The sequence below is a fragment of the Pseudophryne corroboree genome, chromosome 9, assembly GCF_028390025.1.
Source record: "Pseudophryne corroboree isolate aPseCor3 chromosome 9, aPseCor3.hap2, whole genome shotgun sequence".
NCBI lineage: Eukaryota > Metazoa > Chordata > Amphibia > Anura > Myobatrachidae > Pseudophryne > Pseudophryne corroboree.
The window spans coordinates 33,420,153-33,564,331 of NC_086452.1; the positions used below are offsets into that span (position 1 = coordinate 33,420,153).

The 144,179-nt window shown below is 47.9% G+C and overlaps 1 protein-coding gene across 2 annotated transcripts in view; it reads left to right on the top strand.

Moving 5' to 3' along the window:
* The window catches only part of SERBP1 (SERPINE1 mRNA binding protein 1), a 14,357-nt gene extending 8,704 nt beyond the window's left edge, over positions 1-5,653 (top strand). For both annotated transcript variants that reach the window (XM_063939135.1, XM_063939134.1), the window contains exons 8-9: positions 2,912-3,100; positions 3,253-5,653. In XM_063939135.1, coding sequence (XP_063795205.1) covers positions 2,912-3,100; positions 3,253-3,309 — 246 coding nt within the window. In that variant the 3' untranslated portion in view covers positions 3,310-5,653. The remainder of the gene's footprint in view (positions 1-2,911; positions 3,101-3,252) is intronic.
* Positions 5,654-144,179: the final 138,526 nt, after the last annotated feature.

Below are 144,179 nucleotides of genomic sequence, written 5' to 3' on the forward strand. Positions count from 1 at the left end.
GGAGCACTTTGGACATGAACGCTTCTCTAGCTGTAAATGTGCTCTTCTATAGAGGGCTGTTGTGAAGATGTAATGTTTTCCCCACACTAATATAGCTGAAATAATCTTCAATAACCTGTTTATCAGGGACAGGATATTTAATAAAAGAAAAAATTACTATGAGAAGTTTATATGAAAATACCACACTTTGGGGCAGATGTATTAAGCCTGGAGAAGTTATAAAGCAGTGATAAATAACGCACCGGCCAGTCAGCTCCTTGCTGTTAATTTACATATGGGAGCTGATTGGCTGGTGCGTTATCACCTTGCACTTATCACTTCTCCAGCTTAATACATCTGCCCCCTCATTTGATGTATAAATTCTCATTGTGGTTCCCTTTTACATGGTTGTGTCTTGGTACCTAATTCTGGTGCCAGGAGAGATGTGGTTTTGCCAAATCAACCCATAAAAAATTACTTATTTAAATGTGTGGTTGGATGGCTTGGGCTTCCTGTAAATGCAGGAATAGATCACATAAATAGCAATGACTCAGTCTTATTGCTGAGTAAACAAGCTGGGGTAAAGATAAGGTTCCGAAGTAGAAATACTCTGGTTTTGGTTCAATCACTTCTTAAATGTTCTCTTTATCAGAACACTGCACTGTTTGCATATTCACTTAAACTATGTGGGGCAGATGTATTAAGCCTGGAGAAGGGATAAATCAGTGATAAGTGGAAGGTGATAACGCACCAGCCAAATCAGCTCCTAACTGTCAATGTACATATTGGAACTGATTGGCTGGTGCATTATCACCTTGCACTTATCACTGCTTTATCACTTCTCCAGGCTTAATACATCTGCCCCTGTATTTGAAAAGCCAGTGATTGGCTACGCAACTCAGCCTGGGATACTGTTTATACCCAGAGAGCCGCTGTATATCGCCGGACTGTTTTGCCTGATGATATACATACAAGTCTGAAAAGCACAGAAGGGGGTCTAGTATTCATTTCCAATATTCTACACATTAGCTAGGTTTCAGGCAAGAATAAAAGGGGCAGATGTATTAACCTGGAGAAGGCATAAGGAAGTGATAAACCAGTGATAAGTGCAAGGTGATAAACGCATCATCCAATCCGCTCCTAACTGTTAATTTACATATTGGAGCTGATTGGCTGGTGCATTTATCACCTTGCACATATCACTGGTTTACCACTTCCTTATGCCTTCTCCAGGTTAATACATCTGCCCCAAACTTCTAAGCAAATAAGTGTAAAATACTGGTGCCAGCTGCTGTTGGTGAGTGTTGTGCGGTATGCAGCACCCGTGGCTTCCAGGTTACTGCGGCGTCGGTATATGGTAAATACGTCGGTATATGCAATAATCGCCACTGCACACTGATTTGTTTTTACCCTGCTATTTGAATTTCCACTCATTTTGGGCTTGCTGCTGCTATACCCGCAAAGACGTTGCGCCTGCACCGAAATTCTTATATTAACTATAAAACACAAGATACCCGTCCAGAGCAATCAAAGATCATGCACACTGATAAATTGTGCAGCTCGTTTATCTAGAATGCAGGTTCTCAAACTCTGTCCTCTGGACCCCACACAGTGCATGTTTTGCAGGTCTCCTCACAGAATCACAAGTGAAATAGTTAGCTCCTCCTGTCCACCTTTAAAAATGTGTTGGTGAGTAATAATACACAGTGCACCTGCTGTGTTACCTGCAAAACATGCACTGTGTGGGGTCCTGGGCACCGAGTTTGAGAACCTGTGATCTAGAAGATCCCTTATTGCACTGCAGAAAGCAGGAATGGAACCGACATCATAAAAAGAAATAGAAAATCATTTTGGATGCTTTACTTGCATTTTTATTCATTACTAATTTAGTTTGGAAATGTCTAATTCCTGTTGTCCTAGTGATGCAATTATCCATCTGTAGACCCCTGGTCTGTGCATGCATTGTCCTACACTGGTCCCCTGAATTCAGCAATCCGGTGCCGTTAATGTACTGCAGGGGTAGGAAGCCTGTGGCCCTCCAGCTGGATGCCGTCAATTTACCTACAATCAAAATCCCGACAACCATTGACCGACATTTAAAATACAAGGTCAAAATACGGGCAATTACAATGTCGACAGGTCAAAGTCGACATGAGTAAATTAACAGCACCGGATTACCTAATTCAGGAGAGCAGCATAGGGATTTTGATTGCAGGTATTTCATACTAAACCCCCTCCAGCTGCTATAGAACTACCTCTCTGCATGCCACGCCACAGTATTAGTCATTTAAACTTTGGCAGGGCGTGCTGAGATGTATAGTTCCACAGCAGCTTTTATTTTTGTGTGTGTACAAGGCTCACAAATCAAGACACTGTGGCCAATTCAGACCTGATGATCGTAGATGTGCTAAAGTTAGCGCATCTACGATCAGGCTAACTGACATGCGTGGGGGGGGGCGGCGGCGCCCGCCCAGCACAGGGCTAGCCCGACCCGCATGCCGCATGTCAGTTCCTGCCCCGTTACACAAGTACAAAACCATCGCACAGCAGTGATGCTTTTGTACTTCAGGAGTAGCTCCCTAACAGCGCAGCTGCTGCTCGCTGGCAGGGAGCTATTTGTCGCTGCCCAAGGGTGACCAGAACTCTTCCTGCATGCTGTGGGTTTGTTTGTGTGTTTGGTGCAATTTCGTAGAGTATTGGAACCCCTGGACATAGAGCGTTATTTAGTCTATGCAATAACCTCCACCCAATTAGTGATGGATGGTGGGGGGGGGGGGGGGGAGACTCTGGGGGAGCACCAGCTCCTTAATCTCCCTTTAAAATAATGTAATCTGTTCTTTATGTGCTGCCCCTATAATTAACAAGTACCCATTAGTGATATGCATGCTCTTGTATATTTGTTTTATTATCTTTTTATATATATATATTTCAGGTTCAAGCAGAGTGTGAAAGTTTGGATCATCACTTCCGTAAGCCTGCAAACGACATCACATCCCAACTTGAGATCAATTTTGGAGACCTTGGCCGCCCTGGACGCGGACGTGGTGGAGGAAGAGGTGGCCGCGGACGTGGCAGCGGCGGAACTGGCGGAAGGCCCAGTCGTGGTGGTAGAACTGACAAGGTAATGAAGTGTATTTATATGTAGGAGAACGTGAGCATTGGTGAAACCAGTGTGTGCTTTTATGCGTGTGTCATGAAGATCTCCACAAATTACTCATGAGCTTCTTTAATGATAACCCAATCTCATGTAACCTCTTCTCTCTCTTCTTTTAGTCAAGCGTCTCTGTTCCTGACGTAGATGACCCCGAGGCTTTCCCAGCTCTGGCTTAAACTGGATGACTACAGTCCATCCCTGGTGCCCTTGCGGCCCTCCCTTCTACGAGGCTTGCATGCTTAAGGATCCTAAACAACTACAAATTAAAGACTGTCGATCATACCATTCACACCTACGGGACTGAATTTTATCTGTTTTAAAAATGGACTTCTCTCGCTACAGAAGCAACCATACGGTAGTTCAGTTTTGTATTTAGATACGTACTGGTAGCAGGGACGTTTTCATAATTTTTCCAGAGATTCTGCATTCTTCATGAATACTTTTTTGTATGGCTGCTTGAAAATAATGCGTTTCCAAACTTGAAATATAGGTGTGAACAGTGTGTATACCAGTTAAAGCTTTCACCTCATCTGTGTTTTTATTCTCCTCAAACTATTTTTATTTTTGTTTTGTTTTTTGGCAAGCTTTAGTTTTATGCTAACACTAGAATTTTTTTTTTATTTATATTTTGGAACTGGTTTAATTTTTAGCCTAAATGTCTCGTGCCCTGCTAAATTTAAAAAGAAAATTGATGATTTTTTATTTTTTTTAAACAAATGCCTGATTTCAATTTGGAGAGGTAACGTTCTCTGTAAATGGTGAACCTTTTATAGACTTGAAAAAAAATTCAAGGTACACGTTCTGTCGCCCCTGGTCCTGGGTGGGCTAGAGAGCAGTTTTGCTGGAACATTGAACCAGTTTGGTGCCGCTGTTCCTGGGCTTGTTCCAGAATTGTCGTATTCTCTTCCGACTGCGTAAAAGCTTTAAATAACAAACGCATAACAAACGCAGTGGGCAGCGGAATATCGGATGGGACAAGAATTTATATATTTTTATTTTCAAAGTGCACGAAGGGAACTTCTCCCATGCACCAAAAGTTTAATTATATATAAGGAATTGTTTTACTGCAGCTCTTGTGTTAGGAGAAGTGCATTATATATAGCACTAGGGAAGGCCTATAGGTCTCGCTAAGGCCCTGTTTTAAAATGAAATAACCGGCATCACTATAGGGGGAGTAAATAAGTCTGTTTGCTTGGGAAGCATAAGATTCCCCCCACTTCGACGTGAAATTGTCCTGTACTTTCAGCTTTTCAGTTTCACGGGTTGACAGGTGAATGTCCCCCCCCCCCCCCCCACCCCCCCCTTCAGGGGGATATTATACAAGTCCCGTACACCTTATTTTTTATTTTGTTTTTTTTAGATTTATTTAAATTGTTCCTAAGACTTAAAAGGAAAAAAATAAATAAAAATGACCACTTCTAAAAGGACACAACAGGATACTAAAAAAATAAAAAAATGACACAAAAAGAATAAAAGAAGAAAACGATTAAAAAAAAAAAATTGTCTACAGTGTTTTAGGATAAGAAACTCATTTTATTTAATATTCTTTTTACACTTTTTAGCAGGCTATACAATTTGTAGGTTCTATCTGCATAGGTTAATGGAAAACAAATATTATTGCCCTATTTTTATAAAAGTTGTACAGTCAACGGAGTATTCAATACTGGCGAGTAAAACGGTGGCACAAGCTGTGCTCTGCGTGTACTGTACTCTGCCGGGTGTACATTATCCTTCCAGCGCTGTCAGGGTCTGTATTTTTATACAGCTGGCTAGCCGTTTTGAGATTATTTTCTAGGAGATATAATTTACTATGAGGCTACAAAGCAGAGGTATTATAAACGTCGGTGCATTAACCTATGAATTAAATAAGCCTTCACATAACGGAGGCAAATTTTCAGCGGTGGAGGCAATTTGCAATAGCGAGGAGCGGGATATTTATCGATAGCTGATAATGCTCCCTTGGGACAATCAAGTTCCCCGTGAGACGTTTTAAAACAAAAAAATTGCTATTTGCCGTTTATCCAGCTGTATATATGTAGTGCTGCCTTTTTTTTTTTTTTTCTTTTTTTTTTATCCTAAAAAATACTTCAACTTTAACTAAGGCTTTTATAAGTGGCTTTGTAGTGGCAACAAAGTTGTAAATTGTCAAAATTTAATGTGGCGTTTCGCCACTGCGGCTCCTTCTGACGCATTGTGAACCTGTTACCCGCTGCCTGCCTGCCAACACTGTAGAAAGCACCGTTTTCTGTGGCCGCAGCCAACCCGGAATTATTCGTTACAGAGCTTTAAGTGCACACAATAGGTTACCTAAGTTATGGCAATGCATCCAATAGAAGTCTTTGATCTGCGTAAAAACTTCTAATAGCCGGTAAACCAAGGTCCATCCGACTAAGTTGATGTTTCATAGTTGTAAATTTGCCTCCAGTCCATTCTTTGTGTGAACTGAAACTGTGAACCGATCTGTCTTTTTGGTGGATGCTTATTGAATTAAAGGTTAATTTTCATGCTTTTGCCAGTGTATCGGGAGGCAGTGTGACAGCTTTATTTGGTCTCTTGAGACACCGCTCTTGCAGAACACAAGGCACTTGTCATAAAGTACCCCTGAAATCGCAGCTTACCCCTTGATAACACAATCGCAAGTCTGCAATGTCTTGTGTGTCTTGGATTGTGCACACAGCCATGCGAGTTGGCTTGCTGAATGTGGAAACCATTAGCTCTTGTATAAACAGCAAAATTTACTAAAATGGAACGGGGTAAATGCAGGTAAGCCGTCTTAAATGTATTACATTTCTGTATAACTGTCAATGGCAATATAAGATTTCTGTGTATTCTATGCACATAATGTTGATCTGATTTACAACTGGTATAAGAGATCCCTTGAAAATTAATTTAATAAATGCTGGTCTGAGGCCTAAAGCTGAACCAAAATGTAGCAAGTGTTGAATGTGTGTTCGCACTTTGTTGAATTGGGGCTACGTCAGTGGAAGAAGTGATCATGCTATTGTCGCTCATTACAATGCATTGAATGTGGGAGACTGCATGGAAGGGCTTGTTAAATTTGTTATGCAGGCAGAGTCTCTGGGCGAAGATTTATCGAGTCTTGGAGAGAGATGAAGGACCAATCACCACCTGTCATTTTTGCGGGGGAAGGGGGGTAGGTATTCAATTAGCCGCAGGGTTTACCCAGTGACTAATTGCCGGCAAAGGCTATTCAATTAACTAGCTTTTTTTTCTCTGCTTTGAAAAATCTGGATTCAGGCGCAGAAACTCACTGACTCTGGAAACTTTGGAATCGATGGGTTTTTCCATTGCACAGCCTGATTTTGTGGTTTTTACGCAGACTGTGGGGACTCGCACGCGGGTTATTCCCCACTAATTGAATACCTTCGGAGCTGAATTCCTTCCCCCCCCCCCCCCCCCCCCCTTAGAAGCTGATTGGTACTTTTATCTCCAAGATTTGTAAAATCTTCACCTCTGGGTGCAAACCTTAATGAGAGAAGGCACATGGGCTCTATATAGCGGTATCAATAGTGTACGGTCATTGCAGGATATAAGTGTCGGCTGTGGTAACTTTCAACTCGAGCTCCCTCTAGTGCAACTTTTACAGCGCAATGTAATATGCTAAACTGGTCCTGTGGTCACTTGTTTTGTCTTTATGTGCAGTCTTCTGGAGGGGACACAAAAGTAGCCCAGCCCAGGTAGGTCGCACAACCTGTAACAAGAGCCCCCCCCCCCCCCCCCACCGTATTGTAAGAGGATTATCACACCTTTATAATATGACAGCAGAGGTGGGAGGGTGAAGATGGATTGTAAGCAAAGAGCCATAAGGGGCTCATTAAGTGACAGGCAATACTTGGCGATGCTTGATTACGCATTACTCAGGCATTTACTGTACCTCCCGCATCACGAGGTTTCCTTTAGTGGTATCGCGTGTTATTTTTCCATCCACAAGGGGTCACTGGAGTACTCTTGGGATATGGACGGGGCGTTAGCAGGGATAAGCATATTTAAATTAGTAACCCTCCATACTCCCAAGATACCTCTGTTTTCTCTGACGTCCTAGTGGATGCTGGGAACTCCGTAAGGACCATGGGGAATAGACGGGCTCCGCAGGAGACTGGGCACTCTAAAGAAAAGATTAGGTACTATCTGGTGTGCACTGGCTCCTCCCTCTATGCCCCTCCTCCAGACCTCGGTTAGAATCTGTGCCCGGCCAGAGCTGGGTGCTCCTAGTGGGCTCTCCTGAGCTTACTAGTAAAGAAAGTATTTATTAGGTTTTTTATTTTCAGTGAACTTCTGCTGGCAACAGACTCACTGCTACGTGGGACTAAGGGGAGAGAAGCAAACCTACCTGCTTGCAGCTAGCTTGTGCTTCTTAGGTTACTGGACACCATTAGCTCCAGAGGGTTCGAACACAGGCACCTGTCCTCGATCGTCCGGAGCCGCGCCGCCGTCCCCCTCGCAGAGCCAGAAGAACAGAAGCTTGAAGATGACGAAATCGGCGGCAGAAGACTCCTGTCTTCATTTAAGGTAGCGCACAGCACCGCAGCTGTGTGCCATTGCTCCCAGCACACTTACACACTCCGGTCACTGTAGGGTGCAGGGCGCCCTGGGCAGCAATTGAAGTACCTTTTGGCAATAAAAATACATATATACAGTCTGGCACTGTATATATGTAAAAAACCCCGCCATTTTTTTACACAGAAAGCGGGACAGAAGCCCGCCACTGAGGGGGCGGGGCCTTCTTCCTCAGCACACCAGCGCCATTTTCTCTACACAGCTCCGCTGGAAGCAGCTCCCCAGGCTCTCCCCTGCAGTATCCAGGTACAAGAAGGGTAAAAAAGAGAGGGGGGGCACATAAATTTAGGCGCAAATAAAACATATAAGGCAGCTATTGGGTAATCACTTATAAGTGAAAATCCCTGTGTTATATAGCGCTGTGGTGTGTGCTGGCATACTCTCTCTCTCCCCAAAGGACTTTGTGGGGTCCTGTCCTCAGTCTGAGCATTCCCTGTGTGTGTGCGGTGTGTCGGTACGGCTGTGTCGACATGTTTGATGAGGAGGGTTACGTGGAGGCGGAGCAAGGGCAGATAAGTGTAGTGTCGCCCCCGTCGGGGCCGACACCTGATTGGATGGATATGTAGAAGGTCTTAAACGACAATGTAAGCTCCTTACATAAAAGGTTTGATGACGCTGCAGCCTTGGGACAGCCGGGGTCTCAGCCCGCGCCTGCCCAGGCGACTCAGAAACCGTCAGGGGCTCATAAACGCCCTCTATCTCAGATGGTTGACACAGATGTCGACACGGAGTCCGACTCAAGTGTCGACGATGAGGCACATTTACAGTCTAAAATGACCAAGGCCATCCGATACATGATTATTGCAATGAAAGATGTATTACACATTTCTGAGATTAACCCTGTTAATACCAAGAGGGTTTATATGTTTGGGGAGAAAAGCAGCCAGTGACTTTTCCCCCATCTGATGAATTAAATGAATTATGTGAAGAAGCGTGGAGTTCCCCTGATAAGAAACTAGTGATTTCTAAGAGGTTACTGATGGCGTACCCTTTCCCGCCAACGGACAGGTTACGTTGGGAAACATCCCCTAGGGTGGACAAGGTGCTGACACGCTTATCTAAAAAAGTGGCTCTGCCGTCTCAGGATACAGCCGCCCTAAAGGAGCCTGCGGATAGAAAGCAGGAAGCTATCCTGAAGTCAGTTTATACACACTCTGGTACTCTACTGAGACCTGCTATTGCTTCAGCCTGGATGTGTAGTGCTGTAGCAGCATGGACAGATACTCTGTCAGACGACATAGATTCCCTCGACGGGGATACTGTTTTGCTAACCCTGGGCCATATAAAAGACGTCGTCATATATGCGGGATGCTCAGAGGGACATTTGCCTGCTGGGCTCTAGAATTAATGCTATGTCCATTTCTGCCAGGAGGGTCTTATGGACTCTGCAATGGACAGGAGATGCTGATTCTAAAAAACACATGGAAGTTTTGCCTTATAAGGGTGAGGAATTGTTTGGGGACGGTCTATCGGACCTCGTATCCACAGCGACAGCTGGAAAGTCGACTTTCTTGCCTCAGGTTTCCTCACAGCCAAAGAAAGCACCGTATTATCAAATGCAGTCCTTTCGTTCTCAGAAAGGCAAGAGGGTCAGGGGCGCATCCTTTCTTGCCAGAGGCAGGGGTAGAGGTAAGAAGCTGCACCATGCAGCCAGTTCCCAGGAACAAAAATCCTCCCCTGCTTCCACTAAGTCCACCGCATGACGTTGGGGCTCCACAGGCGGAGCCAGGTGCGGTGGGAGCGCGTCTCCGAAACTTCAGCAACCAGTGGGTTCGCTCACAGGTGGATCTCTGGGCTGTACAAATTGTATCTCAGGGATACAAGCTGGAATTCGAAGCGACTCCCCCCCCCCCCCCCCCCCCCGCCGTTACCTCAAATCAGCCTTGCCAGCTTCCCCCATGGAAAGGGAGGTAGTACTGGCGGCAATCCACAAGCTGTACCTCCAGCAAGTGATTATCAGGGTCCCCCTCCTTCAACAGGGAAAGGGTTACTATTCCACAATGTTTGTGGTACCGAAACCGGACGGTTCGGTGAGACCCATTCTGAATTTAAAATCCTTGAACACTTATATAAAGAAATTCAAGTTCAAAATGGAATCGCTCAGAGCGGTTATTGCAAGCCTGGAAGAGGGGGATTTTATGGTGTCGCTGGACATCAAGGATGCTTACTTGCATGTCCCCATTTACCCACTTCACCAGGAGTACCTCAGGTTTGTGGTGCAGGACTGTCATTACCAGTTCCAGACGTTGCCGTTTGGCCTGTCCACGGCACCGAGGATATTTACCAAGGTAATGGCCGAAATGATGATACTCCTTCGGAAGAAGGGAGTTATAGTTATCCCGTACTTGGACGATCTCCTCATAAAGGCGAGGTCCAGAGAGCAGTTGTTGATCAGCGTAGCACTCTCTCAGGAAGTGTTGCAACAGCACGGCTGGATTCTGAATGTTCCAAAGTCGCAGCTGATTCCTACGACGTGTCTGCTTTTCCTGGGCATGATTCTGGACACAGAACAGAAGAAGGTGTTTCTCCCGGTGGAGAAGGCCCAGGAATTAGCATCTCTGGTCAGGGACCTCCTGAAACCAAAACAGGTATCGGTGCATCACTGCACGCGAGTCCTGGGAAAGATGGTGGCTTCATACGAAGCCATTCCCTTCGGCAGGTTCCATGCAAGGATCTTTCAGTGGGATCTGTTGGACAAGTGGTCCGGATCGCATCTTCAGATGCATCGGCTGATCACCCTGTCCCCAAGGGCCAGGGTGTCTCTTCTGTGGTGGCTGCAGAGTGCTCACCTTCTCGAGGGCCGCAGGTTCGGCATACAGGACTGGGTCCTGGTGACCACGGATGCAAGCCTCCGAGGATGGTGGGCAGTCACTCAGGGAAGAAACTTCCAAGGGCTGTGGTTAAGTCTGGAGACTTCTCTACACATAAATATACTGGAACTAAGGGCCATTTACAACGCCCTGAGTCAAGCAGAGCCTCTGCTTCGAAACCGGCCAGTGCTGATTCAGTCAGACAACATCACGGGGGTCGCCCATGTAAACCGCCAGGGCGGCACAAGAAGCAGGATGGCAATGGCGGAAGCCACAAAGATTCTTCGGTGGGCGGAGAATCACGTGCAAGCACTGTCAGCAGTGTTCATTCCGGGAGTGGACAACTGGGAAGCAGACTTCCTCAGCAGACACGACCTCCACCCGGGAGAGTGGGGACTTCATCAAGAAGTCTTCACACAGATTGCAAAGCGATGGGAACTGCCACAGGTGGACATGATGGCGTCCCGCCTCAACAAAAAGCTAAAAAGATATTGCGCCAGGTCAAGAGACCCTCAGGCGATAGCTGTGGACGCCCTAGTGACACCGTAGGTGTACCAGTCGGTATATGTGTTTCCTCCTCTTCCTCTCATACCCAAGGTACTGAGAATATTAAGAAAGAGAGGAATAAGAACAATACTCATTGTTCCGGATTGGCCAAGAAGGACTTGGTACCCGGAACTGCAAGAAATGCGCACAGAGGACCCATGGCCTCTGCCTCTCAGACAGGACCTGCTGCAACAAGGGCCCTGTCTGTTCCAAGACTTACCGCGGCTGCGTTTGACAGCATGGTGGTTGAACTCCGGATCCTAGCGGAAAAAGACATTCCGGATGAAGTTATTCCTACGCTGATAAAGGCTAGGAAGGACGTGACAGCAAAGCATTATCACCGTATATGGCGAAAATATGTTGCTTGGGGTGAGGCCAGGACGGCCCCTACAGAGGAATTCCACCTGGGTTGATTCCTGCACTTCCTACAGTCAGGGCCTATGGGCCTAAAATGGGCCTATGGGCCTAAAATTGGGGTCCCTAAAGGTCCAGATTTCGGCCCTATCCATTTTCTTTCAAAAAGAACTGGCTTCACTGCCTGAGGTTCAGACGTTTGTTAAGGGAGTGCTGCATATTCAGCCCCCTTTTGTGCCACCAGTGGCACCCTGGGATCTTAACGTTGTGTTGGATTTCCTGAAATCCCACTGGTTTGAGCCACTTAAGACCGTGGTACTAAAGTATCTCACGTGGAAAGTGGTCATGCTGTTGGCCTTAGCATCGGCTAGGCTTGTGTCGGAATTGGCGGCTTTGTCATGTAAAAGCCTATATCTGATCTTCCATATGGACAGGGCAGAATTGAGGACTCGTCCCCAATTTCTCCTAAAGGTGGTATCATCGTTTCATTTGAACCAACCTATTGTGGTGCCTGCGGCTACTCGGGACTTGGAGGACTCCAAGTTGCTGGACGTAGTCAGGGCTTTGAAAATATGTTTCCAGAACGGCTGGAGTCAGGAAGACTGATTTGCTGTTTATCCTGCATGCACCCAACAAGCTGGGTGCTCCTGCTTCAAAGCAAACTATTGCTCGCTGGATCTGTAGCACGATTCAGCTGGCTCATTTTGCGGCTGGATTGTCGCTTCCAAAATCAGTAAAAGCCCATTCCACAAGGAAGGTGGGCTCTTCTTGGGCGGCTGCCCGAGGGGTCTCGGCTTTACAGCTTTGCCGAGCGGCTACTTGGTCGGGTTCAAACACCTTTGCAAAGTTCTACAAGTTTGATACCCTGGCTGAGGAGGACCTTGTGTTTGCTCATTCGGTGCTGCAGAGTCATCCGCGCACTCCTGCCCGTTTGGGAGCTTTGGTATAATCCCCATGGTCCTTACGGAGTTCCCAGCATCCACTAGGATGTCAGAGAAAATAAGAATATACTCACCGGTAATTCTATTTCTCGTAGTCCGTAGTGGATGCTGGGCGCCCGTCCCAAGTGCGGATTTTCTGCTATACGTGTATATAGTTATTGCTTAAATAAGGGTTATTGTTATGAGCCATCCGTTGAGTGAGGCTCAGTTGTTGTTCATACTGTTAACTGGGTAAGGTTATCACAAGTTGTACGGTGTGATTGGTGTGGCTGGTATGAGTCTTACCCTGGATTCCAAAAATCTTTTCCTTGTAATGTCAGCTCTTCCGGGCACAGTTTCCCTAACTGAGGTCTGGAGGAGGGGCAGAGGGAGGAGCCAGTGCACACCAGATAGTACCTAATCTTTTCTTTACAGTGCCCAGTTTCCTGCGGAGCCCGTCTATTCCCCATGGTCCTTACGGAGTTCCCAGCATCCACTACGGACTACGAGAAATAGAATTACCGGTGAGTAAATTCTTATTTTCTCTGACGTCCTAGTGGATGCTGGGACTCCGTAAGGACCATGGGGAATAGCGGCTCCGCAGGAGACAGGGCACAAGAATAAAAGCTTTAGGATCAGGTGGTGTGCACTGGCTCCTCCCCCTATGACCCTCCTCCAAGCCTCAGTTAGATTTTTGTGCCCGAACAAGAAGGGTGCAGGCTAGGTGGCTCTCCTGAGCTGCTTAGAATAAAAGTTTAATTTAGGTTTTTTATTTTCAGTGAGTCCTGCTGGCAACAGGCTCACTGCATCGTGGGACTAAGGGGAGAAGAAGCGAACTCACCTGCGTGCAGAGTGGATTGGGCTTCTTAGGCTACTGGACATTAGCTCCAGAGGGACGATCACAGGTACAGCCTGGATGGGTCACCGGAGCCGCGCCGCCGTCCCCCTTACAGAGCCAGAAGAGACGAAGAGGTCCGGTGAAATCGGCGGCAGAAGACAATCCTGTCTTCAGACTAAGGTAGCGCACAGCACCGCAGCTGTGCGCCATTGCTCTCAGCACACTTCACACTCCGGTCACTGAGGGTGTAGGGCGCTTGGGGGGGAGCGCCCTGAGACGCAATATAAATGATAATACCTTAGGTGGCAAAAGAATACATCACATATAGCTCCTGGGCTATATGGATGTATTTTCTCTATCGTCCTAGTGGATGCTGGGGTTCCTGAAAGGACCATGGGGAATAGCGGCTCCGCAGGAGACAGGGCACAAAAAGTAAAGCTTTAGGATCAGGTGGTGTGCACTGGCTCCTCCCCCCATGACCCTCCTCCAAGCCTCAGTTAGATTTTTGTGCCCGGCCGAGAAGGGTGCAATCTAGGTGGCTCTCCTAAAGAGCTGCTTAGAAAAGTTTAGCTTAGGTTTTTTATTTTACAGTGAGTCCTGCTGGCAACAGGATCACTGCAACGAGGGACTTAGGGGAGAAGAAGTGAACTCACCTGCGTGCAGGATGGATTGGCTTCTTGGCTACTGGACATTAGCTCCAGAGGGACGATCACAGGTACAGCCTGGATGGTCACCGGAGCCTCGCCGCCGGCCCCCTTGCAGATGCTGAAACGAGAAGAGGTCCAGAATCGGCGGCAGAAGACTCCTCAGTCTTCTTAAGGTAGCGCACAGCACTGCAGCTGTGCGCCATTTTCCTCTCAGCACACTTCACACGGCAGTCACTGAGGGTGCAGGGCGCTGGGAGGGGGGCGCCCTGGGAGGCAAATGAAAACCTTTTTTGGCTAAAAATACCTCACATATAGCCTCCGGGGGCTATATGGAGATATTTAACCCCTGCCAGAATCCGTTAAGAGCGGGAGACGAGGCCGCCGAAAAAGGGGCGGGGCCTATCTCCTCAGCACACAGCGCCATTTTCCCTCACAGAAAGGCTGGAGGGAAGGCTCCCAGGCTCTCCCCTGCACTGCACTACAGAAACAGGGTTAAAACAGAGAGGGGGGGCACTAATTTGGCGTTAGAAATATATAAAAAAGATGCTATAAGGGAAAACACTTATATAAGGTTGTCCCTATATAATTATAGCGTTTTTGGTGTGTGCTGGCAAACTCTCCCTCTGTCTCTCCAAAGGGCTAGTGGGTCCTGTCCTCTATCAGAGCATTCCCTGTGTGTGTGCTGTGTGTCGGTACGTGTGTGTCGACATGTATGAGGACGATGTTGGTGAGGAGGCGGAGCAATTGCCTGTAATGGTGATGTCACTCTCTAGGGAGTCGACACCGGAATGGATGGCTTATTTAGGGAATTACGTGATAATGTCAACACGCGCCAAGGTCGGTTGACGACATGAGACGGCCGACAAACAATTAGTACCGGTCCAGACGTCTCAAAAACTCCGTCAGGGGTTTTAAAACGCCCGTTTACTTTAGTCGGTCGACACAGACAGGGACACTGAATCCAGTGTCGACGGTGAATAAACAAACTTATTCCTTATTAGGGCCACACGTTAAGGGCAATGAAGGAGGTGTTACATATTTCTGATACTACAAGTACCACAAACGAGGGTATTATGTGGGATGTGAAAAAACTACCGTAGTTTTTCCTGAATCAGATAAATTAAATGAAGTGTGTGATGATGCGTGGGTTCCCCCCGATAGAAAATATGGGCGGTATACCCTTTCCCGCCAGAAGTTAGGGCGCGTTGGGAAACACCCCTTAGGGTGGATAAGGCGCTCACACGCTTATCAGAACAAGTGGCGGTACCGTCTATAGATAGGGCCGTCCTCAAGGAGCCAGCTGACAGGAGGCTGGAAAAATATCATAAAAAGTATATACACACATACTGGTGTTATACTGCGACCAGCGATCGCCTCAGCCTGGATGTGCAGAGCTGGGGTGGCTTGGTCGGATTCCCTGACTAAAAATATAGAGCATTTAAAGGATGTATTTCTATATATGCGAGATGCACAGAGGGATATTTGCACTCTGGCATCAAGAGTAAGTGCGATGTCCATATCTGCCAGAAGATGTTTATGGACACGACAGTGGTCAGGTGATGCAGATTCCAAACGGCACAAAGGTGTATTGCCGTATAAAGGAAGAGGAGTTATTTGGGGTCGGTCCATCGGACCTGGTGGCCACGGCAACTGCTGGAAAATCCACCGTTTTTACCCTAAGTCACATCTCTGCAGAAAAAGACACCGTCTTTTCAGCTTCAGTCCTTTCGTCCCTATAAGAGTCATATCTGCCCAGGGATAGAGGAAAGGGAAGAAGACTGCAGCAGGCAGCCCATTCCCAGGAACAGAAGCGTTCCACCGCTTCTGACAAGCTCTCAGCATGACGCTGAGACCGTACAGGACCCCTGGATCCTACAAGTAGTATCCCAGGGGTACAGTTTGGAATGTCGAGACGTTTCCCCTGCGCAGGCTCCTGAAGTCTGCTTTACCAAGGTCTCCCTCCGACAAGGAGGCAGTATGGGAAAAAATTCACGAGCTGTATTCCCAGCAGGTGATAATTAAATTACCCCTCCTACAACAAGAAAAGGGGTATTATTCCACACTATATTGTGGTACTGAAGCCAGAAGGCTAGGTGAGACCTATTCTAAATCTAAAAAAATTTGAACACTTACAAAGGTTCAAATCAAGATGGAGTCACTCAGAGCAGTGATAACGAACCGGGAAGAAGGGGACTATCTGGTGTCCCGAGACATCAGGGATGCTTACCTCCATGTCCCAAATTTGCCCTTATCACTAAGGGTACCTCAGGTTCGTGGTACAGAACTGTCACTATCAGTTTCAGACGCTGCCGTTTGGATTGTCTACGGCACCCCGGGTCTTTACCAAGGTAATGGCCGAAATGATGGTTCTTCTTCGAAGAAAAGGCGTCTTAATTATCCCTTACTTGGACGATCTCCTGATAAGGGCAAAGTCCAGGGAACAGTTGGAGGTCGGAGTAGCACTATCTCGGATACTGTTACAACAGCAGGGGTGGATTCTAAATATTCCAAAATCGCAGCTGATCCCGACAACAAGTCTCCTGTGCTTAGGGATGATTCTGGACACAGTCCAGAAAAAGGTGTTTCTCCCGGAAGAGAAAGCCAGGGAGTTATCCGAGCTAGTCAGGAACCTCCTAAAATCAGTGCATCATTGCACAAGGGCCATGGTAAAAAAATGGTGACTTCCTTCGAAGCAATTCCAGTCGGCAGATTTCATGCAAGAACTTTTCAGTGGGATCTGCTGGACAAATGGTCCGGATCGCATCTTCAGATGCATCAGCGGATAACCCTATATCCAAGGACAAGGGTGTCTCTCCTGTGGTGGTTACAGAGTGCTCATCTTCTAGAGGGCCGCAGATTCGGCATTCAGTTTTGGATGTTGGTGACCACGGAGGCCAGCCCGAGAGGCTGGGGAGCAGTCACATAAGGAAAAAATTTCCAGGGAGTGTGATCAAGTCTGGAGATTTTTCTCCACATAAATATAGCTAAGGGTAAATTTATAATGCTCTAAGCTTAGCAAGACCTCTGCTTCAAGGTCAGCCGGTATTGATCCAGTGGGATAAAACATCACGGCAGTCGCCCACGTAAATAGACAGGGCGGCACAAGAAGCAGGAGGGCAGTGGCAAAAACTGCAAGGACTTTTCGCTGGGCGGAAAATCATGTGATAGCACTGTCAGCAGTGTTTCATTCCGGGAATGGAAACTGGGAAGCAGACTTCCTCAGTAGGCACGACCTCCACCCGGCAGAGTGGGAACTTCATGGGGAAGTTTTCCACATAATTGTAAACCGTTGGGAATTACCAAAGGTGGACATGATGGCGTCCCGTCTGAACAAAAAAACGGGACAGGTATTGCGCCAGGTTAAGAGACCCTCAGGCAATAGCTGTGGACGTTCTGGTAACACCGTGGATGTACCAGTCGGTGTATGTGTTCCATCCTCTGCTTTTCATACCTAAGGTACTGAGAATTATAAGATGTAGAGGAGTAAGAACTATACTCATGGCTCCGGATTGGCCAAGAAGGACTTGGTACCCGGAACTTCAAAAGATGTTCACGGAGGACTTATGGCCTCTGCCGCTAAGAAGGGACTTGTTTCAGCAAGTACCATGTCTGTTCCAAGACTTACCGCAGCTGCGTTTGACGGCATGGCGGTGGAACGCCGGATCCTAAGGGAAAAGGCATTCAGGAAGAGGTCATTCCTACCCTGGTCAAAGCCAGAAAGGAGGTGACCGCACAACATTATCACCACATGTGGCGAAAATATGTTGCGTGGTGTGAGGCCAGGAAGGCCCCACGAAGAAATTTCAACTCTGTCGATTCCTGCATTTCTTGCAAACAGGAGTGTCTATGGGCCTCAAATTGGGGTCCATTAAGGTTCAAATTTCGGCCCTGTCGATTTTTCTTCCAGAAAGAATTGGCTTCAGTTCCTGAAGTCCAGAAGTTTGTCAAGGGAGTATTGCATATACAACCCCCTTTTGTGCCTCCAGTGGCACTGTGGGATCTCAACGTAGTTCTGGGATTTCTCAAAACACATTGGTTTAAAACCAGTCAAATCTGTGGATTTGAAGCATCTCACATGAAAAGTGAACATGCTCTTGGACCTGGCCTGGACCAGGCGAGTGTCAAAATGGGCTTTTTTGAGAAAAAAACCACCAAATCTGTTTGTCCATTCGGACAGGGCAGAGCTGCGGACTCGTCCCGAGTTCTCTCCCTAAGGTGGTGTCAGTGTTTCACCTGAACCAGCTTATTGTGGTGTCTTGTGCCTACTAGGGACTTGGAGGACTCCAAGTTGCTAGATGTGGTCAGGGCCCTGAAAATATAGGTTCCAGGACGGCTGGAGTCAGGAAAACTGACTTGCTGTTATCCTGTATGCACCCAACAAACTGGGTGCTCTTGCTTTTAAGCAGACTTTTGCTAGTTGGATGTGTAATACAATTCAGCTTGCACATTCTGTGGCAGGCCTGCCACAGCCAAAATATGTAAATGCCCATTCCACAAGGAAGGTGGGCTCATCTTGGGCGGCTGCCCGAGGGGTCTCGGCTTTACAACTTTGCCGAGCGGCTATTTAGTCAGGGGCAAACACGTTTGTAAAATCCTACAAATTTGATACCCTGGCTAAGGAGGACCTGGAGTTCTCTCATTCGGTGCTGCAGAGTCATCCGCACTCTCCCGCCCGTTTGGGAGCTTTGGTATAATCCCCATGGTCCTTTCAGGAACCCCAGCATCCACTAGGACGATAGAGAAAATAAGAATTTACTTACCGATAATTCTATTTCTCGGAGTCCGTAGTGGATGCTGGGCGCCCATCCCAAGTGCGGATTATCTGCATTACTTGTACATAGTTACAAAAATCGGGTTATTATTGTTGTGAGCCATCCTTTCAGAGGCTCCGCTGTTATCATACTGTTAACTGGGTTCAGATCACAGGTTGTACAGTGTGATTGGTGTGGCTGGTATGAGTCTTACCCGGGATTCATAAATCCTTCCTTATTGTGTACGCTCGTCCGGGCACAGTACCTAACTGAGGCTTGGAGGAGGGTCATGGGGGGAGGAGCCAGTGCACACCACCTGATCCTAAAGCTTTACTTTTTGTGCCCTGTCTCCTGCGGAGCCGCTATTCCCCATGGTCCTTTCAGGAACCCCAGCATCCACTACGGACTCCGAGAAATAGAATTATCGGTAAGTAAATTCTTATTTTAACCCCTGCCATTTTTACACAAAAGAGCGGGAGATAAGGACGTCGTGAAGGGGCGGAGCCTATCTCCTCAGCACACAAGCGCCATTTTCCCTCACAGTTCCGCTGGAAGGATGGCTCCCTGACTCTCCCCTGCAGTCCTGCTTCAGAATCAGGGTAAAAAAGAGAAGGGGGGGCACTATTGGCAGCAAATGACAATATAAACAGCAGCTATAAGGGAATAACACTTATATAAGGTTATCCCTGTATATATATATATAGCGCTGGGTGTGTGCTGGCAGACTCTCCCTGTCTCTCCAAAGGGCTCGTGGGGTCCTGTCCTCTATCAGAGCATTCCCGGTGTGTGCGCTGTGTGTCGGTACGTGTGTGTCGACATGTATGAGGAGGAAAATGATGTGGAGGCGGAGCAATTGCCTGCGTTAGTGATGTCACCATCTAGGGAGTCGACACCTGACTGGATGATCGTGTTCAAACAATTAAGTGATAATGTCAACACTTTGCAAAAAACTTGACGACATGAGACAGCCGGCAAATCAATTAGTGCCTGTCCAGGCGTCTCAGACACCGTCAGGGGCCCTAAAACGCCCGTTACCTCAGTGGGTCGACACAGACACAGATACTGAGTCTAGTGTCGACGGTGATGAGTCGAACGTAATGTCCAGTAGGGCCACACGTTACATGATCACGGCAATGAAGGAAGCATTGCACATTTCTGACACTACAAATACCACTAAGAAGGGTATTATGTGGGGGGTGAAAAAACTGCCAATAGTTTTTCCTGAGTCAGATGAATTGAATGAGGTATGTGATAAAGCGTGGGTTTCTCCCGACAAAAAACTGCTAATTTCTAATAAATTATTGGCACTATATCCTTTCCCATCAGAGGTTAGGACACGTTGGGAAACACCCCCTAGGGTAGATAAGGCGCTCACACGTTTATCTAAACAAGTAGCGTTACCGTCTCCTGATACGGCCACCCTCAAAGAACCAGCTGATAGAAGGCTGGAAAATATCCTAAAAAGTATATACACACATACTGGTGTTATACTGCGACCAGCAATCGCTTCAGCCTGGATGTGCAGTGCTGGAGTCGCGTGGTCGGATTCCCTGACTGAAAATATTGATACCCTGGATAGGGACAATATATTGTTAACTATAGAGCATTTAAAGGATGCATTACTATATATGCGTGATGCACAGAGGGATATTTGCACCCTGGCATCAAGAGTAAGTGCTATGTCCATCTCTGCCAGAAGAACGTTATGGACGCGTCAGTGGTCAGGGGATGCGGATTCCAAACGACATATGGAAGTATTGCCGTATAAAGGGGAGGAGTTATTTGGGGCTGGTCTTTCGGACCTGGTGGCCACGGCAACGGCTGGAAAGTCCACCTTCTTACCCCAGGTCACTTCACATCAACAGAAAAAGACACCGTCTTTTCAAACTCAGTCCTTTCGTTCCCATAAATACAAGCGAGCAAAAGGCCATTCCTTTCTGCCCCGGGGCAGAGGAAGGGGAAAAAGACTGCACCATGCAGCCGCTTCCCAGGATCCGAAGCCTTCCCCTGCTTCTGCCAAGTCTTCAGCATGACGCTGGGGCTTTACAAGCAGACTCAGACTTGGTGGGGGCCCGTCTCAAGAATTTCAACGCGCAGTGGGCTCACTCGCAAGTGGATCCCTGGATTCTACAGGTAGTATCGCAGGGGTACAAACTGGAATTCGAGGCGTTTCCCCCTCGCCGGTTCCTGAAGTCTGCTCTGCCAAAGTCTCCCTCCGACAGGGAGGCAGTTCTGGAAGCCATTCACAAGCTGTATTCCCAGCAGGTGATAATCAAGGTACCCCTCCTACAACAAGGAAAGGGGTATTATTCCACGCTGTTTGTGGTACCGAAGCCGGACGGCTCGGTGAGACCAATTTTTAAATCTGAAATCCTTGAACACTTACATAAAAAGGTTCAAATTCAAGATGGAATCACTCAGAGCGGTGATAGCGAACCTGGAAGAAGGGGACTATATGGTGTCTCTGGACATCAAAGATGCTTATCTCCACGTCCCAATCTACCCTTCTCACCAAGGGTATCTCAGGTTTGTAGTACAAGACTGTCATTATCAGTTTCAGACGCTGCCGTTTGGGTTGTCCACGGCACCTTGGGTCTTTACCAAGGTAATGGCCGAAATGATGATTCTTCTTCGAAGAAAAGGCATCTTAATTATCCCTTACTTGGACGATCTCCTGATAAGGGCAAGGTCCAGGGAACAGTTAGAAGTCGGAGTAGCACTATCTCAGATAGTGTTACGTCAGCACGGGTGGATCCTAAATATTCCAAAATCGCAGCTGATTCCAACGACACGTCTTCTGTTCCTAGGAATGATTCTGGACACAGTCCAGAAGAAGGTTTTTCTCCCGGAGGAGAAGGCCAAGGAGTTATCCGAGCTAGTCAGGAACCTCCTAAAACCAGGCCAGGTGTCAGTGCATCAGTGCACGAGGGTCCTGGGAAAAATGGTGGCTTCTTACGAAGCAATTCCATTCGGAAGATTCCATGCAAGAACGTTTCAGTGGGATCTACTGGACAAATGGTCCGGTTCGCATCTTCAGATGCAGCAGCGGATAACCCTGTCACCAAAGACAAGGGTGTCCCTCCTGTGGTGGTTGCAGAGTGCTCATCTTCTAGAGGGCCGCAGATTCGGCATTCAGGATTGGATCCTGGTGACCACGGATGCAAGCCTGAGAGGCTGGGGAGCAGTCACACAGGGAAAAAACTTCCAGGGCTTGTGGTCAAGCATGGAAACATCTCTTCATATAAACATTCTGGAACTACGGGCCATTTACAATGCCCTAAGTCAAGCGAAACCCCTGCTTCAGGGTCAGGCGGTATTGATCCAATCGGACAACATCACGTCAGTCGCCCACGTAAACAGACAGGGCGGCACGAGAAGCAGGAGGGCAATGGCAGAAGCTGCAAGGATTCTTCGCTGGGCGGAAAATCATGTGTTAGCTCTGTCAGCAGTGTTCATTCCGGGAGTGGACAACTGGGAAGCAGACTTCCTCAGCAGACACGACCTTCACCCGGGAGAGTGGGGACTTCACCCAGAAGTCTTCCACCTGATTGTAAACCGTTGGGAAAAACCAAAGGTGGACATGATGGCGTCACGTCAAAACAAAAAACTAGACAGATATTGCGCCAGGTCAAGGGACCCTCAGGCAATAGCGGTGGACGCTCTGGTGACACCGTGGGTGTACCAGTCAGTGTATGTGTTCCCTCCTCTGCCTCTCATACCAAAAGTACTGAGAATCATAAGAAGAAGAGGAGTAAGAACGATACTCGTGGTTCCGGATTGGCCAAGAAGGACTTGGTACCCGGAACTTCAAGAGATGCTCACGGAAGACCCGTGGCCTCTACCTCTAAGAAAGGACCTGCTCCAGCAGGGGCCTTGTCTGTTCCAAGACTTACCGCGGCTGCGTTTGACGGCATGGCGGTTGAACGCCGGATCCTGAAGGAAAAAGGCATTCCAAATGAAGTCATCCCTACCCTGGTCAAAGCCAGGAAGGATGTAACCGCAAAACATTATCACCGCATTTGGCGAAAATATGTTGCGTGGTGTGAGGCCAAGAAGGCCCCTACAGAGGAATTTCAACTGGGTCGTTTCCTCCATTTCCTGCAAACAGGACTGTCTATGGGCCTAAAATTAGGGTCCATTAAGGTTCAAATTTCGGCCCTGTCGATTTTCTTCCAGAAAGAACTGGCTTCAGTACCTGAAGTTCAGACATTTGTAAAAGGGGTACTGCATATACAACCTCCTTTTGTGCCTCGAGTGGCACCTTGGGATCTCAATGTTGTTTTGAGGTTCCTTAAGTCACATTGGTTTGAACCACTCACCACTGTGGACTTAGCATCGTCACCTTCCATGTGAGATATTTTGTTAGCCCTGGCTTCAGCCAGGCGTGTGTCAGAATTGGCGGCTTTATCATATAAAAGCCCTTACTTAATTTTTCATTCTGACAGGGCAGAATTGAGGACTCGTCCTCAATTTCTCCCTAAGGTGGTTTCTGCTTTTCACATGAACCAACCTATTGTGGTGCCTGCGGCTACTAGGGACTTGGAGGACTCCAAGTTACTTGACGTTGTCAGGGCCCTGAAAATATATGTTTCCAGGACGGCTGGAGTCAGAAAGTCTGACTCGCTGTTTATCCTGTATGCACCCAACAAGCTGGGTGCTCCTGCTTCTAAGCAGACTATTGCTCGTTGGATTTGTAGTACAATTCAGCTTGCACATTCTGTGGCAGGCCTGCCACAGCCAAAATCTGTAAAAGCCCATTCCACAAGGAAAGTGGGCTCATCTTGGGCGGCTGCCCGAGGGGTCTCGGCTTTACAACTTTGCCGAGCAGCTACTTGGTCAGGGGCAAACACGTTTGCTAAATTCTACAAATTTGATACCCTGGCTGAGGAGGACCTGGAGTTCTCTCATTCGGTGCTGCAGAGTCATCCGCACTCTCCCGCCCGTTTGGGAGCTTTGGTATAATCCCCATGGTCCTTACGGAGTCCCAGCATCCACTAGGACGTCAGAGAAAATAAGATTTTACTTACCGATAAATCTATTTCTCGTAGTCCGTAGTGGATGCTGGGCGCCCATCCCAAGTGCGGATTGTCTGCAATACTTGTACATAGTTATTGTTAACTAAATCGGGTTATTGTTGTTGTGAGCCATCTTTTCAGAGGCTCCTTCGTTGTTATCATACTGTTAACTGGGTGCAGATCACAAGTTGTACGGTGTGATTGGTGTGGCTGGTATGAGTCTTACCCGGGATTCAATATCCTTCCTTATTATGTACGCTCGTCCGGGCACAGTATCCTAACTGAGGCTTGGAGGAGGGTCATAGGGGGAGGAGCCAGTGCACACCACCTGATCCTAAAGCTTTTATTCTTGTGCCCTGTCTCCTGCGGAGCCGCTATTCCCCATGGTCCTTACGGAGTCCCAGCATCCACTACGGACTACGAGAAATAGATTTATCGGTAAGTAAAATCTTATTTTCTCTGACGTCCTAAGTGGATGCTGGGACTCCGTAAGGACCATGGGGAATAGCGGCTCCGCAGGAGACTGGGCACAACTAAAGAAAGCTTTAGGACTACCTGGTGTGCACTGGCTCCTCCCTCTATGACCCTCCTCCAGACCTCAGTTAGAATCTTGTGCCCGGCTGAGCTGGATGCACACTAGGGGCTCTCCTGAGCTCCTAGAAAAGAAAGTATAATTTATACATTTAGGCGCAGTAGTATACATATAAGCAGCTATAAGGGAAAATCACTCAGTTATAGTGTTAATCCCTGTTTATATATAGCGCTCTGGTGTGTGCTGGCATACTCTCTCTCCCCAAAGGACTTTGTGGGGTCCTGTCCTCAGTCAGAGCATTCCCTGTGTGTGTGCGGTGTGTTGGTACGGCTGTGTCGACATGTTTGATGAGGAGGCTTATGTGGAGGCGGAGCAGATGCCGATAAATGTGATGTCATCCCCTGCGGGGCCGACACCTGAGTGGATGGACTTGTGGAAGGAATTACGTGAAAGTGTCAACTCCTTACATAAAAGGTTTGACGACATAGCAGATGTGGGACAGCCGGCTTCTCAGCTCGTGCCTGCCCAGCTGTCTCAGAAGCCATCAGGGGCTCTAAAACGCCCGCTACCTCAGATGGCAGACACAGATGTCGACACGGATACTGAATCCAGTGTCGACGACGATGAGACTAATGTAACTTCCAATAGGGCCACACGTTACATGATTGAGGCAATGAAAAATGTGTTGCACATTTCTGATGTTACCCCAGGTACCACAAAAAAGGGTATTATGTTTGGGGAAAAAAAACTACCAGTGGTTTTTCCCCCATCTGAGGAATTAAATGAAGTGTGTGAAGAAGCGTGGGCTTCCCCCGATAAGAAACTGGTAATTTCTAAAAGGTTACTAATGACGTACCCTTTCCCGCCAGAGGATAGGTCACGTTGGGAAACATCCCCTAGGGTGGATAAAGCGCTCACACGCCTGTCAAAGAAGGTGGCACTACCGTCTCCGGCCGCCCTAAAGGAGCCTGCTGATAGAAAGCAGGAGGCTATCCTGAAGTCTGTATATACTCACACAGGTATTATACTGAGACCAGCTATTGCTGCAGCATGGATGTGCAGTGCTGCAGCTGCGTGGTCAGATTCCCTGTCGGAAAATATTGATACCCTAGACAGGGACACTATATTGCTAACCATAAAGCATATTAAAGACGCAGTCTTATACATGAGAGATGCTCAGAGGGATATTTGCCGGCTGGCATCTAAAATAAGTGCAATGTCCATTTCTGCCAGGAGAGGATTATGGACTCGGCAGTGGACGGGTGATGCAGATTCTAAAAGGCACATGGAAGTTTTGCCTTATAAGGGAGAGGAGTTGTTCGGGGATGGTCTCTCGGACCTCGTTTCCACAGCAACAGCTGGGAAGTCAGCATTTTTACCCCATGTTCCCTCACAGCCAAAGAAAGCACTGTATTATCAGGTACAGTCCTTTCGGCCCCAGAAAGGCAAGCGGGTTAAAGGCGCGTCCTTTCTGCCCAGAGGTAGAGGGAAAAAGCTGCAGCATACAGCCAGTTCCCAGGAGCAAAAGTCCTCCCCCGCTTCCTCCAAGTCCACCGCATGACGCTGGGGCTCCACAGGCGGAGCCAGGTACGGTGGGGGCCCTTCTCAAAAACTTCAGCAATCAGTGGGCTCGCTCACGGGTGGATCCCTGGATCCTTCAAGTAGTATCTCAGGGGTACAAGCTGGAATTCGAGACGTTTCCCCCCCGCCGTTTCCTCAAATCTGCCTTGCCAACAACTCCCTCAGGCAGGGAGGCAGTGCTAGAGGCAATTCACAAGCTGTATTCCCAGCAGGTGATAGTCAAGGTGCCCCTCCTTCAACAAGGACGGGGTTACTATTCCACAATGTTTGTGGTACCGAAACCGGACGGTTCGGTGAGACCCATTTTAAATTTGAAATCCTTGAACACATATATAAAAAAATTCAAGTTCAAGATGGAATCGCTCAGGGCGGTTATTTCAAGCCTGGACGAGGGGGATTACATGGTATCACTGGACATCAAGGATGCTTACCTGCATGTCCCCATTTACCATCATCACCAGGAGTACCTCAGATTTGTGGTACAGGATTGTCATTACCAATTCCAGACGTTGCCGTTTGGTCTGTCCACGGCACCGAGGGTATTTACCAAGGTAATGGCCGAAATGATGATACTTCTTCGAAAAAAGGGAGTTTTAATTATCCCGTACTTGGACGATCTCCTGATAAAGGCGAGGTCCAGGGAGCAACAGCACGGTTGGATTCTAAATATTCCAAAGTCACAGCTGGTCCCTACGACACGTCTACTGTTCCTGGGGATGGTTCTGGACACAGAACAGAAAAAAGTGTTTCTCCCGGAGGAGAAAGCCAAGGAGCTGTCATCTCTAGTCAGAGGCCTCCTGAAACCAAAACAGGTGTCGGTGCATCACTGCACGTGAGTCCTGGGAAAAATGGTAGCTTCCTACGAAGCAATTCCATTCGGCAGGTTCCATGCAAGGACTTTTCAGTGGGACCTGTTGGACAAGTGGTCCGGATCGCATCTTCAGATGCATCGGCTGATAACCCTGTCTCCAAGGACCAGGGTGTCTCTGTTGTGGTGGCTGCAAAGTGCTCATCTTCAAGAGGGCCGCAGATTCGGCATACAGGACTGGGTCCTGGTGACCACGGATGCCAGCCTTTGAGGCTGGGGGGCAGTCACACAGGGAAGAAACTTCCAAGGACTATGGTCAAGTCAGGAGACTTCCCTACACATAAATATTCTGGAACTGAGGGCCATTTACAATGCCCTAAATCAGGCAACACCCCTGCTTCAAAACCAGCCGTTACTGATCCAGTCAGACAACATCACGGCAGTCGCCCATGTAAACCGACAGGGCGGCACAAGAAGCAGGACGGCGATGGCAGAAGCCACAAGGATTCTCCGATGGGCGGAAAATCACGTGTTAGCACTGTCAGCAGTGTTCATTCCGGGAGTGGACAACTGGGAAGCAGACTTCCTCAGCAGGCACGACCTCCACCCGGGAGAGTGGGGACTTCATCCAGAAGTCTTCCAACTGATTGTAAACCGTTGGGAAAGGCCACAGGTGGACATGATGGCGTCCCGCCTAAACAAAAAGCTAGAAAGATATTGCGCCAGGTCAAGAGACCCTCAGGCGATAGCTGTGGACGCTCTAGTGACACCGTGGGTGTACCGGTCGGTTTATGTGTTCCCTCCTCTTCCTCTCATACCCAAGGTACTGAGGATAATAAGGAGAAGAGGAGTAAGAACTATACTCATTGTTCCGGATTGGCCAAGAAGAGCTTGGTACCCGGAACTTCAAGAAATGATCTCAGAGGACCCATGGCCTCTGCCGCTCAGACAGGACCTGCTGCAGCAGGGGCCCTGTCTGTTCCAAGACTTACCGCGGCTGCGTTTGACGGCATGGCGGTTGAACACCGGATCCTGAAGGAAAAGGGCATTCCGGAGGAAGTCATTCCTACGCTGATTAAAGCTAGGAAAGAAGTGACCGCAAACAATTATCACCGCATTTGGCGAAAATATGTTGCGTGGTGTGAGGCCAGGAAGGCCCCAATGGAGGAATTTCAGCTGGGCCGTTTTCTGCACTTCCTACAGTCAGGGGTGACTATGGGCCTAAAATTGGGTTCCATTAAGGTCCAGATTTCGGCTCTATTGATTTTCTTCCAGAGAGAACTGGCTTCACTACCTGAAGTTCAGACTTTTGTTAAGGGAGTGCTGCATATTCAGCCCCCTTTTGTGCCTCCAGTGGCACCGTGGGATCTCAACGTGGTGTTGGATTTCCTAAAGTCACATTGGTTTGAGCCACTTAAAACCGTGGAATTAAAATATCTCACGTGGAAAGTGGTCATGTTATTGGCCTTGGCTTCGGCCAGGCGTGTGTCAGAATTGGCGGCTTTGTCATGTAAAAGCCCTTATCTGATTTTCCATATGGATAAGGGCAGAATTGAGGACTCGTCCCCAGTTTCTCCCTAAGGTGGTAACGGCTTTTCATTTGAACCAACCTATCGTGATGCCTGCGGCTACTGAAGACTTGGAGGCTTCCAAGTTGTTGGACGTAGTCAGGGCCCTGAGAATTTGTTTCCAGGACAGCTAGTGTCAGGAAAACTGACTCGTTGTTTATCCTGTATGCACCCAACAAGCTGGGTGCTCCTGCTTCAAAGCAGACTATTGCTCGCTGGATCTGTAGTACGATTCAGCTTGCACATTCTGCGGCTGGACTGCCGCATCCTAAATCAGTGAAAGACCATTCCACGAGGAAGGTGGGCTCTTCTTGGGCGGCTGCCTGAGGGGTCTCGGCTCTACAGCTTTGCCGAGCAGCTACTTGGTCGGGGTCAAACACATTTGCTAAATTCTACAAGTTTGACACCCTGGCTGAGGAGGACCTAGAGTTTGCCCATTCGGTGCTGCAGAGTCATCCGCACTCTCCCGCCCGTTTGGGAGCTTTGGTATAATCCCCATGGTCCTTACGGAGTCCCAGCATCCACTTAGGACGTCGGAGAAAATAAGATTTTACTCACCGGTAAATCTATTTCTCGATGTCCTTAGTGGATGCTGGGAGCCCATCCCAAGTGCGGATTGTCTGCAATAATTGTACATAGTTATTGTTTAACTAAAGGGTTATTGTTGAGCCATCTGTTGAGAGGCTCAGTTATTGTTCATACTGTTAACTTGGTATAGTATCACGAGTTATACGGTGTGATTGGTGTGGCTGGTATGAGTCTTACCCGGGATTCAAAATCCTTCCTTATTGTGTCAGCTCTACCGGGCACAGTATCCTAACTGACGTCTGGAGGAGGGTCATAGAGGGAGGAGCCAGTGCACACCAGGTAGTCCTAAAGCTTTCTTTAGTTGTGCCCAGTCTCCTGCGGAGCCGCTATTCCCCATGGTCCTTACGGAGTCCCAGCATCCACAACGGACTACGAGAAATAGATTTACCGGTGAGTAAAATCTTATTTTCTCTTACGTCCTAGAGGATGCTGGGGTCCATAAAAGTACCATGGGGTATAGATGGGTCCACCAGGAGCCATTGGCACTTTAAGAGTTTAATAGTGTGGGCTGGCTCCTCCCTCTATGCCCCTCCTACCAGACTCTATTTAGAAAATGTGCCCGGAAGAGCCCGTCACAGCTAGGGGAGCTCTACAGAGCTTCTTAAGAAAAGTTGTATTTTTTAGAGGGAGGCTGGCAGCAGCCTACCTGCAACGAGGGACTGGGGGGGAGCAGTGTCCGCCCTGCGGGGTCTTGAGCCACTGCCTCCGCTGACTGGACACTGAGCGCCAGAGGGGATCGATCGCGCCCTGCCACAGGGGATCGCTCACCCCAGCAGCCAGCCGCCACCCCCTCAATGAGCTGAAGTTGTCGAGTTAGTCACTGTCCCCCCCTTACAAGCGGGGGGTCAGTGTGATACAGGTGTCTTAAGGGTGAGAGCGCGGTATTAACCCCGCTCCCGGACGGCTCAGCGGTACTGCGGTGCGGCGCTGTGAGGGGCACCCTGGGCCGGCAAGATACCATACACTGACCATTTCAGCCTGTCGGGGTCCGCGGATCTCAGGCAGCACAGAATTCCTCAGGCCAGTATAATCTTCAAGAGCGGGAAGACAGAGTCATTGAAGGGGCGGAGCTTCTCAGAGCAAACCCAGCAGCGTTCAGCGCCATTTTCCCTGCCTGCAATCACTTCCAGTGGATGTCCAGGTCCCTCCAGTGCAACTCCAGCTATCTGTACGGTACCAGGGGGTTGTAGAAGGGGGAGGGGGGGCTGTGTTATAGGCTGTGTCACCTATTAAGGGACACAGTCAGCGCGGGTTGGGGTTTCCCTATACTCTCATAGCGCTGCATGTGGGTTGGCTCCAATCTCTGTGTCTCTCTGCCATTCTTGGGGGGAAACTCTGTCTAAGTTAATACCCTGTGTGTCTGTGGGGTGTTTGGTGTGTGTGACAACATGTCTAGGGACACGGTTTCATATGCTGCAGAGGATTTTACAGGAAGACTCCATACCATGTAATCAGGATTGCACTATTGTAGCGCAGATCCCGGCTAGAGAGCCAGAATGGTTAGCCTCTTTGAGGGGGACTATTTCTCATTTCTCTAACGTCCTAGTGGATGCTGGGGACTCCGTAAGGACCATGGGGAATAGACGGGCTCCGCAGGAGACTGGGCAATCTAAGAAAGATTTAGTACTACTTGTGTGCACTGGCTCCTCCCTCTATGCCCCTCCTCCAGACCTCAGTTAGAATCTGTGCCCGGAAGGAGCTGGGTGCATTTTAGTGAGCTCTCCTGAGCTTGCTAATAAGAAAGTATTTTAGTTAGGTTTTTTATTTTCAGAGAGCTTCTGCTGGCAACAGACTCTGCGACGTGGGACTGAGGGGAGAGAAGCAAACCTACTAACTGCGGCTAGGTTGCGCTTCTTAGGCTACTGGACACCATCAGCTCCAGAGGCATCGAACACAGGAACTTAACCTTGGTCGTCCGTTCCCGGAGCTGCGCTGCCGTCCCCCCTCGCAGAGCCAGAAGCCGGCGAGTTGAAGCAAGAAGACGTCAAAATCGGCGGCAGAAGACTCCTGTCTTCATATGAGGTAGCGCACAGCACTGCAGCTGTGTGCCATTGCTCCCACACTAACCCACACACTGCGGTCACTGTAGGGTGCAGGGCGCAGGGGGGGCGCCCTGGGTAGCATTTGAGTATCTCCTGGCAAAAAAGCAGCATATATACAGCTGGGCACTGTAATATGCATGAGCCGCCGCCATTATTTTTACACAAAATCGTGGGACAGAAGCCCGCTGCTGAGGGGGCGGGGCCTTCTTCCTCAGCACTCGCCAGTGCCATTTTCTCTCCACAGCTCCGCTGAGAGGAAGCTCCCCAGGCTCTCCCCTGCAGAAGCACGATAGAGAGGGTGAAAAAGAGAGGGGGGGCACATAAATTTGGTGTAAAAACAATATATACAGCAGCTACTGGGTTAACACTAAGTTACTGTGTGATTCCTGGGTCATATAGCGCTGGGGTGTGTGCTGGCATACTCTCTGTCTCTCCAAAGGGCCTTGTGGGGGAACTGTCTTCAAATAGAGCATCCCCTGTGTGTGTGTGGTGTGTCGGTACGTGTGTGTCGACATGTCTGAGGTAAAAGGCTCCCCTAAGGAGGAGATAGAGAAAATATGTGTGTGAGAGGGTGTCTCTGTCGACAACGCCGACACCTGTTTGGATATGTGTAAGTGCTAAGGTGAATTTATTGCACAAAAGATTAGAGAACAGACAGGAAATCTACCCATGTCTATCCCTATGGCGCAGAGACCTTCAGAGTCTCACAATGCTCACTATCCAAAATAATAAACACTGATATCGACACGGAGTTTGATTCCAGTGTCGACTACGATAATGCAAAGTTACAGCCAAAATGGCAGAAAAGTATTCAATATATGATTATTGTAATAAAAGATGATTTGCATATCACTGATGACTCATTTGTCCCTGACACAAGGGTACACATGTTTAAGGGGAAGAAAGCTGAGGTAAATTTCCCTCCTCTCATGAGGAAAGAGAGCGGGAATCTCCAGACAAGAGACTGCAGCTTCCCACAAAGAATTCTCAGGCAGTATCCTTTCCCCACTAGGGCCAGGATGTGATGGGAATCTTCCCCTAGGGTGTCACGTTTGCCCAGAAGGTAGCCCTAGCTATTCTCAGGGATCCTGCAGATAGCGTGCACATTCTGGTACACTACTCAGACCGGCTATTGTGTCGGCATGGGTTTATAGCGCTGGGGCGGCGTGGACAGGTACCTTATCAGCAGAAATTGAGACCCTAGTATGTGTGTATATATATATATATATATATATATTAAAGATGTTGTCTTAAGAGATATATATAATCAAACATGCCCAAAGAGACATGAGTATACTGGGTCCTAGAGTCAAAGCTATGTCGATTTCTGCTTGACGTGTCCTGTAGAATATGCAATGGACAGATGATGCCAACTTAAGTGGCATATGGAAGGCTGAGGATTGTGTGGAGAAGGGTTCTCGGACCTGGTCTCCACGGCTATAGCTGGTAATTTGGATATTTTGTCTTATATTCCTGCGCAGCCTAGGAAAGCACGTCATTATCAAATGCAGCTTTTCGAACAAAGAAATAAGAAAGGCCGAGATGCGTCCTTTCTTGCCAGAGGCGGGGCCAGAGAAAAGAAGCTGCACAACACAGCTAGTTCCCAGGAACAGAAGTCCTCCCCGGCCTCTATGAAAATCCACCGCATGTCGCTGGGGCTCCACAGACGGAGCTAGGCCCGGTGGGGGCACGCTTTCGTAAGTTCTGCAACAAGTGGGTTCACTCCCTGTTAGATCCCTGGGCAATAGATATTGTGTCTCAGGGATACAAGCTGGACTTTGAGAAGATGCCCTCTCACTGACGGCCCTGCCGGCTTCCCCCCACGAGAGGGAAACAGGGTTAACTGCAATTCACAAATTGTATCTTCAACAGGTGGTGGTCAAGGTTACCCTCCTTCGACAAGGAGGGGGTTATTATTCGACCATGTGGTAGTCCCGAAACCAGACGGTTCGGTCAGATCCATATTGAATTTAAAATCCCTGAACATATACCTGAAAAGGATCAAGTTCAAGATGGAATCGCTAAGAGCGGTCGTTACAAGCCTGAAGGGGGGAGATTTTATCGTGACTCGGGACATAAAGGAGGCATACCTTCATGTCCCCATTTATCCACCTCATCAGGCGTACCTCAGAATTGTGGTACAAGATTGTCATTACCAATTTCAGACGTTGCCGTTTGGTCTCTCCACGGCCCCGAGAATATTCACCAAGGTAATGGTGGAAATGATGGTGCTCCTGCGGAAGCAAGGTGTCACTATTATCACGTACTTGGACGATCTCCTCATAAAAGCGAGATCAAGAGAGCAGTGGCTGAACAGAGTATCACTTTCTCTGGAAGTGCACGGCTGGATTCTATATATTCCAAAGTCCTACAGCTCATCTGCCTCTCCTAGGCATGATCCTTGACACAGACCAGAAAAGGGTTTATCTCCCGATAGAGAGAGCTCAGGAGCTCGTGACACTGGTCAGGAATCTATTAAAACCAAAACAGGTGTCAGTGCATCACTGCACTCGAGTCCTGGGAAGGATGGTGGCATCATACGAGGCCATTCCTTTCGGCAGGTTCCATGAGAGGACCTTCTAATGGGACTTACAGGACAAAGTGGTCCGGATAACATCTTTAGATGCATCGGCTAATCACCCTATCCCCCGGGGCCAGGGTGTCTCTCCGGTGGTGGCTGCAGAGTACTCACCTTCTCGAGGGCCGCAGGTTCGGCATTCAGGACTGGGTCCTGGTGACCACGGATGCAAGCCTCCGAGGGTGGGGGGCAGTCACTCAGGGAAGAAGTTTCCAAGGGCTGTGGTCAAGTCAGGAGACTTGCCTTCACATCAATATCCTGGAACTAAGGGCCATATACAACGCCCTAAGTCAAGCGGAGACCCTGCTTCGCAACCAATCGGTGCTGATCCAATCAGACAACATCACCGCAGTGGCTCATGTAAACCGCCATGGCGGCACAAGGAGCAGGGTGGCGATGGTAGAAGCCACCAGAATTCTTTGCTGGGCGGAGAATCACGTAAGCGCACTGTCAGCAGTGTTCATTCCGGGAGTGGACAACTGGGAAGCAGACTTCCTCAGCAGGCACGACCTCCACCCGGGAGAGGGGGGACTTCATCAAGAAGTCTTCGCGCAGATTGTAGGTCGGTGGGAACTGCCACAGGTGGACATGATGGCATCCCGCCTCAACAAAAAGCTACAGAGGTATTGCGCCAGGTCAAGAGACGCTCAGGCGATAGCTGTAGACGCACTGGTGACACCGTGGATGTTCCAGTTGGTTTATGTGTTTCCTCCTCTTCCTCTCTTACCCAAGGTGCTGAGAATCATAAGGAAAAGAGGAGTGAGAACAATACTCATTGTTCCGGATTGGCCAAGAAGGACTTGGTATCCAGAGCTGCAAGAAATGCTCACAGAGGACCCATGGCCTCTGCCTCTAGGGCAGGATCTGTTGAAGCAGGGACCTTGTATGTTCCAAGACTTACCGCAGCTGCGTTTGACGGCATGGCGGTTGAACGCCGGATCCTAGTAAAAAAAGGGATTCCGGATGAGGTTATTTCTACGCTGATAAAGGCTAGGAATGACGTGACTGCTAAACATTATCACCGTATACGGCGGAAATATGTTGCTGGGTGTGAGGCCAGGAATGCCTCTACAGAGGAATTCCAGCTAGGCAGTTTCCTTCACTTCCTACAGTCGGGAGTGACTTTGGGCCTAGAATTGGGGTCCATTAAGGTCCAGATTTCGGCCCTATCCATTTTCTTTCATAAAAAACTAGCTTCTCTACCTGAAGTTCAGACGTTTGTAAAGGGAGTGCTGCATATTCAGCCCCCTTTTGTGCCACCAGTGGCACCTTGGGATCTTAACGTGGTGTTGAGTTTCCTGAAATCTCACTGGTTTGAGCCGTTTAAGACCGTGGAGTTAAAATATCTCACGTGGAAAGTGGTCATGCTATTGGCCTTAGCTTCGGCTAGGCGTGTGTCAGAATTGGCGGCTTTGTCATGTAAAAGCCCCTATCTGGTTTTCCATATGGACAGGGCAGAATTACAGACTCGTCCGCAATTTCTCTAACGTCCTAGTGGATGCTGGGGACTCCGTCAGGACCATGGGGAATAGCGGCTCCGCAGGAGACAGGGCACAAAAGCAAGCTTTTAGGATCACATGGTGTGTACTGGCTCCTCCCCCTATGACCCTCCTCCAAGCCTCAGTTAGGTTTTTGTGCCCGGCCGAGAAGGGTGCAATCTAGGTGGCTCTCTTAAAGAGTTGCTTAGAAAAAGTTTTTAGGTTCTTTATTTTCAGTGAGTCCTGCTGGCAACAGGCTCACTGCATCGAGGGACTTAGGGGAGAGATTTTCAACTCACCTGCGTGCAGGATGGATTGGATTCTTAGGCTACTGGACATAGCTCCAGAGGGAGTCGGAACACAGGGCTCGCCCTGGGGTTCGTCCCGGAGCCGCGCCGCCGACCCCCCTTGCAGATGCTGAAGATGAAGAGGTCCGGAACCAGGCGGCAGAAGACTCTCAGTCTTCATCAGGTAGCGCACAGCACTGCAGCTGTGCGCCATTGTTGTCAGCACACTTCACACAGCGGTCACGGAGGGTGCAGGGCGCTGGGGGGGGGCGCCCTGGGCAGCAATGTATAATACCTGTATGGCGAAAAATACATCACATATAGCCCTTGAGGCTATATGGATGTATTTAACCCCTGCCAGATATCTAAAACTCCGGAGAAGAAGCCCGCCGAAAAGGGGGCGGGGCCTATTCTCCTCAGCACACAGCGCCATTTTCCCTCACAGAAAGGCTGGTGGGAAGGCTCCCATGATCTCCCCTGCACTGCACTACAGAAACAGGGTTAAAACAGAGAGGGGGGGCACTGATTTGGCGATATGTATATATATTAAAATGCTATAAAAGGAACACTTATATAAAGGTTGTCCCTGGATAATTATAGCGTTTTGGTGTGTGCTGGCAAACTCTCCCTCTGTCTCCCCAAAGGGCTAGTGGGTCCTGTCCTCTATCAGAGCATTCCCTATGTGTGTGCTGTATGTCGGTACGTGTGTGTCGACATGTATGAGGAAAATATTGGTGAGGAGGCGGAGCAAATTGCCTGTAATGGTGATGTCACTCTCTAGGGAGTCGACACCGGAATGGATGGCTTATTTATGGAAATTACGTGACAATGTCAACACGCTGCAAGCCGTTTGACGACATGAGAGGGCCGGCGAACAAATTAGTATCTGTCCAGGCGTCTCAAACACCGTCAGGGGCTGTAAAATGCCCATTTACCTCAGTCGGTCAACACAGACCCAGACACGGACACTGATTTCAGTGTCGACGGTGAAGAAACAAACGTATTTTCTTTTAGGGCCACACGTTAAGGGCAATGAAGGAGGTGTTACATATTTCTGATACTCCAAGTACCACAAAAAAGGGTATTATGTGTGAGGTGAAAAAACTACCTGTAGTTTTTCCTGAATCAGATAAATTAAATGAAGTGTGTGATGATGCGTGGGTTTCCCCCGATAGAAAATTATTGGCGGTATACCCTTTCCCGCCAGAAGTTAAGGCGCGGTGGGAAACACCCCTCAGGGTGGATAAGGCGCTCACACGCTTATCAGAACAAGTGGCGGTACCATCTACGGATAGGGCCGTACTTAAGGAGCCAGCTGATAGGAGGCTGAAAAATATCCTAAAAAGTATACACACACATGCTGGTGTTATACTGCGACCAGCGATCGCCTCAGCCTGGATGTGCAGAGCTGAGGTGGCTTGGTCGGATTCCCTGACTAAAAATATTGATACCTTTGACAGGGACAGTATTTTATTGACTATAGAGCATTTAAAGGATGCATTTCTATATATGCGAGATGCGCAGAGGGATATTTGCACTCTGGCATCAAGAGTAAATGCGATGTCCATATCTGCAAGAAGATGTTTATGGACACGACAGTGGTCAGGTGATGCAGATTCCAAACGGCACAAAGATGTATTGCCGTATAAAGGGGAGGAGTTATTTGGGGTCGGTCCATGGGACCTGGTGGCCAGGGCAACTGCTGGAAAATCCACCGTTTTTTACCCAAAGTCACATCTCTGCAGAAAAAGACACCGTCTTTTCAGCCTCAGTCCTTTCGTCCCTATAAGAGTCATATCTGCCCAGGGATAGAGGAAAGGGAAGAAGACTGCAGCAGGCAGCCCATTCCCAGGAACAGAAGCCCTCCACCGCTTCTACCAAGTTCTCAGCATGACGCTGGGACCGTACAGGACCCCTGGATCCTACAAGTAGTATCCAAGGGGTACAGATTGGAATGTCGAGAGGTTTCCCCCCTCGCAGGTTCCTGTAGTCTGCTGTACCAATGTCTCCCTCCGACAGGGAGGCAGTATTGAAAACAATTCACAAGCTGTATTCCCAGCAGGTGATAATAAAATTACCCCTCCGACAACAAGGAAAGGGGTATTACTCCACACTATATGGTGGTACTGAAGGCTAGGTGAGACCTATTCTAAATCTGAAAAATTTGAACACTTGCAAGGGTTCAAATCCAGATGGAGTCACTCAGAGCAGTGATAGCAAAGAACAAGGGGACTATATGGTGTCCCGGGACATCAGGGATGCTTACCTCCATGTCCCAAAATTTGCCTTTTCTCACCAAGGGTACCTCAGGTTCGTGGTACAGAACTGTCACTATCAGTTTCAAGACGATGCCGTTGGATTGTCCAAGGCACCCCGGGTCCTTACCAAGGTAATGACCGAAAGGAGGATTCGTCTTCAAAGAAAATGGACGACCTCCTGATAAGAACAAGGTCCAGAGAACAGTTGGAGGTCGGAGTAGCACTATCTCAAGTAGTTCTACGACAGCACGGGTGGATTCTAAATATTCCAAAACCGCAGTTGTTCCGACGACACGTCTGCTGGTCCTAGGGATGATTCTGGACACAGTCCAGGAAAAGGTGTTTCTCCCAGAGGAGAAAGCCAGGGAGTTATCCGAGCTAATCGGGATCCTCCTAAAACCAGGAAAAGTGTCAGTGCATCATTGCACAAGAGTCCTGGTAAAAATGGTGGCTTATTACGAAGCGCTTCCATTCGGCAGATTTCACGCAAGAACTCTTCAGTGGGATCTGCTGGACAAATGGTCCGGATCGCATCTTCAGATGCATCAGCGGATAACCCTATATCCAAGGACAAGGGTGTCTCTCCTGTGGTGATTACAGAGTGCTCATCTTCTAGAGGGCCGCAGATTCGGCATTCAGGATTGGATGCTGGTGACCACGGAGGCCAGCCTGAGAGGCTGGGGAGCAGTCACACAAGGAGTGTGATCAAGTCTGGAGAATTCTCTCCACATAAATATACTGGAGCTAAGAGCAAATTTATAATGCTCTAAGCTTAGCAAGACCTCTGCTTCAAGGTCAGCCGGTATTGATCCAGTGGGATAACATCACGGCAGTCGCCCACGTAAACAGAAAGGGCGGCACAAGAAGCAGGAGGGCAGTGGCAAAACTGCAAGGATTTTTCGCTAGGCGGAAAATCATGTGATAGCACTGTCAGCAGTGTTCATTCCGGGAGTGGACGACTGGGAAGCAGACTTCCTCAGCAGGCACGACCTCCACCCGGGAGAGTGGGAACTTCATCGGGAAGTTTTCCGCATGATTGTGAACCGTTGGGAAAGACCAAAGGTGGACATGATGGCGTCCCGCCCGAACAAAAAATGGGACAGGTATTGCGCCAGGTCACGAGACCTTCAGGCGATAGCTGTGGACGTCCTGGTAACACTGTGGGTGTAACAGTCGGTGTATGTGTTCCCTCCTCTGCTTCTCATAACCAAGGTATTGAGAATTATAAGACATAGAGGAGTAAGAACTATACTCGTGGCTCCGGATTGGCCAAGAGGGACTTGGTAACCGGAACTTCAAGAGATGCTCACAGAGGACTAATGGCCTCGGGAGCTAAGAAGGGATTTGCTTTCAGCAAGTACCATGTCTGTTCCAAGAGGAACCGTGGCATCGGCCTTTAAGAAAGGACCTGCTCCAGCAGGGACCTTGTCTGTTCCAAGACTTACCGCGACTGCGTTTGACGGCATGGCGGTTTGAACGCCGGATCCTAAGGGAAAAGGCATTCCGGAAGAGGTCATACCTACCCTGGTCAAAGCCAGGAAGGAGGTGACCGCACAACGTTATCACCACATGTGGTAAAAATATGTTGCGTGGGTGAGGCCAGGAAGGCCCCACGAAAAAATTTCAACTAGGTCGATTTCTGCACTTCCTGCAAACAGGAGTGTCTATGAGCCTCAAATTGGGGTCCATTAAGGTTCAAGTTTCGGCCCTATAGATTTTCTTCCAGAAAGAATTGGCTTCAGTTCCTGAAGTCCAGACGTTTGTCAAGGGAGTATTGCATATACAGCCCTTGTGTGCCTCCAGTGGCACCGTGGGATCTCAACGTAGTGTTGGGATTCCTCAAATCATATTGGTTTGAACCACTCAAATCTGTGGATTTGAAATATCTCACATGGAAAGTGACCATGCTGTTGGCCCTGGCCTCGGCCAGGCGATTGTCAAAATTGGCGGCTTTGTCTTACAAAAGCCCATATTTGATTTTCCATTCGGACAGGGCAGAACTGCGGACTCGTCCCCAGTTTCTTCCTAAGGTGGTGTCAGCGTTTCACCTGAAACAACCTATTGTGGTGCCTGCGGCTACTAGGGACTTGGAGGACTCCAAGTTGCTAGACGTTGTCAGGGCCCTGAAAATATATATATATATATATATATATATATATATATATAATTCCAGGACGGCTGGAGTCAGAAAGTCTGACTTGCTGTTTATATTGTAGGCACCCAAAAAGCTGGGTGCTCCTGCTTCTAAGCAGACTATTGCTCGTTGGATTTGTAGTACAATTCAGCTTGCACATTCTGTGGCAGGCCTGCCACAGCCAAAATCTGTAAATGCCCATTCCACAAGGAAGGTGGGCTCATCTTGGGCGGCTGCCCGAGGGGTCTCGGCTTTACAACTTTGCCGAGCAGCTACTTGGTCAGGGGCAAACACGTTTGCAAAATTCTACAAATTTGATACCCTGGCTGAGGAGGACCTGGAGTTCTCTCATTCGGTGCTGCAGAGTCATCCGCACTCTCCCGCCCGTTTGGGAGCTTTGGTATAATCCCCATGGTCCTGACGGAGTCCCCAGCATCCACTAGGACGTTAGAGAAAATAAGATTTTACTTACCGATAAATCTATTTCTCATAGTCCGTAGTGGATGCTGGGCGCCCATCCCAAGTGCGGATTGTCTGCATTACTTGTACATAGTTATTGTTACAAAAAATCGGGTTATTATTGTTGTGAGCCATCTTTTTTAGAGGCTACTTCATTGTTATCATACTGTTAACTGGGTTCAAATCACAAGTTGTACGGTGTGATTGGTGTGGCTGGTATGAGTCTTACCCGGGATTCAAGATCATTCCTTATTGTGTACGCTCGTCCGGGCACAGTACCTAACTGAGGCTTGGAGGAGGGTCATAGGGGGAGGAGCCAGTACACACCATGTGATCCTAAAAGCTTGCTTTTGTGCCCTGTCTCCTGCGGAGCCGCTATTCCCCATGGTCCTGACGGAGTCCCCAGCATCCACTACGGACTATGAGAAATAGATTTATCGGTAAGTAAAATCTTATTTTCTGCCAAAGGTGGTGTCATCTTTTCATTTGAACCAACCTATTGTGGTGCCTGTGGCTACTCGTGACTTGGAGGATTCCAAGTTACTAGATGTAGTCAGGGCTTTGAAGATTTATGTAGCCAGAACGGCTGGAGTCAGGAAAACTGACTCGCTGTTTATCCTGTATGCATCCAACAAGCTGGGTGCTCCTGCTTCAAAGCAAACTATTGCTCGCTGGATCTGTAACACGATTCAGCAGGCTCATTCTGCGGCTGGCTTGCCGCCTCCAAAATCAGTAAAAGCCCATTCCACAAGGAAGGTGGGCTCTTCTTGAGCGGCTGCCCGAGAGGTCTGAGCGGCTGCCCGAGAGGTCTCGGCATTACAGCTTTGCCGAGCAGCTACTTGGTCGGGTTCAAACACTTTTGCAAAGTTCTACAAGTTTGATACCCTGGCTGAGGAGGACCTTGTGTTTGCTCATTCGGTGCTGCAGAGTCATCCGCACTCTCCCGCCCGTTTGGGAGCTTTGGTATAATCCCCATGGTCCTTACGGAGTCCCCAGCATCCACTAGGACGTTAGAGAAAATAAGATTTTACTCACCGGTAAAGTGGATGCTGGGCGCCCGTCCCAAGTGCGGACTTCTTCTGCAATACTTGTATATAGTTATTGCTTAAATAAGGGTTATGTTATGGTTGCATCAGGTTTGTCTGATGCTCTGTTGTTGTTCATACTGTTGACTGGGTATGTTATCACAAGTTATACGGTGTGATTGGTGTGGCTGGTATGAGTCTTACCCTGGATTCCAAAATCCTTTCCTTGTAATGTCAGCTCTTCCGGGCACAGTTTCCTTAACTGAGGTCTGGAGGAGGGGCATAGAGGGAGAAGCCAGTGCACACCAGTAGTACTAAATCTTTCTTAGAGTGCCCAGTCTCCTGCGGAGCCCGTCTATTCCCCATGGTCCTTACGGAGTCCCCAGCATCCACTACGGACTACGAGAAATAGATTTACCGGTGAGTAAAATCTTATTATTTCTGATAGGGTTGCTAGGACTGAGCATGCCACTCAGGTTCTACAATTCTCTATGGTTGTTTGGTCTGATACTGCTTCTTCGGGGTCCCCTGCGGTACATTCTCAGAAATGTGCACTTGCAATACTTATGCAGGATGACATGGACACCGACTCTGACACTGCAGACGGGGATGTGTCTAGGGGGACAGCATCACTTGCTAAGGGGGTGCAGTTGATGATCGAAGCTGTACGGGATGTTTTACAGATTTCTGACACAGCTCCTGAGTAGGTGGAGGAGGCCTTTTTCTCTAACGTCCTAGAGGATGCTGGGACTCCGTAAGGACCATGGAGATAGACGGGCTCCGCAGGAGACATGGGCACTTTAATAAAGACTTTGGGTGTGCACTGGCTCCTCCCTCTATGCCCCTCCTCCAGACCTCAGTTTGAGACTGTGCCCAGAGGATATGGGTGCACTGCAGGGAGCTCTCCCGACTTTCCTGCTAAGAAAGTATATTTGTTAGGTTTTTTATTTTCAGGGAGCATTGCTGGCAACAGACTCCCTGCATCGAGGGACTGAGGGGAGAGAAGCAGACCTACTTAAATGATAGGCTTTGCTTCTTAGGCTATTGGACACCATTAGCTCCAGAGGGAGTTGGAACACACTTTCGCCCTGGACGTTCGTCCCGGAGCCTCCTCACAGAGCCAGAAGAAAGAAGGCTTCAAAAGGCGGCAGAAGACTTCATTGATCTTCACTGAGGTAACGCACAGCACTGCAGCTGTGCGCCATTGCTCCCATACACCTCACAAACGGCAGTCACTGTAAGGGTGCAGGGGGGGGGGGGCGGCGGCGGCCCTGGGCAGCAATATAAACTTCTTATTTGGCAAAAGAGAGCATATATACAGCTGGACACTGTATATATGCATGAGCCCCCGCCAATTTTACACTTTTAGCGGGACTGAAGCCTGCCGCCGAGGGGGCGGGGCTGGGCTTCTCCCTCAGCACTCACCAGCGCCGTGTTTTTGTCCACAGGAAGCTCCCCGGACTCTCCCCTGCTTATACCACGGTAGAAGAGAGGGTTTTAAAGAAGAGGGGGGGCACATAATTCGGCGCAGATAATAACAGCGCTACAGGGTAAACATTAAATTGCTGTGTTTTTCCTGGGTCATATTGCGCTGGGTTGTGTGCTGGCATACTCTCTCTCTGTCTCTCCAAAGGGCCTTGTGGGGGAACTGTGTGTCGACATGTCTGAGGTAAAAAGGCTCTCCTAGGGAGGAGATGGAGCAAATGTGTGTGTGTGGTGTCTCCGTCGACAACGCCGACGCCTGATTGGATATGGGAAATTAAGTGTGAAGATGAATTTATTACACAAAAGATTAGAGAACAGACAGGGAATCTACCCATGTCTGTCCCTATGTCACAGAGACCTTCAGAGTCTCACAACGCTCACTATCCAAAATAATAGACACTGATATCGACACGGAGTCTGACTCCAGTGTCGACTACGATAATGCAAAGTACAGCCAAAACTGGCAGAAAAGTATTCAATATATGATTATTGTAATAAAAGATGTTTTGCATATCACTGATGACTCATCTGTTCCTGACACGAGGGTACACATGTTTAAGGGGAGGAATGCTGAGGTAAATTTCCCTCCTCTCATGAAGAAAAAGAGCGGGAATCTCCAGACAAGAAGCTGCAGCTTCCCAAAAAGTATTCTCAGGGAGTATCCTTTCCCTAAATGGGGCCATGATACGATGGGAATCTTCCCCTAGGGTGTACAAGGCATTGACACGTTTACCCAGAAAGGTAGCGCTGACTTTACAGCTATCCTCAGGGATCCTGCAGATAGCATGCAGTAAAAGTACTTTGAAGTCCATTTACACACATTCTGGTACACTACTCAGACCGGCAATTGTGTCGGCAGCGTAGACTGATACCTTATCAGCGGAGATTGAATCCCTAGATAAGGATACCATGTTATTGTCCCTAGTGTGTGTGTGTGTGTATATATATATATATATATATATATATATATAATGCTCCAACTCCGGCACTCCGCTGACATGTGCTACAATATTGCGCCCCGTGCCTTCCACATAACAGCCATACGGCTGCACGCAATACAGTCCTCCACTGGCGGCACTCCAAGGCTATGAAAAGATGACAACAGTCGGCTGTTTTGGGCAAAACAGCCGACTGTTGTCATCTTTTCATAGCCTTGGAGTGCCGCCAGTGGAGGAATATATATATATATATATATATATACATGCATGCATGCATGCCCAAAGAGACGTTAGTCTATTGGGTTCTAGAGTCAACGCTATGTCGATTTCTGCTAGACGTGTCCTGTGGAACATGCAATGGACAGGTGATGCCGACTAAAAGAGGCATATGGAGTTGTTGCCTTACAAGGGTGAGAAATTGTTCGGAGAGGGCATCTCGGATCTCGTCTTCATGGCTACGGCAGGTAAATAAATTTTTTTGCCATATATTCCCTCAATCTAAGAAAGCGCCTCATTATCAAATGCAGTCCTTTCGTTCCAATAATAGCAAGAGAGCACGTGGATCGTCCTTTCTTGCCAGAGGTAAGGGCAGAGGGAAAAAGCTGCACAACACAGCTAGTTCCCAGGAACAGAAGTCCTCCCCGGCCTCTGCTAAATCCACCGCATGACGCTGGGGCCCCCCTGAGGGAGTCAGCTCCTGTGGGGGCACGTCTTCGACTGTTCAGCCATGTCTGGCTCCACTCACAGGTGGATCCATGGGCAATAGAAATTGTTTCCCAGGGTTACAGGCTGGAATTCGAAGAAGTGCCTCCTTGCCGGTTTTTCAAATCGACCCTACCGAAACAACCCCTGGAAAGGGAGATAGTGTTACAGGCGATTCACAAATTGTGTCTGCAACAAGTGGTGGTAGAGGTTCCCCTGCTTCAAAGAGGGCAGGAGTACTACTCAACTCTGTTTGTGGTTCCGAAACCGGACGGTTCGGTCAGACCCATTTTAAATTTAAAATCCCTGAACCTTTACTTTAAACGGTTCAAATTCAAGATGGAATCACTCAGGACGGTCATCGCCAGCCTGGAAGGGGGAGATTTTTTGGTATCTCTGGACATAAAGGATGCATACCTGCATGTCCCCATATTTCTTTTTCATCCACTAGAGGTCACTGGAGTACTCTTGGGGATATGGACGGCTTCCGCAGGAACAGGGCACTGAATATTTAAATTTAGAACTCTCCACCCCTCCATATCCCAGAGTACCTCAGTGTTTTTTCTGTGCTCATCGGAGCAACAGGGCACTTAGTGAATATTTTTTTTTTTTTTCTTACATAAGCGACATCCCTTCCCAGTTTCTGTAAAAACGTGGGTCCGGGATAGTGCCGCTGCACGGAGCAGCGCATGGTGTGTCGGTCCTCACGTAGAGCACCCTCACAGCCACACGCAGCTCACAAGCCTGCTGCTACAGCTGGACGGAGCTTACAGATAGAAGCCCCGTCACAGCCATCGCTTCTGGAGTCAGGTATGCTGGGGGGGACGGGGCGGTCAGCGCACGCTGCCGCCCCGCTGTGTGGGGACACTGTTCAGAGCCGGCGCCGCTGCGCCCGCACCCGCCTCTCCTAACTGGCCGCCCCGGCAACCGCTCTGATCAGCACCGCGCTTCTCCGCCGCTAAGACCCCGCCGGCCGCCGCTCACACCCGCCGGCCGCCGCTCTCACCCGCCGACCGCCGCTGCAGGACCGCTCTCCATTACAGCGCTCCCCGGCTCCCTGCACCCGATCGCGGACCCGCACCCCGGTAACTCCCGCTCAGACAGCGGTACACGGGCCACAGGGGAGGGAGCAGAAGGGGGGGAAGGATACACTTTAGCGGAGGGCTGCAAAAAGGGGGTGACAGCATTAATGACATAGGCTGTTAAGCCTATATTAACGGGTTTGCTGCACTTGTTAAATATACCCTGCGCTGTGAGGCATGGGGGCCATTTTAACCATGCTTCCTGTCTTCCTGTTGTGATTCCAGAACGTTTCTGTCCTACATCTCTACTCCACCGGAGGCGCAGGGGTGTTAGTGGGAATTTGGGATCAGGTTTCATATAGTAGTGGCCACGTGTACTGCTCTTGGCCAGATATATATATATAGACACACCTTAGTACTATTTTACTGAGTCGTGCAAGTGTCTGTTTGTTTTTTGTGTATTGTATTGTCTGTCTGCATAATGAGTAAGGCACCAGCAAAACAAAAAAAAAAAACAGTTTCCCTGCCATGTCTATAACAATACCACATGTACAGTATGTTTTGTTGATTCAGCTACGAATACAATTTCTACTCCGATTTCAAAACCGGTTTCATCCCCGGACCCGCCATGGGCTACGCTAGCGGATGTCATGGCTGGATTGCAATCAGAATTGGCCGCCGCTCGACAGGAGCTGGAAGCGGCAAGATCTGAGTCTAGGGTGAGACTGCTAGAACTACCGGAGGGGTCTCAGCCTTGCCAAAAGTCCAAGTCCATTTTGGGTAGTAGGGATAAATTTCATTTGTTTTGACAGCCCAGGCATTGATAATCTCATCCGAGCTCTACCTTTTGGCCTCTCGTCAGCGCCTCCGGTATTCACCAAACATCTCAGATCCCTGGTAGTGATAATAGTTCCGTACTTGGACGATCTGCTCATCAAAGCTCCGTCTCAACAGATGTTCGTCCAACATGCGTTGCTGATGTACGATGTACTAGTTCAGCACGGTTGGATTGTCAACTTCAAGAACTCACATCTGATTCCGTCTCAACGACTGCAATTCCTAGGTATGATCCTCCATGCGGTAAATCAGAGAATTTACTTACCAGAACAGAAAGTACAGATCATTCGTCATCTAGTTCGATTGGTGCTCAAGCCACGCACAGTCTCGGTACATTTGTGCATTCGCCTCTTAGGCACCATGGTGGCGGCTTTCGAAGCGCTTCAGTTCGGAAAATTTCACTCACGTCCTTTTCAACTGGATGTGCGCGCACAGTGGTCGGGCTCGCATCTGCAGATTCACCACAGGGTGCGGTTGTCGCCACGGGCCAGAGTCTCTCTACTCTGGTGGCTCAAAGTACACAATCTAACCGCAGGGAAACGGTTCGGCGCCTGGAATTGGATAATTCTAACGACGGACGCGAGTCTCAGAGGTTGGGGAGCTGTAGTTCAAAATTATCAGCTCCAGGGTCTCTGGGCGGATCACGAAAGATTGCTGTCTATACCTCTGAAGAAACCGCCCATTGTGGAGGCGGAGAAACGCGTCAGGTGACTTGTTACGACTGTGGAACGCAGGTGGGCCGCAACCGGAAGCCGGAAGCACCGAACCCGGAAGCCGCGAATCGCGGCATCTCAGCGTCCCCTGCTACCCAGGACTTACAAACACGGCTCCCTGTCTCCGTTCCAGCAAAGGCCAAGTGCTAGCCTACAGCACATTGCACCACTCACAGCGGACACAGCCTAAAGAGAACCGCCGCAGAGCGGTCAGTCAATTTTTCCAGTGAGTGGATCTTACAAGCCACACGGAGGGAGACAGCTGCGGGAACGGCATACTCCAAATCCAGTCACACCATTTGAACACAACGTCCATCAGTTCTTTCTGGTGAAGTATCAACAGGCCTTACTCATCTTAAACCTTTCATTCCCGCGAAGTGCACTTAAGCCTGTATAAGCACTAAACCCTAATCACCATTAACAGCTGGCTCATGCATGCAAAAGAACTAACAACTAAAATTAGGGATAGTGCCTAAACATATATAAGTCCTAGGACCCAGGACACAGTTATTATCATCATCTCCATTATTATTGTTGTAACTTGTTTTTATTATTTTTCTCATCTAATTGTGGATAGGAATTGCCTATGGCACTCTAGCCATATATATGTCTATTTGTTCTTATTAATATTTTATTACTAATAAATACTATTGAATTTTTACAAAACCAGCAGCTGTTGTTCTACGATTTCCCTTGAGCGCCCACATTATTTTTCTTTCTGTCTATAAATGTCCTGGAACTCCGGGCAATTTACAATGCGCTGCGACAAGCAGTGCACATACTTCGGTCTCAGCCTGTGCAGGTGCAGTCAGACAACGCGACGGCAGTCGCATACATCTACAAACAAGGAGGAAAGAGAAGCCGCATGGCAATGCGGGAAGTAGCTCAAATCCTCGATTGGGCCGAGCATCACCAAGTGATATTGTCGGCAGTCTTCATTCCGGGAGTGGACAACTGGGAGGCGGATTATCTCGGCCATCGGGATTTTCATCCAGGAGAATGGGCATTGAATCCAGAGGTGTTTCACATGTTGGTCCAGAGGTGGGGTTACCCTCAAATGGACCTGATGGCATCTCGCCACAATCACCAAACGCCCCAGTATGTGTCCAGAACGCGAGATCCAAAGGCAGTGGCGATGGATGCTCTCACAATCGCGTGGCCGCACAGCCTCGTGTATCTGGTTCCACCGTTTCCACTGCTCCCTCTGTTGCTAAAACGAATCAAAAGAGAGTCCGTCACAGTCATACTAGTGGCGCCTCATTGGCCTCGGAGAGCTTGGTTCTCGGATTTCCGCGGACTACTCGCAGACGATCCTTGGCCGCTCCCACTACGTCCGGACCGGTTACAACAGGGTCCGTTCCTTTACCCCGATTTAGCGCGGCTGCGTTTGACGGGGTGGCTGTTGAGACCGCCCTCTTAAGAAGAGAGGGCATTCCAGATTCGGTTATACCAACCATGTTACGAGCTAGGAAGCCGGTTACGGCAGCTCATTATTACAGTATTTGGCGTGCCTATATAGGTTGGTGTGAAGCTCGGAAGTTTCCGACATCATCTTTCAAGTTATTCCGTCTTTTGTTATTTCTACAGATGGGGTTAGATGGAGGACTGCGTTTATCTACACTAAAAGTGCAGGTATCTGCTTTGTCAATTTACTTTCAAAGACGATTGGCTCTATTGCCGTCTGTACACACTTTTCTGCAAAGGTGTCCTGAGAGTACAGCCTCCATTCATTCCACCTACAGCGCCATGGGACTTGAATCTGGTTTTAGATTTCTTACAGTCTTCATATTTTGAACCCTTACAACAAGTGGATATTAAGTTTCTCACTTGAAAAACAATTTTGCTCCTAGCCTTAGCTTAGGCAAGGCGTGTTTCAGATTTGGGTGCCTTGTCCTGCAAGCCACCGTGTTTGGTGTTTCATGATGACACAGCGGAACTTCGGACGAATCCCGCTTTCTTACCAATGGTAGTGTCATCTTTTCACATCAATCAACCAATAGTAGTTCCTGTGTTAACAGGAGATTCAGGAACTTTAGATGTGGTACGCGCACTGCGCGTTTATGTATCCCGAACATCTACTGTTCGTAAGACGGATACGTTGTTTGTTCTCTATGATGCTGCCAAGATGGGTTGGCCAGCTTCTAAGCTGACCTTATCCAGATGGATAAAACTGACCATACGTCAGGCTTACCTTCATGCTCGGTTACAGCCGCCTACATCAGTAACAGCTCATTCCACACATTCTGTGGGAACTTCATGGGCAGCTGGTCGTGGAGCTTCTACAACACAGCTTTGCCGTGCGGCTACATGGTCTTCAGTGCACACGTTTGTGCGCTTTTAACAGTTTCATACGTTTGCGTCATCAGCATCTAGCTTTGGCCGCCTAGTGTTACAGGTGCCAAACAGCTCTCCAGCCCACGGGGGAAGCTTTGGTACGTCCCAAGAGTACTCCAGTGACCCCTAGTGGATGAAAAAGAAATTAGGATTTTGGTACTTACCAGGTAAATCCTTTTCTTTGAATCCATAGGGGGCACTGGACGCCCACCCAGGTTTTACCTGGTTTGTGGTAGGTTCAGGAGATCTTATGGTAACACACTCTCACTGACTGGTTCAAATTATCAAGTGCTGGTTATGGTGTCAACTGTTTAGTTGTCAGTAACGTTATGTGTCAACTTTATTGTTGTCCGTTATGTTATATGTAATTCTCCATTGTCAACCTCTCTAGCTCCTGTTCGGCTCAGTAAAAAACACTGAGGTACTCTGGGATATGGAGGGGTGGAGAGTTCTAAATTTAAATATTCAGTGCCCTGTTCCTGCGGAAGCCGTCCATATCCCCAAGAGTACTCCAGTGCCCCCTATGGATTCAAAGAAAAGGATTTACCTGGTAAGTACCAAAATCATATTATCCTCCTCATCAGGCGTACCTGAGATTTGCGGTACAGGATTGTCATTACCGATTTCAGACGTTGCCGTTTGGGCTTTCCACGGCCACGAGAATTTTCACCAAGGTAATGGCGGAAATGATGGTGCTCCTGCGCAAGCAGGGTGTCACAATTATCCAGTACTTGGACGATCTCATAAAAACGAGATCACGGGAGAAGTTGCTGAGCAGCGTATCACTTTCACGGAATGTGTTACAGCGACACGGCTGGATTCTCAATATTCCAAAGTCGCTGATGAATCTTACAACTCGTCTGCCCTTCTTGGGCATGATTCTGGACACAGACCAGAAAAGGGTTTTTCTTCCGAAGGAAAAAGCTCAGGAACTCATGACTCTAGTCATGAACTTGTTGAAACCAAAACAAGTGTCAGTACATCATTGCACTCAAGTTCTGGGAAAGATGGTGGCAACATACGAAGCCATTCCATACGGCAGATTCCATGCAAGGGCCTTCCAATGGGACCTATTGGACAAATGGTCCGGGTCGTATCTGCAATTGCATCAGCGGATCACCCTGTCCCCCAGGGCCAGAGTATCTCTCCTGTGGTGGCAAAACAGTGCTCACCTTCTAGAGGGACGCAGGTTCGGCATTCAGGACTGGATCCTGGTGACCACGGACGAGAGCCTCCGAGGTTGGGGAGCAGTCACACAGGGAGAAATTTCCAAGGACTTTGGTCAAGTCAAGAGACTTGTCTTCACATCAACATCCTGGAACTAAGGGCCATATACAACGCCCTACATCAAGCGGAGATCTTACTTCGCAATCGACCAGTTCTGATCCAGTCAGACAACATCACCGCAGTAGCTCATGTAAACCGCCAAGGCGGCACAAGGAGCAGAGTGGCAATGGCGGAAGCCACCAGAGTTCTTCGCTGGGCGGAGAATCATGTAAGCGCTCTGTCAGCAGTGTTCATTCCGGGAGTGGACAACTGGGAAGCAGACTTCCTCAGCAGACACGATCTGCATCCGGGAGAGTGAAAGTCTTCGCGCAGATTGCAAGTCGGTGGGGACTACCCCAAATAGACATGAAGGCATCCCGTCTCAACAAAGAGCTACAAAGGTATTGCGTCAGGTCAAGAGACCCTCAGCCGGTAGCTGTGGACGCCTTTTTGACACCGTGGGTGTTCCAGTCGGTATATGTGTTTCCTCCTCTACCTTTCATACCCAAGATGTTGAGGATAATAAGAAAAAGAGGAGTGAGAACAATTCTCATTGTTCCAGATTGGCCACGAAGAACCTGGTATCCGGATCTGCAAGAAATGCTCACAGAAGATCCGTGGCCTCTTCCTCTAAGGCAGGACCTGTTACAACAAGGTCCCTGTCTGTTCTAAGACTTACCGTGGCTGTGTTTGACGGCATGGCGGTTGAACGCCGGATCCTAGCGGAAAAGGGTATTCCGGATGAGGTCATTCCTACGCTAATAAAGGCTAGGAAGGACGTGACGTCTAAACATTATCACAGAATATGGCGAAAATATGTTTCTTGGTTTGAGGCCAGGAATGCTCCTACGGAAGAATTCCACCTGGGCCGTTTTCTTCACTTCCTGCAAACTGGAGTGAATTTGGGCCTAAAATTAGGCTCCATTAAAAGTTCAGATTTCGGCCTTATCCATTTTCTTTCAAAAGAAATTGGCCTCATTACCTGAAGTACAGACTTTTGTGAAGGGAGTACTGCATATTCAGCCTCCTTTTGTACCTCCGGTGGCGCCTTGGGACCTTAACGTGGTGTTAAGTTTCCTTAAGTCACATTGGTTTGAACCACTTAAGACAGTGGAGTTGAAATATCTCACCTGGAAGGTGGTCATGTTGTTAGCCTTGGCTTCTGCTAGGCGAGTTTCGGAATTGGCGGCTTTATCACATAAAAGCCCCTATCTGGTTTTCCATATGGATAGAGCGGAATTGCGGACCCGTCCTCAATTCCTGCCTAAGGTGGTCTCATCCTTTCATATGAACCAACCTATTGTGCCTGTGGCTACACGTGACTTGGAGGATTCCGAGTCCCTTGATGTGGTCAGGGCTTTGAAAATTTACGTGGCCGGAACGGCTAGGATCAGAAAAACAGAAGCACTGTTTGTCCTGTATGCAGCCAACAAAGTTGGCGGCCCTGCTTCAAAGCAGACTATTGCTCGCTGGATCTGTAACACGATTCAGCAGGCACATTCTACGGCAGGATTGCCGTTACCAAAATCGGTTAAGGCCCATTCCACTAGGAAGGTGGGCTCTTCTTGGGCGGCTGCCCGAGGGGTTTCGGCATTACAGCTGTGCCGAGCTGCTACTTGGTCGGGGTCAAACACCTTTGCAAAGTTCTACAAGTTTGATACCCTGGCTGAGGAGGACCTCCTGTTTGCTCAATCGGTGCTGCAGAGTCATCTGCACTCTCCCGCCCGTTTGGGAGCTTTGGTATAATCCCCATGGTCCTTACGGAGTCCCAGCATCCTCTAGGACGTTAGAGAAAATAAGATTTTAAACCTACCGGTAAATCTTTTTCTCGTAGTCCGTAGAGGATGCTGGGCGCCCGTCCCAAGTGCGGACTACTTCTGCAAGACTTGTATATAGTTATTGCTTACATAAGGGTTATGTTATAGTTTCATCGGTCTTGGACTGATGCTATGCTGTTTTTCATACTGTTAACTGGGTAGGATATCACAAGTTATATGGCGTGATTGGTGTGGCTGGTATGAATCTTGCCCTTGGATTATCAAAAATCCTTTCCTCGTACTGTCCATCTCCTCTGGGCACAGTTTCTCCAACTGAGGTCTGGAGTAGGGGCATAGAGGGAGTAGCCAGTGTACACCCAAAGTCTTTCTTAAAGTGCCCATGTCTCCTGCGGAGCCCGTCTATCTCCATGGTCCTTACGGAGTCCCAGCATCCTCTACGGACTACGAGAAAAAGATTTACCGGTAGGTTTAAAATCTTATTTTTACAGATAAGAAGCCGCCCCCCCCCCCCCCCCCCCCCCCCTCACCTTCCTGGCATCCAAAGAATTAAACGCTATCTTTGAAAAAGCCTGGGAAACTCTGGAAAATAAATTTCAGATTCCTAAGAGGGTCTTGGTGGCTTTTCCCTTCCCAGAGGAAGATAGGAGAAAATGTGGATCCCTGCCGATTGTCGACGCCTCTGTCTCTAGGTTGTCTAAACAGGTGGTGTTGCTGGTCCCGGGATCTACCGTGTTGAAGGACCCAGCAGATCGCAAGGTGGATGCTGCGCTAAAATCCATGTACGCGGCTTCCGTGGCTATATTATGGCCTGCTTATAGCCTGTGCTTGGATTGCATATTGCCAGGTGGTCTATCACTCTGCAGGAGGAATAGACTACGATGGATAAAGGTGACTATTTATTTTTACGCCATATTCAGGATTCTGCAGGGTTCCTGGTAGATTCCCTGACGGACCTGGGTTCCATAGCTGCGGGGGTCTCCTCCAGGTCCGTCTCTGCTCGCAGGGGTCTCTGGCTGCGCCAATGGTCTGCGGACGCGGAAACCAGGAAGAGTGTGGAGGGCCTACCATATACAGGTCAGGCTCTCTTCGGGGAGGCACTGGATGCGTGGATTGCCACGGCTACCGCGGGTAAGTCTACCTTTCTCCCCTCAGCTGCTCCGGCTAGGAAGAAGCCTTTTACACCAGCCATATTACAGTGCTTTCGGCCCGCGAGGTCTAGAAAGAACAAGCCTTCGAACACCTTCTTCAGAGGTGGTCGTGCCAAGGGAAAGAAACCTGCTTCTGCAGGTTCCCAAGCCCAGAAGCCCACTTCTGATACTAAGTCCTCCGCATGACGGTGGACAGGTAGGCCTGGAGGAAAGTCAGGTGGGGGGGCGAGACTCCGGCAGTTCAGCCACGTCTGGGTGTCGTCAGGTCTGGAACCCTGGGTCCTGGATATAGTGTCCAGGGGGTACAGTCTGGAGTTTCAAGATCCCCCACCTCACCGTTTCTTCAAGTCAGGCTTGCCGGCTCTGCTGGCAGACAGAACAATTCTTCTGGAGGCCATCAGAAAATTAGTAGTGGCAGAGATCATGGTTCCAGTTCCACCTCAGCAGTGGAACAAGGGTTATTATTCAAACCTTTTTGTGGTTCCAAAACCGGATGGTTCGGTACGGCCTATTCTGAATTTGAAGTCTTTGAACCCTTATTTCGTGGAGTTCAAATTCAAGGTGGAATCTCTGAGAGCTGTCATCTCAGGACTAACTGAAGGGGAGTTCCTGGTGTCGCTGGACATAAAGGATGCTTACCTCCACATTCGCATTTGGTCGCCGCATCAGGCTTACCTCAGGTTTGCACTGTTGGACGATCACGATCAATTCCAGGCGCTGCCGTTTGGCCTCTCCACAGCACTAAGGATCTTCACCAAGGTGATGGCGGAGATGATGGTTCTACTTCGCAAACTTTGGGTGAACATAATTCCATCACTGGACGATCTCCTGTTCAAGGCGTCGTCCAGGGAGAGGTTGTTGCGATCCATCGTGCTCACGACACAGCTGCTCAGGAAGCACGGTTGGATCCTGAACCTTCCAAAGTCTCATCTGGAGCCGACAAGGAGGCTGTCTTTCCTGGGAATGATCTTCGACACGGAAGTGCAGAGGGTTTTTCTCCCAGTGGAGAAAGCATTGGTGATTCAAACAATGGTCCGGGATGTCTTAAAGCCTACCCGATATCGGTTCATCAATGCATCTGCCTTCTGGGGAAGATGGTTGCCTCCTACGAGGCTCTGCAGTACGGCAGGTTTCATGCTCGACCTTTTCAACTGGACCTGTTGGACCAGTGGTCGGGCTCTCACCTACACATGCACAAGAGGATACGCCTGTCTCCAAAAGCCAGGATTTCACTCCTCTGGTGGCTACAACTTCCGCACCTTCTGGAAGGCCGAAGGTTCGGAATTCAGGACTGGATCCTTTTAACCACAAATGCAAGTCTAAGCGGTTGGGGAGCAGTCGCTCTGGGTGAAACTTTTCAGGGAAAATGGTTGAATCAGGAATCCCTTCTCCCAATAAACATCTTGGAGCTAAGGGCCGTGTACAACGCCCTTCTACAAGCGGCACACCTTCTACAGGATCGGGCTGTTCAGGTGCAGTCGGACAACGTGACCACAGTGGCCTACATAAACCGACAAGGCGGGAACGAAGAGCAGGGCTGCCATGTCAGAGGTGACAAGAATCCTCCTCTGGGCAGAAAGACACTCGGTGGCGATGTCTGCGATCGTCATTCCGGGAGTAGACAACTGGGAAGCAGACTTCCTCAGCCGCCACAATCTTCACCCAGGAGAGTGGGGCCTCCACCCGGAGGTGTTCGAGGAGGTAACCGGTTGGTGGGGGGTACTTCACATAGACATGATGGCCTCCCGCCTCAACAAGAAGCTGGGGAGGTACTGTTCCAAGTCGAGAGACCCGCAGGCATTGGCGGTGGACGCACTGGTAACACCGTGGGTGTTCACGTCAGTGTATGTGTTCCCTCCACTTCCTCTGATACCAAAGGTTCTTCAGCTAATAAGGAGAACAAAGGTTCTGGCAATCCTCATTGCTCTGGACTGGCCAAGGAGGGCTTGGTACGCAGACCTGCTGGATCTTCTGCTGGAGGATCCAAGGCCCTTACCTCTTCGGGAGGATCTGCTACTGCAGGGGCCGTTCGCTTATCACGACTTACCACGGCTACGTTTGATGGCATGGCGGTTGAACGCCAGATCTTAGCTCGGAAGGGTATCCCGAGTGAGGTCATTCCTACCCTGATACAGGCTAGGACAGGGGTAACGTCTAAACATTACCATCGCATTTGAAAAAAATGTTTCTTGGTGTGAGTCCAAGAAGTTTCTTGCAGTGGAGTTTCAACTTGGGCATTTCCTCCTTTTCCTGCAAGCAGGGCTGGATATGGGAGTGAGATTGGGCTCCGTCAAGGTCCAGATCTCTGCTTTGTCCATCTTCTTCCAAAAATAGCTTGCTGTCCTACCTGAGGTTCAGACCTTTTTGAAAAGGGTTCGGCACATCCAGCCTCCCTTTGCGGCGCCAACGGCACCCTGGGATCTAGATGTGGTGTTTCAGGTCCTGCAATCAGCTTGGTTTGAGCCACTACTGGAGGCTGACATCAAGTTTCTCACGTGGAAGGAGGTCACTTTGTTGGCCTTGGCTTCTGCCCAACATGTGTCGGAATTGGGTGCTTTAGACTGTAAAAGCCTATATCTGATCTTTCATGAAGACAGGGTGGAACTTTCTGCCTAAGGTTGTATCGGCTTTCCATATCAAGCAACCTATTGTGGTGCCAGTGGCTACTTACTCCTCAATTGCTTCAAAGGCCTTGGATGTAGTGAGGACTTTGAAGATTTATGTGCAGAGGATGACTTGTCATCGAAAAAGTGACTCTTTGTTTGTCCTCTGTGATCCCAAGAAAATTGGGTGTCCTGCTTCTAAGCAGTTGATTTCACGCTGGATCAGCTTCACTATCCAGCATGCTTATTCCACGGCAGGATTGCCGTGTCCAAAATCTGTAAAGGCCCACTCTACTCGTAAAGTGGGGTCTTCCTGGGCGGCTGAATGGGGTGTCTCGGCTGTACAACTCTGCCGAGCAGCTACTTGGTCTGGGTCGAACACGTTTGCCAAGTTTAACAAGTTCGATACTCTGGCCTCTGATGACCTCACGTTTGGTCAAGCAGTGTTGCAGGAGCCTCCGCGCTCTCCCTCCCGTACTGGGAGCTTTGGTACATCCCCATGGTACGAATATGGACCCCAGCATCCTCTAGGACGTAAGAGAAAATAAGAATTTACTCACCGGTAATTCTATTTCTCGTAGTCCGTAGTGGATGCTGGGAACTCCGTAAGGACCATGGGGAATAGACGGGCTCCGCAGGAGACTGGGCACTCTAAGAAAGAATTAGGACTACTGGTGTGCACTGGCTCCTCCCTCTATGCCCCTCCTCCAGACCTCAGTTAGGGAAACTGTGCCCGGAAGAGCTGACACAATAAGGAAAGGATTTGGAATCCCGGGTAAGACTCATACCAGCCACACCAATCACACCGTACAACTCGTGATACTATACCCAGTTAACAGTATGAATAACAACTGAGCCTCACTAACAGATGGCTCATAACAATAACCCTTTAGGCAATAACTATATACAAGTATTGCAGACAATCCGCACTTGGGATGGGCGCCCAGCATCCACTACGGACTACGAGAAATAGAATTACCGGTGAGTAAATTCTTATTTTCTCTGACGTCCTAGTGGATGCTGGGACTCCGTAAGGACCATGGGGATTATACCAAAGCTCCCAAACGGGCGGGAGAGTGCGGATGACTCTGCAGCACCGAATGAGCAAACTCAAGGTCCTTCTCAGCCAGGGTATCAAACTTGTAGAATTTTGCAAACGTGTTTGATCCCGACCAGGTAGCAGCTCGGCAAAGTTGTAAAGCCGAGACCCCTCGGCAGCTGCCCAAGAAGAGTCCACCTTCCTCGTGGAATGGGCTTTGACTGATTTAGGATGCGGCAGTCCAGCCGCAGAATGTGCAAGTTGAATCGTGGAGCAGATCCAGCGAGCAATAGTCTGCTTAGAAGCAGGAGCACCCAGCTTGTTGGGTGCATGCAGGATAAACAGCGAGTCAGTCTTTCTGACTCTAGCCATCCTGGAAACATAGATTTTCAGGGCCCGGACTACGTCCAGCAACTTGGAGGCCTCCAAGTCCTGAGTAGCCGCAGGCACCACAATAGGTTGGTTCAAATGAAACGCTGATACCACCTTAGGGAGGAATTGGGGACGCGTCCTCAATTCTGCTCTGTCCATATGGAAGATCAGATAGGGGCTTTTACAGGACAAAGCCGCCAATTCTGACACCCGCCTAGCCGAAGCCAAGGCCAAAAGCATGACCACTTTCCACGTGAGATATTTTAATTCCACGGTCTGAAGTGGCTCAAACCAATGTGATTTTAGGAAATCCAACACAACGTTGAGATCCCAAGGTGCCACTGGGGGCACAAAAGGGGGCTGAATATGCAGCACTCCCTTAACAAACGTCTGAACTTCAGGCAAGGAAGCCAGTTCTTTTTGAAAGAAAATAGAGAGGGCCGAAATCTGGACTTTAATGGATCCCAATTTTAGGCCCATAGTCACTCCTGACTGTAGGAAGTGCAGAAATCGACCCAGCTGAAATTCTTCTGTGGGGGCCTTCATAGCCTCACACCAAGCAACATATTTTCGCCATATGCGGTGATAATGCTTTGCTGTCACATCTTCCCTAGCTTTTCTCAGCGTAGGAATGACTTCAACCGGAATGCCCTTTTCCATCAGGATCCGGCGTTCAACCGCCATGCCGTCAATCGCAGCCGCGGTAAGTCTTGGAACAGACAGGGCCCCTGCTGTAGCAGGTCCAATCTGAGAGGCAGAGGCCAAGGGTCCTCTGAGATCATTTCTTGTAGTTCCGGGTACCAAGTCCTTCTTGGTCAATCCGGAACGATGAGTATAGTTCTTACTCCTCTCTTTCTTATTATCCTCAGCACCTTTGGTATGAGAGGAAGAGGAGGGAACACATAAACCGACTGGTACACCCACGGTGTCACTAGAGCGTCCACAGCTATCGCCTGTGGGTCCCTTGACCTGGCGCAATATCTTTTTAGCTTTTTGTTTAGGCGGGACGCCATCATGTCCACCTGTGGCCTTTCCCAACGGTTTACAATCAGTTGGAAGACTTCTGGATGAAGTCCCCACTCTCCCGGGTGGAGGTCGTGCCTGCTGAGGAAGTCTGCTTCCCAGTTGTCCACTCCCGGAATGAACACTGCTGACAGTGCTATCACGTGATTTTCCGCCCATCGGAGAATCCTTGTGGCTTCTGCCATCGCCATCCTGCTTCTTGTGCCGCCCTGTCGGTTTACATGGGCGACCGCCGTGATGTTGTCTGACTGAATCAGCACCGGCTGGTTTTGAAGCAGGGGTCTTGCCTGACTTAGGGCATTGTAAATGGCCCTTAGTTCCAGGATATTTATGTGTAGGGAAGCCTCCTGACTCGACCATTGTCCTTGGAAGTTTCTTCCCTGCGTGACTGCCCCCCAACCTCGGAGGCTTGCATCCGTGGTCACCAGGACCCAGTCCTGTATGCCGAATCTGCGGCCCTCTAGAAGATGAGCCCTCTGCAGCCACCACAGCAGAGACACCCTGGCCCTCGGGGACAGGGTTATCAGTCGATGCATCTGAAGATGCGATCCGGACCACTTGTCTAACAGATCCCACTGAAAGATCCTTGCATGGAACCTGCCGAATGGAATTGCCTCGTAAGAAGCTACCATCTTTCCCAGGACTCGCGTGCAGTGATGTACCGACACCTGTTTTGGTTTCAGGAGGTCTCTGACCAGAGATGACAACTCCTTGGCCTTCTCCTCCAGGAGAAACACCTTCTTCTGTTCTGTGTCCAGAATCATACCCAGGAACAGCAGACGCGTCGTAGGAACCAGCTGCGACTTTGGAATATTCAGAATCCAGCCGTGCTGTTGTAGCACTTCCTGAGATAGTGCTACTCCGACCAACAACTGCTCCCTGGACCTCGCCTTTATATGGAGATCGTCCAAGTATGGGATAATTATAACTCCCTTCTTTCGAAGGAGTATCATCATTTCGGCCATTACCTTGGTAAATACCCTCGGTGCCGTGGACAGACCAAACGGCAACGTCTGGAATTGGTAATGGCAGTCTTGTACCACAAAACGGAGGTACACCTGGTGAGGTGGGTAAATGGGGACATGCAGGTAAGCATCCTTGATGTCCAGTGATACCATGTAATCCCCTTCTTCCAGGCTTGCGATAACCGCCCTGAGCGATTCCATTTTGAACTTGAACCTTCTTATATAAGTGTTCAAGGATTTCAAATTTAGAATGGGTCTCACTGAACCGTCTGGTTTCGGTACCACAAACATTGTGGAATAGTAACCCCTTCCCTGTTGAAGGAGGGGAACTTTTATTATCACCTGCTGGAGGTACAGCTTGTGAATTGCCGCCAGCACTACCTCCCTGTCCGGGGGAGTAGCTGGCAAGGCTGATTTGAGGTAACGGCGAGGGGGAGACGTCTCGAATTCCAGCTTGTATCCCTGAGATACCACTTGTAGAACCCAGGGATCCACCTGTGAGCGAACCCACCGGTCGCTGAAGTTCCGGAGACGGGCCCCCACCGCACCTGGCTCCACCAGTGGAGCCCCAGCGTCATGCGGTGGATTTAGTGGAAGCAGGGGAGGATTTTTGTTCTTGGGAACTGGCTGTATGATGCAGCTTTTTCCCTCTACCCCTGCCTCTAGGCAGAAAGGACGCGCCTTTAACCCGCTTGCCTTTCTGGGGCCGAAAGGACTGTACCTGATAATACGGTGCTTTCTTTAGCTGTGAGGGAACCTGAGGTAAAAATGTCGACTTCCCAGCTGTCGCTGTGGAAACGAGGTCCGAGAGACCATCCCCAAACAATTCCTCACCCTTGTAAGGCAAAACCTCCATGTGCCTTTTAGAATCCGCATCACCTGTCCACTGCCGAGTCCATAATACTCTCCTGGCAGAAATGGACATTGCATTTATTCTAGATGCCAGCCGGCAAATATCCCTCTGTGCATCTCTCATGTATAAGACTACGTCTTTAATATGCTCTATGGTCAGCAATATAGTGTCCCTGTCAAGGGAATCAATGTTATCAGACAGGGAATCAGACCACGCTGCTGCAGCACTGCACATCCATGCTCAAGCAATAGCAGGTCTCAGTATAGTACCTGAGTGTGTATATACAGACTTCAGGATAGCCTCCTGCTTTCTATCTGCAGGCTCCTTTAAGGCGGCCATATTCTGAGACGGTAGTGCCACCTTTTTTGACAAGCGTGTGAGCGCTTTATCCACCCTCGGGGATGTCTCCCAACGTACCCTGTCCTCTGGCGGGAAAGGGTACGCCATTAGTAATTTTTTAGAAATCACTAGTTTTTTATCAGGGGAAGCCCACGCTTCTTCACACACTTCATTTAACTCATCAGAAGGGGGAAAAACCACTGGTTGCTTTTTCTCCCCAAACATAATACCCTTTTTAGTGGTACCTGGGTTAATGTCAGAAATGTGCAACACATTTTTCATTGCCGTAATCATGCAACGGATGGCCCTAGTGGAATGTACATTAGTCTCGTCGTCGTCGACACTGGAGTCAGACTCCGTGTCGACATCTGTGTCTGCCATCTGAGGTAGCGGGCGTTTTTGAGCCCCTGATGGCCTTTGAGACGCCTGGGCAGGCACTGGCTGAGAAGCCGGCTGTCCCACAGCTGTTATGTCATCGAACCTTTTATGTAAGGAGTTGACACTGTCGGTTAATACCTTCCACATATCCATCCACTCTGGTGTCGACCCCGCAGGGGGTGACATCACATTTATTGGCACCTGCTCCGCCTCCACATAAGCCTCCTCATCAAACATGTCGACACAGCCGTACCGACACACCGCACACACACAGGGAATGCTCTGACTGAGGACAGGACCCCACCAAGTCCTTTGGAGAGACAGAGAGAGAGTATGCCAGCACACACCACAGCGCTATATAAACAGGGATTTACACTACACAAAGTGATTTTCCCTATAGCAGCTATAATATACAGTTTTGCGCCTAAATTTAGTGCCCCCCCCCTCTCTTTTTTACCCTATTGAGCCTGGAAACTGCAGGGGAGAGCCTGGGGAGCTGTCTTCCAGCGGAGCTGTGAAGAGGAAATGGCGCCAGTGTGCTGAGGGAAATAGCCCCGCCCCTTTTTCGGCGGGCTTCTCCCGCTCTTTTATTAATATTATGGCAGGGGATTTTTACACATATATAGTTTATTAGACTATATTGTGTTGTTTTGCCATTTTAAGGTACTCTAATTGTAGCCCAGGGCGCCCCCCCCCCCTCCCAGCGCCCTGCACCCATCAGTGACCGGAGTATGTGGTGTGCATAGGGAGCAATGGCGCACAGCTGCAGTGCTGTGCGCTACCTTAATGAAGACAGGAGTCTTCAGCCGCCGATTTCCAGGACGTTCTTCTTCTGGCTCTGCAAGGGGGACGGCGGCGCGGCTCCGGGACCGGACGACCGAGGCTGGGCCTGTGTTCGATCCCTCTGGAGCTAATGGTGTCCAGTAGCCTAGAAGCCCAAGCTAGCTGCAAGCAGGTAGGTTCGCTTCTCTCCCCTAAGTCCCTCGTAGCAGTGAGTCTGTTGCCAGCAGATCTCACTGAAAATAAAAAACTAATAAATACTTTCTTTACTAGAAGCTCAGGAGAGCCCCTAGTGTGCAACCAGCTCGAGCCGGGCACAGATTCTAACTGAGGTCTGGAGGAGGGGCATAGAGGGAGGAGCCAGTGCACATCAGTAGTCCTAATTCTTTCTTAGAGTGCCCAGTCTCCTGCGGAGCCCGTCTATTCCCCATGGTCCTTACGGAGTTCCCAGCATCCACTAGGACGTCAGAGAAAATAGGTTTTTAATTACCTACCGGTAAATCCTTTTCTCGTAGTCCGTAGAGGATGCTCGGTGCCCGCCCAGCGCTGCAATTTCCTGTATTGGTTTTATGGTTCAGTACTTCCTGGTTCCTAGGTAAGTTCTGCGTTATTTACTGTTTCAGCTGTTGCTGAGTAGTTCCGGCATGTTAGCCCGATTTGCATGTTGTGTGAGCTGGTATGAATCTCGCCACTATCTGTGTAATTCCTTCTCTCAAAGTATGTTGTCTCCTCGGGCACTGTTTCTAGACTGAGTCTGATACGAGAGACATAGAGGGAGGAGCCAGCCTACACTATTAAACTCTTAAAGTGCCAATGGCTCCTGGTGGACCCGTCTATACCCCATGGTACTAATATGGACCCCAGCATCCTCTACGGACTGCGAGAAAAGGATTTACGGGTAGGTAATTAAAATCCTATTTTTTTATTTTTATTTTTTGTGCCTCGCCGGGAAGGCACACGTTGGAGCTTGCTCCACACTTTACTTTTATTTCGCTTATGTCCTAGAGCAGGCTTTTTCAACCAGTGTGCCGCCGTGACCAGTTCCAATTAGAGATGAGCGCCTGAAATTTTTCGGGTTTTGTGTTTTGGTTTTGGGTTCGGTTCCGCGGCCGTGTTTTGGGTTCGACCGCGTTTTGGCAAAACCTCACCGAATTTTTTTTGTCGGATTCGGGTGTGTTTTGGATTCGGGTGTTTTTTTCAAAAAACACTAAAAAACAGCTTAAATCATAGAATTTGGGGGTCATTTTGATCCCAAAGTATTATTAACCTCCAAAAACCATAATTTACACTCATTTTCAGTCTATTCTGAATACCTCACACCTCACAATATTATTTTTAGTCCTAAAATTTGCACCGAGGTCGCTGTGTGAGTAAGATAAGCGACCCTAGTGGCCGACACAAACACCGGGCCCATCTAGGAGTGGCACTGCAGTGTCACGCAGGATGTCCCTTCCAAAAAACCCTCCCCAAACAGCACATGACGCAAAGAAAAAAGAGGCGCAATGAGGTAGCTGTGTGAGTAAGATTAGCGACCCTCGTGGCCGACACAAACACCGGGCCCATCTAGGAGTGGCACTGCAGTGTCACGCAGGATGGCCCTTCCAAAAAACCCTCCCCAAACAGCACATGACGCAAAGAAAAAAAGAGGCGCAATGAGGTAGCTGTGTGAGTAAGATTAGCGACCCTAGTGGCCGACACAAACACCGGGCCCATCTAGGAGTGGCACTGCAGTGTCACGCAGGATGTCCCTTCCAAAAAACCCTCCCCAAACAGCACATGACGCAAAGAAAAAAAGAGGCGCAATGAGGTAGCTGACTGTGTGAGTAAGATTAGCGACCCTAGTGGCCGACACAAACACCGGGCCCATCTAGGAGTGGCACTGCAGTGTCACGCAGGATGTCCCTTCCAAAAAAACCCTCCCCAATCAGCACATGATGCAAAGAAAAAGAAAAGAAAAAAGAGGTGCAAGATGGAATTGTCCTTGGGCCCTCCCACCCACCCTTATGTTGTATAAACAAAACAGGACATGCACACTTTAACCAACCCATCATTTCAGTGACAGGGTCTGCCACACGACTGTGACTGATATGACGGGTTGGTTTGGACCCCCCCCAAAAAAGAAGCAATTAATCTCTCCTTGCACAAACTGGCTCTACAGAGGCAAGATGTCCACCTCATCTTCACCCTCCGATATATCACCGTGTACATCCCCCTCCTCACAGATTATCAATTCGTCCCCACTGGAATCCCCCATCTCAGCTCCCTGTGTACTTTGTGGAGGCAATTGCTGCTGGTCAATGTCTCCGCGGAGGAATTGATTATAATTCATTTTAATGAACATCATCTTCTCCACATTTTCTGGATGTAACCTCGTACGCCGATTGCTGACAAGGTGAGCGGCGGCACTAAACACTCTTTCGGAGTACACACTTGTGGGAGGGCAACTTAGGTAGAATAAAGCCAGTTTGTGCAAGGGCCTCCAAATTGCCTCTTTTTCCTGCCAGTATAAGTACGGACTGTGTGACGTGCCTACTTGGATGCGGTCACTCATATAATCCTCCACCATTCTATCAATGTTGAGAGAATCATATGCAGTGACAGTAGACGACATGTCCGTAATCGTTGTCAGGTCCTTCAGTCCGGACCAGATGTCAGCATCAGCAGTCGCTCCAGACTGCCCTGCATCACCGCCAGCGGGTGGGCTCGGAATTCTGAGCCTTTTCCTCGCACCCCCAGTTGCGGGAGAATGTGAAGGAGGAGATGTTGACAGGTCGCGTTCCGCTTGACTTGACAATTTTGTCACCAGCAGGTCTTTCAACCCCAGCAGACCTGTGTCTGCCGGAAAGAGAGATCCAAGGTAGGCTTTAAATCTAGGATCGAGCACGGTGGCCAAAATGTAGTGCTCTGATTTCAACAGATTGACCACCCGTGAATCCTTGTTAAGCGAATTAAGGGCTGCATCCACAAGTCCCACATGCCTAGCGGAATCGCTCCCTTTTAGCTCCTTCTTCAATGCCTCCAGCTTCTTCTGCAAAAGCCTGATGAGGGGAATGACCTGACTCAGGCTGGCAGTGTCTGAACTGACTTCACGTGTGGCAAGTTCAAAGGGCATCAGAACCTTGCACAACGTTGAAATCATTCTCCACTGCACTTGAGACAGGTGCATTCCATCTCCTATATCGTGCTCAATTGTATAGGCTTGAATGGCCTTTTGCTGCTCCTCCAACCTCTGAAGCATATAGAGGGTTGAATTCCACCTCGTTACCACTTCTTGCTTCAGATGATGGCAGGGCAGGTTCAGTAGTTTTTGGTGGTGCTCCAGTCTTCTGTACGTGGTGCCTGTACGCCGAAAGTGTCCCGCAATTTTTCTGGCCACCGACAGCATCTCTTGCACGCCCCTGTCGTTTTTTAAAAAATTCTGCACCACCAAATTCAAGGTATGTGCAAAACATGGGACGTGCTGGAATTTGCCCATATTTAATGCACACACAATATTGCTGGCGTTGTCCGATGCCACAAATCCACAGGAGAGTCCAATTGGGGTAAGCCATTCCGCGATGATCTTCCTCAGTTGCCGTAAGAGGTTTTCAGCTGTGTGCGTATTCTGGAAAGCGGTGATACAAAGCGTAGCCTGCCTAGGAAAGAGTTGGCGTTTGCGAGATGCTGCTACTGGTGCCGCCGCTGCTGTTCTTGCGGCGGGAGTCCATACATCTACCCAGTGGGCTGTCACAGTCATATAGTCCTGACCCTGCCCTGCTCCACTTGTCCACATGTCCGTGGTTAAGTGGACATTGGGTACAACTGCATTTTTTAGGACACTGGTGAGTCTTTTTCTGACGTCCGTGTACATTCTCGGTATCGCCTGCCTAGAGAAGTGGAACCTAGATGGTATTTGGTAACGGGGGCACACTGCCTCAATAAATTGTCTAGTTCCCTGTGAACTAACGGCGGATACCGGACGCACGTCTAACACCAACATAGTTGTCAAGGACTCAGTTATCCGCTTTGCAGTAGGATGACTGCTGTGATATTTCATCTTCCTCGCAAAGGACTGTTGAACAGTCAATTGCTTACTGGAAGTAGTACAAGTGGGCTTACGACTTCCCCTCTGGGATGACCATCGACTCCCAGCGGCAACAACAGCAGCGCCAGCAGCAGTAGGCGTTACACGCAAGGATGCATCGGAGGAATCCCAGGCAGGAGAGGACTCGTCAGAATTGCCAGTGACATGGCCTGCAGGACTATTGGCATCCCTGGGGAAGGAGGAAATTGACACTGAGGGAGTTGGTGGGGTGGTTTGCGTGAGCTTGGTTACAAGAGGAAGGGATTTACTGGTCAGTGGACTGCTTCCGCTGTCACCCAAAGTTTTTGAACTTGTCACTGACTTATTATGAATGCGCTGCAGGTGACGTATAAGGGAGGATGTTCCGAGGTGGTTAACGTCCTTACCCCTACTTATTACAGCTTGACAAAGGGAACACACGGCTTGACACCTGTTGTCCGCATTTCTGGTGAAATACCTCCACACCGAAGAGCTGATTTTTTTGGTATTTTCACCTGGCATGTCAACGGCCATATTCCTCCCACGGACAACAGGTGTCTCCCCGGGTGCCTGACTTAAACAAACCACCTCACCATCAGAATCCTCCTGGTCAATTTCCTCCCCAGCGCCAGCAACACCCATATCCTCCTCATCCTGGTGTACTTCAACACTGACATCTTCAATCTGACTATCAGGAACTGGACTGCGGGTGCTCCTTCCAGCACTTGCAGGGGGCGTGCAAATGGTGGAAGGCGCATGCTCTTCACGTCCAGTGTTGGGAAGGTCAGGCATCGCAACCGACACAATTGGACTCTCCTTGTGGATTTGGGATTTCAAAGAACGCACAGTTCTTTGCGGTGCTTTTGCCAGCTTGAGTCTTTTCAGTTTTCTAGCGAGAGGCTGAGTGCTTCCATCCTCATGTGAAGCTGAACCACTAGCCATGAACATAGGCCAGGGCCTCAGCCGTTCCTTGCCACTCCGTGTGGTAAATGGCATATTGGCAAGTTTACGCTTCTCCTCCGACAATTTTATTTTAGGTTTTGGAGTCCTTTTTTTACTGATATTTGGTGTTTTGGTTTTGACATGCTCTGTACTATGCCATTGGGCATCGGCCTTGGCAGACGACGTTGCTGGCATTTCATCGTCTCGGCCATGACTAGTGGCAGCAGCTTCAGCACGAGGTGGAAGTGGATCTTGATCTTTCCCTAATTTTGGAACCTCAACATTTTTGTTCTCCATATTTTAATAGGCACAACTAAAAGGCACCTCAGGTAAACAATGGAGATGGATGGATTGGATACTAGTATACAATTATGGACGGGCTGCCGAGTGCCGACACAGAGGTAGCCACAGCCGTGAACTACCGCACTGTACTGTGTCTGCTGCTAATATATAGACTGGTTGATAAAGAGATAGTATACTCGTAACTAGTATGTATGTATAAAGAAAGAAAAAAAAACCACGGTTAGGTGGTATATACAATTATGGACGGGCTGCCGAGTGCCGACACAGAGGTAGCCACAGCCGTGAACTACCGCACTGTACTGTGTCTGCTGCTAATATATAGACTGGTTGATAAAGAGATAGTATACTCGTAACTAGTATGTATGTATAAAGAAAGAAAAAAAAACCACGGTTAGGTGGTATATACAATTATGGACGGGCTGCCGAGTGCCGACACAGAGGTAGCCACAGCCGTGAACTACCGCACTGTACTGTGTCTGCTGCTAATATATAGACTGGTTGATAAAGAGATAGTATACTCGTAACTAGTATGTATGTATAAAGAAAGAAAAAAAAACCACGGTTAGGTGGTATATACAATTATGGACGGGCTGCCGAGTGCCGACACAGAGGTAGCCACAGCCGTGAACTACCGCACTGTACTGTGTCTGCTGCTAATATATAGACTGGTTGATAAAGAGATAGTATACTCGTAACTAGTATGTATGTATAAAGAAAGAAAAAAAAACCACGGTTAGGTGGTATATACAATTATGGACGGGCTGCCGAGTGCCGACACAGAGGTAGCCACAGCCGTGAACTACCGCACTGTACTGTGTCTGCTGCTAATATATAGACTGGTTGATAAAGAGATAGTATACTCGTAACTAGTATGTATGTATAAAGAAAGAAAAAAAAACCACGGTTAGGTGGTATATACAATTATGGACGGGCTGCCGAGTGCCGACACAGAGGTAGCCACAGCCATGAACTACCGCACTGTACTGTGTCTGCTGCTAATATAGACTGGTTGATAAAGAGATAGTATACTCGTAACTAGTATGTATGTATAAAGAAAGAAAAAAAAACCACGGTTAGGTGGTATATACAATTATGGACGGGCTGCCGAGTGCCGACACAGAGGTAGCCACAGCCGTGAACTACCGCACTGTACTGTGTCTGCTGCTAATATATAGACTGGTTGATAAAGAGATAGTATACTCGTAACTAGTATGTATGTATAAAGAAAGAAAAAAAAACCACGGTTAGGTGGTATATACAATTATGGACGGGCTGCCGAGTGCCGACACAGAGGTAGCCACAGCCGTGAACTACCGCACTGTACTGTGTCTGCTGCTAATATAGACTGGTTGATAAAGAGATAGTATACTACTAATATTATATACTGGTGGTCAGGTCACTGGTCACTAGTCACACTGGCAGTGGCACTCCTGCAGCAAAAGTGTGCACTGTTTAATTTTAATATAATATTATGTACTCCTGGCTCCTGCTATAACCTATAACTGGCACTGCAGTAGTGCTCCCCAGTCTCCCCCACAATTATAAGCTGTGTGAGCTGAGCAGTCAGACAGATATATAATATATATATAGATGATGCAGCACACTGGCCTGAGCCTGAGCAGTGCACACAGATATGGTATGTGACTGACTGAGTCACTGTGTGTATCGCTTTTTTCAGGCAGAGAACGGATATATTAAATAAACTGCACTGTGTGTCTGGTGGTCACTCACTATATAATATATTATGTACTCCTGGCTCCTGCTATAACCTATAACTGGCACTGCAGTAGTGCTCCCCAGTCTCCCCCACAATTATAAGCTGTGTGAGCTGAGCAGTCAGACAGATATATATAATATTATATATAGATAATAGATGATGCAGCACACTGGCCTGAGCCTGAGCAGTGCACACAGATATGGTATGTGACTGAGTCACTGTGTGCTGTGTATCGCTTTTTTCAGGCAGAGAACGGATTATAAATAAAAGTGGTGGTCACTGGTCACTATCAGCAAAACTCTGCACTGTACACTACTGAGTACTCCTAATGCTCCCCAAAATTAGTAAATCAAGTGTCTCTCTAATCTATTCTAATTCTAAACGGAGAGGACGCCAGCCACGTCCTCTCCCTATCAATCTCAATGCACGTGTGAAAATGGCGGCGACGCGCGGCTCCTTATATAGAATCCGAGTCTCGCGATAGAATCCGAGCCTCGCGAGAATCCGACAGCGTCATGATGACGTTCGGGCGCGCTCGGGTTAACCGAGCAAGGCGGGAAGATCCGAGTCGCTCGGACCCGTGAAAAAAAACATGAAGTTCTGGCGGGTTCGGATTCAGAGAAACCGAACCCGCTCATCTCTAGTTCCAATGTGTGCCGCAGAGCCAGAGCAGCTTCCTGCACCTTCAGAGTGAACTGTTGGCCCGGGCTCTTCTACGAGGATCAGTCGTGCTCTGGCCGTGACCTATGCCTTGAAGACGTGGCGGTGTGATGATATAGGTCTCGGCCGCCGCGTCTCACCAGCCAGCCAGCCCACCCACCTGCATACACATCTTCCAGTTTCCGCCTGCATACAAGGCTTTTCTTGCCCACCCACATCCACACCTGCCCGACAGCCCGCTGCTCAGTATTCACAGCACTCCACTATGAACAACCCGCACCACTGAGGGACAGGGAGGGGGACAGCTGACAGGTAGGGGCTAATATATCTGTTATTTTAGTTCTCCTGTGGGGAACAATAAGATTTCAATAGGATTTATGGGGGGAACAAGGTGAATAATTCATGTGGGGAGCAATAGGATTGATGTGGGGAGCAATGTGATTGTTTTTTCTGTGTAGGCCAATGTATGTGGAATTTTTTTTTACTATGAGGGCCAATGTGTGTGCGTTGTTTTTTTTTTTTGTCTGTGGGGAACTGATGGTGTGCCTTGGGAATTTTAAAATATTGTTCAGTGTGCCGCGAGTAAAAAATGGTTGAAAATCACTGTTCTAGAGGATACTGGGGATCCATTTAGTACCATGGAGTGCAGACGGTTCCACTAGGAGCCATGGGCACTTTAAGAAGTTGATAGTGTGGGCTGGCTTCTCCCTCTATGCCCCTCCTACCAGACTCGGTATAGAAAATGTGCATAGAGGAGCCGGTCACGCTTATGGGAGCTCCTGAAGAGTTTTCTGCATTTATTTTCTCTGTTATTTTCAGGCAGGACTGGTTGGCACGAGCCTGCCTTCTTTGTGGGACTTAGGGGATGGAATGGCCCAACCTCTTGAAGGGTTAATGGTCCCGTTGCCCGCTGACAGGACACTAGCTCCCGAGGGAACTATTCATAAGCCCCACCATGGCGCGCGTACCTTCCCGCAGCACGCCGCCTCCCCTAACAGATCCAGAAGAATGAAGAGTGGTGAGTACTAAGCCAGCGTCCCGGTTAGCGGGTCGCTGGACATTATGGCGGCACAAGGGTACGGAGATGCACGGCTTCTAACCGGGCGGACTGTGTCTCCGGATTCTGTACACAGTGCAGTCGCACAGCAAACCGGGAAGACCATGTGCAATGGAGGGGGCGGGGCTTCACTATGAGAGGATCCAGCAGCTCACCAGCACCATTTTTCCTCTGCAGTGGACACAGATCGTGACTGACAGGGACGCACAGTTCCTCCGGAGTGACTCCAGATTACCTCAGCGGTACCAGGGGGGAGCAACTATTTGTGTACTAAGTCCCCAGTCTGGGGACTTAGTCTGTGACCCGGCTAAGCTTGGCATTAGCGATAAGGGCGCTGTGTGCAGGCTCCATAATGCCTCTGTGTCTCCCTGGAAGGGCTCTTTGTGGGTTAATTGTGTTTTTCTCTAATGTCCTAGTGGATGCTGGGGACTCCGTAGGGACCATGGGGAATAGACGGGCTCCGCAGGAGACAGGGCACTTTAAGAAAGAATTTGGATACTGGTGTGCTCTGGCTCCTCCCTCTATGTCCCTCCTCCAGACCTCAGTTTGAATCTGTGCCCGGACGAGCTGGGTGCTACTTAGTGAGCTCTCCTGAGCTTGCTAAAAAGAAAGTATTTTGTTAGGTTTTTTACTTTCAGAGAGATCTGCTGGCAACAGGCTCTCTGCTACGTGGGACTGAGGGGAGAGAAGCAGCCCTACTCCCTGGAGATAGGTCCTGCTTCTTAGGCTACTGGACACCATTAGCTCCAGAGGGATCGTACACAGGATCGCACCCTTGGTCGTCCGATCCCGGAGCCGCGCCGCCGTCCCCCTTGCAGAGCCAGAAGACAGAAGCCGGTGACAGAAGCAAGAAGACTTCGAAATCGGCGGCAGAAGACTCCAGTCTTCATATGAGGTAGCGCACAGCACTGCAGCTGTGCACCATTGCTCCCACACTAAACCCACATACTCCGGTCACTGTAGGGCGCAGGGGAGGGGGGGGGGGGCGCCCTGGGCAGCAATTAGAGACCTCTTTGGCAAAAGTTTGCATAATATACAGTTGGGCACTGTATATATGTATGAGCCCCCGCCAAAATTGTACATGAAAGCGGGACAGAAGCCCGCCGTCGAGGGGGCGGGGCTTCTTCCTCAGCACTCACCAGCGCCATGTTTTTTCTCCACAGCACCGCTGAGAGGAAGCTCCCCAGTCTCTCCCCTGCAGTTACACGGTAGAAGAGGGTAAAAAGTGAGGGGGGGGCACATAATTAGGTGCAAAAATCAATATAAACAGCAGCTACTGGGTTAACATTAAGTTACTGTGTTATTCCTGGGTTAATAGCGCTGGGGTGTGTGCTGGCATACTCTCTCTCTGTCTCTCCAAAGGGCCTTATGGGGGAATTGTCTTCAGATGAGCATTCCCTAAGTGTGTGGTGTGTCGGTACATGTGTGTCGACTTGTCTGAGGTAAAAGGCTCCCCTAAGGAGGAGATGGAGCAAATATGTGTGTGAGAGGGTGTCTCCGTCGACAACGCCGACACCTGTTTGGATATGTGTAATTAAGTGCTAAGGTGAATTTATTGCACAAAAGATTAGAGAACAGACAGGAAATCTACCCATGTCTGTCCTTATGTCGCAGAGACCTTTAGAGTCTCTCAATGCTCACTATCCAAAATAATAGACACTGATATCGACACGGAGTTTGACTCCAGTGTCGACTACGATAATGCAAAGTTACAGCCAAAATGGCAGAAAAGATATTCAATATATGATTATTGTAATAAAAGATGATTTGCATATCACTGATGACTCATCTGTCCCTGACACAAGGGTACACATGTTTAAGGGGAAGAAAGCTGAGGTAAATTTCCCTCCTCTCATGAGGAAAAAGAGCGGGAATCTCCAGACAAGAGACTGCAGTTTCCCACAAAGAATTCTCAGGCAGTATCCTTTCCCCACTAGGGCCAGGATATGATGGGAATCTTCCCCTAGGGTGTCACGTTTGCCCAAAAGGTAGCCCTGACGTAACAGCTATTCTCAGGGATCCTGCAGATAGCGTGCACATTCTGGTACACTACTCAGACAGGCGATTGTGTCGGCATGGGTTTATAGCGCTGTGGCAGTGTGGACAGGTACCTTATCAGCAGAGATTGAGACCCTAGTATGTATATAGATATACATATGTATATGTAGAGATATATATATATTAAAGATGCTGTTTTAAGAGATATTTATATAAAAAACCTGCCCAAAGAGACATGAGTATACTGGGTCCTAGAGTCAAAGCTATGTCGATTTCTGCTTGACGTGTCCTGTAGAATATGCAATGGACAGATGATGCCGACTTAAGAGGCATATGGAAGGCTGAGGATTGTGTGGAGAAGGGTTCTCGGACCTGGTCTCCACAGCTGTAGCTGGTAATTCTGATATTTTGCCTTATATTCCTGCACAGCCTAGGAAAGCACGACATTATCAAATGCATCCTTTCGAATAAAGAAACAAGAAAGTCAGAGGTGCGTCCTTTCTTGCCAGAGGCGGGGCAGAGGAAAGAAGCTGCACAACACAGCTAGTTCCCAGGAACAGAAGTCCTCCCCGGCCTCTACAAAAATCCACCGCATGTCGCTGGGGCTCCACAGGCGGAGCTAGGCCCGGTGGGGGCACGCCTTTGTAAGTTCAGCCACAAGTGGGTTCACTCCCTGTTAGATCCCTGGGCAATAGATATTGTGTCTCAGGGATACAAGCTGGACTTTGAGAAGATGCCCTCTCACCGACGGCCCTGCCGGCTTCCCCCCACGAGAGGGAAACAGTGTTAACTGCAATTCACAAATTGTATCTTCAACAGGTGGTGGTCAAGGTTCCCCTCCTTCAACAAGGAGGGGGTTATTATTCGACCATGTTGTAGTCCCGAAACTAGACGGTTCGGTCAGACCCATATAGAATTTAAAATCCCTGAACATATACCTGAAAAGGTTCAAGTTCAAGATGGAATCGCTAAGAGCGGCCATTGCAAGCCTGAAAGGGGGAGATTTTATGGTGACTCGGGACATAAAGGATGCATACCTTCATGTCCCCATTTATCCACCTCATCAGGCGTACCTCAGAATTGCGGTACGGGATTGTCATTACCAATTTCAGACGTTGCCGTTTGGTCTCTCCACGGCCTTGAGAATATTCACCAAGGTAATGGCGGAAATGATGGTGCTCCTGCGGAAGCAAGGTGTCACTATTATCACGTACTTGGACGATCTCCGCATAAAAGCGAGATCAAGAGAGCAGTTGCTGAACAGCGTATCACTTTCTCTGGAAGTGTAACGGCAACACGGCTGGATTCTATATATTCCAATGTCGCAGTTGGTTCCTACAGCTCATCTGCCTCTCCTAGGCATGATCCTAGACACAGACCAGAAAAGGGTTTATCTCCCGATAAAGAGAGCTCAGGAGCTCGTGACACTGGTCAGGAATCTATTAAAACCAAAACAGGTGTCAGTGCATCACTGCACTCGAGTCCTGGGAAGGAGGGTGGCATCATACGAGGCCATTCCCTTCGGCAGGTTCCATGCGAGGACCTTCCAATGGGATTTACTGGACAAGTGAGCTGGATCACATCTTCAGATTAATCACCCTATCCCCCAGGGCCAGGGTGTCTCTCCTGTGGTGGCTGCAGAGTGCTCACCTTCTCTAAGGTCGCAGATTCGGCATTCAGGACTGGGTCCTGGTGACCACGGATGCCAGCCTCCGAGGGTGGGGGGCAGTCACACAGGGAAGAAATTTCCAAGGGCTGTGGTCAAGGCAGGAGACTTGCCTTCACATCAATATCCTGGAACTAAGGGCCATATACAACGCCCTAAGTCAAGCGGAGACCCTGCTTCGCGACCAACCGGTTCGGATTCAGTCAGACAATATCACCGCAGTGGCTCATGTAAACCGCCAAGGCAGCACAAGGAGCAGGGTGGCGATGGTAAAAGCCACCAGAATTCTTCGCTGGGCGGAGAATCACGTAAGCGCACTGTCAGCAGTGTTCATTCCGGGAGTGGACAACTGGGAAGCAGACTTCCTCAGTGGGCACGACCTCCACCCGGGAGAGTGGGGACTTCATCAAGAAGTCTTCATGCAGATTGCAAGTCGGTGGGAACTGCCACAGGTGGACATGATGGCATCCCGCCTCAACAAAAAGCTGCAGAGATATTGCGCCAGGTCAAGAGACCCTCAGGCGATAGCTGTGGACGCACTGGTGACACCGTGGGTGTTCCCGTCAGTCTATGTATTTCCTCCTCTTCCTCTCATACCCAAGGTGCTGAGAATCATAAGGAAAAGAGGAGTGACAACAATACTCTTTGTTCCGGATTGGCCAAGAAGGACTTGGTATCCAGATCTGCAAGAAATGCTCACAGAGGACCCGTGGCCTCTGCCTCTAAGACAGGACTTGTGCAACAGGGGCCCTGTCTGTTCCTAGACTTACCGCGGCTGCGTTTGACGGCATGGTGGTTGAACGCCAGATCCTAGCAGAAAAAGGTATTCCGGATGAGGTCATTCCTACGCTGATAGAGGCTAGGAAGGATGTGACGGCTCAACATTATCACCGTATATGGCGAAAATATGTTGCTTGGTGTGAGGCCAGGAATGCCCCTACGGAGGAATTCCAGCTGGGCCGTTTTCCTTCACTTCCTACAGTCGGGACGGACTTTGGGCCTGAAATTGGGTTCCATTAAGGTCCAGATTCCGGCCCTATCCTGTCACGATCCGGGTATCTGGACGCCATTTCTTACCCATCAGATGCCTCCTAAGGCTGGCTCAGCGCTCCAGGACCGGATCCCATCTGTTATCCTGATGTGTACATTCCTGTATCCTCTCCTGTCACTCTGGGACGCTGTCACAGTAAACGCCATATTACACCTGGCATGGCGTCTCCCGCGGCCTCCGCCGCCGTCCCTGAACTTCTGCATGCAGAGTGTCTGAGTGGCGATTACGTCAGCCGCGGCCTCCGCTGTGTCCGCGTGGTTGGATGTGCATCTGTCAGCCTGGCGCCTCCTGTCTCCGGTGGCCGGCGCCGCCATTACTGTTTTCATTACCACATGGATTACAAACCAAACTTCCCTCCAAGTGTCTGCATGGGCGCAGCCATCTTGGATTCTGTCAGCTGATCATTTCCACCAATCTGTTCTCAGTATTGATAATCTGCATAATTGCCTAGCCAATCCCTTCTTTGCTGCAGGTATAAATACACTGTGCCTGAGCAAGGAAGGCATCAGTGCTTTGGTTGTCAAACCTAGTTCCTGTTTGTCTCTCTCCTGTGATTGTCTTCCAGGTTCCAGCTCCTGTCTCAAGACTTCCACCATAGAGACCCGCACCAGCATTCCACCTGCGGTGTAGCCTGACTCTCCAATCCATTGTGGATTCATCTGTTTCCAGCTACAACATTACCTGCTTCCAGCTCAGCTTCCAGCAGAGTACAGCTTCCCTTAAAGGGCCGGTGTCCTTTCTACACTTTACCACTCTCCACCGGTATTATTATTTCTCCGCTCTCAAGTTCTACATTTCAGTTCATATTTCATCGCTCCCAAGTTCATTTATTATTTAACTGGTTCCAGCCAGTATCCACTCCGTGCTAACAACAGTCTGGTTCCAGCCAGTATCTACAGCAGCTGTTTTATCTTCAGCAACCCAGCTTTTCCTGGAACACCAGCTGGCACAATCCTGGGTTATCTCCATTGCTACAGTCGGGCCTGGTAAGGACTTTCCATCTAGAAGATCATAAGAACTATCTCACACTACCAGTGCCCTGTGGCTCCTGCCATCCTGTAGTACCCAGGAACTGTATTTATTCTTTGCTGACTTTTACGTTTTATTTTACTGCTGCTGTGTTGCGGAGTTGTCATAATAAACATCATTGACTTTTATCCAAGTTGTCGTGGTCACGCCTTCGGGCTGTTATTATTCATGTTACTTACATGTCCAGGGGTCTGATACAACCTCCCAGGTTCCGGTACATCTCAGCCCCTACAACTGAGGCTGCCTCCCGTCAGCTCAGGCCCTCAGTTGTGACAGTAAGCACTGACCTAATGAATCCAGCCGGAGACCAGGATCAAGCGGCCAGGCCGATGCAAGAACTGGCAGCCCGACTAGAACATCAGGAGGCTGCACAGGGCCACATCATCCGCTGTCTCCAGGATCTCTCTACTCGGCTGGATGGGATTCAGACAACTCTCCGTGGATCAGGCGCGTCTGGTGCGTCAACCACAGTGACTCCAGCTATAACCCCACCCACCTTACCCATTTCTGCTCCACGTCTTCATCTTCCAACGCCAGCAAAATTTGACGGATCTCCAAGATTCTGCAGGGGATTTCTCAACCAGTGTGAGATTCAGTTTGAGCTACAACCTGGCAATTTTCCCAGTGACCGTACAAAAATTGCCTACATTATTTCTCTTCTCAGTGGCTCAGCCCTTGATTGGGCATCACCGTTATGGGAGAGGTCCGACACCCTGCTATCTTCCTACACTGCCTTCGTGTCAACATTCAGGCGCATCTTCGACGAGCCAGGCCGGGTAACCTCAGCTTCATCCGAGATTCTCCGTTTACGCCAGGGGTCACGTACTGTAGGACAATATCTGATACAGTTCCAGATCCTGGCATCCGAACTGGCATGGAACGACGAGGCCCTGTATGCTGCATTCTGGCATGGCTTATCTGAGCGTATTAAAGATGAGTTAGCTACCAGAGACTTACCTTCTAAGTTAGATGAGCTAATCTCACTCTGCACGAAAGTTGATTTACGTTTCAGAGAGAGAGCAACTGAGCGTGGAAGATCATCTGCTCCAAAATCTTCTGCTCCTCCTCCTCGTCAACTGTCACCATCTAAAGATGAGCCCATGCAACTTGGCCGTTCCCGTTTAACTCCTGCTGAGCGCCGAAGACGTCTCTCCGAGTTTCTCTGTCTCTATTGTGCAGCTCCGTCTCACACCATTAATGCCTGTCCCAAACGTCCGGGAAACTCCAAATCCTAGCTCGCCAAGGAGAGGGCCGGCTAGGAGTAATGATCTCCTCTCCATCTCCTCAAGATTGTAATCTCCCAGTCTCGCTTCAAGTTGCTCAACGTTATCGGAACGTCATTGCCCTCCTTGATTCCGGAGCGGCTGGGAACTTTATTACCGAAGCCTATGTTAAACGGTGGTCCCTACCCACCGAGAGACTTCCTTCGTCCATTTCTTTAACTGCCGTGGATGGCAGCAAAATTTTTGATGCAGTTATTTCTTTAAGGACTCTACCAGTTCGTCTGAGAGTGGGAGTTCTTCATTCCGAACTTATTTCTTTTTTAGTGATTCCAAGAGCCACACATCCTGTGGTCCTGGGCCTTCCATGGCTCCGTCTTCACAATCCTACAATTGATTGGACGACTACGCAAATCCTGGCATGGGGTTCCTCCTGTGCTGAGACATGTTTGTTTAAAGTATTGCCTGTCTGTTCTTCCTCCCCCAGGTCGTCTGATGTTCCACCTCCTCCATATCAAGATTTCACGGATGTGTTCAGTAAAGCTTCTGCTGATATCCTTCCTCCTCATAGAGAATGGGACTGTCCGATTGATCTCGTTCCAGGGAAGGTTCCACCTCGAGGCCGAACTTATCCGTTGTCTCTGCCTGAGACGCATTCTATGGAGGAATATATTAAAGAGAACCTAGCAAAGGGGTTCATTCGACCTTCTTCTTCTCCAGCCGGCGCAGGCTTCTTTTTTGTAAAAAAGAAAGATGGTGGTCTGCGGCCGTGCATCGACTACAGAGGTTTGAACGACATTACCATCAAGAACCGTTATCCTTTACCCCTGATTACTGAGCTCTTTGACAGAGTTAGCGGAGCTACCATCTTTACAAAGCTGGACTTGCGAGGTGCATACAATCTCATCCGGATCCGTGAGGGTGACGAGTGGAAGACCGCCTTTAACACCCGTGACGGACATTATGAGTACCTCGTCATGCCCTTCGGATTGAGCAATGCTCCAGCTGTCTTCCAGCATTTTGTCAATGAGATCTTCAGAGACATTCTATACCGTCATGTCGTGGTCTATCTAGACGATATCCTCATTTTGTAACGATTTCTAGAGTTCTCTGTGTGTGCGTGCTTGGAAAGATGTCAGCTGAAGCCAGGTGAAAATTAAGTAAAGTTTATTGTGGAAAAAGTGGTGGTAAAAATAAATATAAACTGGATGCTTGATTACATGGAACAAAACACGATAAATGGAATATTTCAGGTTAAACATAGATGCAAAATAAACATGAAGAAATCCGGGTTTAAATCAAGCAGGGGAAAAATAACATACCAAAAATGAAGTGATCAGGCAGGAATGGAAACAAACTGCAAATAATAGTCCAGAAATGTAGATGTTGAACTGGCAGGGTAAGAAGTCCAGAAGCAAGGCACATGCGTTTTAGCAAACTGCAGGGAAGTCTCCAAGAAGCAAATAAGGCAGAATCTGGACAGGGTTACTGGAGAGAGCCCAGTCTCACTCCATACGGAACCGCAATGATCTGCAACTAAGTGCCTGTGAGCTGGAGTTAAATAGCAGCAGGGTGTTGGGCTCCAGGTGCACACAATCAGGTAATTACCCTGCAGAGGCAGTGTGCAACTGCCATTCAGACCTGAGGCAACAAGTGAGACCCCTAGAGGCAGGAATGAGGTAATGCAAGGCAAAACAAAACACAAATATTCCTAACATTATCCCCCCCTTAAACAGGCGGATTCCAGACGCCTCAAAGTTCACCTTCTCTTCTTTTTTCCTTTTTTCTTTCTGGGTTGCCTAACCCTATTTGAAGGTGTCACAAAGACACTATTAGGCAATACAGGTCCATCAAAAACGAGTCTCGGATCATCCAGAAGCTCACTCTCAGAGACGGAGCCACCACCCAGCGGTAGAACTGACCTCTTATTTTCCTGGATGGAATCAAGAGCGGATGGTAAACTTGTAGATGTTAAACTTGCCGAGCAATCTGCGTGAACACCTAGAGATACCTGCCCACATCTGAAAAATTGAGGGTGCTCCCCAGACTGCAAAGGCAGGTTCTCAGAGGGGCACACCTTAGTAGATTCATCTAGGAGCGTGAGGACAGTTGGTGGACTGAATCTTTCGGTCACAGCCTTGAGGAAACCGGGCAAATCTTGTAACACTGGATCTCCCTTATCTATAAGACCATTTACCCACTTCAAGGCCCTCCCTCTGAATCTCATACATACGTTAGCAATGATATCAATAGGGGACAAGTCATCAAAACTCAGATAATATCTGAAGAGAGCTAAACAGTGAGAGATATTTCCATAAAAGTAAGGCAGATCCTCGGGCAAATCTTGGATCTCGGGCATGGCAGGCACCTCTATCTGGTGTTGGACAGGCGGAACCCCCTCCTGGGGCTGGACAGGCGGAACCCCCTCCTGGGGCTGGGCAGGCGGAACCCCCTCCTGGGGCTGGGCAGGCAGAACCCCCTCCTGGGGCTGGGCAGGCAGAACCCCCTCCTGGGGCTGGGCAGGCAGAACCCCCTCCTGGGGCTGGACAGGCAGAACCCCCTCCTGGGGCTGGACAGGCAGAACCCCCTCCTGGGGCTGGACAGGCAGAACCCCCTCCTGGGGCTGGACAGGCAGAACCCCCTCCTGGGGCTGGACAGGCAGAACCCCCTCCTGGGGCTGGACAGGTCTTGGCCGGACCTCTGGCAAGGTGGACACCTCTCGGACCTCTGGCAAGGCGTGGACCTCTGGCAAGGCGGGCACCTCTCGGACCTCTGGCAAGGCGGGCACCTCTCGGACCTCTGGCAAGGCGGGCACCTCTCGGACCTCTGGCAAGGCGGGCACCTCTCGGACCTCTGGCAAGGCGGGCACCTCTCGGACCTCTGGCAAGGCGGGCACCTCTCGGACCTCTGGCGAAGCGGGCACCTCTCGGACCTCTGGCGAAGCGGGCACCTCTCGGACCTCTGGCGAAGCGGGCACCTCTCGGACCTCTGGCGAAGCGGGCACCTCTCAGACCTCTGGCGAAGTGGGCACCTCTCGGACCTCATGCCGTGAGGCAAGGGCAACGGGGACCTCATGCCGTGAGGCAAGGGCAACGGGGACCTCATGCCGTGAGGCAAGGGCAACGGGGACCTCATGCCGTGAGGCAAGGGCAACGGGGACCTCATGCCGTGAGGCAAGGGCAGCAGGGACCTCATGCCGTGAGGCAAGGGCAGCAGGGACCTCATGCCGTGAGGCAAGGGCAGCAGGGACCTCATGCCGTGAGGCAAGGGCAGCAGGGACCTCATGCCGTGAGGCAAGGGCAGCAGGGACCTCATGCCCGAAGGCAAGGGCAGCAGGGACCTCATGCCCGAAGGCAAGGGCAGCAGGGACCTCATGCCCGAAGGCAAGGGCAGCAGGGACCTCATGCCCAAAGGCAAGGGCAGCAGGGACCTCATGCCCGAAGGCAAGGGCAGCAGGGACCTCATGCCCAAAGGCAAGGGCAGCAGGGACCTCATGCCCAAAGGCAAGGGCAGCAGGGACCTCATGCCCAAAGGCAAGGGCAGCAGGGACCTCATGCCCAAAGGCAAGGGCAGCAGGGACCTCATGCCCAAAGGCAAGGGCAGCAGGGACCTCATGCCCAAAGGCAAGGGCAGCAGGGACCTCATGCCCAAAGGCAAGGGCAGCAGGGACCTCATGCCCAAAGGCAAGGGCAGCAGGGACCTCATGCCCAAAGGCAAGGGCAGCAGGGACCTCATGCCCAAAGGCAAGGGCAGCAGGGACCTCATGCCCAAAGGCAAGGGCAGCAGGGACCTCATGCCCAAAGGCAAGGGCAGCAGGGCCGGACACCCCTCCTGGGGTCGCAGGGCCGGACACCCCTCCTGGGGTCGCAGGGCCGGACACCCCTCCTGGGGTCGCAGGGCCGGACACCCCTCCTGGGGTCGCAGGGCCGGACACCCCTCCTGGGGTCGCAGGGCCGGACACCCCTCCTGGGGTCGCAGGGCCGGACACCCCTCCTGGGGTCGCAGGGCCGGACACCCCTCCTGGAGTCGCTGGGCCGGACACCCCTCCTGGAGTCGCTGGGCCGGACACCTCTCCTGGAGTCGCTGGGCCGGACACCTCTCCTGGAGTCGCTGGGCCGGACACCCCTCCTGGAGTCGCTGGGCCGGACACCCCTCCTGGGGTCGCTTGGCCGGACACCCCTCCTGGGGTCGCTTGGCCGGACACCCCTCCTGGGGTCGCTTGGCCGGACACCCCTCCTGGGGTCGCTTGGCCGGACACCCCTCCTTTCGAAATTTGAGCACCACAGTGGCATAACTGAGCAGAATTTGGCACTATGGCAGAATGAGGAAAGCTCTTTTTATGTTTGCGAGCAGGACATAACTGAATAGAATGTCCCGACCTGCCGCAATAAAAACAGAGCTTCTTATCCCTTCTATGTCTCCTTTCTTCCTCAGAGAGACTGGGTCGTGGAAAACTCCAAAACTTGCCTTTGCTTACGCTAGAAAAACAGCAGCCAGAATTGAGAGTACCAGACTGATCTTTTCCCCTTTTTTCCTGCGTCTCCTTAAAGGGAGCAGGTAACCTTACTGAATCTTCAGGCAGAGCAGACAGTATCTCTGAAGATAGGATTTGAATACCCTCCAGTTTCTCTCTGAAATCCACCAGCAATGCAGAACTCAAAAACGGCAAAAACTTGAGAGGCAGGGAACCTTTCTGAAGTGAAGCCATTTTATGAGATTCAGCTGAATCAAAACAAAACTCCTGCACACGTTTATTTTGGCAGATCATTCTGTAACGATTTCTAGAGTTCTCTGTGTGTGCGTGCTTGGAAAGATGTCAGCTGAAGCCAGGTGAAAATTAAGTAAAGTTTATTGTGGAAAAAGTGGTGGTAAAAATAAATATAAACTGGATGCTTGATTACATGGAACAAAACACGATAAATGGAATATTTCAGGTTAAACATAGATGCAAAATAAACATGAAGAAATCCGGGTTTAAATCAAGCAGGGGAAAAATAACATACCAAAAATGAAGTGATCAGGCAGGAATGGAAACAAACTGCAAATAATAGTCCAGAAATGTAGATGTTGAACTGGCAGGGTAAGAAGTCCAGAAGCAAGGCACATGCGTTTTAGCAAAATGCAGGGAAGTCTCCAAGAAGCAAATAAGGCAGAATCTGGACAGGGTTACTGGAGAGAGCCCAGTCTCACTCCATACGGAACCGCAATGATCTGCAACTAAGTGCCTGTGAGCTGGAGTTAAATAGCAGCAGGGTGTTGGGCTCCAGGTGCACACAATCAGGTAATTACCCTGCAGAGGCAGTGTGCAACTGCCATTCAGACCTGAGGCAACAAGTGAGACCCCTAGAGGCAGGAATGAGGTAATGCAAGGCAAAACAAAACACAAATATTCCTAACACATTTTTGCCAACGATTTAGAGGAACATCGTTTTTGGGTTAAAGAGGTTCTGTCCCGTCTCCGTGTCAATCATCTCTATTGCAAATTAGAAAAATGCGTCTTTGAAGTCAAGTCCATTCCGTTTCTAGGGTACATTGTGTCCGGTTCCGGACTAGAGATGGATCCTGAGAAACTACAAGCAATCCAAAATTGGCCGGTACCCTTAACCCTCAAAGGGGTCCAGAGGTTCTTAGGGTTCGCCAACTATTACCGAAAGTTTATACGAGACTTTTCCACCATTGTGGCGCCTATTACTGCTTTCACTAAGAAGGGTGCTAACCCGTCCAAGTGGTCTGAAGAAGCCATGCAAGCATTTCATCTTTTAAAACAAAGGTTCATCTCTGCGCCTGTTCTGAAACAGCCTGACATCGACTCTCCTTTCATCTTAGAGGTGGATGCCTCCTCCGTTGGAGTAGGAGCGGTGTTATCTCAGAGGGCTAAAGATGGCCATTTACACCCTTGCAGTTTCTTCTCCCGGAAGTTCTCCCCAGCTGAGCGCAACTATGCCATTGGCGACCAGGAGTTGCTAGCCATCAAGCTCGCTCTAGAAGAGTGGAGGTATCTGTTGGAGGGAGCTTCTCATTCAATCACCATACTTACAGACCACAAGAACCTTTTATACCTGAAGGGCGCACAATGTCTCAACCCTCGTCAGGCCAGATGGGCACTTTTCTTTTCCAGGTTCGACTTTAAACTCCAGTTCTGTCCGGGCTCTCAGAATCGCAAGGCCGATGCCCTTTCCCGCTCATGGGAGCAAGAAAATGAGTCAGAGTCTTCAGACAAGCATCCTATTATAAATCCGTTGGCATTCTCCACGGTAGGGATGGACTCTACGCCCCCATCAGGGAAAAGTTTTGTGAAGCCGATGCTAAGGAAGAAGCTCATGCATTGGGCCCATGCTTCCCGTTTTGCCGGACATACAGGTATCCAAAAAACCCTGGAGTTTATCTCTAGGTCCTATTGGTGGCCAACTCTGAAAAAGGACGTCTTGGAGTTTATTGCATCTTGCCCAAAGTGTGCCCAACATAAAGTATCCCGCCAGTCGCCTGCGGGGCAACTGGTTCCACTATCCGTTCCCCGTCGACCATGGACCCACTTGTCGATGGATTTCATTACAGACTTACCCATGTGCAACAAGTTCAATACCATCTGGGTGGTAGTTGACCGGTTCACCAAGATGGCACACTTCATTCCTCTCACCGGTCTTCCGTCAGCTTCCAAGTTGGCTCAAGTATTCATACAAGAGATCTTCCGACTCCACGGTCTTCCTGAAGAAATTATCTCAGATCGAGGAGTTCAATTCACAGCCAAATTCTGGCGAAGTTTATGTCAAGTCCTCCAAGTCAAGCTAAAGTTTTCCACGGCTTACCATCCTCAGACCAATGGTCAAACCGAGAGGGTGAATCAGGACTTGGAGGCCTTCCTCCGCATCTATGTGTCCTCCTCTCAAGATGACTGGGTTCAATTACTTCCCTGGGCCGAGTTCTGTCATAACAACCAGTATCATTCTTCATCTGCTTCAACACCATTCTTCACTAACTTTGGATTCCACCCTAAAGTCCCTGAGTTCCAACCGCTTCCAGCAACTTCTGTTCCCGCAGTGGATATCACCTTGCATCAGTTTGCCAATATCTGGAAGAGCGTACGATCAGCTCTGCTCAAGGCATCGTTCAGGTACAAGAAGTTTGCGGATAAGAAGCGTCGAGCAGTTCCTGCTCTCAAGGTGGGTGATCGGGTATGGTTATCCACGAAGAATTTGAGGTTAAGAGTTCCCAGTATGAAGTTTGCACCTCGCTATATCGGTCCTTTCAAGATTGAACAAGTCATCAATCCTGTTGCTTACAGACTCCAGTTGCCTCCCTTCTTAAAAATACCCAGGACATTCCATGTTTCCCTGTTGAAACCGCTGATCTTGAATCGGTTTCATTCCTCACTTCCTCCAACTCCGAAAGTCCAAACTCAACGAGGCGTTGAGTATGAAGTGGCCAAGATCCTGGACTCACGTCACCGTTACGGTCAACTACAATATCTTATTGACTGGAAGGGTTATGGTCCTGAGGAACGTTCATGGACCAATGCTTCTGATGTCCATGCTCCTGCCTTGGTCCGGAGATTCCATTCCAAGTTTCCTCAAAAGCCAAAGAAGTGTCCTGGGGCCACTCCTAAAGGGGGGGGTGCTGTCACGATCCGGGTATCTGGACGCCATTTCTTACCCATCAGATGCCTCCTAAGGCTGGCTCAGCGCTCCAGGACCGGATCCCATCTGTTATCCTGATGTGTACATTCCTGTATCCTCTCCTGTCACTCTGGGACGCTGTCACAGTAAACGCCATATTACACCTGGCATGGCGTCTCCCGCGGCCTCCGCCGCCGTCCCTGAACTTCTGCATGCAGAGTGTCTGAGTGGCGATTACGTCAGCCGCGGCCTCCGCTGTGTCCGCGTGGTTGGATGTGCATCTGTCAGCCTGGCGCCTCCTGTCTCCGGTGGCCGGCGCCGCCATTACTGTTTTCATTACCACATGGATTACAAACCAAACTTCCCTCCAAGTGTCTGCATGGGCGCAGCCATCTTGGATTCTGTCAGCTGATCATTTCCACCAATCTGTTCTCAGTATTGATAATCTGCATAATTGCCTAGCCAATCCCTTCCTTGCTGCAGGTATAAATACACTGTGCCTGAGCAAGGAAGGCGTCAGTGCTTTGGTTGTCAAACCTAGTTCCTGTTTGTCTCTCTCCTGTGATTGTCTTCCAGGTTCCAGCTCCTGTCTCAAGACTTCCACCATAGAGACCCGCACCAGCATTCCACCTGCGGTGTAGCCTGACTCTCCAATCCATTGTGGATTCATCTGTTTCCAGCTACAACATTACCTGCTTCCAGCTCAGCTTCCAGCAGAGTACAGCTTCCCTTAAAGGGCCGGTGTCCTTTCTACACTTTACCACTCTCCACCGGTATTATTATTTCTCCGCTCTCAAGTTCTACATTTCAGTTCATATTTCATCGCTCCCAAGTTCATTTATTATTTAACTGGTTCCAGCCAGTATCCACTCCGTGCTAACAACAGTCTGGTTCCAGCCAGTATCTACAGCAGCTGTTTTATCTTCAGCAACCCAGCTTTTTCTGGAACACCAGCTGGCACAATCCTGGGTTATCTCCGTTGCTACAGTCGGGCCTGGTAAGGACTTTCCATCTAGAAGATCATAAGAACTATCTCACACTACCAGTGCCCTGTGGCTCCTGCCATCCTGTAGTACCCAGGAACTGTATTTATTCTTTGCTGACTTTTACGTTTTATTTTACTGCTGCTGTGTTGCGGAGTTGTCATAATAAACATCATTGACTTTTATCCAAGTTGTCGTGGTCACGCCTTCGGGCAGTTATTATTCATGTTACTTACATGTCCAGGGGTCTGATACAACCTCCCAGGTTCCGGTACATCTCAGCCCCTACAACTGAGGCTGCCTCCCGTCAGCTCAGGCCCTCAGTTGTGACATATCCATTTTCTTTCAAAAAGAACTGGCTTCTCTTCCTGAAGTTCAGACGTTGTAAAGGGAGTGCTGCATATTCAGCCCCCTTTTGTGCCTCCAGTGGCACCTTGGGATCTTAACGTGGTGTTGAGTTTCCTGAAGTCACACTGGTTTGAGCCACTCAAAACCGTGGAGTTAAAATTTATCACGTGGAAGGTGGTCATGCTATTAGCCTTGGCTTCAGCTAGGCGTGTGTCAGAATTAGCGGCTTTGTCACATAAAAGCCCCTATCTGGTTTTCCATATGGACAGGGCAGAATTGCGGACCCGTCCACAATTTCTGCCAAAAGTGGTGTCATCTTTTCATATGCACCAACCTATTGTGGTGCCTGTGGCTACTCGTGACTTGGAGGATTCCGAGTTGCTGGATGTGGTCAGGGCTTTGAAGGTTTATGTAGCCAGAACGGCTAGAGTCAGGAAAACTGAGTCGCTGTTCATCCTGTATGCATCCAACAAGCTGGGTGCTCCTGCTTCAAAGCAAACTATTGCTCGCTGGATCTGTAACACGATTCAGCAGGCTCATTCTGCGGCTGGTTTGCCGCTTCCAAAATCAGTAAAAGCCCACTCCACAAGGAGGGTGGGCTCTTCTTGGGCGGCTGCCCGAGGGGTCTCGGCACTACAGCTTTGCCGAGCAGCTACTTGGTCAGGTTCAAACACACTTGCAAAGTTTTACAAGTTTGATACCCTGGCTGAGGAGGACCTTGTGTTTGCTTATTCGGTGCTGCAGAGTCATCCGCACTCTCCCGCCCGTTTGGGAGCTTTGGTATAATCCCCATGGTCCTTACGGAGTCCCCAGCATCCACTAGGACGTTAGAGAAAATAAGATTTTACTTACCGGTAAATCTATTTCTCGTAGTCCGTAGTGGATGCTGGGCGCCCGTCCCAAGTGCGGACTTCTTCTGCAATACTTGTATATAGTTATTGCTTAAATAAGGGTTATGTTATGGTTGCATCAGGGTTGATCTGATGCTCCGTTGTTGTTCATACTGTTAACTGGGTAAGTTTATCACAAGTTATACGGTGTGATTAGTGTGGCTGGTATGAGTCTTGCCCTGGATTCCAAAATCCTTTCCTTGTACTGTCAGCTCTTCCGGGCACAGTTTCTCTAACTGAGGTCTGGAGGAGGGACATAGAGGGAGGAGCCAGAGCACACCAGTATCCAAATTCTTTCTTAAAGTGCCCTGTCTCCTGCGGAGCGCGTCTATTCCCCATGGTCCTTACGGAGTCCCCAGCATCCACTACGGACTACGAGAAATAGATTTACCCGTAAGTAAAATCTTATTTTCTCTTATGTTCTAGAGGATGCTGGGGTCCACTTTAGTACCATGGGGTATAGACTGGTCCACCAGGAGCCATTGGCACTTTAAGAGTTTGAGAGTGTGGGCTGGCTCCTCCCTCTATGCCCCTCCTACCAGACTGTTTAGAAAATGTGACCGGAGGAGCCGGTCACAGCTAGGGAACTCCATAGGAGTTTCTCTGTATTTTTTATTTTAATAAGAGTTTTAGGCATAGGGAGGCTTCTGGCAACAGCCTCCCTGCTTCGTGGGACTAAGAAGGGGGGTAGTAGTGTCCGCACTAAGAGGTCTGAGCCACTATCTCCGCTGACAGGACACTGAGCTCCTGAGGGGAATGAACATTCGCCGCCACAGGTGATCGCTCACCCCCGCAGCATGCCGCCACCCTCTTACAGAGCCATTAGACTTCAGTGGCAAGTGAGTCACCGGTCCCCTGGCAAGTTGGAAGCCGGTGTGAAGATGGCTGCAACAGGGTAGGGAGCGCAGTACTAACTGTGCTCCGGGACTCAGTGGTACATTGTGCGGCGCTGTGAGGGGCACCCTGAGCCAGCGCCTACACTGGTCAGAAGCCTGTCAGGGACCCCAGATCACTGCCAGCAGATATTCCTCAGGCCAGTATAAAGAACCAGAGAGTGGGAAGCAGCGCCATGTTCAGGGGGCGGAGCTTCTCAGAGCGGACCCAGCAGCGTTCAGCGCCATTTTTCCTGCATGCAGAGACGCTGACAGGGAGGGCTGTTCCTCATCAATTCCAGCTATCTTGTACGGTACCAGGAGGTTGTAGAAGGGGGGGAGGTGGTGTATGTACTGTGTAACCTATTAAGGTACACAGAAAGCGCTGGATAGCGCTTTTCCTATATCTAAAAACGCTGTGTGTGGGTTGGCTTCAATCTCTGTGGCTCTCTTGACATTCTTGGGGGGGGGAAACTCTTCCTTTTCCGTGTGTGTGGAGTGTTTGTTGTCCCCAACTGACCATGTTTAGGGACTCTGTGTCATATGCTGCAGAGGATATGTCCTCTAAGGATGACCCCATTCCATGTAATCAGGATTGCACTGTTTTAGCACAGATTCCTGCTAAGGAGCCTGAGTGGGTAGCCTCTCTTAAGGGTATGATCTCTCAGATTTCTACTAGGGTAGCGCAAACTGAGAGAGCAACTCAGGTTTTACAAAACTCTATGGCTGTATGGTCCGGTTCTGTTCCAGGGCCCCCTAGCATACACTCTCAAAAATGTGCTCTTGCCCACATTATGCAAGATGACACGGATACCGATTCTGTCACTGCAGACGGTGAGGGGTGTGTGCTGAGGGGAACGGCATCTCTTGCAAAAAGGGTGCAGTTGATGATTGAAGCCATTAAAGATGTGTTGAATATTACTAACGCAACATCTGAGCAGGTTGAGGAGGCTTACTTCACGGATAATAAGAAAGCCTCGCTAACCTTCCCTGCGTCTAAAGAATTAAACGCTATATTTGAGAAATCCTAGGAAAACCCGGAGAAAAAATTCCAGATCCCCAGACAGGTTCTGGTTGCTTTTCCCTTTCCTGCGGAGGATAGAAAGAAATGGGAAAACCCACCCATAGTTGATGCATCTATTTCCAGACTGTGAAAGAAGGTGGTTTTACCTGTCCCGGGATCTACCGCGTTAAAAGAACCGGCTGATCGCAAAATTTACACTACGCTCAAATCCATATACACGGCTTCAGGGGCGATATTGCGACCTACTATTGCCTGTGCATGGATCTCTAAAGCTATAGTAAAGTGGTCGGGCACGTTACTTGAGGAATTGGATTCAATGGATAAAAGTGACGTTGAATTGTTTCTACGTAACATACAGGATTCTGCATGGTTTATGGTGGAATCCATGAAAGACCTGGGTTTGATGGCTGCAGGGATATCTTCCATGTCTGTCTCGGCTCCCAGAGGACTCTGGCTACGCCAATGGTCTGCCGACGCAGAATCCAGGAGAGGTGTGGAGAACCTACCATACACAGGTCAGGCTCTATTTGGGGAAGTGTTGGATGCGTGGATTTCCACGGCAACTGCGGGTAAGTCACCTTTTCTTCCCTCAGCTGCACCTGCTACGAAGAAACCTTTTTCTTCTTTTCCATCACAGTCCTTTCGGACAGCAAAACAAAAAAGGCCAAGCCTTCTAACACCTTCTTTAGAGGAGGTCGTGCAAAATTCAAAAAAACTGCTACTGCAGGTTCCCAAGACCAGAAGCCTGCTTTTGGTACATCAAAATCCTCAGCATGACGGTGGACCACAAGGCCTGGTGGGGCGAGGCTCCGATGGTTCAGCCACAAGTGGGTGTCATCCGGCCTGTACCCCTGGGTGCAGGATATTGTGTCCCAGGGGTACAGGCTAGAGTTTGAAGAACTCCCGCCTCACCGATTCTTCAAATCAGGCTTACCAGCTTTGCTGGCAGACAGGGCTGTCGTACAGGAAGCCATCCAAAAATTGGAGAAGTCAAAGGTCATTGTCCCAGTTCCACCTCAGATGCAAAACAAGGGTTACTATTCAAACCTTTTCGTGGTTCCAAAACCGGATGGTTCGGTCAGGCCAATTTTGAATTAGAAAATGTTGAACCCCTATCTGAGGGAGTTCAAATTCAAAATGGAGTATTTGAGAGCGGTGATCGCAGGTCTGGAGGAGGGGTAGTTCCTGGTATCCCTGGATATCAAGGATGCGTACCTCCACATTCCAATCTGGCCGCCGCATCAGGCTTATCTCCGATTCGCACTGTTAAGACTGTCACTATCCGTTCCAGGCACTGCCATTTAGCCTCTCCACGGCACCGAGGGTGTTCACCAAAGTGATGGCAGAGATGATGGTTCTCCGCTGGCAGGGAGTGAAGATAATTCCATACCTGGACGATCTGCTGATAAAGGCAGTGTCCAGGGAGAAGTTGTTGCAGTCCATTGCGCTCACGATACGACTGCTCAGGCATCACGGTTGGATCCTGAACCTTCCAAAGTCACTTGGAACCAACAAGGAGATTCTTTTCTGGGAATGATCCTCGATACGGAAGTGCAGGGGGTGTTTCTACCGGTGGAGAAAGCGTTGGTGATACAATCAATGGTCCGTGATGTCTTGAAGCCTGCCTGGGTATCGGTTCACCAGTGCATTCGCCTTCTGGGGAAGATGGTTGCCTCCTACGAGGCTCTACCATACGGAAGATTCCATGCTCGACCTTTCCAACTAGATCTCCTAGACAAATGGTCGGGATCTCATCTGCACATGCACCAGAGGATATGTCTCTCACCGAAGGCAAGGATTTCGCTCCTCTGGTGGCTGCAAATGCCTCACCTTCTGGAGGGCTGCAGGTTCGGAGTTCAGAACTGGATCCTTCTAACCACGGATGCATGTGTCAGAGGTTGGGGAGCGGTCACCCAGGGGGAAACCTTCCAAGGAAGATGGTCAAACCTTGAAGCCATTCTTCCAATAAACATTCTGGAACTCTTCTACAAGATCGGGACATTCAAGTACAGTCAGACAATGTAACCCTCGGTGGCCTACATAACCCGACAGGGAGGAACAAAAGCAGAGCTGCAATGTCAGAGGTGACTAGAATCCTCCTCTGGGCAGAAAGGCACGCGTTGGCGCGGTCAGCGATCTTCCTTCCATGAGTGGACAACTGGGAAGCGGACTTTCTCAGCAGACACAATCTCCATCCAGGAGAATGGGGCCTCCACACGGAAGTATTCACAGATGTGACCAGTCATTGGGGCGTGCCTCACATAGACATGATGGCCTCACGTGTCAACAAGAAACTTCGGAGGTGCTGTTCCAGGTCGAGAGACCCACAAGCAGTGGCGGTGGATGCCCTAGTAACTCCGTGGGTATTCAAGTCAGTGTATGTGTTCCCTCCACTTCCACTCATTCCAAGAATTCTAAAACTCATAAAGAGAACAAGGGTTCAGACAATTCTCAATGCTCCGGACTGGCCAAGGCGAGCTTCGTACGCGGATCTTCTGGACTTACTGCTGGAGGATCCGAGGCCCCTTCCTCTTTACGAGGACCTTCTACAACAGGGGCCGTTCGCTTATCGAGACCTACCGTGGCTACGTTTGACTGCATGGCGGTTGAACGCCAGATCTTAGCCCGAAAGGGTATTCCGAGCAAGGTTATCCCTACCCTGATACAGGCTAGGAAAGGGGTAACGTCTAAGCATTACCATAGCATTTGGAAAAAATGTGTCTTGGTGTGAATCCAAGAAATTTCCTATGGTGGAGTTTCAACTTGGACGGTTTCTCCTCTTCCTGCAAGCAGGTGTGGATTTGGGCCTGCGTTTGGGATCCATAAAGGTCCAAATTTTGGCTTTATCCATTTTCTTCCAGAAACAATTGGCTGGCCTCCCTGAGGTTCAAACCTTTTTGAAAGGGGTTCTGCACATCCAGCCTCCCTTTGTGGCGCCGATGGCACCCTGGGATCTTAATGTGGTGTTGCATTTCCTGCAATCGGATTGGTTTGAGCCTTTACAGGAGGCTGAGGTCAAGTTTCTCACGTGGAAGGCTGTCACTTTGTCGGCTCGACATGTGTCGGAATTGGGGGCTTTGTCCTGTAAAAGCCCCTACTTAATCTTCCATGAAGATAGAGCTGACCTTAGGATGCATCAGCAGTTCCTTCCAAAAGTTGTCGGCTTTCCATATCAACCAACCTATTGTGGTGCCAGTGGCTACTGACTCCCCAATTCCATCAAAGTCCTTAGATGTTGATAAAGCTAAATATTTATCGTATATAATACCCTTTATGAGGTCTAAGAACACTGTACGCTAACTACGTATGAAGTACCGTAAGGGTACGCACGTTGCGTAACGATCGCTTAGCCGTGGTCGAGACGCTCAAGCGTTACGTTCGCTCACGGCCAAGAGATCACTGGCAGGCACGCTATTGGCTGCCGACTACCGTAATGATTCGCTATAGCGATGCGACCGCTCGAGACCACGAGGAGATCACCAGCGGCGCATACGCTCACAATGTAAAACCTTTATATCTAAACCATAAACAGTGTATTATGCAGTAAACCCTTTGTGTAGTGATATGGTGTAAATACAACACAGTATAACCTTACTAGCTTAAAAGCAGTTTGAGCGTCACCGACGCTCTGAGAATACTTAACTCTATAAGAAATACACAGATACCTAGGCTTAGGGTCCAACGCCTAATATATATATATTTTGAATGATATACTTGCAAAAGAATTAATACAAATACAAATCATACACTACAATATAACATAGACTAACTAACCAGGTAACTATACAGTAAATACGATACAATTAAGTTTAAGAGAAAATGAGAGAAAGAGAAGAGAGAGAAAGATATGGCCCATAATAACAAGAGAGAAACAGTATGATTACGGAGAAAAACTTACGCACAAAGGAAACGATCGCATGCGCCTCTGGACATCCAGCTCCCGATTTTCAGCAATGATAACCGTTGAAGAGTAAGAGCTGGATGTGATCGGCCTTTCTATTTATGCCCCACACACAATGCAATTCAATGGTCCCTACAATCTCATTGTTCATTGGACACAGGAATTCGGCCTTGCATCATAACAAAAGGTCATAGGTTGATTCATACAGGTGGGCTGTGACTATTTCCAACAGCTCAGGTGGGAGGGAAACTGGGTTTCCCGCCGCATGGGTAATAAAGTGCAAATAAAGTAAATGTTCATAAACTTCTTATGTCCATAACTATTCGCACGAGCGATTGATCTGCTTCAAACCAACACCGGAATATTTCTAATTAAATATTCTTCCGATGGATACTAAACACCACTGTATTACTCCTGTCTGACCCTTCGTATCAAACAAAGAGGGATTTCTCTGTTCATGAACATTCTATATTAACCAAACTTTCAGAATCTATCAAAGGGACCATGATCTACAAAATACATTATATAGTAAAAATATGTAATGATTGAGTCGCACGCTACGATCACATAAACTCTACCGTAAATACGCATACCGTGCGCCTGCGGGTGCCCGCGACTGTGAGTATGCACACGTACGGGAGAGCGTACGCATGCGCAGCACGGACCTGTGTGAGGTGCAAATATGGTAGTGTGCATAGAGATATTTTTCTGACTTTGACAGTCCACCCTTTGGCAGTCTACAATAACTGCCACTTCCTGAAAACATTTCAAAAAGAGAAAAATATATGTTAGGGGTTAATACATTTACATGGTTGGGTAAGGGAGGAGAGGAGATGGTAGGAAAAGGGTATGACCTAGTGAGATAGCAGAAGCATGTGTGTATGAATCCGTGCTTGGGGGGTCATGTATCATCGTGCCGTACGTGTTTTAAATCAAGCTTCGAGGTATTGCGAAGTATACATTTGAATTCCTTCTTATCCCGTGGTACGGGTCTGTGGATGGGCTGTCAAACTTTACCGAGCTCTTTTCGGCTTTGGTTGTAACAAAATGGGGGAGCACATTTTAGTTGATGATACATGAATGGGGGAGATATGTGATTGCTGATATCTGTGCCTGTATTCCCTATCGACTATGTGTGTCATTACCTGAGGGTTGTAGAAATGAAGAAAAGACATAATTACGGTAAATGCGGTGGTATTCTATGTCAGGTAAAGGTATATTCGTCGATTGAGGTCTTGTTTGGTGTCTGTTGAATGCAGTCTTCTTTGTGCTTTTGCTCATAAGGTGCGAGCAAAGCTGTCAATGTCCATAGATTTACAAAAGTGTTGGGCTAGCGTAATTTTAAAATTTCTAGGGAAACTGGGGATCCATGGCATAGTTCATCAAAAATCTGTGTATCAGGTTGTCAAACTTCTTCTTTAATCCCTCTGTTGTCTGTATATCGGCTCATCAAATTCCTCGTCCAAGTGGGTCTTGTTACCTTGGAGAAAACGGAAAAACAGGTGAAAGAAACGGACCGTAGAAATCGCATTTTCATCACATCATTGTTTCTACATTTGGGTCATAAATCAAGTCCATTGGAATTACAGTTTCCTCACTCCTCAAACTCATTACCCTTGTACGATGTTTGCACTTCATTAAAGCCTGACCGCATCTAAATATCAATCCAATCGATATGACAACACCTAAGATACATAGGAGAAACTTCCCAAAATCCATTATGACTCCTTGAGCCCAGTCTCCTAAACCAGAAAACCAATTTCGCGGGTTCAACCATGACACCCAACCAGTCAGCTCATTACCTACAGCAGCAAGAGTGAGATTGTATCTCCTGCGAAATTCCCACTTCAATTGGAGAATATCGTCCATCTTTTGGTCTATGACCTCGACCGGATCCTCGGTGCTATTCGTAATATATGTGCAACATTTCACGCCGTATTGTGTTGCCAGTGTGACACAATATCCGCCTGTCACTGCTGTGAGGTAATTGAGAACCATTCTATGCTGTACCAGTTCTGTTTTGTAAGCTTGAAGTTCCCTTCCAGTATACCTAAATGTGTCATCATACATTTCAGTGATATTATCTAACAAATTTGCGAGCGCCGATATGTATTTATAATTCAGCACTCCTCTAGCGGTGCGGGTGAAATCTAACGCGATTAAGAATTGAATCCCGGTGGATTCACTTATCAGATCAGAGGCCGGATGCTCTGTCTTCTCTATCAGGTGCCTTTTAACAACGTGCTCGTAATGGGTGTGAGTATAAGGAGCTTGGGCACCACGGTGTATGTCTTTCATTTTGTCATGTGATACAGTCATTACTTCAGGCAGTACTTTTCCAATATAACACAATCCTTCAGAGTTTGGGGCAAGCCACTTGTACGCCTTCCTCCCGCATATGAAATATGCATCATCGGGGAGAACATATGGGACGGAGTAGGACATAACCATATTACACACCTTCCATGTGAAATCTCCTAACCCTAATTCTTCCATCTGCTTAGTACACGTATCTGGTTGTATGATATGTGCACAGTATCCTGGTGATACCTCTCCAACTCTAGTAATCCTATTTCCTAAGGTATACCTATACCGGAAAGATTTTCCTCTACTGGCTATGTGGCGTACAAGCTCTGTATCTGTAGGCATTCTATCTGCTCTATGCGAAAAGGTCATGGTTTGATCACTCCATGACACTTCCCAATTTCCCGGCTTTCGGGGATTGGAGATGTTAAAACATAATAGGGACCTATCCACATGGTATTGGTGGAGCTTCAAACTAGGAGGGCTGGAGATATTAAACCTCCTGTCCACCGGTCTCCCACCACTTAACTCAAGTACCTCCCCTAACGTTAACGGAAATGGTACTAGCCCTGATTTGCTATGACCTTGAGGTACTTGAGAGCATACCCAACAATCTGTTTTATTTAACACACTACCCACTAAGGAGTGATAGTCACTCAATGGATGCCGGTCCATATGGATATTAAAACTGGATTGGCATTTCTTTGTGCACCCATCCTCAATGACATTGTTACAGAGCCGACAGATACAGTTTTCTTCAGCTAACAATCCTTCACAATTCCTTCTATGGTCAATGCTATCGGATCGTTTTCTGATACTCGCCTTTGCTTGTTGATTATGTTGTTCTCGGAAAACTACGCCTCCATTTCTGTCATCAGAACCCATTCCAGAACCTCTCTCGAACTCCATGGTACTCTCGCCGGAACAGACTGCTCTGGTCAACATCATGGTCAACAGGAAAATCCGGATCACAGTCTCTTGAGGCAGGTCCATCTTAGGAGGAGACGAAGAAGAATGAGAAGGGGGGAAAAATAATTTGAGGGAGAGGGGATGGGAAGTGGAGAAAAACAATAAAAGGGAACAGGGGATCGACAACTGCTTTTGATCTTGTGGTTCTCGATGCTCAGGTGCCGCCTTAGTCCTCCTGGAACAGACACTCTAGTGATACAACCTCTACCGTCTGTTCCTTATCACAGGACTTCTCTGGATCAACGACCTTCTTACAGTGGGACGAATGAACCCAAGTCTCTCTCTCAGCAACCTTCAATGCTGTAGTGCTAGTCAATAAGACCTGTTATGGTCCTTCCCATCTGTCAATAAGGCAACCTGAGCGTAGAAAATTCTGTATCATTACATAATCCCCAGGTTCAATGTCATGACAATTACTATCTGGTAAATCAGGAATCACTAACTTCAGATTATCATTTTGATTCCTTAACTGTTTACTCATGTTAATCAAGTATTTTACAGTCACTTCATTGTTACACTTCAAATCATCCTGAGGGTTAATCATGACATGCGGTTGTCGACCAAACAAGATTTCAAAGGGAGACAGATTAAGAGGGGACCTGGGAGTGGTTCTGATGCTGTACAGTACAATGGGTAAAGCTTCTGGCCATGTCAATCCTGTCTCTGCCATCACTTTACTCAGTTTATTTTTAATAGTGCTGTTCACTCTTTCCACTTTCGCACTCGCCTGTGGACGGTATGGAGAATGCAGCTTGCTATCAATTCCCATCAATTTACACATTCCTTGAAAGACATCACCTGTAAAATGGGTACCCCTATCACTTTCGATAATTCTAGGGATACCATATCTACATACAAATTCCTGCACAATTTTCTTAGCAGTAAACATAGCGGTATTTGTGGCCGCCGGAAATGCTTCGACCCAATTTGAAAAAACATCTATACAAACAAGTACATATTTCAAATTTCAACAAGGGGGTAATTGAATGAAGTCAATCTGTATTACCTGGAAAGGGCCGCCGGCAGGTGGGATATGGGATGGTTCTGTAGGTATTGCCTTTCCAATATTCTTTCTCAAACAGGTAAGGCATGACATGGCTCTTTTACTCGCATGAGAGGAGAATCCTGGGGCGCACCAATATGCTCTTACCAACTTGCACATCCCTTCCTTGCCTAGATGAGTCAGCCCGTGAGCTGCTTCAGCCAAACACGGAAGATATGCTCTGGGGGCCACTGGTTTACCATGTCCATCCGTCCAGAGTCCTGAGGACTCCTGGCCATATCCCTTTGCCTTCCAGACTGCCTTTTCCTGTGTGGAACACAAATTTTGCATCTCACACAACTTCTGTGTGTTGATGGTATTAAATACCATCAGTTGTGTGGTGTCTGTCTGTCTGGGGGTAGCAGCTGCTAATTTAGCAGCTTCGTCTGCTCGGCTGTTACCAAGTGATACTGGGTCTTGGCTATATGTATGTGCTTTACATTTGATAACAGCCACTCTGTCGGGTTCCTGTATCGCTGTTAGAAGCCTTTTTATGTGAGCTGCATGCGCTACCGGTGTACCAGCTGCCGTCATGAAATTTCTGAGGCGCCATAGGGCTCCGAAATCATGGACTACCCCGAATGCGTATCTAGAATCGGTGTAGATATTGGCTGATTTGCCCTTAGCCAATTCACATGCTCTGGTTAGGGCGACCAGTTCAGCAACCTGGGCTGAGTGAGGTGGGCCTAGCGGTTCCGCTTCTATGGTGCCTTGGTCATCTACGACTGCGTATCCAGTACACAAGTCTCCCGAGTCTGACTGTCTATGACAACTACCGTCCGTGTAGAACGTAAGTTCTGCATCTTCCAGTGGGTTGTCACTGATGTCAGGCCTTGCGGTAAAATTTTGGGTCAAATATTCCATACAATCATGAGTGTCTTCCTTTGTATTAAATCCTCCTTCCCCACCACTCTCATCCTCCACCCTTTGTGCCTGCCCAGGCACACCTGGGAGATATGTTGCAGGATTTAATGCACTGCATCTCCTTATGGTGATGTTTACGGGGGCCATTAGTGCCAATTCCCATCTTGTAAACCGCGCTGATGAGACGTGCCTGGTTTGGGCAGAATTTAACAAGGCTGACACTGCATGTGGTGTATGAATTGTGAGGTTGTGACCTAGCACGACGTCTTCGCTTTTCGTTACTAGCAATGCTATCGCAGCAACGCTTCGCAAGCATGTGGGGAGGGATCGCGCTACTGTGTCTAGCTGAGCGCTGTAATATGCTACTGGCCTGCTGGCATCACCGTGCTTTCGGGTTAGTACGCCTGCCGCGCAACCAGCACTTTCTGTTCCGTATAGTTCAAAGGGTTTCCCATAGTCCGGCATACCTAATGCTGGTGCCTGCGTTAGGCACTGTTTAAGTCTCTCAAATGCTGCCTCAGACTCGTCTGTATGCGAAATCCGATCAGGTTTGTTTGAGGAGACCATCTCCTGCAAAGGTAACGCTAGGATGGAAAACCCTGGGATCCAGTTACGGCAATACCCACACATTCCTAAAAATGTTCTGATCTGTTGCTGGGTTTGTGGCAGAGTCATGTCTCTAATTGCTTGAATTCTATCAGCGGTCAGGTGTCTCAGTCCTTGTGTTAAACAGTGTCCCAAATATTTTACCTTAGTTTGGCATAATTGCAACTTGTCTTTGGAAACCTTGTGTCCTGTGTCTGAAAGATGAAACAGGAGCTGTTTCGTATCCTTCAGGGATGCCTCCAATGAATCAGAACACAGTAGTAGATCATCCACGTACTGTATTAATACTGATCCACTCACTGGTTGGAAAGACTGTAAACAATCATGCAAAGCCTGAGAAAATATACTTGGGCTATCTATGAATCCTTGTGGTAATCGAGTCCATGAGTATTGGACTCCTCTGTATGTAAATGCAAACAAATATTGACTGTCAGGGTGCAGAGGTACCGAAAAGAAAGCGGAGCAGAGGTCAATAACAGTGAAAAATTTCGCAGTGGGAGGGATTTGCATTAGGATGACAGCTGGATTTGGCACTACGGGGAACTGACTCTCAACTATTTTGTTAATCCCCCTTAGATCCTGCACTAGCCTGTAACCCCTCCCCCCACTCTTTTTCACAGGGAAGATGGGACTATTAGCAGTGCTGGACGTTCTTACCAGAATGCCCTGTTGTAGCAAGCGCTCTATTACTGGGTAAACTCCTAACTCCACCTCTGGCTTCAGAGGGTACTGTGGGATTTTTGGAGCTATCCTACCATCTTTTACTTGTACAACTACCGGAGCTACGTTTGCCATTAATCCAGTGTCCTGTCCATCTTTAGTCCAAAGTGACTCTGGTATCTGAGATGTCATTTCTTCTACTTGGGAGGGAGTCCTATTTGTCATAATGGTATGTGACATTAATTTTGACGGGGAGTCTAACATGTCTCGTACTTCCTGAGCGTGATTCTCAGGTATGTCCAAGAATACACCTTCAGGAGTACAATAAATGACGCACCCCATTTTACACAATAAGTCTCTACCCAGGAGATTGGTCGGTGCCGATGCAGCCAGCAAAAAGGAATGCTTGGTATGTAACGGCCCTACTGTAATCTCGGCTGGTTTGCTAACAGGGTAGTGCTGGACTACTCCCGTTACCCCTATGGCTGGAATTGTCTTACCAGTGGTTCTCATGCCCACTGTCGAATTTATCACTGATTTGGCCGCCCCTGTGTCTACAAGAAAGTTTAATGATTTACCAGCTACATTGATTGCAATTTCTGGTTCACTTCCAAGACTTGCAATCAATTTTACTGGCTGCAGATTACAGGTATGGCCACACCCCTATTGGGTATGGTGACCTCCCTGAATCCCGCTGGCAGCAACTACTTGTGAGGGAGTTAGCTGGGAACTACCAGAGGTTTGCCAATCTCTGTTTGGGGGGTATCTTTTTGTTTCCCCTGCATGTGGCTCATAACTCCGTTTCTGCGGACCTTGCTCCCAATGTCGTGTGTCGTGTCGTTGTCTAGGGGGTTGATAAGATTTTTGTACATTTCTCGATCTACAGTCTCGTGCAAAGTGTCCCTGTCTGTGACAAAAATAACATGTTACCACATTTGACTTACCCACAGGGTTTGGTGATGTTAACACAGGCTGTTTTGTGGTCAGGGCCTGTATACTTACTGCCATTAACTTATCACTTTGTTGTTCCCTGTGTCTGGTGATGTTCCTATCGTGATCAATAGCAGCCTCTCTCAAAGTAGCCACAGACAGACCTCGCCAACATGGTTGTGTGGTCTGTACCCTAGTCTTTAATGATTCTTTTAAACCATCCATCAGTACCGATACTGCTACTTCTCGATGGTTTATGTTTGTTTTAATGTCCTCTATGCCTGTGTATTTTGCCATTTCTGATAATGCTCTGTGAAAATACTCTGCAGCTGTCTCTGACTCCTTCTGTTTAATGGAGAATATCTTGTTCCATCTGACTACCGCTGGGAAATACTCTTTTAACTGTAAGTTTATTCTTTTTACATTATCTTTGTTGTACACATCTGTAAGAGGTACATCCTGATCTAATCCGCAATCAGCTAAAAATTGAGTTGCGTCAACATTGGAGGGTAAACATGCTCTCAGCAATATCTGCCAGTCTTTATTGTTGGGCTCTACAGTGTTACCTAAGTCTCTGATGTATTTTTGACTGGCAACTAAGTCTTTTCTAGGGTCAGGGAATTCAGACACTATGGTCCTTAATTCCATTCTGGAAAATGGGCTATACATGGCAATGTTCCTCACAGGGGTGACTCCTGATGTGTCAGTTTTCCCATTTGGAACAGCTATTACCCTAACAGGAGTAACTCTAACAACATCACTCTGTGTGGGTTCTACAGCCTGTGGTGAAATGGCTTCAGCATAGTGTATGGTGCCGTACTTACCTGTAGATACGACCTCACCTATCCCTCCGCTAGGGGCCCTTGTTACTAATCTCGTGGGTGGAGCTGTGCCTACTGTGGTCTCTGCTATGGTGGCTGCTAGAGAGAGCGCTGAAATTGTTGCCGATTCGTCTTCTTGATCACACTCCTGAGGAAAGTTCAAAACAGGGTACAACTTGCACGGGTTAATACTTGCATTGGTTAATTGGTTAACATTATCTTTAACATTTAAACAGTTGCTAAGTGTTTGTGTGTTACACCTTAGTGCGTCATTCTCCGCAACCAATTTCTCTCCTGATATGTATGGTGGCGGTGGGGCCGTGGCTATCAGTTTTCTGATTGAGCCAGATCCCGCCGCCTGAGCCAATCCTCTCTGTATGTCACCCTCCTGTTGCCACAACTGCAAATAATCATAATGCTTGATTCGTCTCTTTGCTGATTTAATGAGACATATCCTTCTCCTTAAATTCGTTAACACTTCTGTGCTGAAGCTACCTACTCTTGGGAATTTCTCCCCGTCATGTACTGTCATTCTCTCCCATTCATCACATAAAGCTTCTGTGTGACTTCCGTATTTCTCACACATTACATACCTTGCCGACCCAATTGGTCGGTCCACTGAATCAACCCGAACCGAGGTTGATCGCCCCCTACCTGAACAAGTGGCCCCCATAGTTCGAAGGTGTTGCTTTATTCAACCAACCCTTACGCAAACCAAATGTCCAAAATAGGCTGACGGTGGCGGTTTACCGAGTACCCCACTCACTCGCCCACGCCGACCAATACGACCTGATCACACCGATATGGTGCTGGCGTACTCGACCTAGGGCCCCTGCGACCTGAACCTCTATTTACTGGAACCTGTGAGGGTGATCCGAAGAACACTTACTCTTTCCAGTAACTATTGGTTGCTGGATAGTTCCTGAGTGAGCAGCGAACTTCCCTTAAAATAAAAAAAGATTACACAAATCACGTTAGAATGTACAAATAGCGTTTATGACCTTCGTACACAAATAGTACCGGTCAGGTTTACTAATGCACACAATTACGTGCGGTACAATCGTTCAGCACATAAGCAACTAATCTTATGTACGGAGCGACCAGTGGAATCGAAAATTGCGGCTGCGAATTCCTTCAGCAAGAGCTTGTATGGCCTATATGGGTGTTGCACCAACCCTTTCTTGGTGTTGTGCCTGTGGACTGTATAGCGGACTTCCTTGTCTGCTGTACCTGAACCTGCTGGTCTGCTATGACCTCCTGGTCTGTTACAGTATGACCTCCTGGTCTGCTACACTCTAATGCTCAAATTGTATATTTAACTAGGGATGCCTCCCTAGCCACCGTGTACGTCACTTACACGCATGTACCTCACGAGTACTCGACTTTTCTTGTGGTTCAACCTTTAAAATTGTAAAAACAAACACTCATTCACCGCATATACACTTTTGTTTCTATTTCTATTTCTGCGCAGAAATTTTTCTTTAGACCAGATGTGTTACAAATTAGGAGAAGGATCTATTAATTTAAATTTCGAATTTAAAAAAAAAATAGATTTGCGCGATTTATCGCCTGGCGTTATTTACCGCGTGGCGCTACTTATCGCGTTGAGAGGAGAGAGAAAAAAACTTGTGATTTGAGTTACGTGGGCGTACCCGTACGCTCCGTTGCGTAATATACGCTGCGTGCGTCGGCCCTTGGATTGCGTACGCAAGTCTCAGTCTTTTGTTAGAGACACGTGTACGCAAAGCAAAGATCCACCGTAACACAATTTATACGTTTATCAATGTAGATGATCCTTGATCATCTACCGCACACCACACTGACTTCGCCTTATCTCCCAGGCAAAACTGTGTGTTTGTCTATACTTTAACTATGTTACCTTTACTCTTAAACTATAAAATAGTGACAAATCTTTCTTAGCACGTTTATCAACTATAAAACTGGCAAACAGAAGAGTGATATACGAAAATACACAAATGAAAAAGAAATGCAGATATATATGTGCGTGCGTGTGTACGCAAGACAGAAAAAATAAACAGTTTTAAAAAGACACTATTGTTTTGTTCTTACCTCCGGTTCCCGGATTCCTTCAGCACCCTTTACTAAGAGAAGCAGACGCTTATCCAAACAGCACTACGAGGAATATGATCTCCCGCCCTTTGCTGCTGGATAATGTCTGCTGAAATTACCTAGTGTAGATATGTGAAGGACAGGACGAGCCCGCAATTGATAAAGCTAAATATTTATCGTATATAATACCCTTTATGAGGTCTAAGAACACTGTACGCTAACTACGTATGAAGTACCGTAAGGGTACGCACGTTGCGTAACGATCGCTTAGCCGTGGTCGAGACGCTCAAGCGTTACGTTCGCTCACGGCCAAGAGATCACTGGCAGGCACGCTATTGGCTGCCGACTACCGTAATGATTCGCTATAGCGATGCGACCGCTCGAGACCACGAGGAGATCACCAGCGGCGCATACGCTCACAATGTAAAACCTTTATATCTAAACCATAAACAGTGTATTATGCAGTAAACCCTTTGTGTAGTGATATGGTGTAAATACAACACAGTATAACCTTACTAGCTTAAAAGCAGTTTGAGCGTCACCGACGCTCTGAGAATACTTAACTCTATAAGAAATACACAGATACCTAGGCTTAGGGTCCAACGCCTAATATATATATATTTTGAATGATATACTTGCAAAAGAATTAATACAAATACAAATCATACACTACAATATAACATAGACTAACTAACCAGGTAACTATACAGTAAATACGATACAATTAAGTTTAAGAGAAAATGAGAGAAAGAGAAGAGAGAGAAAGATATGGCCCATAATAACAAGAGAGAAACAGTATGATTACGGAGAAAAACTTACGCACAAAGGAAACGATCGCATGCGCCTCTGGACATCCAGCTCCCGATTTTCAGCAATGATAACCGTTGAAGAGTAAGAGCTGGATGTGATCGGCCTTTCTATTTATGCCCCACACACAATGCAATTCAATGGTCCCTACAATCTCATTGTTCATTGGACACAGGAATTCGGCCTTGCATCATAACAAAAGGTCATAGGTTGATTCATACAGGTGGGCTGTGACTATTTCCAACAGCTCAGGTGGGAGGGAAACTGGGTTTCCCGCCGCATGGGTAATAAAGTGCAAATAAAGTAAATGTTCATAAACTTCTTATGTCCATAACTATTCGCACGAGCGATTGATCTGCTTCAAACCAACACCAGAATATTTCTAATTAAATATTCTTCCGATGGATACTAAACACCACTGTATTACTCCTGTCTGACCCTTCGTATCAAACAAAGAGGGATTTCTCTGTTCATGAACATTCTATATTAACCAAACTTTCAGAATCTATCAAAGGGACCATGATCTACAAAATACATTATATAGTAAAAATATGTAATGATTGAGTCGCACGCTACGATCACATAAACTCTACCGTAAATACGCATACCGTGCGCCTGCGGGTGCCCGCGACTGTGAGTATGCGCACGTACGGGAGAGCGTACGCATGCGCAGCACGGACCTGTGTGAGGTGCAAATATGGTAGTGTGCATAGAGATATTTTTCTGACTTTGACAATGTTGTGAGGGCTTTGAAGATCTATGTGAAGAGGACGGCTCGTCACAGCAAATCGGACTCTGTCCTGTATGACCCCAAGAAAAGGGGGTGTCCTGCTTCTAAGTAGACGATTTCTCGCTGGATCAGGTTCACTACCCAGCATGCATATTCTACGGCAGGATTGCCGTGTCCAAAATCTGTAAAGGCCCACTCTACTCGTAAGGTGGGTTCTTCCTGGGCGGCTGCCCAGGGTGTCTCGGCTTTACAGCTTTGCCGAGCAGCTACTTGGTCAGGATCGAACACGTTTGCTCAATTCTACAAGTTCGATACTTTGGCCTCTGAAGACCTAAAGTTTGGTCATTCAGTTCTGCAGGAGCCTCCGCACTCTCCCTCCTGTTCTGGGAGCTTTGGTACATCCCCATGGTACTAATGTGGACCCCAGCATCCTCTAGGACGTAAGAGAAAATAATATTTTAATTACCTGTCGGTAAATCCTTTTCTCGTAGTCCGTAGAGGATGCTGGGCTCCCGCCCAGTGCTTCGTTTTCCTACAGTGGTTATCTGGTTCTGTACAACGTTGTTCTTAGTTGAGTACTGCATTGTTACTTGGTAAGGTTTCAGCTGTCGAATTCAAAAATATTACATAGAGAGAACATACAAACTCCACACATTATAAGTCGCTATGCTTGCGAATACGCACAGCGTGCACAGCAATATATGGTAACATACGCACTCACACAGACATGCCACAAAGATATATTCAACACATATTTCATACAGCACATAAATTAAACATATCAAGCACCAGACATTATAAGGTTTTAAATTATATAATGGAGTATAACGTCATGTATGTGTATTAATGGAACAGACCAAGATAAATATGTCATGCATGGTGTCAAAATGATCAGGAGAATGTGTGTGTCAATTTGATAGCCATGAGTAAGTTGTAGCACATTGCAATGAGTAGTTATGATTAGATGTATGAAAGCTAAAGTCACTCTTATTAGAACAATGACCTTCCTGTAAGACAGCATGCTTGCAGAAAGGAACCAGTGGCTATCCCCTGTAATTACACCATCAAGGCTGGACGTTGCTTGCATATGAACTGACCAATGACTCATCATCAATGAGAAAGTTTCTTCCCCTGGACCAATAACAGAAGACATATACTCCCCCAATATACACAGTGTATAGCTGATCCCACACACAAGGTTTCCTGTTTGCTGGGTAATGATCGAGATGCTGTCTGTCCAGTTGTTTGTTTTTGCTGAGACAGAGAGATATGGAGCATTGAGCAAATATGGTGATGTATTGCTGGCTGTAATGGATTAGTTTGTAACAACTGCTTCCTGTGTTAATTGTAACCATGTAACTATATATATACTGTACATGTTATATATTGTATACATATCCTTTTAATATCAAATATATACATCAATGAGCTTTGGAACTCAGAAATGTGTGCGTGTACTTGTTTTCTCTTAAGGGATGTAGTGTTTGCAACGTACAGCACACTTTTATCGTATATGGTAATAAGATGCGCCTTGCGTCCGCAACTTATATTAACGCTGGCATTTTAGATATTTATTAGAAATTAAATCTGACTCTTACACAGCGTTTGCTGAGTTTCAAGCTAGTTAGTTTGGTTTGCCTTGTATGTGTGAACTGGTGTGAATCTCGCCACTATCTGTGTATAATCCTTCTCTCGAAGATGTCCATCTCCTCGGGCACAGTTTCTAGACTGAGTCTGGTAGGAGGGGCATAGAGGGAGGAGCCAGCCCACACTCTCAAACTCTTAAAGTGCCAATGGCTCCTGGTGGACCCGTCTATACCCCATGGTACTAATGTAGACCCCAGCATCCTCTACGGACTACGAGAAAAGGATTTACCGGTAGGTAATTAAAATCCTATTTTAACCTTTCCTGTGTGTGTGTGTGTGTGTGTGTTGTCACATTACAATATGTCAGGCAAAGAGTGTGTTTCATGTACAGCAGAGTGTTCCTCTTCTCCAGGGAACTCACTACTGTGTACTCAGTGTAGTGCACCTTCTCAAGCTAGTGGGGCTGAACCAGCATGACTGGATTCCATAAAAGGAATGATTTCCAATATTTCTACTAAATTGTCCCGCAATGAGAAAGAGACGCAATACTTAAGACAGTCTGTTGATGAGTTTATGAAGAGAGACTCGGTCCCCAAAACAGCATCTCAGACTCCTATCATTTGTCCGCATAAACGTACTCTGGCCCATATCCTGCAATCTGACTCGGATGATGAAGGGTCAGACATTGAAGGGGGGGGGGGGGGAGAGCTGCTCTGTCACAGGGAATACAGGCTCTTATAGATGCTATCAGACGTTCTACAAATTCCTGATAAGGTGACAGAGGAGTGTGAAGTATCTTATTTTAATGTAAAAAAGAAATCCACAGTCACACTTCCTTTGTCAAAGGAACTAAATACCCAGTTTGAAGAAACCGTGTGTTAATTCTGATAGGAAATTTCAAATCCCTAAGAGGTTACTCTCATCCTTTCCTTTTCCTCCTGAGGATAGGAGAAAATGGGAATGTCCACTGATAGTGGATGCATCAGTATCCAGATTGTCACGAAAAATAGTATTGTCCCTGGTACAGCCACCCTGAAAGATACAGCTGATCGTAGAATTGAGACCATACTCAAATCCTTGTATACAGCTGCAGCTGCTGGGGTGGCCCAGAGACCCACTATATCATGTGCGTGGATCACTAAGGCCATTGCAAAATGGTCAGTAACCTAATTGAGGGGTTAGATACCTTATCTAGGGGGAGAGATTGTTTTACTCCTGCAACATATACAGGACTCTGCAAATTTCATGGTGGAAGCCATAAAAGATAGAGGCTTGCTTAATGCATGCACCACTGCTATGGCAGTGTCGGCACGCAGGAGCTTATGGCTACGCCAGTGGACTGCTAATGCGGACTCCAGGAAAGGCGTGGAAGGCCTACCATTTACAGGAGAGGCCTTATTCAGAGATGAACTGGATAAATGGAACTCCAAAGCTACTGCGGGTAAGTCCACATATCTTCCTTCCGCAGCTCCCCCAGCCAGAAAGGCCTACTCCGCTTCCAATTTGCAGTCCTTTCAGACAGCCAAGTTCAAGGGCAAATCCAGAGGTTCTTCTACAGCCACCACGGGCGCTAGAGGTAAACCACGCAAACCAGCAACTGCCGGTTCTCAGGAACAGAGTTCAAACTCTGCTTCCTCCAAGCCTTCAGCATGACGGTGGACCACTATGCCTGGAAGACTGACGGGTGGGAGCCTAAAATTCCTCAGTCACATCTGGACAAGTTCGTGCCAGGATCCCTGGGTCCTAAATCTTATTGCCCAGCGAAACAGACTGGAGTTTCAGGAGCTCCCACCTCACAGATTCTTCAAATCAGGCTTACCAGTTTCACAGGAGGCAAGTAAAACTTTACAGGACGCCATTCAGAAACTGGTGCAGACTCAGGTCATTGTTCCAGTTCCACCTCATCTGCAAAACAAGGGGTATTCCAACTTGTTTGTAGTACCGAAAAAGGACGATTCGGTAAGAACGATTTTGTTGCCAAGAGCCAGGATTTCTCTCTTATGGTGGCCAAGGACTTCTCACCTAATCGAGGGTCGACGGTTCGGGATTCAGAATTGGATTCTGCTAACCACAGACGCAAGCCTCAGAGGTTGGGGAGCAGTCACCCAGGGGGTGCAGTTTCAGGGAAGGTGGTCAAGTCAGGTGGTCGTCCTTCCAATCAACATTCTGGAACTCAGGGCCATATACAGGCCTCATATCTTTGAGATCAGGCCATTCAGGTCCAGTCGGACAATGTGACGGCGGTAACGTACATAAACTGACAAGGCGGAATGAGAAGCAGAGTAGCAATGTCAGAGGTGTGAAGAATTCTCCTCTGGGCAGAAAAACACATTGTGGCATTGTCAGCAGTCTTCACTCCGGGAGTAGACAACTGGGAAGCAGACTTCCTCAGCAGACACGACCTGCACCCGGGGGAGTGGGGCCTTCACTCGGAAGTGTTCAGGTGCTTGACACGTCGGTGGGGATGTACACAAATCAACATGATGGCCTCTTGTCTCAACAAGAAGCTCAAGCGGTATTGTTCCAGGTCAAGAGACCCACAGGATGTGGCGGTAGACGCTCTGACGACTCCATGGGTCTATCAGATGGTGCACGTGTTTCCTCCACTTCCTCTGATTCCAAGAATTCTCAAAAGAATAAAAAGGAAAAAGGTTCAAGCAATACTCATTGCTCTGGACTGGCCAAGAAGGGCCTGATACGCGGACCTTCTGGAGATGCTCCTCGAAGATCCGTGGCCTCTACCTCTTCATGAGGATCTTCTACACCAGGGCCTGTTCGTCTATCAAGACTTACCGCGGCTACGTTTAACGGCATGGAAGTTGAATGGCTGATTCTAGCTTGGAGAGGGATCCCTGACAAGGTCATCACGACTATGATCCAAGCCAGAAAAGGGGTAACGTCTAAACATTACCACCGTATTTGGAAGAAATACGTCTCTTGGTGTGAGAGCAGAAAATATTCTGCGGTGGACTTTCATCTGGGACGTTTCCTGCTTTTTCTGCAGTCAGGTGTGGATGTGGGCTTACGTCTGGGCTCTATAAAAGTCCAGATTTCGGCCTTGTCCATTTTCTTTCAGAAACAATTGGCATCTCTCCCTGAGGTCCAGGCATTCTTGAAAGGTGTTCTGCACATCCAACCTCCCTTTGTGCTGCCCACGGCACCTTGGGATCTCAATTTGGTGCTGCAGTTTCTCCAATTGGACTGGTTTGAACCATTACAGGTGGAAGACCATCACACTGTTGGCCTTGGCTTCAGCAATATGTGTGTCAGAGCTGGGGGCATTGTCTCACAAGAGCCCCTATTTAAATTTCCATAAAGACCGAGCTGAACTCGGAACTCGTCAGCAATTTCTTCCTAAAGTGGTGTCTGCGTTTTACATCAACCAAGTGTGGCCGGACCACCCACCAGCCACATGGTTAATGGCGGCCCCGGCACTGAAGGGGTTAACCCTCAGTGCCCGGCGCCATTATGGGGACCCTGGGCGATTGGGCGCCACTTTTAAAAATGTTTTAAAATGTGCTTATCTTCATCGTGGTCCCGGACCTCTCCGGCGACCGCGGTAGTGAGGGCAGCCCCCGGCGCGCTGAGCAGTGTGTGCGCGCCGGGGGAGAGGGGAACCGCTGCAGCCGGGAGATCAGCTCCCGCTGCAGTCATCAGAGGTGCGCCGCCGGAGACCGGGAGCTCTGTGTGCGCGCCGGGGGGAGAAGCGGGAGCCGCTGCGCCTGGGAGCTCAGCTCCCGCTGCAGTGCTCTCTGGGTGCGGCCGCTGGGGGCCGGGAGCTCTGCTCCCGGTGCCTCAGCCCATCGGAGGTGGCCAGCCGCGGCAGCCAGGACTGCTGGGCGACAGGGGGGTGCGCCGCAGCCCGGCTCCCCGCCGGACGCTGCGGCGAGGCCACCGATCTCAGCCCCGCAAACGGGACCGGGCTAGCCGGCCCCCTGCGCGGCGAGGGCACCAGAGTGCGCCGCTCGGGGGACCAGGCTAGCCGGCTCCCTAGCGGCGGGGTGCGTGTGTAGGGTAGTGAGTGCTGGGGACCGGGAGCTACGCTCCCGGCACCTCAGCGCTGAAAAGGGCACAGAGCCACGGCGGCCGGGACCAGTGTCCCGAGCCGCCGGGCTTTAAATAAGGGGGGTACGCCGCACTGTGCGGCGAGGCCACCCAGTTAGCGCCACACTGGGGGGACAGGTAGAGCCAGCTCCCTAAACCCCAGTGGCAGGCAGGCTGGAGGATGGGGGAAGCCAGCCCCATACCTCCAGCACTGAGAGAGCGAGCCCTAGCAGCCAGGCTGCAGGGCTAGGAGAGCCAGCGCTGGGCACAGTATTTAAAACAAAAACATTGTGTTTTAAATGTAATATATAAATATATTGTGCTGGGAGGCACTGCAGTGCCTGGGAGTGTGGAGCCTGTGCAGGGCACAGGCTCAGTGTAGATTTAAAGGGAAACACGTGTTTAAATGAAATGTATTTAAAGGTAAATTGCACTTACTTGGTTGTGTGTCCCAGGAGGGGGGAATCCATGGCTGTGCAGGCTGATGGATTCTCCCAGACCTTTTCCCCAAAAACTGAATACTTTCCCTTCCAGCCTCACACTTGAAAGGGGCATTGGGAGAGAGAGAAGAAGCTCAGCTTTGAAACAAGCTGAGTGGTTTTCTGGAGCTCCATAGAGATCACCCGTAGTGACCAGGAAACATTGACCGGGGATCTAGGCTGCCCAGCTCTGGAGCCCAAATCCAGGCTGCAGGCAGTGGGCTAGGTCCCGGGCAGGTTTCTGGAAGTCAGTTTAGGAGGGAAAACTTCCCCCAGCCTAGACTGAACGGCACCGGGGCGTATCCTGATCCTCCAGGATGGGACAGTCAAAGGAGAACGACCACTCCCCACTGTCCATAGAGAACAATGTTAGCTGTGCATGTGACCAAGGCATGCACAGCCCATGGGTAAACATTGATTGGTTGTACACCACAGAGCGGGCTTACCCCCTGTGGTAATGTGTATTGGAGTAAGATAAAAGGAGGGCAGTTGCCCCATGAAAATTGTATTGTAATTGTACCATCTTTATTCTGCTGGAACATCTTGCTGTATGCTGTTGCCCCTAGCAATAGGGAAGAGTATTTTTTAAGGCTATTTTTGAGCAAATAAACATCTCATCTGCCTCAAGAAGATTGCTTCATCTTGTGACCTATAGAGTTATGCCAAACATAGCCCCGTCCTCCGGCTGTCCAGGGAAGCACCTAACGTCTCCAAGTTCCGCCTTCCGCCAGCTACCGGTAGAGGCCTAGCAAGTGGCTAGTGGGGATTCGTCAAAACCACACAGGTGTGGTAAGGCAGTGCGTCGGCACATACAGAGCAGAACCGTGGTTCCAAACGCCACGGCAGGTTAGGAGTTTGGTGGTGGCAGCATAAACCCGCCCACAACGCAGTGGGTGGAGTCAGTAACAGGCGGTTACTGACGGTAAGCGGGAATCCCCTATGTGGTCAGGCCTCGTGTGACCTAACCTTCCATTCTGTGCACAGGAGACGGGACGCGAAAGCGGTGAGTGCTTTCGTACGGTACCGTCCTGTCACACCAACCTATTGTGGTTCCGGTTGTCACCGACACCTCTGCTACTTCAAAGTCCTTGGATGTTGTGAGGGCTTTGATAATATATGTGAAGAGAACTTATCGTCACAGAAAATCGGACTCGCTGTTTGTTCTTTATGATCCCAATAAGATTGGGTGTCCTGCTTCAAAGCAGTCCATTGCACGCTGGATAAGGCTCACTATCCAGCATGCTTATTCCACGGCAGGCTTGCCATTTCCAAAATCTGTACAGGCCTACTCTACTAGGTCAGTGGGTTCTTCTTGGGCAGCTTTTCGGGGTGTCTCGGCTTTACAGCTCTGCCGAAGCATCTACTGGGTCAGGTTCGAACACGTTTGCTAAGTTCTACAAGTTCGATACTTTGGCCTCTGAGGACCTTCAGTTAGGTCAATCAGTTCTGCAGGAACCTGAGCACTCTCCCACCTGGTTTGGGAGCTTTGGTACATCCCCATGGTACTAAATGGATCCCCAGTATCCTCTATGACGTAAGAGAAAATAGGATTTGAATTACCTACCAGTAAATCCTTTTCTCGTAGTCTGGCGTAGAGGATGCTGAACGCCCGCCCGGTGCTTCGTACTTCCTGCACTGTTACTTGGTTAAGTATTGTTGTTTGGTTCAGCTGCTGCTGTTCCTGTTTGCAAGTTTGGTTAGCATGGCTTTCCTCTTGTTTTGTGTGTGCTGGTTTCTGAATCTCACCACTATCCTTTTATATCCTTCTCTCAAAGTATGTTCGTCTCCTCGGGCACAGTTTCCTAGACTGTCTGGTAGGAGGGGCATAGAGGGAGGAGCCAGGCCACACTATCAAATTCTTAAAGTGCCTATGGCTCCTATTGGACCCGTCTATACCCCGTGGTACTAAATGGATTCCCAGTATCTCCTATGGACTACGAGAAAAGTATTTACCGGTAGGTAATTAAAATCCTTTTTTTTTTCAGCAAGATCTTTCTTTTTGCACTCAATCCCTTCCCAGCTTATTAAGAAGCTTGGGTCCAGGATTGTGGAGGCTGCTGACTGCAGCATTGGCTTGTTGGCGCTCAGGAGAGAAACCTGGCCATAGATGAGAATCAGCATTGGCTGATTTTAGCCTTGGGCTGCAATCAAGGAGCTGGACAGCGCTTGCAGGAGAAGCCCCGTCATAGCCTCTGTTGGCTTCAGGTAATGGGCGGCCAGGCAGCTCACACTGCCACCGCTCCTTTGCACATGGTATTGCTGGGGGTGCGGGGCGGACAGCTTATGCTGCCACCCCGCCGTGTGTGGATACTGTAGTGCACTGTTTATTGTGATATAACTCCCTGCCCAAGCCCAGCCACGCTGTCGTAGCGGGGCGCCCTCCGCTTCCCGGGTCCCACATGCGGTTAGCTTTCGCTACCCACTATCGCCAGCTGGGGGAGTACAAAGCTGTCCTGTTGTACAGCCATGGACAGCTCCGGGGCTGCTGCTGCTCACCTCTCCCTGCATGCTGGGCGCATACAGCTACACAGCTGCCACGGCTTGTCTCTCCCTGCACACTGGCCGCGAACAGCTCTCTCTGCTGCCGTGGCCAACCAGCACTACCTGCATGTGTGCATGATGCTGCTGAGGGGGGAAATCGCTGTTATCTAGCCAGGGTGATTACAAGGGGTAGCACCGTGGCTCATAAAGGGGACAGCAGTGGCAGTAATGTGAGAACCCTAAATACAAGGGATCTAATGTGTGTGTATATATAGCAAAAATATGTATGTATTAATGTATATATTTGGCAAAAGTTATCTGATTTGTATATATAAGAACTCAGACAGAAGCACATGGCTGGACACCATTTTAACATAACTTCCTGGTGGTTCTTGCAGGAATTTGGTGTCGCCTAAAGCATGCGGCCACTGGAGGGTGCAGGGGTGTTAGTAGGAGTTTCAGTGAAGCACACATTTAACAAATTTTTAGTGTGTTTCAGGTGCTGTGCATTTCTGACTTTTACACACTTTAGTTACATTTTGTTTACTGAGTCGTGGAGACCTGTGTTTCACAGTTGTACGGTCTGTTGGTGTGCATGAGTAAAGCTAATGCAAAATAAAAAAAGCAGCTTGTATGCAATGTCTGTGAGAGTGTGTTACCTGATGGGAATTCCACTTGCACAGTGTGTCTTGCAAACATGAGTCCAAATACGAACCTCTACCCTGATCCTCCTTGGGCGATGATGGCAGGTGTGATGTCTGAGTTAAAATCGGAACTTGCCACTGCGCAAAATGATCGTGAGGTGGCTAGGTCTGATTCTAGGGTAATACTGTCTGAGCTGCCAGAGTGGGCTCAGGATATGTCAAGGACTTTGCAGAGTATACAAAAGTCCAGGTCTTGCTCAGTTCCTAAAAGTAGTCATAGTTTGGCTCATAATTTACCGGTTTCAGCTGTGTTGTATTCTGACGATTCAATGCCAGACCTTATATTTCAGGAGGAACAAGAGGAAGGTGAATTAGGCCAGGAGTCAGATAGTGAGGTTACTGGTATCCTGGCCAATGATAATCTCATCAGGGCGGTACGCCAGGTTCTAAATTTTACTGAGACTGAGGAACCTCTTTCAAATGATGAAATTTTATGTGCTGAAAAACGGGGCAACTGTATGTTTTCCTTAATTAGATTCTCTTAAGAAGCAGTTAACGGAAGCATGGAAAAATCCAGATAAACTGTTTTCGATGCCTAGGTGGTTTCTGTTTAACTACCCATTGCCAGTCCCCGCTGCAACGGTGCTTAAAGACCCGTCAGAACGTAAGCCAGAAGCAATGCTAAAGTCAATGTATACAGCAGTAGGGGTGTTGCTTAGACCTGCTTTAGTTGGAGTTTGGGTTAACAAGGCTGTAGTTGCATAGGCAACACAGCTCATGTTGGGCCTACAACACGATCTTCCCTTAGACCAGCTTCTACTTCTTGCTGATCACATCTGTGAATCTGCTGAGTCTTTAGGTACGGCTTCTATGGACGTTGGACAAGTTCTTGTCTTTCAGCTCAACTAGTTGCGGTTCCGACGGGTGTTTTGGCTGCGTTCTTGGCAGGCAGAGTCAAAACGAGGAATGGAAATGTTGTCTTACACTGGCGAGATGTTATTTGGTCCCGAATTGGACAACTGGAATTCTCAGGCTACTGGGGGAAATTCTGTTTTCCTGCCATTGCCCGCACCAGTTCCTAAATGGAAATACGCTGGACAAGCATGCAAAATCTTTTAGACCTCAGTCCTTTCGAGGCCCGGTGACAAGCCAGTGGCATGACGGGCTTCCAGCCCATATCAGATCATCAGTTGTGGGAGCACGCCTTCAGACGTTTCACTTGGCATGGTTTCAGACATCACAGATGGGTGGATCCGCAATTTAGTGTTCAAAGGTTACAAAAGGGTTCGATTGACTACCACCAATGTGGTTTTTTAAGACATGCCTGCCTGTGTCAGGAGACAAAAAGGCAGTTCTGCAGACCGCGATTCAGTCTCTCGTAGATTCAGCAGTTGTGATCCAGGTTCCAGTTCACCAATAGGATCAAGGTTATTATTCCAATCTTTTTGTAGTACCAAAGCCGGACTGCTCGGTCAGACCAATATTGAAAATGAAGGGGCTCAATCAGTACGTGACTTACTACTGATTCAAGATGGAATCCCTGCGGTCGGTGATAGCAGGTTTAGAACCGCAGGAATTCATGATTTCACTGGATCTCAAGGATGTGTATTTACACACAGGCCCGGCGCTACCCGCTCAGCGAAGGGATGCAGTGCAGGGAGGCGCTGGGACGGAGAGGCGATCCCCCTACTCTGCATTCCTTCCCTGCTGCGCCGTCCTGTCCCCCCTGCTGCTGGTGCAGCTGCCAGTGCTGTGTCTGTCACTGTATGACAGGCACTGGCAGCGGGCACCTGCAGCATGAAAAGCCTCCTCCCTCCCCTCACCTGTGCTGTGTGACAGCGCCGAGTACGGGACAGAAGGGGGCGGAGCTACACGGGATGGAAGGGGCGTGGCTAAACGGACCAGGCTGCTCATGTACAGAGGGAGACTGGCTTAGGTAAGTGGAGGGTGAGAGAGAAGTGTGTGTATATATGTGTGTGTGTGTGTGTGTGTGTGTGTGTGTGTGTGTGTGTGTGTGTGTGTGTGTGTGTGTGTGTGTGTGAGTGTGAGGTATGTCTGTGCGCGCGCTTTATGGACGCTACTACTGGGGGGGCATTACGTATAACGACGCTACTACTGGGGGGGCATTACATGTAAGAACGCTACTAGTACTGGGGGGGTCATTACGTATAAGGACGCTACTGCTACTGGGGGGGGCATTACGTATAAGGACGCTACTACTACTGGGGGGGCATTACATGTAAGAACGCTACTACTACTGGGGGGGGGCATTACGTATAAGGACGCTACTACTACTGGGGGGGGGCATTACGTATAAGGACGATACTACTACTGGGGTGCACTACGTATAAGGACGATACTACTACTGGGGGGCATTACGTATAAGGACGATACTACTACTGGGGGTGGGGGCATTACGTATAAGGACGATACTACTACTGGGGGGGGCATTACGTATAAGGACGCTACTACTACTGGGGGGGCATTACGTATAAGGACGCTATTACTACAGGGGGGGCATTACGTGTAGCAACGCTACTACTGGGTGGGCCATTACGTGTAAGGACGCTACTACTACTGGGGCTGGGGGCATTACGTATAAGGACGATACTACTACTGGGGTGCACTACGTATAAGGACGCTACTACTACTGGGGGGGGCATTACGTATAAGGACGATACTACTACTGGGGTGCACTACGTATAAGGACGCTACTACTACTGGGGGGGGCATTACGTATAAGGACGATACTACTACTTGGGGGCATTATGTATAAGGACGCTACTATTACTGGGAGGGCATTACGTATAACAATGCTACTACTGGGGGGAGGGCATTACGTATAAGGATGCTACTAGTGCGCAGAGCATTATGTATAAGGACGGTACCACTACTGGGAGGGCATTACGTATAAGGACGCTACTACTACTGGGAGGGCATTACGTATAAGGACGCTACTACTACTGGGGGTGCACTACGTATAAGGACGCTACTACTACTGGGGGGGCATTACGTATAAGGACGCTACTACTTCTAGGGGGGAATTACGTATAAGGACGCTTCTACTACTGGGGGTGCACTACGTATAAGGACGCTACTACTACTGGGGGGCATTATGTATAAGGATGCTACTACTACGGGGGGGGGTATTATGTATAAGGATGCTACTACTACTGGGGGGGATTATGTGTAAGGATGCTACTACTACTGGGGGGGCATTATGTATAAGGACGCTACTACTACTGGGGGGCATTATGTATAAGGACGCTACTACTACTGGGGGGGCATTACGTATAAGGACGCTACTACTACTGGGGGTGCATTACGTATAAGGACGCTACTACTTCTAGGGGGGAATTACGTATAAGGACGCTTCTACTACTGGGGGTGCACTACGTATAAGGACGCTACTACTACTGGGGGGTATTACGTATAAGGACGCGTCTACTACTGGGGGTGCACTACGTATAAGGACGCTACTACTACTGGGGGGCATTATGTATAAGGATGCTACTACTACTGGGGGGGCATTATGTATAAGGACGCTACTACTACGGGGGGGGGGGTATTATGTGTAAGGATGCTACTACTACTGGGGGGGCATTATGTATAAGGACGCTACTACTACTGGGGGGGCATTACGTATAAGGACGCTACTACTTCTAGGGGGGAATTACGTATAAGGATGCTTCTACTACTGGGGGTGCACTACGTATAAGGACGCTACTACTACTGGGGGGTATTACGTATAAGGACGCGTCTACTACTGGGGGTGCACTACGTATAAGGACGCTACTACTACTGGGGGGCATTATGTATAAGGATGCTACTACTACTGGGGGGGCATTATGTATAAGGACGCTACTACTACGGGGGGGGGGGTATTATGTATAAGGATGCTACTACTACTGGGGGGGATTATGTGTAATGATGCTACTACTACTGGGGGGGCATTATGTATAAGAACACTGCTATTACTGGGGGGCATTATGTATAAGGATGCTACTACTACTGGGGGGCATTATGTATAAGGATGCTACTACTACTGGGGGGGCATTATGTATAAGGACACTACTACTACTGGGGGGCATTATGTATAAGGATGCTACTACTACTGGGGGGGCACTACGTATAAGGATGCTACTACTACTGGGGGGGCATTATGTATAAGGACACTACTACTATTGGGGGGGCATTACGTATATGGACGCTACTATTACTGGGGTGCATTACATATAAGGACGCTACTACTACGGGTGGGGCATTACGTATAAGATTAATAAGATTGTGCTACATTGTGGCGTAATTTTAAATGGGGGTACTATTGTGTGGCCATGCCCCTTACTTGTGAGACCACACCACTTTTCCCGGCGCGCGCCAAAGGAATATGGGAGGGCGCAAATTTATAGTTTGCAGGGGGGCGCCGAACACCCTAGCACCGGCCCTGTTTACACATTCCAATTTGGCCACCGCATCAGGCGTACACTGTACTAGTTCAGCACGGTTGGATTGTCAGCTTCAAGAAATCAAGCCTGATTCCATCTCACAGAATTAAATTCCTAGGAATGATTCTGGATACGGTGGATCAACGAATTTACCTGCCAGAACAGAAAGCATAAAGTATTCGTCATGTCGTACAGTTAGTGCTCAAACCACGTACGGTCTCTGTGCATTCGACTGTTAGGAAAGATGGTGGCGTCTTTCGCAGCACTCCAGTTTGGAAGATTTCGCTCACGTCTTTTTCAGCTAGATCTTCTAGCACAGTGGTCAGGCTCTCATCTCCAAATTCATCAGATAGTGCGGTTGTCTCCAAGGGCCAGAGTATCACTATTCTTGTGGCTCCAAGTACAACATCTCACCGCGGGAAAACGGTTCGGAGTCTGGAATTGGATAATTCTGACGACAGATGCAAGTCTCAGTGGTTGGGGAGTAGTGGTTCTACATCATCAATTTCAAGGTCTCTGGTCAGACCGAGAAAGATGGCTGTCAATAAATGTCCTGGAACTCGAGGCAATGTACAACGCTCTGCGTCAGGCGGTTAAAATACTCCAGTCTCGGCCTGTTCAGATTCAGTCAGACAACGTGACAGCAGTCGCATACATCAACAAACAAGGTGGGACTCGCAGTCGCATGGCCATGCGAGAAGTTGCTTGAATCCTGAATTGGGCCGAGCATCACCAAGTGATATTGTGGGCAGTGTTCATTCCGGGAGTGGACAACTGGGAAGCAGATTATCTCAGCCGTCAGGGTTTTCATCCAGGAGAATGGGCTTTACATGCAGTGGTGTTCCAGATGTTGGTCCAGCGGTGGGGTTACCCACAGGTGGATCGAATGGCATCTCGCCAAAATCATCAAACTCCCCAGTATGTGTCCAGAACAAGTGATCCAAAGGCAGTGGCAGTGGATGCTCTCACAATAGCGTGACCGTACAGCCTCCTGTATCTGTTTCCACCATTTCCGCTGCTTCCTCGGTTGCTAAAGCGGATCAAAAGAGACTCCGCAATAGTCATACTAGTGGCATCTCATTGGCCTCGGAGAGCGTGGTTCTCGTATCTCCGCGGTCTACTCGCAGATGATCCGTGGCCACTTCCGCTACGTCCAGACCTGCTACAACAGGGTCCGTTCCTTTACCCCGATTTAGCGTGGCTGCCTTTGACGGGGTGGCTGTTGAAACCGCTCTCTTAAGATGAGAGGGCATTCCAGAGTCGGTTATACCAACCATGCTAAGTGCTAGGAAGCCACAGCAGCTCATTATCACAGAATATGGTGAGCTTGTATAGGTTATTATTATTATTATTATTATCCTTTATTTATATGGCGCCACAAGGGTTCTGCAGCGCCCAATTACAGAGTACATAAACAAATAATCAAACAGGAACACAGCAACTTACAGTTGATGACAGTATAGGACAAGGACAGGGTAAATGAAGGGTTACATCAGCAGATGACACTGGAATAAGTATCAGGTGGCAGAAGACTGCTGGATTTGGTGCAGTTGAAGATTATTAAAGTAAGAAAGGATAAGCACATGAGGGAAGAGGGCCCTGCTCGTGAGAGCTTACATTCTAAAGGGGAGGGTTAGACAGAAAGGGGTGACACAGGTTGGTGTGAAGCTCGGAAGTTTCCAACATCTCTCAAGTTATCCCGTCTTTTGCTATTTTTACAGGCGGGGTTAGATGGAGGACTACGTTTAGCTACACTAAAAGTGCAGGTCTCTGCCTTGTCAATTTACTTTCAAAGGCGTTTGGCTATTTTGCCAACAGTTCACACTTTCCTGCAAGGTGTCCTTAGAGTTCAACCTCCACTCACAGTAGCACACGCAGGGGGGGTTCCGAGCACCTGGAAACCCCCCCCCCCCCTGATGAGCAAAATGTTTTATTGTTGAGACGGAGCTGCTGCAGCACCAGCAGAGAGCTACAGTACGTAGCTCTCTGCAGTCTACATAGTGAAAGTCCAGGGGGAGCTGCTGGCTGTGGAAGCTCAGCCACAGCAGCTCCCTCTGTCCCTCCCTCATCACAGAACTCCCGCTCCCAGTCCCTGGTGGTATGTATACCACCATATATTTATAAATTGTATTAAGTTGCGATGATCTATGCATGTGTATGATTGATATATATAGATATATATATATATATATATATATACATGTGTGTATATATATATATATATATATATAAAAGGGTGGCACTCATCCGACTTTGCAAATAAAACACTGGATCCCATGTCAGTTTCAACGTTTCAGAATTTTTACTGTAATTCTTTCGTTTACTGTAAAAATTCTGAAACGTTGAAACTGACATGGGATCCAGTGTTGTATTTGCAAAGTCGGATGAGTGCCGCCCTTTGGTGAAAATATTGGTTATCCGGTCTTCTTACCGGGGCCGTCTAACGGGAAGGCACCGACGCACATGACAATTGTGCCGGCTTCCCCTCACAAGCTATATATATATATATATATATATATATATAATTTATACAGTGTGTGTTTGTGTATTTATGTATGTGTATTTAATTATGTGTGTGTATGTGTGTGTGTATGTGTGTGTGTATGTATATGTATATATATATATATTTATTATACACACCCACCCTCGGAAACCCCCCTAAATAAATCCTGCGTTTGCCCCTGACCAGGGGCGGATTGGGAACAAAAAGCGGCCCTGGAAAAATTTGTACTAGTGGCCCCACATGGGCAGCACCAGAGGTGTAAGGTCTAGCCATGGGCCATGGCAGCAGCACCCTCCCCCCAAGACTTTCCAGATAGTGGGCTTGTCCAGCATCAAGGGGGAAGATAAAAAGAAATAAAATTAAATATTATGAGCACATTATATGATACACCTTCAGAATTTAGGAAACTATATCATTCTTTAGAAATATATATTTTCTTGCTTATTACACCAACCGCGTATCCCAATCACTATTCACTCAATCTTATATGTCAGCCAAGCAGGCAGACTGAGCATACACTAGATCATCTGCAATCACAGGCTAAGTGGCAAAGTCATTTTCATATATGCAAATTATTTTGCATCTTATTCAGTATGTCTATAAAAAGGACCACATGTCCTCAAACAAAACAGGCCCCACGGGTGCGTCGGCCCACCGGGAATCTTCCCTGTGAACCCTATGGCCAATCCGCCTCTGCCCCTGACTCATTCCACCTACAGCTCCATGGGACTTGAATCTAGTTTTGGATTTTTTGCAGTCTTCAGTTTTTGAACTCTTGCAACATGTGGATGTTAAGTTTCTAATTTGGAAAACAGTGTTTCTCCTAGCCTTAGCTTCGGCAAGGCGTGTTTCAGAGTTAGGTGCGTTGTCATGCAAGCCACCGTATCTGGTATTTCATGATGACAGAGGGGAACTTCAGACGAATCCCGCTTTTCTAACGAAAGTAGTTACTTCTTTTCACATCAATCAACCAATCAATCGTAGTTCCTGTTTTTTCAGAAGATTCAGGAACTCCAGCTACTTTGGATGTGGTACGCGCTGTCAAAGTCGAAAAATATTGCAGTACACACATCAAGTACAAACTACACACAGATGGCCTCCGTGCGCATACTTATTCTGCCATGCGTGCACATATCCGCAATTTGCGTATGGTCGCTCCCGCGGTCCTGCGCATTAGCGTGTGGTATGGGTATTTACGGTAGAGTTTGTGAACGCATGGAAAGCTATCAAAACACATTACATATTTAATCCAAATAGTGCACAATGTACACATAGTCTCCCTGCACCACATCAGTAAGTTACAGCAGTTTAAATGGTAACAGAACAAAGGGATTCACCTTTACAGGATAGGGGACAGAACAAGGTTATAAGGTGGTGTTTGGTATCCAGCTGTAGGGTATTTTAAGGGTAACATTCCGGTGTTGCTCTGCAGCAGATCGCATGTTCCTGCGGATAGTTATGTGCAGGAGCAGAATATAGATATGTAGACTGTATTTACTGGACATTATGTATACAGCGGGAATCCAGAGGAGACCACCCACAAGAGCAGTTGGAACAGACGTCGCCCACCTATTCAAACCGACCTATGACCTCTCATGTACTGTAAATGACCATCCCTGTGTCCAATGGACAAAGAGATTACAGTATCCATTGTGTTAGGTTTTGGAAGAATTGTATAAAGAGAGCCTGGTGCAGGCCTGGTCAGACACAAGACTCACAAAGTTATCTATCAGATGACTGAGGACCAGACTGGGTAGCGCGGCGAATCCAATCACGTATGTACCATTGACTGTAGCCATTATTCTGTTATATTGTATTGTATATATTGTAACCCCCTTTCAGTAATAATATGCTGTGGTGTCGGAACCCAGCAGTTTAATTACAATCTGGTGTCGTGTCTTCCTTTCCCTGCTAAGGTTTAAAGTGAATTATCGCATTGCATAGCTGTTAAGGGTTTGCGGTGTATCTCTGGGTGTGTACGCGCTGTGTGTACGTTTGTACGCAAAGTCCGTACAGTACGGGACTCTTTACGCTAATAGCGTAAAGAGTACGTAGAGTGTGTATTAAGTATAGCGGCCGCAGCGGCTCCATGGTAAAGTGTATTTAAAGTGTGTTTAAGGTATAGCTTTCATCCCTGTATATAAATCAGCATTACCAATTGGGGGCTCCGTCAGGGATTCCACATACTCACAGCCTAACAGGTCACAGCAGACTTAATCTATCAGCAAAAGGGTGGACAGAAAGTATCCTACGTAACCTTTTCTTGGTCGGTGGATACACTAAAAACCCTACTTGTGTGCTGATTAAATGACGTCTGCTCTGTATGGTTTGTAGAGATGCTGGTAGAACCCGTAAAGTAAACAGGAAAAAAGCTATTTAAAAATCTGTGAATTTTTTTTGGCGCCAAAAGCGTACACAACAAAAGGCACCCATACCCTTTGTATACCCTCTCACATTGTTGCCATAAGACTCAAATTGTTAGATTCATTTAGATCTGTGTGAAACCGGTTACATTTTGTTGCTATATAGTTAAAACTAAAATAAATGTTTAAGGAAGTAAGTGTAAAGCACAAAAGCAGTCTGGCCTGGTTGTAAAGGTTTATACAGAAAGAAACTGTGTTGTGTTAAGTGAGCGATTATAGTTAGTATTGCTCACATTTATAGAAGTTGTGTGATTTGTTTTATTGCGTACGCACATTGGCACACGTGGTACAGAACGTGAGGACAGCGTCCAAAAACGTGCACGTGGCGCAAGGCCGCACACGTGGCATACAGGTACGCACGGTTGCGGAATTACGCAAGCTTGCATAGGGTTGTGTGCGCATAATAAAACCACACGATAGTTCGTTTAGATTAAAGGTGGGACAGTAGCCATGCTACAATAGCACAAAACTGCCCGGTTTCTAAAGCAGATTAGTATGAAAACATTTTTTTTTAAATTGCCTCTGGGGTAAAGCTGCCAACCTGAATGAATCCAAATTTTCTGTACAGAAAAACAAAGTGTATTTGAGTGAGCGAACGTAGGAGTGAGTGGATATTTGAACCCAGGGAATTCGGGATCCCGTCATGTGGTACATCAAGTAAGTGGAGGCTTGGTGGCGTGAGGCGGCTGACTAAGGTTTAATACGCAAATCGTGAGGTGATTTGCAAAGGAGCGTGATAGTGCATAAGTATTGCGAAGTATTGAAGTAAAAAGGTTTTTGTATTACACTCCGGGCTGAGGGTCACAGTTTGTACATTGACCCGTGGTTGTACGGCAGATAGGTAACAAGTACCTATACGCTGTGCAATTGGACCGCGCGTTTGTGGGTGCGATATATACAGCGCAACTTGATACCCCTTTATGAACTCTTGCGTAAAATCGCGGTATCATTAGCGCTGTGTAGAGCATACACAAGCGTGATTTGTGTATAAATGTATAGGGAGTTTTCGCTGGTCTCTCTCAGGAAAATCTCCAGCGGTGTATATTCACTGGAATAGGTAAGTCACTCCTAAACACTTCCAGTGAATAGAAACCAGATAGGGGCCTCACTGGGTTCGCGGTGGTCACTATTGGAGTGAGTCGTGGTACTCAGCGGAGAAGGAGTGGGTGAAAGCGCTCTAAGAACTTTCACCGTCTATTCGCATTGTGCATTGGGGATTGCGTAAAAAGGAAAAAGTCCGTGATGGGATCCAATTGCACAAGTGGTGGACGTTTTGTAGCCAGGGTTCAGGTTGAAGAGCCGCGGCCCAAGGGGTCAGCGAGGTTTGTTATGTGTGGTAAATATGGATCACACACGGAAGACTTTTTGTCTGAATGGGTACGTATGACTGACAAAGATAGTGTGCCATTCCCTAGGGTGGGCAGCTTTGAACCAGAGGTATTACAGAACTTAAGGATAAGGATATGCCTGATAAAATCCAAGAAACAAAGGATTAGACATACAGATTGTTTAAATTTATGGCAACAGGAGGGGGATGTGCAAAGGGAATTAGCTCGCGCAGCAGGTTCCAAACCTAGCGGGAAAACAATGGCGACCGCACCACCACCACCATATATTGTGGGGGAGAAAGTGGCTACAGACAATGGTACATTGGTACAGGATAGGAGAGTAATTGATAAATGTACTAATGCTAACCTTTGCCAGTTGTATCCCATTTTAAATTTTCCCCAGGACTGCGAGCAGGAAGATGAGCCCAGCACGATATCGGCACTCTCTCTAGCAGCCACCATACAGGACACTCAGGTGGGCACGGCCCAACCAACAAGAGCAGTAGTCAGGCCCCCTAGCGGAGGGATAAGTGAGGTCGTGTCTACAGGTAAGTACGGTACCATACATTATGCAGAGACAATAGCACCTCACACTATAGAGTCAAATCAAAATGATGTAATTGAATTAAATCCTGTCAGGGTGATTGCAGTCCCCAATGGGAGGACTGACGCACAGGGAGTAACTCCCATCAGGAACAATACCATGCATTGTCCTTGGTCCCGGGCAGAGTTAAGGTCAATTATGTCACAATTTCCCGATACCAGAAAAGATCTAGTCGCATGCTAGAGGTTCATTAAAGAGTTAGGTAACGCCAACGAACCCACGAACAAAGATTGGCGAACAGTGCTACGGGTATGTTTACCCTCAAATATTGACCCTGCAAAATTCATAACTGATTGTAAGTTAGACGCAGAAGTACCTCTCACTGATGAATACAATCAGGAGAATGTACAGCAAATCAATCTGCAATTAGGAAAATATTTCCCAACTGTTGTCAAGTGGAAGAAAATTTTCTCCATTAGACAAAAAGAAGGTGAAACTGCTTCTGACTATTTCCACCGAGCACTGCAGGAAATGGCTAGTGTCAAAGTCAGAAAAATATCTCTATGCACACTACCATATTTGCACCTCACACAGGTCCGTGCTGCGCATGCATGCGCTCTCCCGTACGTGCGCATACTCACAGTCGCGGGCACCCACAGGCGCACGGTATGCGTATTTACGGTAGAGTTTATGTGATCGTAGCGTGCGACTCAATCGTTACATATTTTCACTATATAATGTATTTTGTAGATCATGGTCCCTTTGATAGATTCTGAAAGTTTAGTTAACATAGCATGTTCCTGAACAGAGAGATCCCTCTTTGTATTGTACGAAGGGTCTAACAAGGGTCATACAGTGGTGTTTGGTACCCATCGGAAGAGTATTTAAATAGCAATATTCCGGTGTTGGTTTGGAGCGGATTAATCGCTCGTGCGAATAGTTATGGACATAAGAAGTTTATGTCCATTTACTATTATTTGTTCTTATTTAGTCATGCGGCGGGAAACTCAGTGTCCCACCCACCTGAACAGTTGGAAGCAGTCACAGCCCACCTGTATGAATCAACCTATGACCTTTTGTTATAATGCGAAGCCGAATTCCTGTGTCCAATGAACAATGAGATTGTAGGGACCATTGAATTGCATTGTGTGTGGGGCATAAATAGGCAGGCCGACCATATCCAGTTCACTCTCTTCAACGGTTCTCATTGCTGATAATCGGGAGCTGGATATCGAGGCGCATGCGATCGTTTCCCCTTGTGCGTAAGTGTTTCTCCGCAACTATATTGATCTTCTTGTTATTGTGGGCCAATTTCTCTCTCTCTCTCTCTCTCTCCTCCTCTTTTCCTCTTATTTTCCCTTAAATAGTAATTGTATTATATTTCCTGTGTAGTTATCTGGTTAGGTAGTCTATGTTATATTGTAGTGTATGATTTGTATTTGTATTAATTCTTTTGCAAAGTATATCATTCAAAATATATACATATTAGGCGTTGGACCCTAAGCCCAGGTATCAGTGTATTTCTTATAGTGTCTAGTATTCTCAGAGCGTCGGTGACGCTCAAACAGCTTTTAAGTTAATAAGGTTACACTAGGTTGCATCTACACCCTATCTCTACACTAAGGTTTTACAGCATATTTCATTGTTTATGGTTTAGATATAAAGGTTTAACATTGTGAGCGTCAGCGCCGCTCGTGATCTCCTCGTGGTCTCGAGCGTCCGCTACGCTGATAGCGTAGCATTACGGTAGTCGCTCACCTATAAGTGTGCCCGATACCAACAGCGTATTCTCGTGAGCGTCTGTATCGCTCGAGCAGCCCGCTCCCGATACAGCGTCCGTTACGCTATAGTGAACCATTACGTTAGTCAGCAGCCAATAGCGTGCCTGCCTGTGATCTCTTGGCCGTGAGCGAACGTGACGCTTGAGCGTCTCGACTACGGCTAAGCGATTGTTACGCAGCGAGCGTACCCTTACGGTACTTCATACGTAAATAGCGTACAGTGTTCTTAGACCTCATAAAGGGTTTTATATACGATAAATATCTAGCTTTATCAATTGGCGGCTCGCCCGTCCTTCACATATCTGCACTAGGTAATTTCAGCAGACATTATCCAGCAGCAAAGGGCGGGAGATCATATTCCTCGTAGTGCTGTTTGGATAAGCGTCTGCTTCTCTTAGTAAAGGGTGCTGAAGGAATCCGGGAACCGGAGGTAAGAACAACACGCTAGTCTCTTTTAAAAACTGTTTATTTTTCTGTCTTGCGTACACACGCACGCACACATATATATCTGCATTTCTTTTTTTCATTTGTGTATTTTCGTATATCACTCTCCTGTTTGCCAGTTTTATAGTTGATAAACGTGCTAAGAGAGATTTGCCGCTATTTCATAGTTTAAGAGTAAAGGTAATATAGTTAAAGTATAGACAAACACACAGCTGTGCCTGAGAGACAAGGCGAAGTCAGTGTGGTGCGTGGTAGATGATAAAGGATCATCTACATTGATAAACGTATAAATTGTGTTACGGTGGATCTTTGCTTTGCGTACACGTGTCTCTAACAAAAGACTGAGACTTGTGTACGCAACCCAAGGGCCGACGCACGCAGCGTATATTACGCAACGGAGCGTACGGGTACGCCCACGTAACTCAAATCACAAGTGTTAATTTTTTTTTTCCTCCCAACGCGATAAATAGCGCAACGCGGTAAATAACGCAAGGCGATAAATCGCGCAAATCTATTTTAACATTCAAATTTTAAATTAATAGATCCTTCTCCTAATTTGTAACACATCTGGTCTAAAGAAAATTTCTGCGCAGAAATAGAAATAGAAACAAAAGTGTATATGTGGTGAGTGAGTGTTTGTTTTTACAATTTTTGAGGTTGAACCACAAGAAAAGTCGAGTTCTCGTGAGGTACATGCGTGTAAGTGACGTACATGGTGGCTAGGGAGGCATCCCTGGTTAAAACATACAATTTGAGCATTAGAGTGTAGCAGACCAGGAGGTCATACTGTAACAGACCAGGAGGTCGCATAACAGACCAGGAGGTTCAGGTACAGCAGACAAGGAAGTCCGCTATACAGTCCACAGGCACAACACCAAGAAAGGGTTGGTGCAACACCCATATAGGCCATACAAGCTCTGGCTGAAGGAATTCGCAGCCGCAATTTTCGATTCCACTGGTCGCTCCGTACATAAGATTAGTTGCTTATGTGCTGAACGATTGTACCGCACGTAATTGTGTGCATTAGTAAACCTGACCGGTACTATTTGTGTACGAAGGTCATAAACGCTATTTGTACATTCTAACGTGATTTGTGTAATTTTTTTTTATTTTAAGGGAGGTTCGCTGCTCACTCAGGAACTATCCAACAACCAATAGTTACTGGAAAGAGTAAGTGTTCTTCGGATCACCCTCACAGGTTCCAGTAAATAGAGGTTCAGGTCGCAGGGGCCCTAGGTCGAGTACGCCAGCACCATATCGGTGTGATCAGGTCGTATTGGTCGGCGTGGGCGAGTGAGTGGGGTACTCGGTAAACCGCCACCGTCAGCCTATTTTGAACATTTTGGTTTGCGTAAGGGTTGGTTGAATAAAGCAACACCTTCGAACTATGGGGGCCACTTGTTCAGGTAGGGGGCGATCAACCTCGGTTCGGGTTGATTCAGTGAACCGACCAGTCGGGTCGGCAAGATACGTAATGTGTGAGAAATACGGAAGTCACACAGAAGCTTTATGTGATGAATGGGAGAGAATGACAATACATGACGGGGAGAAATTCCCAAGAGTAGGTAGCTTCAGCACAGAAGTGTTAACGAATTTAAGGAGAAGGATATGTCTCATTAAATCAGCCAAGAGACGAATCAAGCATTATGATTATTTACAGTTGTGGCAACAGGAAGGTGACATACAGAGAGGATTGGCTCAGGCGGCGGGATCTGGCTCGATCAGAAAACTGATAGCCACGGCCCCACCGCCACCATACATAACAGGAGAGAAATTGGTTGCGGAGAATGACGCACTAAGGTGTAACACACAAACACTTAGCAACTGTGTAAATGTTAAAGATAATGTTAACCCATTAACCAATACAAGTATTAACCCGTGCAAGTTGTACCCTGTTTTGAACTTTCCTCAGGAGTGTGATCAAGAGGACGAATCGGCAACAATTTCAGCGCTCTCTCTAGCAGCCACCATAGCAGAGACCACTGTAGGCACAGCTCAACCCCCGAGATTAGTAACGAAAGCCCCTAGCGGAGGGATAGGTGAGGTCGTATCAACGGGTAAGTACGGCACCATACACAATGCTGAAACTATTTCACCACAGCCTGTAGAATCTACACAGGATGAGGTTCTTAGAGTTAATCCTGTTAAGGTAATAGTAGTTCCAAATGGGAAAACAGACACTTCAGGAGACACTCCTGTTAGGAACATTGCCATGTACAGCCCATTTTCCCGAATGGAATTAAGGACCATAGTGTCGGAATTCCCTGACCCTAGAAAAGACTTAGTTGCCAGCCAAAAATACATCAGAGACCTAGGTAACACGTTAGAGCCCAACAACAAAGACTGGCAGATATTGCTGAGAGCATGTTTACCCTCCAATGTCGACGCAGCTCAATTTTTAGCTGACTGTGGATTAGATCAGGATGTACCTCTTACAGATGTGTACAACAAAGACAATGTAAAAAGAATAAGCTTACAGTTAAAAGAGTATTTCCCAGCCGTAGTTAAATGGAACAAAATATTCTCCATTAAACAGAAGGAGTCAGAAACAGCTGCAGAGTATTTTCACAGAGCATTATCAGAAATGGCAAAATACACAGGCATAGAGGACATTAAAACAAACATAAACCATCGAGAAGTAGCAGTATCGGTACTGATGGATGGTTTTAAAGAGTCATTGAAGACTAGGGTACAGACCACACAACCATGTTGGCGAGGTCTGTCTGTGGCTACTTTGAGAGAGGCTGCTATTGATCACGATAGGAACATCACCAGACACAGGGAACAACAAGGTGATAAATTAATGTCAGTAAGTATACAGGCCCTGACCACAAGGCAGCCTTTGTTTATATCACCAAACCCTGTGGGTAAGTCAAGTGTGATTACTTGTTATTCTTGTCATAAACAGGGACACATGGCACGAGATTGTAGAATGAAGAATTCACAAAACTCATACCAACCCCCAAGACAACGACACGACACACGACATTGGGAGCAAGGTCCGCAGAAACGGAGTTATGAGCCACATACAGGGGAAACAAAAGATACCCCCCGAAGAGAGACTGGCAAGCCTCTGGTAGCTCCCAATTAACTCCATCACAAGTAGTTGCTGCCAGCGGGATTCAGGGAGGTCACCATACCCAATAGGGGTGTGGCCATACCTGTAATCTGCAGCCAGTAAAATTGATTGCAAATCTTGGAAGTGAACCAGAAATTGCAATCAATGTAGCTGGTAAATCAATAAACTTTCTTGTAGACACAGGGGCGGCCAAATCAGTGATAAATTCGACAGTGGGCATGAGAACCACTGGTAAGACAATTCCAGCCATAGGGGTAACGGGAGTAGTCCAGCACTACCCTGTTAGCAAACCAGCCGAGATTACAGTAGGGCCTTTACATACCAAGCATTCCTTTTTGCTGGCTGCATCGGCACCGACTAATCTCCTGGGAAGAGACTTACTGTGTAAAATGGGGTGCGTCATTTATTGTACTCCTGAAGGTGTATTCTTGGACATACCTGAGAATCACGCTCAGGAAGTGCGAGACATGTTAGACTCCCCGTCAAAATTAATGTCACATACCATTATGACAAATAGGACTCCCTCCCAAGTAGAAGAAATGACATCTCAGATACCAGAGTCACTTTGGACTAAAGATGGACAGGACACTGGATTAATGGCAAACGTAGCTCCGGTAGTTGTACAAGTAAAAGATGGTAGGATAGCTCCAAAAATCCCACAGTACCCTCTGAAGCCAGAGGTGGAGTTAGGAGTGTATCCCGTAATAGAGCGCTTGCTACAACAGGGCATTCTGGTAAGAACGTCCAGCACTGCCAATAGTCCCATCTTCCCTGTTAAAAAGAGTGGGGGGAGGGGTTACCGGCTAGTGCAGGATCTAAGGGGGATTAACAAAATAGTTGAGAGTCAGTTCCCCGTAGTGCCAAATCCAGCTGTCATCTTAATGCAAATCCCTCCCACTGCGAAATTTTTCACTGTTATTGACCTCTGCTCCGCTTTCTTTTCGGTACCTCTGCACCCTGACAGTCAATATTTGTTTGCATTTACATACAGAGGAGTCCAATACACATGGACTCGATTACCACAAGGATTCATAGATAGCCCAAGTATATTTTCTCAGGCTTTGCATGATTGTTTACAGTCTTTCCAACCAGTGAGTGGATCAGTATTAATACAGTACGTGGATGATCTACTACTGTGTTCTGATTCATTGGAAGCATCCCTGAAGGATACGAAACAGCTCCTGTTTCATCTTTCAGACACAGGACACAAGGTTTCCAAAGACAAGTTGCAATTATGCCAAACTAAGGTAAAATATTTGGGACACTGTTTAACACAAGGACTGAGACACCTGACCGCTGATAGAATTCAAGCAATTAGAGACATGACTCTGCCACAAACCCAGCAACAGATCAGAACATTTTTAGGAATGTGTGGGTATTGCCGTAACTGGATCCCAGGGTTTTCCATCCTAGCGTTACCCTTGCAGGAGATGGTCTCCTCAAACAAACCTGATAGGATTTCGCATACAGACGAGTCTGAGACAGCATTTGAGAGACTTAAACAGTGCCTAACGCAGGCACCAGCATTAGGTATGCCTGACTATGGGAAACCCTTTGAACTATACGGAACAGAAAGTGCTGGTTGCGCGGCAGGCGTACTAACCCAAAAGCACGGTGATGCCAGCAGGCCGGTAGCATATTACAGTGCTCAGCTAGATACGGTAGCGCGATCCCTCCCCACATGCTTGCGAAGCGTTGCTGCGATAGCATTGCTAGTAACGAAAAGCGAAGACGTCGTGCTAGGTCACAACCTCACAATTCATACACCACATGCAGTGTCAGCCTTGTTAAATTCTGCACAAACCAGACACGTCTCATCAGCGCGGTTTACAAGATGGGAATTGGCACTAATGGCCCCCGTAAACATCACCATAAGGAGATGCAGTGCATTAAATCCTGCAACATATCTCCCAGGTGTGCCTGGACAGGCACAAAGGGTGGAGGATGAGAGTGGTGGGGAAGGAGAATTTAACACAAAGGAAGACACTCATGATTGTATGGAATATTTGACCCAAAATTTTACCGCAAGGCCTGACATCAGTGACAACCCACTGGAAGATGTAGAACTTACGTTCTACACGGACGGTAGTTGTCATAGACAGTCAGACTCGGGAGACTTGTGTACTGGATACGCAGTCGTAGATGACCAAGGCACCATAGAAGCGGAACCGCTAGGCCCACCTCACTCAGCCCAGGTTGCTGAACTGGTCGCCCTAACCAGAGCATGTGAATTGGCTAAGGGCAAATCAGCCAATATCTACACCGACTCTAGATACGCATTCGGGGTAGTCCATGATTTCGGAGCCCTATGGCGCCTCAGAAATTTCATGACGGCAGCTGGTACACCGGTAGCGCATGCAGCTCATATAAAAAGGCTTCTAACAGCGATACAGGAACCCGACAGAGTGGCTGTTATCAAATGTAAAGCACACACATATAGCCAAGACCCAGTATCACTTGGTAACAGCCGAGCAGACGAAGCTGCTAAATTAGCAGCTGCTACCCCCAGACAGACAGACACCACACAACTGATGGTATTTAATACCATCAACACACAGAAGTTGTGTGAGATGCAAAATTTGTGTTCCACACAGGAAAAGGCAGTCTGGAAGGCAAAGGGATATGGTCAGGAGTCCTCAGGACTCTGGACGGATGGACACGGTAAACCAGTGGCCCCCAAAGCATACCTTCCATGCTTAGCTGAGGCAGCTCACGGGCTGACTCATCTGGGCAAGGAAGGGATGTGCAAGTTGGTAAGAGCATATTGGTGTGCCCCAGGATTTTCTTCTCATGCGAGTAAAAGGGCAATGTCATGCCTTACCTGTCTGAGAAAGAACATCGGAATGGCAATACCTACAGAACCATCTCATATCCCACCTGCCGGCGGCCCTTTCCAGGTAATACAGATTGACTTTATTCAATTACCCCCTTGTCGAAATTTGAAATATGTACTTGTTTGTATAGATGTTTTTTCAAATTGGGTCGAAGCATTTCCGGCGGCCACAAATACCGCTATGTTTACTGCTAAGAAAATTGTGCAGGAATTTGTATGTAGATATGGTATCCCTAGAATTATCGAAAGTGATAGGGGTACCCATTTTACAGGTGATGTCTTTCAAGGAATGTGTAAATTGATGGGAATTGATAGCAAGCTGCACACTCCATACCGTCCACAGGCGAGTGCGAAAGTGGAAAGAGTGAACAGCACTATTAAAAATAAACTGAGTAAAGTGATGGCAGAGACAGGATTGACATGGCCAGAAGCTTTACCCATTGTACTGTACAGCATCAGAACCACTCCCAGGTCCCCTCTTAATCTGTCTCCCTTTGAGATCTTGTTTGGTCGACAACCGCATGTTATGATTAACCCTCAGGATGATTTGAAGTGTAACAATGAAGTGACTGTAAAATACTTGATTAACATGAGTAAACAGTTGAGGAATCAAAATGATAATCTGAAGTTAGTGATTCCTGATTTACCAGATAGTAATTGTCATGACATTGAACCTGGGTATTATGTAATGATACGGAATTTTCTACGCTCAGGTTGCCTTATTGACAGATGGGAAGGACCATACCAGGTCTTATTGACTAGCACTACAGCATTGAAGGTTGCTGAGAGAGAGACTTGGGTTCATTCGTCCCACTGTAAAAAGGTTGCTGATCCAGAGAGGTCCCGTGATAAGGAACAGACGGTAGAGGTTGTATCACTGGAGTGTCTGTTCCAGGAGGATTAAGGCGGCACCTGAGCATTGAAAGCCACAAGACCAAAAGCAGTTGTCGATCCCCTGTTCCCTTTTATTGTTTTTCTCCAACTTCCCATCCCCTCTCCTTCAAATTATTTTTTCCCCCTTCTCATTCTTCTCCGTTTCCTCCTACAAGATGGACTTGCCCCAAGAGACTGTGATCCGGATTTTCCTGTTGACCATGATGTTGACCAGAGCAGTCTGTTCCGGCGAGAGTACCATGGAGGTCGAGAGAGGTTCTGGAATGGGTTCTGATGACAGAGATGGAGGCGTAGTTTTCCAAGAACAACATAATCAACAAGCAAAGGCGAGTATCAGAAAACGATCCGATAGCATTGACCATAGAAGGAATTGTGAAGGATTGTTAGCTGAAGAAAACTGTATCTGTCGGCTCTGTAACAATGTCATTGAGGATGGGTGCATAAAGAAATGCCAATCCAGTTTTAATATCCATATGGACCGGCATCCATTGAGTGACTATCACTCCTTAGTGGGTAGTGTGTTAAATAAAACAGATTGTTGGGTATGCTCTCAAGTACCTCAAGGTCATAGCAAATCAGGGCTAGTACCATTTCCTTTAACGTTAGGGGAGGTACTTGAGTTAAGTGGTGGGAGACCGGTGGACAGGAGGTTTAATATCTCCAGCCCTCCTAGTTTGAAGCTCCACCAATACCATGTGGATAGGTCCCTATTATGTTTTAACATCTCCAATCCCCGAAAGCCGGGAAATTGGGAAGTGTCATGGAGTAATCAAACCATGACCTTTTCGCATAGAGCAGATAGAATGCCTACAGATACAGAGCTTATACGCCACATAGCCAGTAGAGGAAAATCTTTCCGGTATAGGTATACCTTAGGAAATAGGATTACGAGAGTTGGAGAGGTATCACCAGGATACTGTGCACATATCGTACAACCTGATACGTGTACTAAGCAGATGGAAGAATTAGGGTTAGGAGATTTCACATGGAAGGTGTGTAATATGGTTATGTCCTACTCCGTCCCATATGTTCTCCCCGATGATGCATATTTCATATGCGGGAGAAAGGCGTATAAGTGGCTTGCCCCAAACTCTGAAGGATTGTGTTATATTGGAAAAGTACTGCCTGAAGTAATGACTGTATCACATGACAAAATGAAAGACATACATCGTGTTGCCCAAACTCCTTATACTCACACCCATTACGAGCACGTAGTTAAACGGCACCTGATAGAAAGAACAGAGCATCCGGCCTCTGACATGATCCATGAATCCACCGGGATTCAGTTTCTAATCGCGTTAGATATCACTCGCACCGCTAGAGGAGTGTTGAATTATAAATACATATCTGCGCTCGCCAATTTGTTAGATAATATCACTGAAATGTATGATGACACGTTTAGGTATACTGGAAGGGAACTTCAAGCTTATAAAACAGAACTGGTACAGCATAGAATGGTTCTTAATTACCTCACAGCAGTGACAGGCGGATATTGTGTCACACTGGCAACACAATACGGCGTGAAATGTTGCACATATATTACGAATAGCACCGAGGACCCAGTCGAGGTCATAGACCAAAAGATGGACGATATTCTCCAACTGAAGTGGGAATTTCGCAGGAGACACAATCTCACTCTTGCTGCTGTAGGTAATGAGCTGACTGGTTGGGTGTCATGGTTGAACCCGCGAAATTGGTTCTCTGGTTTAGGAGACTGAGCTCAAGGAGTCATAATGGATGTTGGGAAGTTTCTCCTATGTATCTTAGGTGTTATCATAACGATCGGTTTGATATTTAGATGCGGTCAGGCTTTAATGAGGTGCAATCGTCGTACTAGGGTAATGAGTTTAAGGAGCAAGGAAACTGTAATTCCAATGGACTTGATTTATGACCCAAATGTAGAAACAATGATGTGATGAAAATGCGATTTCTACGGTCCGTTTCTTTCACCTGTTTCTCCGTTTCCTCCAAGGTAAAAAGACCCACTTGGACGAGGAATTTGATGAGCCGATATACAGACAACAGAGAGATTAAAGAAGAAGTTTTGACAACCTGATACACAGATTTTTGATGAACTATGCCATGGATCCCCAGTTTCCCTAGAAATTTTAAAATTACGCTAGCCCAACACTTTTGTAAATCTATGGACATTGACAGCTTTTGCTCGCACCTTATGGGCAAAAGCACAAAGAAGACTGCATTCAACAGACACCAAACAAGACCTCAATCGACGAATGTACATTTACCTGACATAGAATACCACCGCATTTACCGTAATTATGTCTTTTCTTCATTTCTACAACCCTCAGGTAATGACACACATAGTCGATAGGGAATACAGGCACAGATATCAGCAATCACATATCTCCCCCATTCATGTATCATCAACTAAAATGTGCTCCCCCATTTTGTTACAACCAAAGCCGAAAGAGCTCGGTAAAGTTTGACAGCCCATCCACAGACCCGTACCACGGGATAAGAAGGAATTCAAATGTATACTTCGCAATACCTCGAAGCTTGATTTAAAACACGTACGGCACGATGATACATGACCCCCAAGCACGGATTCATACACACATGCTTCTGCTATCTCACTAGGTCATACCCTTTTCCTACCTTCTCCTCCCCTACCCAACCATGTAAATGTATTAACCCCTGACATATATTTTTCTCTTTTGAAATGTTTTAGAAGGTGGCAGTTATTATTGACTGCCAAAGGGTGGACTGTCAAAGTCAGAAAAATATCTCTATGCACACTACCATATTTGCACCTCACACAGGTCCGTGCTGCGCATGCGTGCGCTCTCCCGTACGTGCGCATACTCACAGTCGCGGGCACCCGCAGGCGCACGGTATGCGTATTTACGGTAGAGTTTATGTGATCGTAGCGTGCGACTCAATCGTTACATATTTTCACTATATAATGTATTTTGTAGATCATGGTCCCTTTGATAGATTCTGAAAGTTTAGTTAACATAGCATGTTCCTGAACAGAGAGATCCCTCTTTGTATTGTACGAAGGGTCTAACAAGGGTCATACAGTGGTGTTTGGTACCCATCGGAAGAGTATTTAAATAGCAATATTCCGGTGTTGGTTTGGAGCGGATTAATCGCTCGTGCGAATAGTTATGGACATAAGAAGTTTATGTCCATTTACTATTATTTGTTCTTATTTAGTCATGCGGCGGGAAACTCAGTGTCCCACCCACCTGAACAGTTGGAAGCAGTCACAGCCCACCTGTATGAATCAACCTATGACCTTTTGTTATAATGCGAAGCCGAATTCCTGTGTCCAATGAACAATGAGATTGTAGGGACCATTGAATTGCATTGTGTGTGGGGCATAAATAGGCAGGCCGACCATATCCAGTTCACTCTCTTCAACGGTTCTCATTGCTGATAATCGGGAGCTGGATATCGAGGCGCATGCGATCGTTTCCCCTTGTGCGTAAGTATTTCTCCGCAACTATATTGATCTTCTTGTTATTGTGGGCCAATTTCTCTCTCTCTCTCTCTCCTCCTCTTTTCCTCTTATTTTCCCTTAAATAGTAATTGTATTATATTTCCTGTGTAGTTATCTGGTTAGGTAGTCTATGTTATATTGTAGTGTATGATTTGTATTTGTATTAATTCTTTTGCAAAGTATATCATTCAAAATATATACATATTAGGCGTTGGACCCTAAGCCCAGGTATCAGTGTATTTCTTATAGTGTCTAGTATTCTCAGAGCGTCGGTGACGCTCAAACAGCTTTTAAGTTAATAAGGTTACACTAGGTTGCATCTACACCCTATCTCTACACTAAGGTTTTACAGCATATTTCATTGTTTATGGTTTAGATATAAAGGTTTAACATTGTGAGCGTCAGCGCCGCTCGTGATCTCCTCGTGGTCTCGAGCGTCCGCTACGCTGATAGCGTAGCATTACGGTAGTCGCTCACCTATAAGTGTGCCCGATACCAACAGCGTATTCTCGTGAGCGTCTGTATCGCTCGAGCAGCCCGCTCCCGATACAGCGCCTGTTACGCTATAGTGAACCATTACGTTAGTCAGCAGCCAATAGCGTGCCTGCCTGTGATCTCTTGGCCGTGAGCGAACGTGACGCTTGAGCGTCTCGACTACGGCTAAGCGATTGTTACGCAGCGAGCGTACCCTTACGGTACTTCATACGTAAATAGCGTACAGTGTTCTTAGACCTCATAAAGGGTTTTATATACGATAAATATCTAGCTTTATCACTAGATACACTGGGGTCATGGACATTGAGGAAAATGTGCATCATAGAGAGGTAGCGGTGTCCGTATTAATGGAAGGTTTAAAAGAAACGTTGAGAGGAGTATATTTCCCTACTGTTGTCAAATGGAATAAAATCTTTTCCATAAGACAAAAGGAAGGTGAAATGGCATCCGAATATTTCCATCGAGCACTGCAGGAAATGTCTAGATACACTGGGATCGAGGACATAAAAGATAATGCGCATCACAGGGAGGTAGCTGTTACTGTATTAATGGACGGGTTAAAAGAGGCATTAAGAGCAAGGCTACAGACCTCTCTACCAAACTGGAGAGGTATCTCGGTGGCTGCATTGAGAGAGTCCGCTATCGAGCATGACAGGAACATCAGTAAGCACAGGGAGTCTCGGGGAAAAGCTGATGACAGTAAGTATAGACGCACTTACCAAAAAGCCATATCAGCCGAAACCCCAGACCCCTGATGGTAAGTCACGTATAGTAACATGCTATGCTTGTCACCAGGTAGGACATTACATGAGGGAATGTAAGAATAAAGGTACACATAATGTATACCGACCCCCTAGACCAAGATATGAACCACACTACAATGCACATAATTGGGATCAGGGACCACTTAGGAGAAATTACGAGCCACTTGCAGGGGAAACAAGGAGGTACCCACCATAGAGAGACTGGCAGGCCTCCGAAAATTCTCAGCTACCCCCCTCACATATTGTAGCTGCCAATGCGCTGCGGGAGGGTCTCAACACACAATAGGGGTTGGGCCACACCTGTAGTCTGCAGCCAGTGAAGTTGATTGCTAGCCTTGGTAGTGAACCTGAGGTAACGGTTGATGTAGCTGGTGTACCATTACCTTTTCTCGTAGATACAGGGGCGGCCAGGTCAGTGTTAAAATTCAACGATAGGTATAAAAACCACTGGGAAAACAATTTCGGCAATGGGAGTAACAGGAACTGTGCAACAATACACTTTGAGTAGACCGGCAGAGATTACGATAGGGCCTTTGCAAACCAAACATTCTTTTCTGCTGGCTGCATCGGCTCCGACTAATCTACTCGGCAGAGATTTATTGTGTAAAATGCAGTGTGTCATATACTGTATTCCTGAGGGTGTCTTCTTGGATATACCTGGGAACCACGCTCAAGAAGTACAAGATATATTAGACACCCTTCAAAGACTAATGTCGCATTCTACTGTTATAGACAAGTGTCCATCAAAGGTAGAGGAAATGATCTCACAAATAACGGGTTCCCTTTGGACTAAAGATGGACAAGACACTGGATTGATGGCGAATGTAGCTCCAGTAGTAATACAAGTAAAAGATGGTAGGATAGCTCCAAAAATCCCTCAGTATCCTCTGAAGCCAGAGGTAGAATTAGGAGTGTACCCTGTCATAGAGCGGCTGCTACAGCAGGGCATCCTAGTCAGGACGTCCAGCACCGACAATAGTCCAATCTTCCCTGTGAAAAAGAGTTGGGGGAGGGGTTACAGGCTAGTGCAGGATCTAAGGGGGATAAACAAGATAGTTGAGAGCCAATTCCCTGTAGTGCCCAATCCAGCTGTCATCCTCATGCAAATTCCCTCTACGGCAAAATTTTTCACTGTCATTGACCTCTGTTCTGCTTTCTTTTCTGTCTTTCTTCACCCTGACAGCCAATACCTTTTTGCTTTTACATACAGGGGAGTATAGTACACCTGGACTCGTCTGCCCCAAGGTTTCATTGACAGCCCGAGTATTTTCTCTTAGGCCTTGCATGACTGTTTACAAACCTTTCAACCTGAGAGTGGATCAGTGCTAATACAGTATGTCGATGACTTATTGTTATGTTCTGACTCACTCGAATCGTCCTTGAAAGACACAAAACAGCTTCTGTTTCATCTTTCCCAAACAGGACACAAGGTTTCAAAGGATAAGTTGCAGTTGTGCCAGACCAGGGTAAAATATTTGGGACATTGCTTGACTCAAGGACTTAGACACCTCACCGCTGATAGAATACAGGCGATTCACGACATGACTCTGCCACAAACTCAGCAACAGATCCGCACTTTCCTTGGAATGTGTGGGTACTGCCGAAACTGGATCCCAGGGTTTTCTATACTGGCTTTATCTTTGCAAGAAATGGTCTCTTCGAACAAACCAGATCGGACCTCGCACACAGATGAGTCCGAATTTGCATTTGAGAGACTCAAACAGTGCCTATCACAGGCACCTGCATTAGGTATGCTAGATTATGAGAAGCCCTTTGAATTGTACAGTACTGAAAGTGCAGGTTGCGCGGCAGGGGTTTTAACACAGAGACATGGTGATGCCAGCAGACCGGTAGCATACTACAGTGCACAGTTGGACACCATAGCGCGGTCTCTCCCCACTTGCTTGCGAAGTGTTGCAGCGATAGCTTTGCTGGTAAGTAAAAGCGAGGACGTAGTGTTAGGACATGACCTGACCAATCATACACCTCATGCAGTATCAGCCTTACTGAACTCAGCCCAAACCAGACATGTCTCATCTGCTCGGTTTACAAAGTGGGAATTATCACTGATGGCCCCGGTAAACATCACCATTAAGAGATGCAGCTCACTAAATCCTGCAACTTACTTGCCAAGTGTGCCTGGACAGGCACAAAGGGTGGAGGATGAGAATAATGGTGAAGGAGGATTTAGTGCAGAGACTGATACGCATGATTGTATGGAATACCTGAATCAGACTTTCACAGCGAGACCTGACATCAGTGACAACCCACTGGAAGGAGTAGACTTTACCTTCTACACTGACGGTAGTTGCCACAGACAGACAGAATCGGGAGACTTGTGTACTGGATATGCAGTTGTAGACGACAGAGGTATCATAGAAGCTGAACCCCTTGGCCCACCGCACTCAGCACAAGTTGCTGAGTTGGTCGCCCTAACCAGAGCGTGTGAATTGGCCAAGGGTAAGTCAGCTAATATATACACGGATTCTAGGTACGCCTTTGGAGTAGTGCATGATTTCGGGGCCCTATGTCACCTCAGAAATTTCATGATGGCAGCTGGCACACCTGTAGTGCATGCGTCCCACATAAAAAGACTTCTAACAGCGATACAGGAACCAGACAGAGTGGCTGTTATCAAGTGCAAAGCACATACTTACAACCAAGACCCAATTTCACTTGGTAACAGCCGGGCAGACGAAGCTGCTAAATCAGCAGCCAGCACCCCCATACAAATGAACATCACATCACTGATGACATTCAACACAATCAATACACAAAAATTAATTGAAATGCAAGATTTGTGTTCATTACAGGGAAAGGCGGTCTGGAGGTCAAAGGGGTATGGCCAGGAGTCCTCAGGACTTTGGACAGGTGGACACAGTAAGCCAGTGGCCCCCAGAGCATATCTTCCAAGTCTAGCTGAGGCGGCACACGGTCTGACTCATCTGGGCAAAGAGGGTATGTGCAAGCTGGTAAGAGCCTACTGGTGTGTGCCAGGATTCTCTTCTCATGCAGGTAAGAGAGTAATGACATGTTTTACTTGCTTGAGGAAGAATATTGGAAAGTCAATACCAACAGAGCCATCCCATATCCCTCCGACAGACGGACCTTTTCAGGTAATACAAATCGATTTCATACAGTTACCACCCTGTATGAATTTAAAATATGTGTTCGTTTGTATTGATGTATTTTCCAACTGGGTAGAAGCGTTCCCTGCTGCCACAAATACTGCTACGTTCACTGCAAAGAATTGTGCAGGAATTTTGTGTGTAGATATGGTATCCCTAGAATAATTGAAAGTGACAGGGGTACCCATTTTACAGGTGAGGTCTTTCAGGTCATGTGCAAACTGATGGGAATTAATAGCAAGTTGCATACTCCACTCTTTCACAGTCAAGGATGTCCAGAAGCACAGGAAAGTACTGGAAAGCAGGTTCCTGACTGTGAAAGGGACCACTGGGGAACACGCCTGACGGAGCCACATGCAGGGTATTGTTCCCGGGAAATACCTTGCATTCATAACACCTGCGGCTCCGATTATCATCTTGGTAGGACTCTGTTTCCCATGTTGGGTTCTGTTTTTGTCTCACTTTTAATCATTGTGTAGTATTAAATTCATATTTTATTCACATCAAGCCGGTACATTACATTTTATTGAGAAAATAGAAGTTCTTGCAAAAAGTGTAGCATTGGATTAGCGCCAAAGTGGGAGGAGTCACTTTACCATTTTCAGTGTTATGATAAGGATTGCAAATGAATTTCATGGCCTGTTTCTTTCACCCGTTTTTATTTTGTTTCCCCCTCTGCCCAGATACATCCATCCGGAAAAAACATCAGCCCTACCCAAAATGTTTATGTGAATGTATTTTATATATGTGTCTTATCTTCATCTCTACAACCTCCAGTTAATGGCATACATAGTCGACAGGTGATATCCACATATACTAGCACTCACATATGTTTCCCCCTCCATGTATCATCAACTAAATGTGCACCCCATTTGTTGGAACAAGAAGCCGAAAAGAGCTCAGTAGTGTTTGTTGGCCCATTTACAGACCCTTAATATGGGATGAGAAGGATTTAATGTATACTTCGCAATACCTCGAAGCTTATTACATATACGGCACGATGATACATGCCCCTCAGAAATGGATTCATACATACATGCTTTTTACTATCCCACTAGGTCATATATTTCCCACTGTCAAAGTCGAAAAATATCATGATTCATATGCCTTGTATTAACCCCTAATGTGTGCGCATGCTGCTCGTCGCCTGGTCCCCCATGCGTACACATCCCCGCAGGTTGCGTAAGGGACGCTCCAGCGTCTCGTGCGCATGGGATGTGTAAATACGGCGGAGTTTGTGAGCTTGTAGCGTGCGACTCGATCGTAACATATTTAACCCAAATAGCATATATTATAGTTAATATTCCCCTTAACAATGTCAGCAAGTATGTTAAGTTTAAACGGTTCGTGGACAGAGAGATTCCTCTTTACATGCTAGGAAGGCTCAGATAAAGGTTGGAAGGTAGTGTTTAGTATCCAGCTGTAGGGTATTTTAAGGGTAATATTCCTGTGATAGTTAGGAAAGATTCGCATATTCCTGCGCATAGTTATGCGCAGAAGTAGAAAATAGATAAATTGTATCTAAAATAAATTACAAATAAGTGCAGGGTAAGTGAATGGAATTCAGTCATTTCTTTCCCACAGACTGAATTCAATGGCCTTATTTATACTAAGCTTTGAGATTCTATGAAGAGGGCTTACACCTTATGAATAGGGCCAGGTTTCTCTCCAGAATAATGAGTGCCGAGTTGTCATTGTCTCAACTGAAGGAGGGGACAGTGGGGTAAACAAAGCCCAGAGACAGAGTTTGTTTGGAAGATCCAAAACAATAGCTTTCCACAATATAACCAGACAGACAGGAATTTGGAATACTAACAAGTCCTAGTCATCACCCACTTCTTGAACTAACCAATGGCCCCTGGTGCAGGACATGTCCAACCCCCCTAACCAATGGAAAAAGAGCACACAGTGTCTATTGTAGTATGTCTTGAGCTAGTGAATAAATATAGCTTGCAATAGGCTTTGACACACAAGACTCTGAAGGCTTTCTCCTTGATAGCTGAGGACTGAATTCGGGTTGCGCAAGCGAGTGTTCCCACGTATGGTATGTTCTCTGCAGCCACTTTGTTACCTTTTGTGTATGCCATTCATTGTCTCTCTGTGTACTTGTGTTTGCGATCGTTCACTATTGTATATATTTATTTTTATGTTACTCTGTTTAGTTATTAATGTTAGGTTTGTAGTGTATAAGCTGTA